This window comes from Eumetopias jubatus, unplaced genomic scaffold, assembly GCF_037043125.1.
Source record: "Eumetopias jubatus isolate StellerSeaLion01/CBP00866 unplaced genomic scaffold, mEumJub1_p1.0 scaffold_15, whole genome shotgun sequence".
Classification (NCBI taxonomy): domain Eukaryota; kingdom Metazoa; phylum Chordata; class Mammalia; order Carnivora; family Otariidae; genus Eumetopias; species Eumetopias jubatus.
This window is the reverse complement of record NW_028274821.1, coordinates 67152977-67297155: the sequence shown is the minus strand read 5'-3', so window position 1 is coordinate 67297155 and position 144179 is coordinate 67152977. Positions and strand designations below refer to the sequence as shown.

General features: G+C 37.2%; 1 protein-coding gene across 1 annotated transcript in view; it reads right to left on the bottom strand.

Moving 5' to 3' along the window:
• Nucleotides 1-726, bottom strand: part of LOC114213470 (olfactory receptor 13F1) — a 984-nt gene extending 258 nt beyond the window's left edge. The window contains exon 1 of the mRNA XM_028108681.1: nucleotides 1-726. This exon is cut by the window's left edge and continues 258 nt beyond it. Coding sequence (XP_027964482.1) covers nucleotides 1-726 — 726 coding nt within the window.
• Nucleotides 727-144179: the final 143453 nt, after the last annotated feature.

Genomic DNA, 144179 nt, shown 5'->3' with positions numbered 1-144179 from the left:
TGCGCATGTTGAAAAGGCTTTGCTTTGACCATCCACTGAGCTGATTCTCAGGATGTTGGAGAGAATGAACACATAAGATATGCAAATTAGAAGCATTGTCATGGGAAGGAGAAGTATGGTGATCACAAGCATGATTAATTCCACCATGGAGGTGTCCACACAAACCAGTTTCAAGACAGCCAGAATTTCACAAGCGAAATGATTGATTGTGTTATGGCCACACACAGAGAGCTGCAGCACAGATACTGTTTCCACCAGGGCGGTGAGGCAGCCTGCCACCCAGGAGCCAGCTGCAATCTGCACACAGACGCTCTTGTTCATGATGATGGGGTACCTCAGGGGGTTGCAGATGGCCACATACCGGTCATAAGCCATCATGGACAGGAGTACACACTCAGTGGAACCCATGGCAAGAGAAAAGTACATCTGAGCAGCACACCCTAAGAATGAAATGGTGTTTTTCCCTGAAACAAAGTTTGCCAGCATTGGAATAAAAGCAGAAGAGGTGTACCAGATGTCTAAAAAGGAGAGGTTGCTGAGGAAGAAGTACATGGGTTTGTGTAGGTGGGAATCCAGGACAGTGATGGAGATCAGAATTATACTACCCAGCAGGGTAATCAGGTACATCAGCAAGCACAACACAAACACAATGACCTCAACTTTGGGGTAGTGGGAAAATCCCAGGAAGAAAAAAATTATTACAGATGTCACATTTGCCTGGACCATTTTATTATGTCATATTCATTTGTGTATATGCATAGAAGGATTAACATCACATATTATATATAAAACATAAGATTGTCTCCCTTCATATTTTCTGGCATTTTTTTTCTTCATATGAACTTGTAGTCTATGCTATAGACTTGTAGTCTATGTAGTTAAGTGCTTCTCTAGCTCAGTGATAGTATTAGTAATATATGTTTGAAGGAATTTGTCATTAATTAGGAAAATTTCAAGCAGGAAGTCAACAGATAAATCTTCAAGCTGTTATTTTTGATACAATATTTTTTTTGGCAGTGTTGGGAAGGGGGAGGTTTATTTCATAAACGTCATGAGAGATTGAGGAAAGAAATAATCTTATGCATGCTTTCTTTTTCTGAAGCCACATTTGTAACTGATCTATGGATAAGTTATCCATTTACCTGAACCATTGGAATGATTTTCTTCCTCTAGTTTGGTAACAGTCTTCTTACCTAGGAAATGTTCTGCTTTCCAAGCTCATCATTTCTTCTGTCACCCCTAGAGTTTTGTCCAAAATTATTTGGGACATTCAATGAGAAAAAATTATAAATTTCTGCAGTCATACATTAATTAACTGAAAGCCTTGAACTTTCAACACAGGTCTGCAGTTTCCATCTCAAACCCAGGAAGATGATGACAGATATTCTCATGGTGGCAGACCTATATAGAAATTTCTTTCATATAGCCAGAGTTGCCCTGACATCTGTGCTCCAGAATCATCCTCCAAAGGACCAGCTATTGGCACTGTAAGGCAATTTAAGTTTTTTGTTGCTTGTGAGAAGTTCCCAATTCATACAGCAAATTAAAGTTAGAAATCTATTTGTACAATATTAAAATTCTGAAACTCCAGGGATAATGTCCCATAGATCCAATTATAGTCAGTAGCTTGTCTGTTCTAATTGCAGTGTTGTTCAAACAAGAAATAAACATGTTCCTGTCAACACTGTCTTTGGGAAGGTGAACTTTGCTCTGCTTCTGATTGTGTTATAAAATAAGTCAAGCTGGCTAATTTAAATAAAGTTAAAGAGAATAAATATTGTTGGCAGTTTCTCCTTTAGATTGAAGGACATTCATAATATGTACAATATGAAGTTATACTTCATGTGGAGGACATTCATAATATGTACAATATGAAGTTATACTTGATGTGGAGCCCACCAAAGATGGAAGAAGGAAAGCTTAAATAACTCTTCCATTGCTCATCATAGCTCAAAAATAAGATGAGAGTAAATGTTCTTCATAGAACATGAAGGGCCAATTTGTTTAAAGAACACTTCTTTCAAGGTAGAACCATTTTGAGAAGATAGCTTCACTATATAAAGGCATCTTGATCCTTCAGAAATCCAGTGAATGCTCTATTTATTTGAGTGATTTTTATGATCTCTGTTCACAGTTTTCTGTTTTCTGAGTGAAAGACTGATGGTGAATAGTGCATGGTAGTGTGGAGAAAACATGCTGCCAGTTTCATCACTGTGCAATTGTGATAGGATGCCTTATTTTTTTTTTAAATATTTTATTTATTTATTCATGAGAGACGGAGAGAGAGAGGGAGAGAGAAAGAGAGAGAAGCAGAGGGAGAAGCAGGCTCCCAAGGAGCAGGGAGCCTGATGCGGGACTCGATCCCAGGACCCTGGGATCATGACCTGAGCCGAAGGCAGACGCTTAACCATCTGAGCCACCCAGGCGCCCAGGATGCCTTATTTTTTAGTAACAGATTATAACCATGACTATTACTAAATTGCTTATATCACATCGAATATGTTCTCATTCTCAGAGAAGGTTATAAATTTGAACTATTGCCAAGATTAAACAACAACAACAACAACAACCAGAAATCCCCTCCTCATTGTTTGATTGATTACAAAGAGAATGTAGCCTTGAGGTCTTCTACTTACTCTGCTCCCATAGGGATATAACCTTCAAGGCTCTGGTATGATTCACTTCTTTAACTATAGGACAGTTTGGTGCACAGGAAAGGCTAAGTAATTAGTGCTACAAATACTTTCCACTTCACCATTTCCTTTTTGTCATCTAGGGAAAGTTGGTGATCCTTATTGAGATTCAGCTTATTTGTAAAAGAGCAATGATAATATTTCTTTATCAGAGTTGTTATGAGGAGTAGAGATATTTTATGTAAAGCAATTTACATAATACCTAATATATAGTAGGTACTTGAAGATTTTAGATTTTTCTCTCTTCTACAGTTTTCTGTTTGTTTCTTGAATCCTCTTCCTTTCTTGTATTTACTTCTCCCTTCTCACTGTTTCCTTCCTTGTTTGACTACAGCAATGTTCTTGCCTTTCTCCTCTCATTTAGACAAGATTCACTGCAGCCATAATACAAATGGTTGAAGCAAAAGGAAGAAGAGGCTGACATCTGGCCCCAGAGTCCCATTTCCCTCTGAATTCCTTTATCCAATACAATTCCCAGCTTACTTGTTCAATTTCTGTAGACCAAGGCTTATGAGACTGGAAGTAAATAATTTAGGCTGGCCTCATTATTCCTAGAAGAGAACCGTACTTTGGGGCTTCCCCACAAAGATCTAGAGGGAAGCAGTAACAAAGACTGAGGAAGGTTGCTGATCTGACTCCCCCACAATGTATAAAGTACAAACCACACTTCTGCTTTGGAGATACCTCAAAGCACATTGAAAAGGAGAGAAATTCTGAACCTCGATGGAAAAATTCAGACCCTATTTGTGATAAAATAAAATGCTCTCAGCAAGCTAGCAATAAAAGGATACTTCCACAGGGACATCAGCAAGATGGTGAAATGGTACTTTTCAGAGCTTGTACTCTCACAGAAACATAAGTTTGAACAACTATCCACAAATGAAAATACCTTTATAAGAGCTAAGGATTTCAGATGAGAGATTATGGCTTGGTAAATACTTCCAGATCTCCACTGAACCCGAGCCCAGAAATAAGAAAAGACACATTGAAGAGGATAAGAACAACATGTTCCCATTACCCACGTCATCCTTTCCTCAAGCCTGAGCAGTGCAATGCATATAGACACGCTAGGGGCAGGAAGAGTGAAGTAGTATCCAACTTTACTGTGAACCCCAAAACAGGGCACCCAAGCTCACTCCCCCCAGAACAACACTCCTGGCCACCACAGTGCTAGGTCAGGCCCTGAGGCCCCAGGCTGAATGCCTGCCCTTGTGGACGTAGCTTCCATGTCTACCCCAGTGTGAAGCAGGCAGCCGCAACCCCAACATATAGGTCAGCCCCTGATGATTATCACAATAGATGCAGAAAAAAAATATATGATAAAATGCAGCACCGTTTTATGATAAAAATTCTCAACAAACTATAAGGAATGTACTTCAGTATAATAAAGGCCACATGTGACAAGTCTACAGCTAACCTCATAAATGAAAACCTGAAAACTTTTCCTCTATGATCAGGAACAAGACAAGGGTGCCCACTCCTGCCATTTGTATTCAGTATAGTCCTGGAGGTCACAGCAAGAGCAATTAGACAAGAAAAAGAAATGAAAAGCTGGAAAGGAAGAATGAATATTGTCTGTGTTTGCAGATGGCATTTTCTTATATATAGAAAACCCGTAAGACTCCACCAAAAAACTGTTAGAACTAATAAACACATTCAGTAAAGTTGCAGGATACGAGATCAATGTACAAAAGTCTGTTGCATTTCTATTCATAATAATGAACTATCAGAAAGGGCTTTTAAGAAAACAATCCCACTTATAATAGCATTAAAATAATAAAATACTTAGGAATAAGTTTAACCAAGGAGGTGAAATATATGTACACTAAAAATTAAAGAGATTGATTAGAGAAATTGAAAAAGATGCAAATAAATGGAAAGATAGCCACACTCATGGATTGGAAGAATTAATTTTGTTAAAATGTCCATACCACCCAAAGAAATCTACAAATTCAATGAAATCTCTATTAAAATTCCAATGTCATTTTTCACAGAAATAGAAAAAAACAGTCCTAAAATTTCTGTGGAACCACCAAAGATCTCAAATAGCCAAACCAATCTTGAGAAAGAACAAAGCTGGAAACATCACATTTCCTGAATTCAAAATATACTACCAAGCTGTAGCAATTAAAACAGCATGGTGCTGGCATAAAAGCAGATCTATAGACCAATAGGAATAGAAGAGAAACCAGAAATAAATTCATGCACTTACAGTTAATTGATCTTTAACAAAGGTGCCAAGATTATAAAATGGGGAAAATGGTGTTCACTGGATAAAGTATTCTTGGTTGCATGTTCTTCTCATTTAGTACCCTGAACATGTCTTGCCAGCCCTTTCTGGCTTGCCAGGCTTCTGTGGATAGGTCTGATGTTATTCTGATGTTCCTCCCTCTATACTTAAAGAACCTCCTCTCCCTAGCTACTCTCAGGACAGTTTCTTTAGCTGTAAGATTTGCAAGCTTCACTATTAAATGTCATGGTGTTGATGTATTTTTATTGATTTGGGGAGAGCATGTGCCTCTTGGACACAAATGCTTGTTTGCTCTCCCAGGTTAGGGAAGTTCTCAGCTAATTGAACATAATTAAAAAATTTTTAAAAATTGGTGTTCATAAAAATTGGATATCCACATGCAGAAGAATGAAATTGGACCCTTTCCTCAGACCATATACTTAAATCACCTCAAAAGGGATTAATGACTTAAATATAAGACTTGAAATATAAAACTACTAGTGGAAAACATAGGGAGAGAGCTTTTTAACATTGGTCTTGACAATGATTTTTGATTATGACACCAAAAGCACAGGCAAAATGGAAAAATGGGATTGCATCAAACTAAAATATTTCCACACAGCAAAGAATAATCAATAGAGTGAAGAGTTAACTTGTGGAATGGGAGAAGATATTTGTGAACTGTACATATAATAAGGAGTTAATATCCAAAATATATTAGGAACTCAAACAATTCAGGAAACAAATACCCAATTTAAAAATGGGCAAGGGACCTGAATAGACATTTTTTTCCAATAAAGACATACAAATAGCCAACAGGTATATGAAAAAATGCTCAACACCATTAATCATCAGAGATATGTATATCATAACAATAGAGAACAAACTGGTGGTTACCAGAGGGGAGGCAGGTGGTAGCGGTGGATTAAATAGGTGATGGGGATTAAGGAGTGCACTTGTAGTGATGAGCACCGGGTATTGTATGGAAGTGTTGAATCACTAAATTGTATACCTGAGACTAATATTACACCATATGTCAAATAACTGGAATTTAAATTAAAACCTTTAAAAAGCTATATTGAGCTATCACCTTAATCTGTTAGAATGACTATTATAAAAAAAAAGACAAAAGATAAGTATTGGTGAGGACATGGAGGAAAAGGAATGCTTGTGCACTGTTAGTGGGAATGCAAATTAGTACAGCCATTATGGAAAATAGTATGGAGGTTCCTCAAAAAACTAAAAATAGTACTACCATATGATCTAGCAATCCCAGGAAATGAAATCCAGTATCTCAAAGAGATATCTTCTTCACTCCCTGGTTTATTGTAGCATTATTCATAATAGTAAAGGATGGAATCCACCTAAGTGTCTATCAGCAGAGGAATAGACAAAGAAATTATGGTATATTCATACAAGTGAATATTATTCAGCCTTAAAAGAGAGAAATCTTGTCACATGCTACAATTAGGATGAATCTCAAGGACTTTATACTAAGTGAAATAAGCCAGGCACAGAGAGTCAAATACTACATTATCTCACTTTTGTGTGGAATCTAAAAAAGTTGAATTCATGGAATCATAGAGTGGAATGGTACCAAGCAGGGGCTCTAGGTTAGAGGACATGAGGAAATGAGGAAATGGTACAAAGTCAGTTATACAGGATGAATAAGTTTTAGAGATCTAATATACAGTATGGTGAGTACAGTTAATAATACCATATTTTATACTTGAAATTGGCTGAGAGAGTCAATCTTAAATGTTTACTCTGCATACGCACCCACAAAAATAACTATCTGAGGTGATGGATATGTTAATTAGCATGATCGTGGTAATCATTTCACAATGTATATGCATTTCAAAACATTACATTGTACACCATAAATACATACCTTTTACTTGTCAATTGTACCTACATAAAGCTGGGAGAAAATTAAAAATAGCACCTAACAACAACAACAACAATAGGATACTTCTAAAACATAATACAGAACATCTGTAGAAGCTAACATCAAAACATAATGAAAGATGTTTCTTTTGAATGGTGATGTTTTTGGATTCTATATAATAAATCTTTGCCTTCTCAATGGTAAAAATGATATTCTGTGTCTCATGGGCAGTTTTATAGGTTGAATGTTTATGTTTAAGTCTATGGTCTATTTCAAATCTATTGTTGTGTATGGTATGAGATATGGAGCATTATTGAAGAAACCATCCTTTCCCTATTGAATTACCTTAGCATCTTTGTTGAAAATCCATTGATCATATATGTGTGGGTCTCTTTCTGTACACCTCTGTTCTGTTCCATTGATTTGTTTTACTTTATATCAATACAAAGTGACTTGATTATAATAGGTTTATAATAAGTTTAATAATAAAGTAGTATAGTCTTTCAACTTCATTCTTTTTAAAAATCGGGCTATTCTAGGTCCTTTCATTTCCATTTCAGTTTTAAAATCATCTTGGCAGTTTCTCTAAAATCTCTGCCTAGATTTTGAATGGAATGGCTTTAAACTCTAAATCAATTTGGGAAGAATTGATAACTTAATATTGACTCTTTTAATTCATGACAAAGTTATCTCTGTAATAGGTCTTCCTTAATTTGTTCCTACAGTGCTTTGTAGCTTTCAGTATAAAGGTCTTACACATCTTCTATTAATTTTCTGTTATTTTTATTTTTAATCTATTTCAAATGATGTTTAAAAATATATTTTCCAATTATTTATTATTGGTAAATAGAAATGCAACTGGTTTGTGTGATTTGACACATCCTGATAGCTTAGGTAAATTCTCATAGTAATTTTATTAGTTATTTTGTGGATTCCTTGGAATTTTTTGTAGTTGTGTCATACACAGTCTGTGAATAAAGACAGTTTCCTTCTTTCCAGCTGTAATGGCTTTTATTTATTTTTCTTGCCTTATTACACTGCCTAGGACACCAAGTACAATGTTATTTGGAAGTGGTGGTAGTAGACATTCTTGCCTTATTGATCTCAGGAGAGCATTCTGCCTTTTAACTGACTTTATCCTGCTGTTTTGCCTTGGATATATCCCTACATTCAGCCTCTTTTTTTCTTGTCTCTAAGTGGAGAGGATTGATTTAGATCATATTTTTATTTTTAACCATGACAAAATTGGTTAAATTTATCATCTTACCTACTCCAAGTGTACAGTTCAGTTGTGTTATGTATATTCACATTATGGTGCAATAGATTTCTAGAACTTTTTCATCTTGCAAAACTGGAACCTTGTACTCACTACTCACTAATCCCTCCTCACCACCACCACCCCTTGGTAACCAACTATGTTCTGTTTTTATGATTTTGATTTCTTCATACAAATGAAAATCATACAGTATTTGTCCTTTTGTGACTGGCTTATTTTACTAAGCATAATATCCTTGAGGTTCATTAATGTGGCATGTGACAGGATTTCCTTCTCTTTTAATGCTGCATAATATCCCCTTGTATGTATATACCGCATTTCTTTTATACTTTCAGTGTTGATGAGCATTTGTGTAGTTTCCTCCTCTTGGCTGTTGTGAATAATGCTGCATTAAACCAGAGTGTGCAGATATTGCTTTGAGATCTTGCTTTAAATTCTTTTAGATGTATACCCAGAAGTGGGATTGCTGGATCATATCATAGTTCTATTTTAATTCTTTGAGAAATCATCATAATATTTTCCTTAATCACTGCACCATTTTACATTCTCACCAATAGTGTACAAGGGTTCCAACTTCTTGGACTAAGGAGCTCCTTCTACCTAGATGATCCAGGTGTTGTAAAAACAACATTTTTAATACTCTCATCCCTAACTACCCTCCCCCCCCCCCGCCCCCAGAAAAAGCAAACAAGCAAACACCTATGGAGCATGCTTCTCCTACTCTGTTCTGATCTTGAATAAATCATGTAATTAACACTTACCAATTTTCAATTACTGTGCTAGGTGCTGGTGATCAGAAGATGGTAAACGTATAAGCCCTTCTCCTAGCATCTCCTCAGTCTAATTGCGGAATAGAGTATAAAGATAGAGTAATTTGTGAGGCATGGGAGTGAGTGAGTGACCTTTGCTATGGTCTGGGAGTGGGTTGCAAAGGACTTTCTGGAAGAGTTCATACTAGAGCTGAATTTGGGAGGTTATTAAGGGCGGCCAGATGCATAGATGAGAAAAAAAGCCTTCCAGGCAAGGAGAATGACATATATTAAACTTGGAATTGTAAAATGTCATTTTGCATTCAAGAAAAGGTAAGGAGATTGGTGTGATCTGATCATTAAATGAAAAAGAGGGAGTTGCAGGTGATAAAATTGGAATTGTCACATGAAGTAGTCTATGCTAATTTAGGAGCTTTATAGCCCACGTTTTTGGTACTGTAGAAGGATTTTTTTTACTGGGAGAAAAGCAATATGAATATGTTTCTAATTTTTAAGAGAAATCACTTAGTGATATTGGGGAGAAGGAATTTGAAACAAGGCTGAAAATTAAAACTCTGACAATGAGAATAAATGGGACAAGTTTGAGTCCTGGTATCATCTGGTATTCACTGTACAGTATAACTTGATTCAGGGAGTTAGATAGAATATCATAGTTGAACATAATTTGAGAAAATTGGGAGAAGGGTAAAATGAACTCTCAGCTGATATCATAATGTGGCCTTGCAGATGTTTAATTAATGTCTTATTTTGACACATTCTAAAAATTCCTGGGAACAACATGAGAGATGTAAGGATAAAGGGCACTGGGAGGTGGTGGGGCTGGATAGCCCCCTTCACCGATCTGAGGAGGGTCCATGTGTGTGGTTAAATTATGAGGGAAGTGAAGTGACAAATATTTGGGGCTGAGGGAATTTCTTTGATACTTTACTAATCTTGCCTAAAGAAGGCAATCATTTATTGCTGACTGGACCTAAGTCTGCTTGAAAAATCTTTATGCCTCCCCAAAGAAGAGTTAAGATCAAGGGAAATACAACCTCATCTTCTAAGGAGTAGAGCAGTTACTCAAGTTGAAGACTCTATGGAGCCAAATTTTCTGGAGAGGAGAGAGCACTGAACCAAGATTGGGGTTATTGCATAGGACAATCAATTAGTTTGGTAGGCTCCCATAACAAAATATCACAGACCAGGTGGCTTAACCAACAGAAATTTATTTTTTTCCAAGTGCCGGAGGCTGGAAGTCCAAGATCAAGGTGCTGGTAGAATTGGTTTCTCCCCTGAGGAGGCCTCCCCTGAGGCCTTTTTCCTTGGCTGTTTTCTTTGTGTGTGTTCATGTGGTTGTCTCTCTGAATGCACCTGTCTGGTGCCTCTCTGTGTATCCAAATTTCTTCTCCTTATAAGGACACTAGTTGTATTGGATTAGGGCCCACCTTAATGAACTCATTTTAATTTGATTATCTCTTTAAAAACCCTATCTCCAAATATGGTCACATTCTGAGGTACTGGAGGTGAGGACATCAGCTCAACAATTTGGGGAGGCATAATTCAGCCCATAACAGAAGGTATGGTCACTAGGCACCTGGCAATTTTACAGTTCTTCAGGAACATACTCAGGGCCTTATTAAGGCTTGTACATGGATGTGGGAAAAATCTGGGGGTCCTGTGAAGCAAATTGCCCACCAAAATCCATACTGATTTTCTCCCCAAGTAGTTGTGAGTTTTCTTTCTTGGTGGCAGGGAGCATGCCTACTTGATAGCTTTCCAGCACCTTTCTTGGGGTGGAACACCAGCAAAGCAGATGCTTTAGGCAGGTGTAGGGGTCACTGTTGACAGCGGTTTGCACTGCATTTCCTAAACCGAGAATAAAGAAGGCATGTTTCATCCCCAGTGGACAGGTACCTCAAGGCCCAGGGGTTTGATGGATGTCATTTTTGCTTCCCAGTATAGTTTTTGGTTTGTCAGGATTCTCTAAGGCTGGCATCGAAGCTAGGGTAAAAAAAAAAAATCATGTTTAAGAAAAATTTCTGAGGGGCGCCTGGGTGTCTCAGTCAGTTAAGTGTCCAACTCTTGATTTTGACTCAGGTCATAATCTCAGGATCAGAAGATTGAGCCCCACATTGGGCTCCATGCTCAGCACAGAGTCTGCTTAAGATTCTCTCTCCCCCTCTGCCCCTTCCCCCGCTTGCACACTCTCTTTCTCTCTCTCTGTCTAAATCAATAAATAAAATCTTAAAAAAAAAAAATTCTGAGGAGCAAAGTCAAAGAAGTGTGGCCAAAAAATCATCAAACAAAAGGTAGCTTTCAGCCTAACCAGGAACATGGGGGCAAGGCCAAGGGGTTAGAAAGTCCAGGGTGATGAAAGCAAGCAATAATGGATTCAAATGGACAGAGGGAGAACTATTAGTGAACAGTGTAACCACAAATGGGTGGGATTTTGATTATTTTTGATAGCATAGCAAGCGCAAAATAAATTAATTGAAACAGATATTTAATTCAGACTTCCTTATATCCATGATTGACTATTTTGTGGGTAAGGTGTTTTATACCACTTTTGATTACCATTACTGTGCCTGCAATATAGTAGTGGGTACATAGATTTGTTAAGTGAATAAATAATCACAGAGGTCATGCTCCTGCAAACTGGCACAAGGTAACAAACAGTGAAAGTATACACTGGCCTACCTGGCAGAGATACAGGAAGCAGCTGTAGGTGTGAACTCTATATTCCTGCATTTTTCTAAGTGTAGTTTTAACTATTCCTTCAGAAGGACAAGAGTTTGAATTTAAGCTCTTATACTGTTATAATCCTCTATTTTTCCCTAGATGGCGACAGAGACTAGCTTGTCTGTCTTTGAAGCTGCCCTACTGAAAAGCTCTCAGAAAGAAAACAGAAATTCACTGTTTTTTGTACCTATTGTTATTGATATCTATATGTAATGAAAACAAGTTGTTTTACTTATATTTCTTATTCATAAGATTTCAAAACAAAAATAAACTGTTGAAGAGAGTTGATAGTATCATTTATCAAAGATTAAGTACTAAATAGTAGTTCTGTGCTCAGCATTAAGCTAGAGGCTATGGGAAATAGAAATAAGGAAGACGATTCAGTCCTGCCCTTGAACTCATAAATATCTCGTACATTAATCTCTGTAATGTATCACGCAAAAGCTGTCTTGCCTCACCACTGCTTAGGGTAAATAATAGGAAAGCTCTATGAGGAGCACCTGTGCTCTAGAGCTACTCCTGCTTCTGGGTTGTGTAATTACAAGAGATATAAGATACAGCATTTGGTTTCAATGGTAAGTGAATTTCCAAGCTTCAGCCAAAGCAGAGCTCAAGGTTCTTCTGTCCCATAGTATGATTTCAGTGGGGGAGGGAGTGTGGTAATGGCCTATCTTAACAAAACAGACACTATTGTTTCTAATCAATAACTTCAAAGAAGGTGTGTTCTAGGGTTGCTGTAACAAAGTATCATAAACCGGGTGGGTTAAACAATAGAAATGTACTATCTCACAGTCCTGGAGGCTACAAGTCTAAGATTGAAGGGTTGGCAGGCTTGATTCCTTCTGAGGGCTGTGAGAGAGAATCTGTTCGAAGAATCTGTTCGATGTCTTTTACCTACCTTCTGATGGTTTGCTGGCAATCTTTGGCATTCCTTGCCTTGAGAAGCATCACCTCGATCTCTGCCTTGATCTTAGCATGGCGTTCTTCCTGTGTCCATTTCTGTATCCAAATTTTCCCTTTTTCCCCCCTCTGAGAGAAATTATAAAAGATGTAGAAGACAAGGTGCTTTAAGGATTATTGAAGCATTATGAATTCGTTTATAATTATAAAAAATAAATGCACACACTGGATATAATGAGACACATAAATGCTGACTGGAGGGGACAAGGCAGGGGCCTTGAAAGATGTTGAATCTCTTAATTAATGAATCCTTGCCTGGAAAAAAAAGATTTGGAAAAATCAAAATGATCAGTTAATTGTAATTAACAGGTTTTCAAAGTACGTATGGAAATGATTTTTGATAAGAGGCATGTGGCACATTAAGAAGGCTGAGGATTCTTAGACACTTCTCTTGTCAAAACATTGCCTGCCTTTGAGTTCTGAGCAGATTATATGCTTGCTTTGACTGACAAAATATTAAATATGTGGTGCTGTGCTAGTTTTTGAGCCCAGGCCTCTAAAAAGCATATCCGCTTCAACTTCCCTGCTCTTGGAACACTTGCTATTGGAGCCCTAAGCCACTATGGAAGAAGTCTGACTCTTCTGCCAGAGCCGCCGGATGGGAAGAACAAGGCATTTGAGCAAATCCATTCTGGACACTCCAATCCAGTTCTGCTGCAGCCGAATCCTACCAGATCTCCCCTTTTTATAAGGGCACCAGTCATATTGGATTAGGGGTGCATCCTACTCCGATATGACTTCATCTTAACTAATTACATCTTCAATGACCCTATTTCCAAGTAAGGTCACATTCTGAGGCACAGGAGGTTAGGACTTCAACATATGAATATTTAGGGGACACAATTCAATTCGTAACAGAAGAGTTTAAAACTATTTCCTGAGAGGAAATTATAAGTATTTTCTCATTGATTCCCTTTGAAGGAGGGGGCTGTTAAATTTCAAGAGATGGCCAACATGGCCCCTGTATAGAAATGTATAAAACATATCATAGAATCTAAAAAGCATGTTACAAAGCAATGATAATTTATCTTTCTTGTTCCCCGTCCTTCCTTCCTTCCTTCCTTCCTTCCTTCCTTCCTTCCTTCCTTCCATTCTCTCTTTCTTCTTCATTATTATTTTTTCACACAGTGATGTTGAGCTTTGATCTTGTACATGACTGGCAAATACTGAATCAGTGGAAAATAGGAGGGGCATGATAGAAATTTATAATTTATCACAATATTAGCATGCATGGTTCATGTTTTAGACAAAAAATGACAACATAGTGCCTCATTAAGCTGTGACTAGCTAAGTTCCTATAGCAGATATTCTAAAGCCTTTTGCTTACCTCATAGTCAAGGCAATGTGCTCCTTGTAATGTCATTCTGTATTTGTTTGCTATCCAAGATGAAGCCCATTAGGGAATAATGTGGCCTATAGCAGCCAAACTGACCATGAGGAAAAATGCTCAAAAGCAGGATGTTAGTGAGTAACTTGGCTTTAGTGAGTGCCTGAGTCAACCGTGGTTGTACTGTAACTGGACTTTTGGTGTTGAATTAGATTTGTCTTTGCAAGATGCTTTATTTACATTATGTATAGTTAGAAAAATGTTTTGTTCATTCATACATTCAACAGACTTTTGAAGAATACTTTCCATGTGAAGGTTCAGCTTTCAGCAAACAGAACTTTGAGCTGGATAAGGCATGATCTCTGTCTTCAAAGAATCACCTCATATAGTTGAGCTCACTCAACAACCTGAATACACATATGTACATTATAGCAGCATGAAAAACAACCTGAGTATCCACTGTTAGAGCAGCACCAAAATCCAGGACAAGTGTCAGAAACTCTGCAGGGGGTTGATGGGGATGTCATGCCAGCTTGTGGGAAATTGTATTCTTGCCATTGTCTCTTTTTTAATCTTCTTTGACCATTCTGCTGGCCACATTTTCAGGTCAGGCAAGTAAGAGTGGCCAGAACACCTGGAGAACACCTCATATCTGCTGAGTATGATTATCATCATAATTAGTGTCCTCTTCCCAAATAAAGGACAACTCTTAAATGTCCTCTATTAACCTTAATATGCTCATTACTTCTCTAATTCATAAGCATTCTCAAATAACATTATTTAAATACTTAACTCCTTTCACTGGCTTAAGTTTATTTTTAAAGCTCCCAATTTTGCTTTATCCAATAGCTTTTAAATATATGAAACAATGTATTCCTGATTATGATTATATAATTTATTCATGCAACAGAGTCATATTTCTGCAGAAAAAAATTTCCTAATTTGTATGCCAGATCAATTATGCTTCTGCAGAGAACACCATATTTTTTAGGCACTCTGTCAATGTAGTTCATGTGAACACAATGGAAGAGCTGGGTGGAGAGCTACTAGGCAAATTATATTCCTAAAAATAGCAATAGGAGCCCTTGTAGTAAGACCCAGCCAAAAATGGAGGTCCACATACTAGTATAAGATCTAGTCCAAGCCTTTGAGGAGTCACACAGAATCAAGATAGCAGCTCGTTTGTTGTGCTTATACTGTTCCCAGCATTAAGTGCAACATAAATACACCTTCATTGGCTATATGACCAAACTGACTAAAAATAGGTAATCCAATAGTTTTGGAATTGGAGGCCCTATTAAATACTGTTTAAAAGATCAACAATTTATTTGACAAATTATTTTTTGGCTAGTCAAAGGAGACTATAAGTCCAGATATTTTTTATTATTGATTTTATTATTTTTAAGAATAAATAATTTAGAAATTGACAAACATTATTGAAGTATGGTCTACCAAATTAAATTAAATTAAATTAAATTTTCAAATTTGTAAATCAATAAGCCTGGAGGATTGTATATCCTAGAATAAGTTTAAATGCTCTGCAACTCTCACTTCTTACTAATTTACCACAATGCCTAACATAGCACTCCTGACTAATTCATGGTGTTTCCTTGCTTAGCCAGTGCTTAAGTAGCCATTTAATTTGACATTGAAAGGTAAATGTCCAAAAAGTAACCCCAAATCAAAAGCTATGAAAATTATTTTATAATCAGAACTTTACACATGATGACAGAGTTAAAGCTCTCAGCATTACTTGAGTTCCTACTATGTACCAAATATCCAGACTTATGATGCAATTTTCTTTTCTGAACTTTATTCAGTTAAATAATTTTTCTTACCATTTTGATACAAAAATTAAATTCTCTAATTATCTGTTAAAAGAGACAGATTTTTTATTAAGCTCTTATTAGAAACAAAATTCTTCCCACTGTGAAAAAGATCAAATAATTTTTAGCCTTTTAATTCTTTATTTCCATAAAAATTCATTCCAGGAATATTTCAATTAGGAAATATGTGCAGTAGTTAACTTGTTTAAGACTTTGGTTAAAAAGTCATTTCAAAGAGACTCAATTCATGGAGGACGTTAATTATAGCAAGAGGTCTTTTGATATTGACATCATGTTTCTGGTAGGGTCATAGATTCTCATTATAATTTAAATGTTTTGACATGCGCTGACATGTTTAACTTGCTGAAACACATTTAAATATTTCTGTAAATCATCTACCAAAAGTGAAGAGACTACCAATAACATCACATATCCTTGAGAAATGACTGCAGCATTCACTATGAAGTCATATTACAGAGTCAAAGTTGCTAGTCCTTTTGCAGTATAAAATTAAAATGTTTTAGTGTCTTAGTGGGACCAGTAAGTATTGGTGTTGCCATTTCCGTAGGAACCATGGCAAGGTGACTTCAGTGCCTGTAGGTAGATAAAATCATCCTCTATGAGAGTATCTCATAGGACTCAGCACACAATATCAAAGAGTTTAATCATATGCAGACAAAACCACTGAGTTTACAAATGAGTGCAAAGATAAATGACTGAATTATGGACAATGTCCAAGCCTTATTAAAATGACAAAGCTATAACAAAAGAAAGTTGTCACTGAATCATCTGCAGTATGCACATCCCTATAGACAAAAGAGGGGTCTTATCTGCTTGAGTCTAGAAAAGGAGAAATTTTGTCAAAAATAGAAACACTTTACCCTAAAAGGCACAGAATCTGACCACTAGAAAAGCATAGAGGATTGGCGAACAAGGAGAGACTGTTAGCTTTTTTATATCTTTGTTGAAATATTCTTCAAAAGCATCTGATTCCTTTGCTCTGATTCTTTGTTCCTGAGCAACCTTCTGATGACACATCCATTTCCAAATTACTAAAGTATCTTGTTCCTAATACTGGGGAAAGTGCACTCTGAATTTGTTGGAAGCATTTAATCTTCTGTAGTAAATTAACAAATCTGCTAGTGTCTGCTTTATCATCTATCTCTTGAGAATTTGTTATGAACCAGTCCCTAAGAGACTGGTTAACTCTTGGCACACTTACAAATTTAAATTTCTGAGATTGAAAAGTATAAAACTTTTGGAGGTGAAAGATATAGTTATTGCTTGGATTGTGGTGATAGTTCCATAGGTATATATGTATGTCAAAACTCATCAAGTTGTATACTTTAAATATGTGCAGTTTCTTGTATATCAATTATATCTCAATAAAGCTGCTTTTTTATTTTTATTTTTTATTTAATTTTTTTTTAAGATTTTATTTATTTATTTGACAGAGAGAGACACAGCGAGAGAGGGAACACAAGCAGGGGGAGTGGGAGAGGGAGAAGCAGGCTTCCCGCTGAGCAGGGAGCCCAATGTGGGGCTCGATCCCAGGACTCTGGGATCATGACCTGAGCCGAAGACAGACGCTTAAACAACTGAGCCACCCACATGCCACTAAAGCTGCTTTTTTAAAAAAGGGAAAAAATATAAAGGGCCAGCCTCTGGGTTCTGAGAGAGGCTCTGAGGCCCTGCTCAGGCCCACTCCTCCTTTTCTCTGGTCTGTGCTCTTTCAAAGTCACCATGTTCTAATCATGAGCATCCATTGATTGGTATATGACTTGAAACATCCAAATCTTCTCAGAAACAGAACAGATTTTTTATCTTGAAAGCAGAATGCTGGAGTGATGTGGGGTGGGAGGGATGGGGCGGCTGGGTGATAGACATTGGGGAGGGTATGTGCTATGGTGAGCGCTGCGAATTGTGCAAGACTGTTGAATCACAGACCTGTACCTCTGAACCAAATAATACATTATATGTTAAAAAAAAAAAAAGAAGATAGCAGGAAGGAAGAATGAAGGGGGGAAATCAGATGGGGCGATGAACCATGAGAGACTCTGGACTCTGAGAAACAAACTGAGGGTTCTAGAGCGGATGAGGGTGGGGGATGGGTTAGCCTGGTGATGGGTATTAAAGAGGGTACATTCTGCGTGGAGCACTGGGTGTTATGCAGAAACAATGAATCATGGAACACTACATCAAAAACTAATGATGTAATGTGTGGTGATTAACATCACATAATAATAAAAAAAATTTAAAAATAGTATTGTACAGTGACAGATGGTAACTACACTTAATTGAGGTGAACACTACATAATATATGTAATTGCCAAATCACTGTTTTGCAGCTGAAACTAATATAGAAATGTATGTTGACTGTATTTAAATAAAAATTAAAAAAAAAGAAAGCAGACCCACCAACTTGAAAATGTGTAGATGAGGTAAGGTCTCCATATAAATGTTTCTAGTTTATGAGAAACGTTTTGATACTACACATCCTAGCATGCCACTTAATTCTTCCGCTAAGATTCTCTGAAAAGCTGGGCTCATTTAGCTAACCTTCTGTTTTCATGCCTTAGCTCTTCCAGGCTTCAAAATGGGAAGGACTTGTTCCTGGTGCAACCGTTAAAACAACAACAGCAGTCACAAATTTGTGAGTGATTATTATGAGTTAGCCAATAAGCTGGGTACTTTCTCATATATTTAATTATCTAATTAGCTCTTTGCCTTGTGAAACAATTTCCATTTGACAGGTGAAGTATTGGAGGCTCAGGATAATAAAGTAACTTACTCAAAGTCACACAATGGTATATTTATGGTTTGAATGTAGACTTAACTGACTCCAAGATTCATGCTGTTTATGGTATTGCCTACTGTCTTTCTCTGATTTATTAGATGAGTTTTCATAGAGATCCTGTCCTTTACTAGTACAGCAACTTTCTGGTAAAGGAAACTACATGGCAAATAACCTAGATGTTGCAGTGGAATAGATTTCGCCAATTAAGACAATGGGATACAAAATTTAATATCTAGTAATTGAATTGATTTAGAATTTCTTAATAGACCTCCATTTAACTAAAAGATTTCAAACTACTAATTAACTCAACCGTGGTTAGGCTAGGTTGATCATTTGTGACTTAATATGTCTAGTGCCCTCTACACTGACAGTCTTTTCACAAATACATTGAAAGTTGAGTCCATTTACCTGATGTCTATGAATAGTACATTTACTGTTTAGTGGAATATTGCTCAGCCATAAAAAAGAATGAAATCTTGCCATTTGCAACATGGATGGAGCTAGAGAGTATAATGCTAAGTGAAATAAGCTGTCAGAGAAAGACAAATACCTTATGATTTCACTCATATGTGGAATTTAAGAAACAAAACAAATGAGCAAAGGGAAAAGAAAGAGAGAGAGGCAAACCAAGAAATAGACTCTTAACTATAGAGAACAAACTGTTGGTTAGCAGAGGGGAGGTGGTTGGGGGATGGGTGAAATAGGTGATGGGGTTAAGGAGGGCACTTGTTCTGATGAGCACTCGGTGTGGTATACAAGTGTTGAATCACTATATTGTACACCTGAAACTAAGTCACACTGTATGTTACCTAACTGGAATTTAAATTAAAAAACCTTAAAAAGTTACTATTTAGGCTGAATGTTCTCAGTAGCCCAAGGTCTAATAAAAGAGATAGTAAAATAAATGTAATTATAATGAAATGTATTGTTACAACCATCTGAACAAATTCCTGTGGGAACCAGAGGTAGGAGCAATGAATCACCTGAGAACTTTACCAGCGAGGAGTATCATCTGAGTCAAGTCTTAAAGGATAAATGGGCGTTTGAAGAATTGCATAGGGGAAAGGGCTTTTTAGGCAGTGGACTCAGGTTTTATGAGGGCATTAACTTGGGGCGCCTGGGTCGCTCAGTTTATGAGGGCATTAACTTGGGGCGCCTGGGTGGCTCAGTTTGTGAGGGCATTAACCTGGGGCGCCTGGGTGGCTCAGTTTATGAGGACATTAACTTGGGGCACCTGGGTAGCTCAGTTTATGAGGGCATTAACTTGGGGTGCCTGGGTGGCTCAGTTGGTTGAGCGACTGACTCGGTTTCAACTCAGGTCATGATCTCAGGATCATGAGATCGAGACTCACATCAGGCTCTGTGCTCAGTGTGGAGTCTGCTTGAAATTCTTTCCCCCCTTTTCTCCTCCCTGCAGCTTGTGCACAGTCTCTCTCAATTAAATAAATAAATAAACAAAATGTTTTTTAAAATGCATAGAATGATAAGAAATGCAATGTGGTAGGTTTTTATTTGTTTTTGTAATTAGGAGCACATTGGCTAGAGGTTAAGATAGGTAGCTTGTAAGCCAGAGCTAGATCATGATGCTTGACATGCTGAAGTGCTTGACTCCCTGTTGCTTATCGATTTTCTCTAAGTGACTTCCAGTCTAAAGGAGGAGACTCAATGAGACAGAATTAGGTCCTCCATCATCAAGTAGCTTCTAATTTTAAAGTCTGATGATCTCAGCTTCGTAGACTTTGATTAACGTCTCCTTTAGGTCATTTTCAGTATATGCAGTGGAAAAAGAATGGATCTTTTCACTTGCACTGAGAGTTCTTTAGATAGGGATTATCCATGTGTGGTTATGAAGCCATTGTATCAGAAAAATCTGGAGAATTTGTTGAAAGGAAGATTCCTGGGTCCTGGGATTCTGATATTATTGGTTTGAGTTAGTGCCAGGAATCTAAATTTTTAACAGTATGGGAGATTCTGATTAGTTTGTAATCACATTACTTTGTGATCACATTGTACCATAGTCTGCAATATATATACATGTGGGTAGCCTTGTCCTATAGGATACAATTTTTTAAAGTACAGTTACATAGATTAATTGGAACTCTCATATAACCCAAAAATTTTCTTTAAGATTAAAGAAACTGTAAGACAATCTGTTGATAACATTTGTATAGAATTACAAGTCCAGCTTCTAGATTTAGAAGATTATATACAACATGGCTTAGGATTAATTCAACGTATGTATTATTCTTGTATACATTATAGCACAGGCCATAAAGTGGAAGCCCAATCAGCTGGAATTTCCCCCATGGAAGTGTTTGCTTTGGCCTATACTCTCATTTCTATAAGTTCAAATTAACTTCCTCATTTAAACACAGCAATATTTTATACAAAATATTACATTCACACAAAGCAGTATATATCTGGAACTAGTTAGGGGATGCCTCCTTTGGGAAAGAATCCACGCTATCTAGTTTACCACAGACCCCACCCAGCCTGCTCCATTCCAGGCTCTTGATTGGCCCGTAGAACTTGTCCTGTCTCCCCGAAGCAAGGCCACTCCACATCTGGCCACTACATACCTTCCAGTTTCAGTTTTGCTCTTTCCTCAATTCGCCTCATGCTCCAACATTGCCAAATGTTGGGAAGCAGTTGGGCGGAGATCTTCACATCTCTGTGTCTCTGGACATGCTCTCTCTTAGATCTTAAATGTCCTTGTCAACTTAATAGTCTTGGTCATCTTTTAAGACCCATTGCAAGTATCATAGAGGTTGTGCAATCCTTCCCCGAATCCTCTCAGCCTAGGTTAGGAATTCCTCCTCTGCTCTCCAACAACTTGCAAAACTCTCTTGTACCTCTTATCACATTGTACTATAATCAGCTATTTACTTGAACTCCACTAGATCATGAATTTATTTAGTACGTACATTTAAAAGAAATTTTGACCGAGGCTTGATGTATAGAGTCATGTCAGACCCGGTTAGCCAGAAGATCTAATAATCCTACAGACCCAATTCCTTAATTATCCTGGTAATAGAAATTGTGACATTGTTTTAGAAGAATGCATAACCATTTTGACTTTACCTAGAAATGTTTAGGTAGAATTCTTCATGTAGGTACAATGAATTATTTTTTAAAATTTTCTTATTTCATTATTGTGATTACACTTCTGAAATGAAATTGAATATATCATAGGTACCTAAAACCCTACTTTATTAAAACTCTTCCTATAAGATATACTCCAACTAATCTTAGTTGAATGCAATTTGTGGTAATTTCTTAGAAGAAAATCCTCTTCTATATCTAACTGTAGACTTATCCAATATTGAAGTTACATATAATTTGAAATTCTGTTTGTTCCTGTTTTGGTAAAATAGTCTATTACCCCCTTTATAATAATGCCAGTGTCAGCTTTTCTCTATCACTTTCAACATTCCATTTCCTCCAGATATCATCTAAAGTTATTTTTCCTGTACTTGAATATACTTATTAGTTTCTCCTTCTCTTTTTCTGGCCAAACACCACATGGGTTTTAATTAATTCCTTCTATAATATTTGCATGCTATGATTTTCTTTAATTTATTCTGTCTACACTCTTGCCTTATTTAATTCAAGGGAACATTTGGGGAATGGATATAGTTTGCATAAAGGATGCTTCACAAATAAATTACACTGCTTCCAACTGCCAGAATGGGTAAGCAAAACCTTGCAAAGCCATTTCTATAAAGTCCATCTGCAAACAATGAGAACACTTCTGATTAATGTAGGTTAAAGCTACACTGAAAGTCATTAGTGCACTTCAATTATACTTGCCCACTTCCTACTTCAAGTTTTAAAAAGTAATGCTGAGTTTAAATGTTTGAAATGACTTTTTCAGTACCAGTTCTAAAAAGAATGTGTAAATCTGGCCCTGTTTGGCTGATAGTTCTCTATCCAGATGGAATGGTGCATGTGAATTTTTAGAGCATTACAAGCTTGGAGGTCCGGTGATTGTACCATGATGTTTCACAAATCAAATTCCTGTCTTTTGTGAATTGTTGCCAATATGATAGTATTTAATTTCTTGAAAATAACTTCAGTTCTATTAAAATTAACTGGGTGAACTAATATAAAGCATATTTTTGGAAGCTTTTAGGAGACAGAGAGAGACAGCTTGAGAAGGAGCAGAGCTAGAAGTAAAGGTACTGGTATAAAGTGACAGATTGGCGAAAGGGCTATTAGAGGTCTCTAAAACTAAGAGAGAAAGGGGATACCAAAAGGCTGGAATTTTTTTCACTTTTTTTTTTTAAAGATTTTATTTATTTGACAGAGAGAGACACAGCGAGAGAGGGAACACAAGCAGGGGGTGTGGGAGAGGGAGAAGCAGACTCCCTGCCGAGCAGGGAGCTGGATGCGGGGCTCGATCCCAGGATTCTGGGATCATGACCTAAGCCAAAGGCAGATGCTTAATGACTAAGCCACCCAGGCGCCCCCCCTTTTTTTTTCATTTTATTATTCTCTATTTTTTTTTAAGATTTTATTTATTTGAGAGAGAGAGAATGAGAGATAGAGAGCACGAGAGGGTCAGAGGGAGAAGCAGACTCCCTGCTGAGCAGGGAGCCCGATGTGGGACTCGATCCCGGGACTCCAGGATCATGACCTGAGCCGAAGGCAGCCGCCCAACCAACTGAGCCACCCAGGCGCCCTATTCTCTATTTTTTAATAGAAAATTTTACATTTCAATATTTTATAAACACTTATTTAATTGCTTATTATCTTTCTCCTCCAGTAGAATGTAAGCTCCAAGACTGAAAGGACTGTGTTAGTCTTATTTTCAAATATATGCCCAGCATCTATCACAGGGCTAGTGTATATTGTACACTCTACTTTTTTTTTGTAATCTTTTTTCATTTTTTTCATTATTTTATTTTATTATTTTTTTCATTATGGTAAGTGCACTCTTTAATCCCCATCCCCTATTTCTGCCATTCCCCCACCCACCTCCCCTCTGCTAAGCATCAGTTTGTTTTGTTTTCTATAGTTAGAAAACAACTTAGTTTGTCACTCTCTCTCTTGTTTTTTGTTTTCGCTCATTTGTTTTGTTTTTTAAATTCCAGATATGAGTGAGATCATATGGTATTTGTCTTTCCCTGACTGACTTATTTCACTCAGCATTATCTATCCATGTTGTTGCAAATGACAAGATTTCATTCTTTTTATGGCTGAGTAATATTATACATATATGTGTGTGTGTATGGATACATATATATATACCACTTCTTCTTTATCCATTCATCTGTCGATGGACACTTGGGCTGCTTCCATAGTTTGTCTATGGTAAATAATGCTGCAATAAACATAGGTGCATGAATCCCTTTGAATTAATGTTTTTTGTATTTTGGTATAAATAACCAGTAGTGTGATTCCTGGGTCATAGAATGGTTCTATTTTTAATTTTTGAAGAACCTCCATACTGTTTTCCACAATGGCTACACTAGTTTGCATTCCCACCAACAGTGCAAGAGGGTTCCTTTTTTTCTACATTCCCCACAAACACTTGTTGTTTCTTGTGTTGTTGATTGTAGCCTTTCTGACCAATGGTTTTGATTTGTATTTCCTTCATGATGAGTGATGTTGAGCATCTTTTCATATGTCAGTTGGCCATCTGTATGTCTTCTCTGGAGAAATGTCTGTTCATATCTTCTGCCCATGTTTCAATTGGATTCTTTGTTTTTTAGGTATTGAGTTGTATCAGTTCTTTGTATATTTTGGTGATTAACCCTTTCTTGAATATATCGTTTGCAAATACCTTCTCCCATTCAGTAGGTTGCCTTTTAGTTTTGTTGATGGTTTCCTTTGCTGTGCAGATGCTTTTTATTTTGATGTAGTCCCAAATGTTTATTTTTGCTTTTATTTCCCTTGCCTCAGGAGACCTATCTAGAAAAATATTGCTATGGTGTATATTGCACATTCTCAATAAATATTTGTTCAATAAAATAAGAAAGGCTGAGAAATTAGTTCATTTCCAAGTTCTAGAAGTATATAAGCCATAAAGATCTGAGCAGCCCAGGCAGGCGAGGAATTGTAAAGGCAATTTTAAGTACAAGGAAGAATGAAACAACAGCAAGATGAGAGACTGAGCAAGAGAAAATTCTGTTGATTCCTTACAGAGTCAATGTGATCATCTTTAAAATTGCTTAAAGTATAGAATAATTTATTTGTAATGGATTAAGATAGACAAAGAAGTAATATTAGTATGTGTGTATATGAGTTTTATTTTGCAGGGGAGAATAGAGGAGGTTGAGGAAATAAGAGTGGAGTATTTTAATAGTGTTACACCAGGCATAGTAATTATTGCCATGCTTCTGAGCAAATGGGGCATTCTTTTTTGCTCTTAATCACTTTAGTAATTCTTTCTTCTACTGAAAAAAAGTTGAAAACAACTTCTCCTAACAACTTCACCATTTAAGATAGCAAGGCAGTATGTTGCTGAGTGAGCTTGTTTAGGGTGGTTCCTTGTCAGGCCAAGGATTGGGATGAATTCCACCTCAGTTTATGGTAGGAGATAAGGAATAGGCTTTATTGGAGAAAAGAAAATCTCACAAGTCAAAATCACATGGTCTGTCAGTCTATCACCATTACATAACATGGCTTCCATTGATGAGATTGTGGGTCTTTTTACTTAAAGGGTAAACATGGGAAAATGGTCTTATCAAGGGAAGAATAAACTGCCCATTTGGATTTTGATACTAGCTATTTGTAGTTGTCTGGGATGTTCACAGTCCAGTATTTGAAGACCTTGGGACCTGTGCAATATTGTAGTTCTTTGGGGGAGGAAGCCTGACGCCTGGGGTGCTGAGCCTGCATGAGCTCCTTTTATTGAGATCCCATTATCACTTTCTTAATGTGTTTGTTTTCTGAGAAACCCAGGCACAAGAAGCACATCACTGGTAGTACTTTGCTTTGTACCCTTTGAAAATAACTTCTCAAGGTTGCAGCTTCCATATCTTAAAATAGGAATTATGTGTATCTCATGGAATTCTTTGGAAATTTGGATCTTATTCCAATTGAACCAGATGTATTTGTTTCTCAAATAAAAACTACAGAATTATTTATTAGTGACTACTAAATTATTTATTAGTGACTACTACTAAATTTATTAGTGACTACTAATTATTTATTAGTGACTACAAAATTGTATTTTTGTGACCACTGAGCTTTAAGTAGAGACTTCCAGAGAACTAGATTTCCTTCTGAACTTAAACATTATTTAACATTTGTTTTAGCCCGGGGCACACATGTGGCTCAGTTAAGCGTCTGTCTTAGGCTCATTATCTTGGGGGCCTTGGGATCGAGCTCCACATCAGGCTCCCTGCTCAGCAGGGAGTCTACTTCTCCCTCTTCCTCTACCCCTCCCCACCCCCTGCTCGTGCTCTCTCTCTCTCTTTCAAATAAATAAATAAAATAAGAAAACATTTGTTTTAACCCTATTTCATGGACTTGAAAATTAGATAACAAAATGCCCAAATTATTAAGATTTTAAGACCTTTTAATTTATATTTTTATTGCAAAGTAACTGACTACAAAAAAAAAGTAGCATGATCATTTATGTAATGTCAAAGACAATTTCTGGGTTTTCTGACATATACTAATTGCGTATTTCTCTACTTCTCAATAAAATTGGCATGGAGAATCTCAATGTCTATTGTTCTTATTGTTCAGGACTAACGCAAGCAAGACATTCCTTATAGTTGGAGAGCTTAAGTCTTTTCCAGAGCAGTCAATGAGGAAGTGTTAGTGTGGTGTGCAGTGGAATTTACAGAATGCCTTCTGTGTACCAGGCACTATGATTTATCTTTTACACATATTATTATATCACCTTTTCACAACAATTCCTATTGTTCTCCTTTAGTGGTTCATCTAAATAAAATAATAGATTACTGAAGGATACTAGGTGCTATCTGAGGAGAAAAAGTATCCACTGTTCTTATGGAGGGAATGGTATTTATAAAACACAGATCTTTTCCCATTTATAACACAGAGAATCATCAGAAAGCCGACAGTCTTCTTAATCTTGGTCAGGCCAGATTACAGATTTCCCTTTTCTTATAAAGTATCATGTGGACTTCAATCTGAAGTTCATGTTAGTGCAAATATGATATGAACTATTATTGGCTTTAAGAAATCATCCGTACTATTTTAAATAGTTGGTACTGATACTTGGTATTTGTACATTAACAAACACAGTGCACAAATTCTTAGAAAAACATAGATGTCATTTGGATGTACTTTGACAATAAGAGTAGTTAACTTTACATTCCTTTTTTTCATCCATGTTTTTCCTCCTGTGGTAAAGAAAAGGCATCAATGCTTCTGAGTGAAACATGAGAACTATTTCTCTGCATAACAGATTTATAAGTACTCTGAAGTACTGTAATAAGAGCGATAGTAAAATTCCAAATCATTCACTGCCACAAAAGTTAAAATACAAAAACCTATTGAAGTTTCTTTTAATCATCTTTGATGTCTACAAAGACAGTCAAAGTATAATACCATTGATTTTTATTTCTGAAAGTACTTACCCTTAGGGCATTGTGTTGTTGTATCATACCAAGAACTGCTTTATATTACTATGTGTGAATTTTATAACTTGAAGATCTTGCTTGGGGGAGAAGATGCCATTTAACATATTGTATATTAGAGAGAAAAATCTCCAAAATCCATAGATTCTTTTCCATTTAGATGCTTTAAACCCTCAAGTTATTCTGAAAGCTTCTTGAGAAATGCCATATATACTGCCGCCTCTGCAAGTAAGTAGCAGGGTCCCAGAGGGTAACTGAGAGATGTTTTTGATCCGTAGTTGATGTCACTGCAGGGATGGCTCAGTCTAATATAAGACACGAGCAGTCTTCAAAAACCTAGGATCTGGGATTTAATTACAATGGATGAAGGGAGGTATTAAGGGGGAAGATTTTTAAGAGCATCAAACAAAAATGTATTGATTTCAAAGACAAAGAAAGTAGACAAGATGATAGTCCCAAAGGATAGAATAAATATGCTGGTAAAAATGGGGCATTTTATTTTTCTTTAAGACCTCTTAAACATTGTAAAACAAATAGAAAATATTCAAGGTACCCTTTACATCTCTGGTTTTCAGATTTCTGTGTGAATCAGGATCATCTGTTAAAATGCAGGTGCCCAAACCAAATGCTAACCCTAATGTTGAGATTTTCTGAGGGAGAAACTAGATGATTCTGATGCAGATCAAAGTCTAAGAATAGGTACTCCATAGCTTTTGTCACCTGATGTACCAGGCAATAGGGAAAAGACTCTGGATTTTAAAAGAGTAAAGCACCACTCTGGTTTTCCCTTCTTCTGGATGAACTATGGAAAATGGAAATTTTATTAGAACATATAATATAGCAATGACATATTTTTTAAAGATTTGATGTTGGTTATGTGTGTTCATTTGATAAATGCTTTTGGAAGACCCCACTAAGTATAATCTACTAAGTAATTCCTGTTAGCAATAAAAGGATGAATCAAACAATTGAAATTGTCTTTAATTTACTCACATTTGAATTGTAGAGATGCACAAGCAATGAGGAAAATACAGTAGAAAGCATTAAGATAGAGACATGCACAGGTAGAGCATGACAGCTGGGATTGGGAGCTCTAACCCAAATTGAAGTGAGGAACTTCTTCTCACAGCAAATTATGCTTAGGCTAACTTGTGAAAAATGACTGTATAGCTGCATTAACTTGGGAATGTCTGTAAGAGCATATTTTAATCAGAAGTGATCAGGTAAAAAAGGTCAAGGTCATAAAACAGCTGGCACGACCAAAAGTATTTAAATATTATCACTTTAAATATTTCTGGATATATTAAATTAATACCATATAGAGTAATTAAGTATACCCAGAATAATAGTCATGTGAAAGGAGTGCAAAAGATGGAAAGGGGCAGATTATAAAAGTCTTGTTTGTAGTTTTCAGAGTACAGATCTTTTATCTCTTTGGTTAGGTTTATTCCTAGGTACTTTGTGGTTTTGGTGCAATTGCAAATGGGTTTGATTCCTTGATTTCTTCTTCTTTTGCTTCATTATCAGTGTATAGAGATGCAACAGATTTCTGTACATTGATTTTATATCCTGCGACTTTGCTGAATTTTTGTATTAGTTCTAGCAATATTTTGGTGGAGTCTTTCGGGTTTTCTACATAGAGTATCATTTCATCTGCAAATAGTGAAAGTTTGACTTCTTTCTTGCCTATTTGGATGGCCTTTATTTCTTTCTGTTGTCTGATTGCTGAGTAAGACTTCTAGTACTATGTTAAATAGTAGTGGTGAGAGTGGACACTCCTGTCTTGTTCCTGACCATAGAACACTTATGAGAGAAATTGAAGAGGACACAAAGAAATGGAAAAACATTCCATGCTCATGGATTGGGAGAAAAAATATTGTTAAAATGTCTATACTACCCAAAGAAATCTACACATTTATTGCAATCCCTATCAAAATACCACCAGCGTTTTTCACAGAGCTAGAACAAACAATCCTAAAATTTGTATATAACCACAAAAGACCTCAAATAACCAAAGCAATCCTGAAAAATAAAAGCGAAGCTAGAGGTATCACAATTCCAGACTTTAAGCTATATTACAAAGCTGTAATCATCAAGCCAGTATGGTCTTGGCACAAAAATAGATACAGATCAAAGAAACAAAATAGAAAACCCAGAAATGGACTCACAGCTATATGGTCAACTAATCTTGGACAAAACAGGGAAGAATATCCAATGGAGAAAAGACAGTCTCTTTAACAAATGGTGTTGAGGAAACTGAACAGCAACATGCAGAAGAATGAAACTAGATCATTTTCTTACATCAAACACAAAAATAAACTCAAAATGGATGAAAGACCTAAATGTGAGACAGGAAACCATCAAAATCCTAGAGAAGAACACAGGCAGCAGCCTCTTTGACCTTGGCTGTAGCAACTTCCTTTTTTTTTTTTTTTTTGGTATGCCTCATAATTTATTATTTATTTATCTATTTATATATTTTAAAATAATTTCATCTTTATTTTCCCAACATTGAAACATAAGATGCTTTTTTTTTAGTTTTAAAAGATGGTTTTATTTATTTTTTTACAGTTTTCATTTTTATTTTTATGTTTTTTAATGTAATGTTTGACGATTCATTAGTTGTGTATAACACCCAGTGCTCCTCACCACACATGCCCTCCTTAATACCCATCCCCTGGTTACCCCATCCTTCCATCCCCCTTCCTTCTGTAACCCTCAGTTTGGTTCCCGGAGTCCAGAGTCTCTCATGGTTTGGCTCCCTCTCTGATTTCTTCCCATTCAGTTTTCCCTCCCTTCCCCCGTGGTCTTCTGCACTATTCCTTATGTTCCACATATGAGTAAAACCATGTGATAATTGTCTTTCTCTGCTTGACTTATTTCACTTAGCATTATCCCCTCCAGTTCAATCCATGTCGATGCAAGTGGTGGATATTTATCCTTTCTGATGGCTGAGTAATATTCCATATCCCTTCATCTATTGAAGGGCATCTTGGCTCCTTCCACAGTTTGGCTATTGTGGACATTGCTACTATGAACATTGGGGTGCATGTGCCCCTTCTTTTCACTACGTCTATATCTTTGGGGTAAATACCTAGTAGTGCAATTGCTGGGTCATAGGGTAGCTCTTTTTTCAGCTTGCAGATTTAATGAGTTGACTGTGAGTAAATAAATGCACACAAAATCAATATTTGATCTGCAGAAATACTTCACTGACAAATGTTTGAATAAAATACCCATTCTCTGTAAGCATGAAGGATTTGGAAAGAAAACTAAGGTAGATGTAACTGATGTTCTTGGAATCTGGAAATACTTCCCTGTCTTCTGAGGCACAAGAGTGGCAAGAACCATGGAGAAAGAGTCCTTGCAATTTGATAGGCACACATTTTGTTTATTGTCTTCTTAATGTTTTCTAATTGAAAAATGACCTGATAAGTGTTTTAAGAATACAAAACTTGAGTCAATGGCAAGAAAAATGTATGACTGTCTCTTAATTAATGTTTCAAATAATCTGGTATTAAGATGGTTAACCTGGGGTTAACAATTTCTATTAACCATCCAGCAATATTAATTGCCCAATAATAAGACAGCTATTATATTTACATAAACTGAGGACATTGAGTGAAGAACTCTGCCTTCTTAGGGCTTATACTGTAGTGTTAGTGTAGGAAACAACACACCATGTTCTACATATGAAATCCTGCCCAGCAGTGTTGTGCGAGGTGGAGGAAAGAGTAGTCACTTGGGACACTTTATGGGATGGATAAGACTCAAATTTGCTTTCAAAAATATGGTATTTTTTCTTTCCATAATGCCACAAAAAGATACCAGGCAGAAAAATATCCATGAAGTAAAAATGTAGATACATTTGAGGGGATTAATAACATGTATTTTCCTGATTATTGAAAAAAAAAAGAGAAAAAGGAAGAGAAAAGAAAGAAGAGGGGAGAGGAGGAGGAAAGGGAAGAGGAGGAGGAAGGGGAGGAGGAGGAGGAAGGGGAGGAGGAGGAGGAAGAGAAGTGAAGAAGGAGGAAGAGGAAGAGGGAAAAAAAGGAGGAAAGAAAATGAGAAAAAAAAATTTTAATTGCCTGCAGTACTTTCATCTGGAGATAAGCTTAATAAACAGCTTTCTGAACAACATTCAAGTCTCTTTTAAAGTACGTATTATACAGCTTTGCAGCTGTTTTTTGCTTTAACTTTGCATCATTTTACATAAAGTAATTATGAGACCAATAAGCAAAAAGGAATGTGTGCGAATATTGATCACAACACTGTTTACACCTGTCTGTCTAGCTTTTTACATGTAGCCTCTTTGTGTCACTATATTATTTTAAAATGATTAACACCATAGCAAACAACATAATTCTCCTATGATAAAATAGTAACCATTAATATTTTGGTATCTTTTTCTATATCTACCTATATATTCCTTTAATAAGTATTTGGGCCATATTCTATATACAATTTAATTTTCTTTTTTTCCTTCTTATGGTATAACTTTATCTCCAACTCTTAAAATATTTATTTTAAAATATTTATTTAAAAATATTTAAAATGGCTGCATGGTATTTTATCATATGAGCCATATTTTTAAAAATATTGTTACACATTCTGGTTATAAATAAATAAATACATGTACATGCATTTCCTTAGCACACCCTGGTAATATGGTAATAAGTAATAAGTTTTATTTCATTGGTTCATGCTCCACCTGCTAATGCAGAATTCCACCTTCCTTTTGTTTCATCATCATTTCGGTAGCCTCCTGGATATACATTAGGTGTGCTTACACCAAGTCTGGCCTGCTGTCACATGATGTCTTCCTTACTCCTTGCTCACCTGGACCCCAGTGGTCCTGCCTCTGCCCACTAAGCCACGCTAGTTTGCCTTGTCTCACCCTCCTGTAGAGGTGAGCTGCCTCCCCTCAGGTGGCATACTAATGCTGGGTACGACCTTATTTTTTCATCTATGTTTTTCTGGCTATGAAGTCACTTCCGCCATATGTCACCTCTTCTGGAGGGACACTGTAATCACTGCTTCATGCCTTCTGCACTGTGGATCTTTCCTGGATGCCTCTATTACAGTGGTGAGGTCAGGGTAATGAAGCAGCTTTGGGTACTCTGCAGCCAAAAAAAAAAAAAAAAAAAGTAAGTGAGGAATTTTTCCTTTCAGAAGCAAAGCTCTGTTTCCTTTCTTAAAATTAAAATTCTCAGGTCCATAAAGTAGTGCTCTATATGTATAGTCATTTACAGGGATTTTTATAAACTTGCTCTTTCATCATTTATTTATTGCTCTCTAATGGGATTTAGATGTATGTACAGTAGGACCTGGGCTAGAAAATACATTTAGAATGGGCAAGATGTTATATTTGAAATCTCTGCCTCTTCAATGACTATGACTTTGTTATTAAGACAACCTGCTTGTGCCTGGCTTTTTCTTTCTGATTACTTCTTTGAGCCTATGTATTTTTTTTAAAGATTTTATTTATTTATTTGACAGAGAGATAGAGAGCACAAGTAGGCAGAGTGGCAGGCAGAGGGAGAGGGAGAAGCAGGCTCACCACTGAGCAAGGAGCCAGACATGGGGCTCGATCCCAGGACCCCAGGATCATGACCTGAGCAGAAGGCAGCTGCTTAACCGACTAAACCACCCAGGCGCCCCCAGCCTATGTACTTTTAATAAAGTATAGTACTTAGGTTTAAACTGAGACTTCTGCTTACTTTTTCTTTAGTAAGTCCTTACAATTCTTTGAAAAGTCCTTACTAATATACAGTAATTGTTCTGGATGGTGGATGAAATGGAAATATATTTTTTAATTTTTTAAAATTTTAATTCAGTTAGCCAACATGTAGTATGTAAATAGTTTCAGATGTAGAGTTCAGTTATATATAACACCCAGTGCTCATCACATAGAGTCACTGTATCTCTTCTCAGGCGGACTGTTTAGAGATGAAGATAGCCATTTGCCAACCATTGATAAAAAAGAATGATTAAGATTCCCAGTCTAGACGTATGTAAGTGAATTTTGGCACTAGCCATATTTCTTTGACTTTGCCTTGGAAATCTCAACATCTAATTAGGCCTTTTCTACCCCCAAGCTTTTTTTAGGCATGCTTGACATTTTCTCAGGCAGAATGACCCCTATTTCTGTGGAGGGCTCCCTGGTATCTGGTGTGGTGTAGGAACTCAAAGACCAATGGCTCAAAGGGGGCCTTCCTTCCCTAGCAGACTCTCTCTAGTTTCTGCCTCAGACTCTGCTCATAATCAACCAATTATCAGAAAGCTGAAAGAATTACCTCTGTGAACCATAGAATCCTCTACGTTCTTCATGCAGGTTAGGACAATACCAGGTAATGGCTCGTTTCTCTGCTCTGGTTCTTTTCAGTGTCCCTTTCCAATACAGCAGCAAAGGAAAAGAAGCATTGCTCCTAAACATCTGATTTCTGAACTTAATTGCTCTGGGTTGAACATAAAAGTCAGAAAGAGATATAGTTGAAAAAAGAGAAGACACCAATAAACATCTGAAAAGATGTTTGACCTTTTCATATATAAAGAAATGCAACATTAAACAACTATAAAATCTCATTTTTTTATATATCATGTTGACAAAAATTATAAGGTTTGATAATATCTTGACCTGGTGAGGACAAAATTATGCAGAAGCATATACTGGTGCTGGGAGAGAGTAGACATATACCTCATTAGCGTCAATTTGGCAACACATATAAATTAAAACTGCCTGTACCTTTTGTTCCAGGAATTATACCACTAAAAGATATCTCATAGATACCCTTACCAAATCATGCCAAGATATATGTATAAGGATATTCATTTAATGTTGTGATACAGAGAAATAATCAAACCACAAAGAAACAAAAAGACATTAAAAAAAAACTGTATACAACCAGGACTTCAATCAAAACAGAGAACTGAAAAACATGCTATTGAAAAGAATAAGGTATACACCAAAAGGAAGGATTTCTCGGATATATGAAATGAAAAAGGCTATATAAAGAGCACAGTATATAGTGTGAATCTGTTCTGTGAGAATAAAAGTGAATCTATCTATCTATGTGGTATTAAGTTTTTTTTTCTAGATGATAAAAGTAAATACTAATAGTTATTACCTTTAGGAAGATAGATTGGTTGGAGAATAGCAGCTTTCACTTTTCATCTGGAATCCTCTGTGTCCTGTAAGACAACTTTATTTTTTATAAATGCCAACAGGAGATATGTGGACTGAGGTTAAGACAAGTTTTTGTTATATAAGCTCACAATACAAAATGTGTATGTCTATGTGTATTTTAAAGTTTTTAAATTAATTTTTTTAATTTTAAGATCATTGTATGTCCTCATGATATTGCAAGAAACAACACAGAGTATTTTTGAGTATGTCTCATTGTATAGCTTTTTTAGTGTTGCTGAATGGGTAGCTAAAGCTAATTAAATATATAAATACTTACTGATTAAGGAGCTGAAGTTTTATTTTTTTTTAAAGATTTTATTTATTTGATAGAGACAGAGAGAGAGGGAACACAAGCGAGGGGGGGGGTGGGAGAGGGAGAAGCAGGCTTCCTGCTGAGCAGGGAGACCAATGCGGGGCTCGATCCAAGGACCCTGGGATCATGACCTGCATTGAAGGCAGACACTTAATGACTGAGCCACCCAGGCGCCCCACAGAGCTGAAGTTTTAAAAGCATTATTGTACTAAAACCTGACTGACATAGGAAAAAGACTCTCAAACATGGTAGCACATTAGAATCATCTGGGAGAATTTAAAAAATAGTAATGCTTAGGCACTACCTCACACCAACTAGATCAGAATCGTTTATGAGGGTGGGGATTGGACACATACTTTTTTTAACATTCTGCAAGTAGTTCTAATATACAGCCAGCGTTGGGTTGCCAGTGCTATTGGCTATGCCAGTGCTTCTCAAACTTTTTAAAAAATTTTATTTATTTATTTGAGAGAGTAAGCGAGAGAGCACAAGCAGGGGGAGCAGCAGAGGGAGAGGGAGAAGCAGACTCCCCACAGAGCAGGGAGCCCAATGTGGTGCTCTATCTCAGGACCCTGAGATTATGACCTGAGCTGAAGGCGGCTGCACAAGCGACTGAGCCACGCAGGCACCCCTCAAAGTTTAACGTACATAAGAATCAATTGGGAATCCTATTAAAATGAAGATCTGTTTCCATACATCTGGGGTAAGGTCTGAGATGGCACATCTCACGAGCTTCAGGGTGATGATAATGCTGGTCATTGATGGACTGACCTTGGAGTAGCTGGCGGCTATCAGATTTGCTGTAGAGTTTGCTTAGACCTTGGATTTTAAAATTCATTGGGGTCTACGTGGGAATCTAGGGGCTGCAGATATAGAAAAATTGGTGTAAGAGGAGGAGAGAGAGTGATGGGGAAAGAAATGTGAGTGTTGGGGAACAGAGAGCAGATAGATGGATGGCTTTCAGGGGAGCCCCTTTCCTTTTGCCTTTACCTTATAAGAATACACTTGTCCTTTGGAGAAATTTTGTCTAACTTTCACCATTATCCTAAGCAATTATACCCATGGATAGTTACAATTTTGAAGAAGAGTTTTGGATATTTTCCTTGAGAAAATATGAACGCCTCAGTGAATTTATAGCTTAGTTCAGCCTTGTCTGAGTAAGTACTTTACCATCATAATGGCTCTAAACATTTTGGAAGCAACATCAAGGGCAATGAGAGCTCACGACTGAATGGTAACAGACATTTATTGAGCATCCAATGCCCGGAACTTTCACTTATAATATCCAATTTAATTTCACAACAATTCTGTGAGCTAAGTGCGTGTTCATATTTTTATTTTGGAGATGAGGAAACTGAAATGAAGGCATTGAAGCATTTATTTCCCAAGGTCACATAAATATATAATAGCAAAGGTAATTTCTATACTGAGATGTTTTTACTCCAGGTTCAGTGTTCTTTCCATTTCAACTAGAAGAGTCTGAAACTACAGAAATGAGATAGATGAAAAATAAAGTAAAAAACATTTTATTACATAATATATAGGTCATCAAAAGATGGAGACTAGTAGATAGATTATAGAAACAGTTAGGAAAAGAGCATTGAATTTAAAGAACATAATTAGGAGTTCAAAATACAGTCTTGGAAGCTGTGAATGGTTTGCTATTGGACTACTCCAGTGAAAGATTGAACTAGAGTAGTTTAGGTACATAATACTGTATTTGGAAAATTCCTTGCTCTCAAATATTAAAAATAACCCTTAGTTTTTGCCAGCTCATTTGCTCAGAACTACGTAATAGACTAAAACTTTTGTGCAAAGCTCTACGTACTTCAAGGAGAGAACACACAGATTACTATCCCAGGAATGAGAAGATGTAAGAGTAAATTTGAGTGTATGTGTGTATGTTAGAAGAAACTCAGGTTAAAAGAAAGTGGATGAAGACATTTCAGCATCAAGGTTGAAATAGGCTCAAGGCCACAGCCATATATAGAGAATATGTAAAATGAGTTTTGAAGCGTATTGATACACACACACACACACACACACACACACACACACACACACTTTCATGCTAAAGGCCAGTCCATGCTAAAAGCCAGCTCTCATTCTGAAAGACGGTCTGAACCCACAAGCACTTGCCTATGGTAGTGTTAGCTGTGGCTGCCATCAGATTCTTTTCAGGTGTTGCCCTGGACCCTCTTTCCTCCTCTTTATCTCTGATGCTCAACCTCACTCTCAAGTGGCTGCTCTGTGTCTGCTTCTCCTCCTGGCATTTGAACTTGGTGTGGTTTAATAAAGACTTGATATCCCTTGTGATTAATTTTTAGCTCTGGGAAGATGCCTCTCTTTGATAGGATCTCTCAAAACTCAACCTCTGACACCAGGTTTTAGCTAACTCTGTGCAATGTTCTCCCCTCCTTCATGAGTAAGAGAGGCTCAGATAAATGTATTGCAATTATAATTATGTTGAAGATATTCCCAATACACCTGATGTTGATGTGCAAAGAGATAGTAAGTGGTAAAATATCAAGGCCAATACTTTTTTTTTAAATTTTAAATTCAATTAGCCAACATATAGTACATTAGTTTTTGATGTAGTGTTCAATGATTCATTAGTTGCATATAACACCCAGTGCTCATCACATCATGTGCCCTCCTTAACACCCATCACCCAATTACCCCATCCCCCACCCACCTCCCTTTCCACAACCCTCAGTTTGTTTCCCGGGAGTCAAGAGTCTCTCATGGTTTGTCTCCCTTTCAACGCCGATATTCTTATCACTACTATCTGGAAATACATACTGACACTGCGATCTAAGGAAACTAGAGCAGCAAAATGAAGCCTAGTCTAGCCCATTTGTAAATTTTGATTTACAACTGAACCTCATTGATCTTTGTTATTGTCCAGTAATCGGTTATTGCTGAGGATGTGAAACACCAAATGAGAAAGAATCCACCAAGAAAGATTCAAACCAAACATGTTTTCCCCCTTATTTAATTCTCTTGTTTCTTTACTAGTTTCAGATTTCGGCATTTCATGAAATGCTGGGTAAATGCCAAGGATAAAACTCAATATATTGTGCCTGACTAGAAAAACTAAATGCTGGAAATTACAGAAAAATTACTTTTCAGGTCTATTCCTTCAATCTCAGAGATGTAAAAGCATATTAAAAGTAAGTCTGCATGTATAATTGTCACAATTACTTTTCATCGTTCAAACGTGAATTTTCATTCTTTATTAATTAAAGAGAAAAAATTAAAGAGAAAAATTCTGGCTTTTTATGTGTGTTTATATATAAATAAATGTCTGTTAAATGACTAAAGCAGGAATGATGGTCTCTTCCACATCTTCATAGCAAGTGAATTTTAAGACACTTATAAAGCCATTAAAATTTACATTCTATGGGGAGCCTGGGTGGCTCAGTCGTTAAGCGTCTGCTTTTGGCTTGGGTCATGATCCTGGGGTCCTGGGATCTAGCCCCGCATTGAGCCCCCTGTTCGGCAGGGAGCCTGCTTCTCCCTCTCCCACTCCCCCTGCTTGTGTTCCTTCTCTCGCTGTGTTTTTCTCTGTCAAATAAATAAGTAAAATCTTTAAAAAAAACTTACATCCTATTTCATAAAAGCCTAAGGTGGATCCCTGTCACTTTCAGTTATGTTGTAACTTTTGATAGTGTCCCACAATTCTTAAATGTTTTATTCTGTTTTTCTTTTCTTTTTCACTTTTTTCCTCTTTGTGTTTCAGGTTAGTAAATTTCTGTTGGCCTATTTTCAGATTCAATGATTCTCTCCTCATCTCTGTAGCCCGTAGGAGGCATTCGTCATTTTGTTACTACTTTTAATTTTTTTCTTAAAATCTCCATCTCTCTGTTGACATTACTCATTTTCATCTTCAGATATGATATCAAAACACTTTTGCATAGTAGACAAACTCACAAAATTTTTGACATTTTTTGCTTCACATTGTATACTATAGTTGTACCAAATTATTTTATGTTAATTGAAAAAAAGCCTTTCTTTGGGGTGCTTAGGTGGCTCAGTCAGTTAAGCATACAACTCGATTTTGACTCAGGTCGACTCAGAGTCATGAGATCAAGCCTGGTGTCAGGCTCCATCCTCAGCGAGGAGTCTACTTGAGATTGTCTCTCTCTCTCTCCCTCTGTGCCTCCCCACCTCTGTCTCTTTCTCTCTCCCTCAAATAAATAAATCTTAAAAAAAAAAAACACTTTCTAATTTTATATTTAGTGAAATCTTTGTCTTCAATACCAATCTCAAATAGAACTCTGGAAAGGCTTCCTGGTTTGATTTCACCATTCCTTGGCATAGTTAATAGCCCCTTCCGAAGTTTTACAGGAATATTTTTGTATATGTTTATATACGTATTATATGCTACTATACGTATTGCTATTACATTATATCATTATACCTATTATATTGTTATTATTTGTATTATTGGATATCTGTCTCTTTTATAAGGCAATAACATCCTCAAGAACAGGAAGGCATTTTATCCATATTTATAATTCCTGGCACATAGTTAAGTGTTCAATATTTTACTCCTTGTACTCTATCTTATTCTTAAAAGCATGTGACAAGGCTTATAATAAACATCAGCAATAAAAGAATGGTAAATTAGAAACATAAAATCCAAACAAGTGGAAATGCAAATAAAATTAAAAACTTGAAACATTTTCAAATAAATGCCCAAATATGTAAACTATTTAATGACACAACTGAGTTTTAAATTTGCTTCTGAGCTTCCTAGAAGGCAAATAAATTAAATGGGATACATGGTATATTGGATAGCAAATTGCCACAACAATGAGAGATAACAAAGAACTACATCTCAGTGACCCATACTATTTACTTATCATGCATCTCCCCGTCAACTTGAGCAAATTTATTGATAACAGTTGAGTGGAAAGATCTGTGCGTTGGCTGGGTATTGGCTGATCTAGGCTAGTGACTGATATATTCTGCTTCAAGCTGCAGGTCTGAGGGTCTACTCCAGTGTGTCTCAGCTTCCTTGAACAAGTGGGCTGGCTAGTCAGATCATGTTCCTAGGGAGATGTGGGGGTCAAAAAGGCAGGACTGATACTATAGGCATTTCTCAAGCCTTTGGCTCTATCATATCTGCTAACATTCCATTGCCCAAAGTAAGTCAGACCCAGTGTCAAGAGGCAGGGAAGTACCCTATTCCCATGTAAGTGACACCAATGAGGCACTGAATATGAATCATAATCTTACCATACATGATAAATTCTGAATATTTTTTAAAAAGTAAGAATATTATTTTGTGAGGGGAAACAAAACCTTACCTAGTCTCATATATCAGGAAATATTTCTCAAGTGTTATTTTATATGGGAGGTTTTTAGTGGTACATTGGACCGATTACTGACAATATCTCCTAAGCCTATCTGGTTTTAAATTTGAATTGCTGTTTCTTTAGCTTCACCTAATACAAATAGATGTTGATGTTATGATTATTATTTTATTATTGCAATAGTGTTAAATTATTGCATTATTTAATAATACCTCCATAACCATGTTAGGAAAGGAAGGCAATATCTTTATTTCCATTTTATAGATAATGAAGCATTACTCAGGGATATTCAATAAATTTTCCAGTACCAAAGATTTAATAAATGACAACTAATATATCATAAATCCCTAGTTCATTCCAATACATCATACCATTTTTCTAAGGACTTGAACTACTTTAATTCTGAAATTGATAATAATAATATTAATAGGAACTATGTTCATACACAAGGCTAGTATTTGTGTGCAGTATTAAAAAGACTTGTCATTATCTCTTTTTTTCTAATTTCATCAAAATTCACTATGGTCTTTAGATTCATTTATTTTTGCATGTGGATATCCATTTGTTCTAGCATAATTTGTTAAAAAGACTATCCTTTCTCCATTGAATTGCCTTTTTCCCCTTGAATCAGAGATCAGTTGGCTATGTTTGTGTAGGTCTATTTCTGGCTCTTTAGTCTGTACTATTGATCTATTTGTCTATTCTTTCACCAAAACAACAGCGTTTTGATTATTGTGGCTTTATAGTAAGTCTTGTTGATCTGTAGTGCTAATCCAACTTTGTTCTTCTACTTCAGTATTGTGTTGGCTATTCTGAGTCTTTCACATATAGATCCTGTACATATTAGATTTATTCCCAAGTACTTCATTTTGATGCTAATATAAATGGGCTTTATTTTTTAAAGCAGTTTGATGTTCACAGCAAAATTGAACAAAAAGTACTTAGATTTCCCATATATCCCCTACCCTCACACATGCATAACCTCCCTCATTATCAACATTGTCCACCAGAATGGTACATTTATTGCAGTTGTTGAACCTACATTGTCATGTCATTCTCACCCAGAGTCCATAGTTTACATTAAGGTTCACTCTGATGTTTTGCTTTCTATAGGTTTAGACAAAGGTATAATGACATGTATCCACCATCATACAATCATGTAGAGTAGTTTCACTTCCCTAAAAATCCTCTGTGCTCTGCCTATTCATCTCTCCCCACCAACACCTGACAACCACTGATCTTTTTACTGTCTCCATAGTTTTGCATTTTCCACAATGTCATATAGTTAGAATCATATGGTATGCAACATTTTCATATTGGTTTCTTTTACTTTGTAACATACATTTAAGTTTACTCCATGTTTTTTTCATTGCTTATTTCTAGCACTGAATTGTATTTCATCAGATGTACCAAAGTTCATTTATTTACTCACCTACTGAAGGACATCTTCATTGCTTTCAATTTTGGCAGTTATGAATAAGCTGAAATAAACATCTTTGTACAGGCTTTTATGTTGACATAAGTTTTCAACTCCTTTAGGTAAAATATCAAGGAGCATGATTGCTGGATCATATGGTAAAAGTTGTGTAAGAAACCACCAGTCTGCCTCCAAAGTGGTTTTATCATTTTCATTCCCACTAGCAATGAATAAGAGTTCCTGTTGCTCCATATCCTCACCAGCATTTGGTGTTGTCAGTGTTCTGGATTTGGGCCAGTGTATGATGCTTTAAATTTCAAGTACCATTTTTCCATTGTTGGTATAACCTTAAATCTTACATCCTTGCTATAATTGCTTATTAGTTATAGGATTTTTGTTTTTGTTGTTGATCCTTTGGGATTTTCTACATAGACATCATGTCATTTGCCAAAAACAAACAACAGCCCCCCAAAAACAACTAGTTTCATTCTTACATTCTAATCTGTATACTTTTCATTTCCTTTTCTTATCTTACTGCATTAGCTTGGAACTTCTAGTATGATGTTGAAAGGAGTGGTGAAAGGGACATCACTTTGTCCTCACATGGTCTTTCCTCTGTGCATGGATTGGATTAGGGTCCACCAATATGATTTCATTTAACCTTAATAACCTCTTTAATGGTTGTATTTCCATTATAGTCTCAATATGAAGTACTGGGGGTTAGGGCTTTAACACATCAATTTTGGGGGATACAGTTTGGCCCATAACAAATGCTAAGCATAAGACTGCTGAGAGCAGTATCCAGTAAACTAAGTTCTAAGTAGGACACAGCTGCTCTTACCTCTCCTCTTCTCCCTTTTTTTTTTCTAATTGAATAAATATGTGACAGATGGAGCTACAGTAGCCTTCTTATGATCTGAAATGAAGGCTAAGTGAATCAAGGATATGTCAGAACCTGTATTGTGGAGTCCAAAATTAATACCACCAGCCATCTACATCCTGACTTGTTACATGAAAATAATAAACCCGAATTCATTTAAGCCTTTTAAATCAAGTATTTTATTTTTTGCTACCAGACAGAATCCCACTTAATATGCTTTCTATGTTAGAGATTTCAGAAATTTCAATTTTTAAATTTTGATTATTAGCATGAATGAAGATACTATGTCTGTTTTTGTTGGGGTCCCAGCGGGAAAGCAGCGGTCACACCAGATGTTCCAAATAGACTTTAATAAGAGAGCTAACATATACTGGATAGGGCTAATAAAAGAAAAAGAGTTACAAGGGATGGTGAGGCATCCTGAGACCAGAAGCAGTTTGTATTCCCGATAACTCTTAATTATCACTATTCAACAATTACCACTCTGAAAAATCAAATAGACAATTATAACTCTAAACATAGAATATTATCCTTAAAATCAAATAGGCAAGGGAAATGAATTTAGTTATTTCATCCCACTGAAAGCTATGGAGGAAGGGCTCCTGGTAGAACCTATTGGCACAGAGGGTCACAGCTACACCCAGATGCACGGCAAGGAAGGAGAAAAGAAGTGAAGAAATACTGCAGTCTTCCTCTTTCTGCCTTCAGATTGCTGCCTCTGTTCCAGTGTCCAAACCCAACTGGAAGACTTTGCGTAGGAGCCTAGTAGATGGAGTCCATTTATGTCTGCCTCCTAGGGAAAGTGCAGGGCAGAGAAAGGCAGAGCATTAATCTTGGAGAGGTATAGGGGAAATGAAAAATAATCAGCAGAGTGGCCTAGAAAACTTTAGCCTCATTTTGACCATTTTTCATTTCAGTTACTCTTTGACATAATACAAATCAGAGGCTCTTCTCTAATATCAGATATTCACCTTTTAACTTGAAATGCACAAACCTATGTATTAAATTCATCTATCCTTGGGCAATGAGATTTGACTAAAAAGTATATGAGTGAAATGTCTGTGATAATGCAAATTGAGAAACCACAGCTTGTAATCAGTTGTCATCCACCAGAATATTAAAAAATGAATCCATAGCTACACACTACAGGTACACCTCGGTTTTAATCCAATAATGATAAAAAAAAAAAATGCTGCTTAAAAGCAATTAGAAGGTCTGGGGAGTCTGTTTCTTTATCTGTAAAATTAATGGAAGTAATCCCATCTATATCACAGGACTCCAAGAATAAGACAAAATAAGACAAAAATATATTTTTTAGACTAAACATTGATAAACATTTTTATAACAGATATGATAATTAGGTTAGAGGAAAATTTTTATGCTGATGGTAGCCAAAGTTTATTAAACACCTCTGACATGTGAGACAAGGTATTTTTCCTTCGTACGCTCCTTCTGTCCTCCCCGCTGTTTCCTTCCTTCCCTCTCTCCTTTTCTTCTTTCTTTCCTGCCTGCCTATTTGCTCTCTTGCTTTCCTCTTTTGCTGCTTTCAACAAGCATTTCCTGGCTTTGTGGTAGTTATTGGGAATACAAAGAGCTATGGTGTTTACAGGTAGAAGCACATAACCTAAACCAGGGAAAAGAAAGGATTCTTGAAGGATATGGAAAATGTTCTGGAATTTGAAGATCATAGAGAAGCTAGCCGTGGGAAGAAGTGGGTGATGTACATGGACCACATGCAAAGACACTGAAGGCAGAGCACATTGTGCTTAAAAATACTGCAAATTTCTAGGCATACCAGGAAAATATAGGGTAGACTATAGAGGGATGTAGGTCATATGAATGGAGGGATTCATATGACCTGTCCAAGAGTGTGGGTTTAAAACTAAAAGTATTAGAGTCACTATATGTTATTATTCAAACTAGGAGACTTTTGAGAGTGACAGCTGGTGTTATTAATAATACCCTGAGACAAAAGTTATAAACCGAGAATGGGCAAACCAGGATTTGTGGTGACTTTAAGTATTAGAGATACAGTGAAGGGCTTTAAGGAGAGATGTGGCATAAGGAAAATTCTGTAGGTAAACCAGTTTGGACCCTATTAGAATAATCAGTGAGACAGATACTGAGACACTGGACCAAGCCAGCAGGACTTGAACACAAGGCAACAGGGTTGAATACAAGGAGGTAGATTTGAAAAACAGAAAGCAAGTAGTACTAACAGGACTAGACATGGAAGCTGAGGATGAAGCGAAAATATCTCCTAGGTTTTTTGTGCAAGACAGCCATCTCGCATTCCTTGTCAGTAATAATAATTGTTTGATAGCCATATCCACTACAAAAAGAAAGATTTTTTAATTATTTATTTTTTAAAAGTAATCTCTATGCCCAATGTGGGGCTTGAACTCATGACCCCAAGATCAAGAATCACATTCACTACCAACTGAGCCAGCCAGGTGCCCCAGATATTTAAATTATTAATTAGATCTTTGCCTTGGTTAAAATTCCAAAGGCTTTGCCCTTGCTTTTAGAATAAATCCAAACTCTATACAGCCCAAAGATTCTGCAGGGTCTGATGACTGCCTCTCAACTAAAGTTGGTAGCATCCTTCCCTTGTTCACTCAGCTCTAGGCACTCCAGCCTCAGTTTTGTGTCTTAAACACTCCAAGTTCTTCTCGGTTTTGGAAGTTTTTCACTTCCTCTCCTCTTTGCCTGGATTCCCTTCCATGGTCTCTTCATGGGGCTGATTCATTCATTGCTTCAGGTCTCCATAGTGTGCCCCTCTGGAGATGGCATTAAACATCCATCAACAGTAAATGTGCTCTGACCTTCCCGCCGACAATAGGATTATTTCTTTGAGGAACCTAAGTCAGTGGAAGTTGAGCTCAGCAAATTTGGAGCAGTTGCTAAGTAGATGGTGCATCATCTGTTCCCTTCACAGCATCGGAGTGATTCTTAAAATTTAAGGAACAAAAACCTCCAGGGTCCTTCTCTTGCAATTAAAATAAAATGAAAAATTTTCACCTTCGCCTGCATCACCCTACATGGTCTGTCCCTGGCTTCCTCTCTGGCCAGACATCCTGCTTGCTATTCTTGCCCTCACTCTGTCCTCTCCAAACCTTCTAGTTTCCTTGTGTTCATCCAGTACTCCAAAAGCACTCCTAATTCAGCGACTTTGAACTTGTTATTCCTCCTGTTTGGGAAGTTCTTCACCCACTCCGTCCCACTGCAGGTATTTACTCAAATGCCACCTCCTCCAGGAAGCCTCCTAGACCGTTCTATTCACAGAGCAACTCTCTGCAGTCACTTTTATTCCTAACCATACTTTATTATTTTATAGCACTTATCACTACCTGCCATTATACAGATATGTGTTTCTAGTTATCCTCTACTAGGTTGTAAGCTCTGTTAAGGCAGGAATGTTGTCTGTTTTGTTTATTGTTTATTACCCAGTGCTTAACCACAGTGAATGGCATATGGTAGGTGATTCATTTGTTGAACAAATGATGAAAATATTGACTGACCCATGGATTCTCCACACAGATCTTAGGCTAGTCTTTGATTAGAAGATGAAAGTTTATGTAATAGGTTTTCTGGCTAGATGAGGCCAAGAGATGTCATTGATGCAGTACCCTTCCATCAAACAGTAATTTAGTAGTACTAGTCTTGGTTAAAGGAAAGAAAGTGAGGCTTACTTATCTGAAGTCACACATGTTGTTATTGTTAGAGCTGGTAAGATCCTCAGCTTCCCATATTTTAGCAGAAAAAACACTGACATTATAGTGCATTTTCTACATGCCAAATCTGTGTTAAGTGCTTTACTCAGTAAAACCATCCCACAGACAGACACATGCAACTAAGAGAGGTTAGGTAACTAGTCCAAAGTCACACAGCTAGTAAGTAGCAGAGTTGGAATTTAGAAGCAGGTCTATCTGGCTTCTCAGCCTCACAATGTCCAAGTGAGCATCCATTACAATGAGGGCAGTCTTAGCTCCTAAAGTACTCGGTACCATCACCAATCTCAGTGGCAACCTCCAAGTCAGATTTCTTAAATCTAGTAGAAAACTAACAACTAATCATAACAAAAGTGACAAAATAATGATTACATAAGAGGTGGAATGTTCAGATCTCCAAGAATAACTTCCTAATACAAATATGTTTTCTTATTCAAATACTATAAATACCTTAACAGAATCATGCTACTGTATTAATAAACTGCAGGTAATTGAATAATTGGCTCATTTATTCAACACATGTTTACTGAGCATTTCATGTGTACAGCATATATTACTGTTATGGAAGAGGTACAGAGTAATATAGACATGATCTCTCCTCTCAGGATTTTCTGATCTAATTTGAAAGACAAAACATGCACCGGCCAAATTTAAATACACTTGATAACAAAATAGGAGACTTCCAAGAATACATGCAGATACTTCATTTAAATCAGTTGTTTTCATTTTTCCTGACACTCAATCCAACAGAACGTGAAACAGACTGAATTGAGGCTCATATTTACTCCATTCTTCAGCTTGTCTTTCAGGTGGCCACACTCATGTGGCAATTGATGAACAAAAAGTGAGGAAAAGGAAAAGTCGAATAATTCATGAGCTATTTTTTTCCTCCTTTATTCAAGCATCTACTGTGTCAGGGAAGGAACTGGGTGCTGAGGACTCAGGGAGGAAAACCCAGACATTTAGCCTGCCCTGAAGGATTCCGAGTCTGGTAGGGATAGAGTCATATACTGTAGTGCTCTGAGTCTGTTACGTGTGTTGTGATAAAAATCAGAAAGTGGCATATACTGTGGCAATAAAGCATGTGGATGTTTTGGATTCAGACTGCCACATTCATATCTTATTAGCACTGCCACTTACTACCTGTGTGATGTAGAGTGAAATTCTAATCCCTATGAATTTTTATTTCCTCACATGAAAAATGAAAATAACAATAGGCCTTCCTAGGGTTATTATAACTACTAAATGAATTATACATGCTGGAATATTCTCATTAGCTGTTCTATGTGCAGTCATCTGGACAGTTTCCCTACAAGAAGTTACCTCTGAGATGACTCAAGGAAAAGTAATGAGTAATATTTCCAGATTTGGGAGAACATGCTGGACAGATAGAGTATCATGAAGGAAGAATCACCATGAAACAGACGCTCAGGGCAATGTAAGCCTTTTGATTGGCATAGGTCTCTGGCCCTCTGGTTAAAGGTGTGTGTGTCATTTGGGAGGAAGATAAGATTGGTAGACAGAGGCCAGATAATGTTCAGCCCTGTGTGGCATGTGAGGAGGTTTAAACATGATCCAGATTACAGTAGAATCAGGGAATTTCAATTACAGAAGTCACATAGTCAAAGTAGACTTCGACAAACTGTAAAAATACACTGGGACAAGGAGAAATGGGCAGCCAGAAAAGCAGTTGAAAGATGGTTGTAATAGTTCAGGTAATAGACGGTAATGGCCTAAAGATTGTAGCTGTGGGGATGGAGAGAAAGCCATGATTCTGAGAGATTCTAGAAGGTAAAATATATAAGACTTGGTGATTTATTGAATTTGTGGAGTGATTAAGGAGAAAAAGTCTAGGCTGTCTCACACAAATGCCTACAAAATGGAAAAACCATGTTCTTCCAGGTAAGTTAAGTCATGACTATTCCAATTAGTGCTGCAATTTGTTTTCACCATACTTACCCTTGCGTGAATAACAGTTTCCCTTGCTGATCAGGTACTTACCTGATTGAGGAGAGGCAAATACATTATTGACCATTAAACAGCCATACTTAATTCTGTGCCTAACCATTCATGAAAACTTGTCCTTTTGCTACAAAAATAAAATAAATTTCAATTGTCAATTACAATATAGAAAGAGCTAGTTGAAGAAATCTGTGACTCAACAATGAACTTTGAGTTTATTTCTAATTCCAGCATTTCAAAGCTTTAAAGGCTTATTCACTAATGGATTGCATTCCCAATGCAACCAGTATTCTGAAATCTAATCAGGTAATTTCATTAATTCTATAGTGGAAAGATTCCTAGTCTGTGGCTTACTGTTGCTATATTCATTTTGATACAGACTACAAAAAATGGTATTTTTAGCGTTTTATGGCTTTGAAAACCTTAACTTAATCTTGGGAGCCCTAAAATAGTCAGAGGGAAGAAGTAGTTTGTGATTATGGATTGGAGAATTTTAAATTTACCTGGGCTAGTCTTCTTCCACTCGTATTTGTTCTGCTGGTTGGAAGGTTTCTTACTAATGCATTCACTCATGCAAAGAGAATCATTTAGAGTCAGTGGGCGTTCAGTTTTAGTTTAGGAATGGAGGATGAGTTGTAGCCTCCCTTTATAGGAGGTATCATGAGATAGGATAAGATGTTATTCTCTCTAAAACTGCACTTTATTTTAATTTTTGTTCTATTTGCTAAATATCATTTACACAGCTTCAGCTTTTTTATTTGTGCTTGTGACTATTGGGTATTAAGGGAAAGCATGTGTTACTTCAGCAGTATATTGTACACCAAGATGCCAGAACTAACCAAATGCACCTAGAATTTGCCTGATACTAGTTAACAATTTTCAAAAGTTAAAAATTACCACCAGAAAAATGTTGAATATCTGATAGTATAGAAAGAGAACCCAAACCTTTTGTTTCAGTCTTTCTTTAGAGCAGCATAATTACTTATTATGAGATGTGATATATTATGTTGTAGGAAGGCTGAATCAGGAGGTAATTAAAGAAGGAATTACAGAATATTCAGGAGTTTATTATACCCAAGTTTTTGGGAAAACGTTTACTTCTCTGAACTGAGCTTAAGCCTTCACAATTTGCTCCGGTTCCATTTTCTACTCCAAAGAAATGATTGAAGGGAAATAGCTAAAATGTTAATCCTGAGTATTAAGTATTTAAGAAGTTTTAAAATGACTGAGTTTAGGGGTCCCTGGGTGGCTCAGTTGAGCGGCCGACCCTTGATTTTGGCTCAACTTGTGGTCTTGGGGTCATGGGATCGCACCCCAAGCTGGGCTCCATGCTCAGTGTGCAGTCTCCTTGAGGTTCTCTCTCTTCCTCTCCCTTTGCCCCTCCCCCTGCTCTCAGTTGCTTGCATGCTCTCTCTCTCTAAAATAAATAAATAAATAAAATCTTCTAAAAAATATTATAGAGCTTGGAATTGAATCCGTTTTTTCAGCTTCAATTTCAATCTTTTTCTATAAGAATAACCACAAATAATCATTAGGATATGTGATAAGCTCTATCTCCCATGGCTACTTAGACTGTCCCATTTTACAAAAGTGACAAAAATACCATCAAGTGCAATCAATTATTTTTTTCTGTTTTATATACTTTCTCTAGTGGATCATTAAATTCTTTGAATCATAAGCAAAGGCTTCTAAATCTGTTTTATGTATTCCTACTTTGGGATTCTATTCCTCTATAAAATGCCAATACAGCTCACTCACAAGGGTACCCAAAATACAAAAGTCTCTTAAATGATAAGAGACAAGAAAACCATTATAAATAATAGCTCAGAAGAAAAACAACACACTAAAATGAACAAAGAAGGGTGCCTGGGTGGCTCAGTCATTAAGCGTCTGCCTACGACTCAGGTCATGATCCCAGAGTCCTGGGATCGAGCCCCGCATCAGGCTCCCTGCTCGGCGGGAAGACTGCTTCTCCCTCTCCCACTCCCCCTGCTTGTGTTCCCTCTCTTGCTGTGTCTCTTTCTGTCAAATAAATAAATAAAAACTAAAATAAAATAAAATAAAATGAACAAAGAATAAGAGTTTATAGATATATGTGAGATAAAGCCTTGCTAAACAGAGAAATTACATTATACATTGTATAATAATTTCCAGTGTTATGGTATAGGTAAAAATTAGTTGTTATTGATAGTTTTTTGTAAGCGACTCCATTATATAGCAAATAATGAACAACCATTTTGATTCATATTTATGGTCATAAGAGGTAGAGAAGGGATGAAACAGAATTGCTTCAGCTCATAATAGTTTATAGCTGTTGAATATTTAATTTATTTTTTTAGGTTAAATTTTGTTAGTTAACATACAGTGCAATATCGGTTTCTGGAGTAGAATTCAGTGATTCATTTAAAAAAAATTTTCTAATGAACATATAGTGTATTATGTGTTTCTGGGGTACAGGTCTGTGATTCATCAGTCTTACACAATTCACAGTGCTCACCATAGCACATACCCTCCCCAGTGTTCATCACCCAGCCACCCCATCCCTCCCACCCTACTCCACTCCAGCAACTCTCAGTTTCCTGAGATTAAGAGTCTCTTATGGTTTGTCTCTCTCTCTGGTTTCGTCTTGTTTCATTTTTCCCTCCCCTCCCCTATGATCCTCTGTCTTATTTCTCAAATTCTGCGTATCAGTGAGATCATATGATACCTGCCTTTCTCTGATTAACTTATTTCGCTTAGCATAATACCCTCTAGTTCCAACCATGTTGTTGCAAATGGCCAGATTTCATTTTCATGTTGGCTGATTAGTATTTCATTGTGTATATACACCACATCTTCTTTATCCATTCATCTGTCAATGGACATCTGGGCTTTTTCCATAGTTTGGCTATTGTGGACATTGCTGCTATAAATATTGGGGTGCAGGTGCCCCTTCATATCACTACATTTGTATCTTTGATGTAAATACCCAGTAGTGCAATTGTTGGGTTGTAGAGTAGCTATATTTTCAACTTTTTGAAGAACCTCCATACTGTTTTCCAGAGTGGCTGCACCAGCTTGCATTCCCACCAACAGTGTAGGAGGGTTCCCCTTTCTCCACATCCCCGCCAACATCTGTCCTTTCCTGACTTGTTAATTTTAGCCATTCTGACGGGTGTGAGGTGGTATCTCATTGAGGTTTTGATTTGGATTTCCCTGATGCCGAGCAATGTTGAGCACTTTTTCATGTGTCTGATGGCCATTTGGATGTCTTCTTTGGAAAAATGACTGTTCATGTCTTCTGCCCATTTCTTGATTGGATTATTTGTTCTTTGGGTGTTGAGTTTGATAAATTCTTTATAGATTTTGGATAGTAGCCCATTATCTGATATGTCATTTGCAAATATCTTCTCCCATTCTGTCGGCTGTCTTTTGGTTTTGTGGACTGTTTCCTTTGCTGTGCAAAAGCTTTTTATCTTGATGAAGTCCCAATAGTTCATTTTTGCCCCTGCTTCCTTTGCCTTTGACAATGTGTCTAGGAAGAAGTTGCTGTGGCTGAGGTCGAAGAGGTTGCTGCCTGTGTTCTCCTTTAGGATTTTGATGGATTCCTGTCTCACATTTAGGTCTTTCATCCATTTTGAATCTATTTTTGTGTGTGATCTAAGGAAATGGTCCAGTTTCATTCTTCTGCATGTGGCTGTTCCATTTTCCCAACACCATTTGTTGAAGAGACTGTCTTTTTTTCCATTGCACATTCTTTCCTGCTTTGTCGAGAATTAGTTGACCATAAAGTTGAGGGTCCATTTCCTGGCTCTCTATTTTGTTCCATTGATCTATGTGTCTGTTTTTGTGCCAGTACCATACTGTCTTGATGAATACAGCTTTGTAATAGAGCTGGAAGTGTGGAATTGTGATTCCACCAGCTTTGCTTTTCTTTTTCTACATTCCTTTGGCTGTTTGGGGTCTTTTCTGGTTCCATACAGATTTTAGGATTATTTGTTCCAGCTCTGTGAAAAATGTCGATGGTATTTTGATAGGGATTGCAATGAATGTCCATGTTGCTCTAGGTACCATAGACATTTTCATAATCTTTGTTCTTCCAATCCATGAGCATGGAACATTTTTCCATTTATTTGTGTCTTCCTCATTTCTTTCATGAGTGCTCTATAGTTTTCTTAGTAAAGATCCTTTGCCTCTTTGGTTAGGTTTATTCCTAGGTATCTTATGGTTTTTGGCACAGTTGTAAATGAGATCAATTCTTTAATTTCTCTTTCTCCAGTCACATTGTTAGTGTATAGAAATGCCACTGATTTCTGTGGATTGATTTTATATCCTGCCACTTTACTGAATTCCTGTATGAATTCTAGCAGTTTTGGGGTGGAGTCTTTTGGGTTTTCCACATAAAGTATCATATCATATGCAAAGAGTGAGAGTTTCACTTTTTCTTTGTTGATTCAGTTGCCTTTTATTTCTTTTTGTTGTCTGATTGCTGTGGCTAGGACTTCTAGTACTATGTTGAACAGCAGTGGTGATAGTGGACATCTCTGCCGCATTCCTGACCTTAGGGGAAAAGCTCTCAGTTTTTCCCCATTGAGAATGATATTCACTGTGGGTTTTTCATAGATGGCTTTTATGATATTGAGGTATGTACCCTCTATCCCTACACTGTGGAGAGTTTTAATCAAGAAAGGATGCGGTACTTTGTCAAATGCTTTTTCTGCATCAGTTGAGAGGATCAAATGGTTCTTGTTCTTTCTTTTATTAATGTATTGTATCACATTGATTGATTTGAGGATGTTGAGCCAACCTTGCAACCCAGGAATAAATCCCACTTGGTCGTGGTGATCTTTTAATGTACTGTTGGATCCTACTGGCTAGTATTTTGGTGAGAATTTTTGCATCCATGTTCATCAGGGTTAGTGAGCTGTAATTCTCCTTTCTGGTGGGGACTTTGTCTGATTTTGGAATCAAGGTAATGCTGGCCTCATAAAATGAGTTTGGAAGTTTTCCTTCCATTTCTATTTTTTGGAACAGTTTCAGAAGAATAGGTCTTAATTCTTCTTTAAATGTGTGGTAGAATTCCCCTGGGAAGCCATCTGGCCCTGGACTCTTGTTTGTTGGGAGATTTTTGATTACTGCTTCAATTTACTTGCTGGTTATGGGTCTGTTAAGGTTTTCTGTTTCTTCCTGTTTCAGTTTTGGTAGTTTATATGTCTCTAGGAATGCATCCATTTCTTCCAGATTGCCTAATTTGTTGGCATATAATTGCTCATAATATGTTCTTATAATTGTTTGTATTTCTTTGGTGTTGGTTGTGATCTCTCCTCTTTCATTCATGATTTTGTTGATTTGGGTCATTTCTCTTTTCTTTTTGATAAGTCTGGCCAGGGATTTATCAATCTTATTAATTCTTTCAAAAAACGAGCTCCTAGTTTTGTTGATCTGTTCTTCTGTTCTTTTGGTTTCTATTTCATTGATTTCTGCTCTGTTCTTTATTATTTCTCTTCTCCTGCTGGGTTTGGGATTTATTTGCTGTTCTTTCTCCAGCTCCTTTAGGTGTAGGGTTAGGTTGTGTATTTCAGACCTTTCTTGTTTCTTGAGAAAGGCTTGTATTGCTATATACTTTCCTCTTAGCACCGCCTTTGCTGCATCCCAAAGATTTTGCACAGTTGTGTTTTCATTTTCATTTGTTTCCATGAATTTATTAAATTCTTCTTTAATTTCTTGGTTGACCCATTCCTTCCTTTGTAGGATGCTCTTTAGCCTCCATGTATTTGAGTTCCTTCCAACTTTCCTCTTGTGATTGAATTCAACTTTCCAAGCATTGTGGTCCAAAAATATGCAGGGAATGATCCCAATCTTTTGGTAGTGGTGGGACTGGTGGAGACCTGATTTGTGACCCAGTGTGTGACCTGTTCTGGAGAATGTTCCATGTGCACTGGAGAAGAATGTGTATTCTGTTGCTTTGGGATGGAATGTTCTGAATATATCTGTGAAGTCCATCTGGTCCAGTGTGTCATTTAAAGCCTTTATTTCCTTGTTCATCTTCTGCTGAGATGATCTGTCCATTTCCATGAGGGGGGGTCGTTAAAGTCCCCTACTATTATTGTGTTGTTTTTGACGTGTTTCTTTGATTTGTTATTAATTGGCTTATATAATTGGCTGCTCCCATGTTAGGGACATAGATATTTACAATTGTTAGATCTTCTTGTTGGATAGACCCTTTAAGTATGATGTAATGTCCTTCCTCATCTCTTACTATAGTCTTTGGTTTAAAATACAATTTATCTGATATAAGGATTGACACCCCAGCTTTCTTTTGATGTCCATTAGCATGGTAAATGGTTTTCCACCCCCTCACTTTCAATCTGGAGGTGTCTTTGGGTCTAAAATGAGTCTCACGAAGACAGCATTTCGATGGGTCTTGTTTTTTTATCCAATCTGATACCCTGTGTCTTTTGATTGGGGAATTTAGCCCATTTACATTCAGGGTAACTATTGAAAGATATGAATTTAGTGCCATTGTATTGCCTGTAAGGTGAATGTTACTGTATATTGTCTCCGTTCCTTTCTGGCCTATGTTACTTTCAGGCTCTTTCTTTACTTAGAGGACCCCTTTCAATATTTCTTGTAGGGCTGGTTTGGTGTTCGCAAATTCTTTTAGTTTTTGTTTGTCCTCAAAGCTTTTTATCTTTCCTTTTATTTTCAATGACAACCTAGCTGGATATAGCATTCTTGGCTGCATATTTTTCTCATTTAGCACCCTGAATGTATCATGCCAGTCCTTTCTGGCCTGCCAGGTCTCTGTGGATAGGTCTGTTGCCAATCTAATGTTTCTACCATTGTAGGTTACAGGCCTCTTTTCCCGAGCTGCTTTCAGGATTTTCTTTTTGTCTCTGAGACTTGTGAGTTTTATTGTTAGATGTCAGGGTGTTGACCTATTTTTATTGATTTTGAGGGGGGTTCTCTGTGCCTCCTGGATTTTGATGCCAGTTTCCTTCCCCAAATTAGGGAAGTTCTCTGCTATAATTTGCTCTAGTATACCTTCTGCCTCTCTCTCTATTTCTTCTTCTTCTGGGATCCCAATTATTTTAATGTTGTTTCAGTTTATGGTATCACTTATCTCTCGAATTCTCCCCTCATGATTCAGTAGTTGTTTATCTCTGCTTTTCTCAGCTTCTTTATTCTCCATCATTTGGTCTTCTATGTCACTAATTCTCTCTTCTGCTTCATTTATCCTAGCAGTTAGAGCCTCCATTTTTTATTGCACCTCATTAATAGCCTTTTTGATTTCGACTTGGTTAGATTTTAGTTCTTTTATTTCTCCAGAAAGGGATTCTCTAGTATCTTCTATGCTTTTTTCAAGCCCAGCTAGTATCTTTATAATCATCATTCTGAACTCTAGTTCCGACATCTTACTAATGTCTGTATTGATTATGTCCCTGTCAGTCAGTACTGCCTCTTGTGTTTTTTTTTTTTTTTTTGAGGTGAGTTTTTCCATCCTGTCATTTTGTCCAGAGGAGAATAGATGAATGAGAGAATAAACTGCTTTAAAAAATGCTAAAAAGGTAACAACGACCCCAGAAAAATATACACTAAACAAATCAGAAGAGACCCAAAACTGGGGGGAAATGAAAGGGGGAAAAAAAAAAGTATATGATCAGACTGGTGAATATAACAGAGCCACACACTACTTTTTGGGTGTATTTTGGTCTGATAGGAGAAATTGCCTCCCAAAATTTTAAAGAAAGAAAAACTTATGTATGTACAAATATAAGGGTAAATATGATGAAGGAATAGAATATGACTGTAAAGATGAAAATGAAAAAAGATTTTGAAAAAGGAATTGATAAGATACGAAGTTGGTTGAAAAAAGAATGAAAAAATCAAAGAAAAAAGAGAATGTGATCAGGTGGGAGACTAGGACAATGTCATACACTAGATAGGGTATATTTTGGTCTGTTAGAAGAAACTGTATCCCAAAATTTTAAAGAAAGAAAAATTTATATATATACAAAAAATAAGGTTAAATACAGTGAAGAGATAGAATATGACTGTAAAAATGAAAAATTAAAAAAGATTTTAAAAAAGGAATTGATAAGGTGTTGGTTGAAAAAGGAAAGAAGAAAAATTCAACTAAAAAATAGAAAAAGAAAAAATAAATTAAATTTAAAATTAACTTGAAAGACGAAGGCATCATGGGAAAAAAGCCATGAATTCTGCCATTCTCATTGATCCGTAAATTTGGTCTTGACTGGATGTTCTTGCTGATATTCTGGGGGAGGGGCCTGTTTCAGTGATTCTCAAATATCTTTGCCTGAGGCAGAATTGCCCCGCCCTTGCCAGGGGCCAGGCTAAGTAATCTGCTCAGGTTTGCTCTCAGGAGCTTTTGTTCCCTGCAAGCTTTCCGTACACCTTTGGAGGACAAGGGTGAAAATGGCAGCCTCCCAGTCTCTGGCCCTGGAGGAGCCGAGAAGTCGGGGTCCCCCTCCTAAGTGCACCCCCAGAGAAAAGCAGTCAATCACTCCTTTCTCCCCAGTCTCCGGCCGCACTCTGTGCTCACCTGGCCTGTGACCGAGCATTTCTATCTCTGGCACCCGACCCCGTTTGGAGTCTCCAAACCCAGCAGATTCCTGTGGTGCACTCCCATGCTGCTTCTCCCAGGGGAGGAAGGGGAGTCTCCCTGGATCTGCCACTGTGTCCCTCCTCGAAGAGCAGTGGCCCGACTATGCCGTAGATCACAGTTTATGGCAACCGCAAGCAAAGAGCCCACTCCTTGGCTCTGTCTTTGCAGCCATCTTCCCCTCTCCGATACCCTGGGAGCTCTGCCGCACTCAGGCACCCCCAGTCTTTTTGTGACCCCGAGGGTCCTGAGTCCACACCTTCCCAGACAGGGTTCCACCCCCCGCTTAGCCACTGGAGCGACATCCCTCAGTGGACCAGACTTCTATAAGTTCCGATTTTGTGCTCCACTGCTCTATCACTTGCCAGTAGCCGGCTGAGGGAGGCTCCCTTCCCCCATGATCTGTCTTCCCAAATATTGCCTCGTATTCACTTCTCTACATGTCCTACCTTCCAGAAAGTGGTCGCTTTTCTGTTCAGAGAGTTTCTTCTATTCTTTTCTTCAATCTCCTGTTGATTCCTCACTTACATACAACACCCAGTGCTCATCACAACAAGTGCCCTCTTTAATTGTAACTTTCCACAACTCACCACCCAGCCTTTGCCAAAACTATACCCAGGTCTATGGTGCTGGCTGTGTGAATATTTGATGTGGACTTGTATCTACTAGCAGTTAGAATCTAGACTAAAGACCTCCCAGCAATGATTTATGCTTGACGATGTCCTGAGGCTTTATCTGGTCCCCTTCTAACTTAAGCTATGTGGACACCCTGCAACCATATATACAATGTCTGGTGATACCCGCAAGCTCAGGAGGTGATGAAGGCCCTCTCCTCTGGATAAAGTTGAGGGAGGTACCTGCTCTGGGAAAAGGCTGACTGAGCATCCCAGTTACCTTTTCATTGAATCAAACACATGGTGGGTGTTCCATAAATGGTGCTGATTATTATCACTATTAGTGTTTCATTCAATATATGTTATTATAATTTGGGGGAAAATAATTTAAAAAATAACTCCTTAAGATATTGTAATAGAGAAATACATAAACAAGTTGAACTCTTATTCAGGATTCTAATGCTCAAAAACCAGTCTTCTTTAAAGTGTCATGCTGGAACAGGACATGTTTTTGCTGGCTGTTTAACATATAATGAATCTAATATGTAAAAATTTATTTTCCCGGGCTTGGTTAGTATTTGCATTGTAATTCTGGCAAATATTTGCACATTAGTGGACCAAGACTTATTTTTTTATATGTGCTTTATTCTCTTTTCATCTTTTTAAAAAATATTTTATTTATTTATTTTGAAAGAGAGAGAGAGAATGAACAAGCGGGGGAGAAGCAGAGGGAGATAGAGAAGCAGACTTCCTGCTGAGCAGGGGGCCCAGATGCAGGCTTGATCACAGGACCCTGGGATCATAACCTGAACCAAAGGCAGATGCTTAACTGACCACCCAGGTGCCCCTATTCTCTTTTTCATCTTTATGAATATAATAGTGATCTGTCTGTCTAACATATCTGTCACCCCACTTTTACCCCAGGATTGGTTCAGATGATCTGTCTAGGTAGCAGTTTTCCACTTTATCCTAAACTGGTCCAAATATTCCTTCCTAAAGCTGCCTTCTTTACTGAAGAGAAATCTTCATTCATTCAATTATAATATTTATATATTATATACATAACATATGTATGTATCCATGGCCCATAGAACTTAGAGTCTACTGAAGGGTAGAGAGAGATTATTTAATCCATATATTTTAATGCAATTAAATAACTACATAAACTAATGTAAAAATTTAAAAGATGTGATTAGCCATGTGAAGGAAGACTCTTTGGACCCTAAGAGGATATAATATAGAGCCTTCCTTCTGGTGGTGGCAGTCTTCATTGAAGGCTCTTCTGAGGAGCAGATAACTGCTGAGATCAAAAGATAAATAAGGTTACCCCAGGGGAGGTGAGGGGAGGGATGGGATAGAAGAGGCAAAATATTTTGCTGGACTCTAGTGTGATGTACTATCAATAAAAGGGGATTTCTATACAGCTAATTTTCATTATTTTATTCAGCATAGACTTATTGAGCACTTATTATATGCCAGACACTTTACAATATGATGGGAATACAGTGGTGAGTGAATAGTTATTTATTTGACTGTTTGTTCATGCAACCATTTATTCATATAGCTTGTAGTCTAGTGGGACTGAGAATAATTAACAAAATTATCACAAAATAAGTATAAAATTTGAAATGCAACAGTGCTTTAACAGCAAGATGCTTTTATAACGTGTAGTGGGGGAAATCTCCCTTGGAAATGGTATTCTTAAGCCGAGAGCTGAAGGAGTAGTCGATATTAAGTAGGAAAAGATAGGAAAGAATTAATTTCAAGAGAAGGCCAGTGTTGTTGGAGAAGACAGTATCTGAGAAAGTGTTGTACAAGGTGGAGAGGAAGACGCTAAGCTGTACAGGCCTCCTAAGTAAAATATGTTAGTCTGGGTCCTCCAAAAAGCAGATGCCAAGACAGTATTTTATTAGGGGAATTGTGGGAAAGGAAATAGGTAGGAATTAGGGAAAGCTGGAAGAACTTTCAGACCATGATTTAAATTGGGTGGAAGCATCTTAGACTGATACCTGCAAACTTTTGGGGATACCTAGCATCAAAATCTGTAGACAAAAGAATTCCTCTAGGAAGAAGTCTGTCGTAGTGACTGATGGAGAGCAGCCCATGGCTGTCATGGCCTTACAGTAAGGGCAGAGATGGATTTCATAAACCTGCAGCTTTGGATTTTGCTGATTGCATCTCTGGTGTCACTAAACATACTCTGAGTTTATAATACCTGTAAACTAGTAGTTCTTTTTTTTTTTAAGATTTTTATTTATTTATTTATTTGACAGAGAGAGAGAGTGAGAGCGAGAGCAGGAACACAATTAGGGGGAGTGGGAGAGGGAGAAGCAGGCTTCCCGCTGAGCAGGGAGCCCGATGCGGGGCTTGATCCCAGGACCCTGGGATCATGACCTGAGCCGAAGGCAGGCACTTAACGACTGAGCCACCCAGGCGCCCCATAAACTAGTAGTTTTATCTAGAGACTAGATCAGATTCAAGTATAATTTCTTTGCAAGTGTAGCTTTTCATTTATTTTTCTTTATGATACCTTTTGATAGAAATTTTGCATTTTGCTGCATTCAAGTCAGTCAGTATTTTCTTTTCTGTTCCCTTTCTTGTTAACAATGTTTATTCTGTGCCTGTGCAGAGCATATGGACTTTAGGTTGCCTGGGTTACAATCCTGTCCCTGTCATTAAAGAACGTTGGACAGGTTTCTCGATAAAATTAATATTTATGGAGCTCATACAACATACCAGGCACCAATATAAGCTTTATTTCTTTGGTTTTTTTCTTTTCTTGTTTAGTTTTGGTATTTCTTTCACTTTCTTGTACTTTCAATCATTTTGTATTTTTGCATTTTAGATGTGCCTTTTGTGTCTAGGTTTTGCATTTTCATTCAGCTTGACAGTCTTTGTTATTTTAAGTGGAGCATTTAGTCCATTTCTGGTCAATAACATCATTGATGTATTTGGAATATTGCAGAAAGAAATTTTTGAGATTAGAAAATGCCATGCAAACAAAGGGCAGTGGATTTTTCTCTAAATTAAATAGGGCGGGGAGTTTTTTAAGGATGATAGTTACTGACTTAATTTTTAAGATTTTATCTTATTTATATGAGAGAGAGAGAGAGAACACGATCAGGGAGGGGAGGAGCAGAGGGAGAGGGAGAAACAGAGGGAGAGGGAGAAGCAAAGGGAGAGGGAGAAGCAGACTCCTGCTGAGCAGGGAGCCCAAAGAGCCCCAGAACCCTGAGATCAGGGCCTGAGCGGAAGGCAGATGCCTAACAACTGAGCCACCCAGGCGCCCCATTACTGCCTTATTTTTAAAGACACGTAACTCTAATATCAGTATAGAGAGGAGACTTTATACACAGGGAAGTAAATAAGGGCACTATTACAGTAATGCAGATAACAATGAGGACTTCATCCCGGACAATGAGAGTGGGAACAGAGAGGGCAGGGTTGATAATACACTGGAAAACAGACTCAAAAGAACTTAACAAATAATTAGATGTATTGACTGAAGAAAGGGAGAGCTTTATCATAGGCTTTCTCATACGTTTTTAGACTTTGTAACTTACAAAGACTTATAACCATTCTTTTACATAAGAAATAAGGTGGCTAAGGGGACTTTTGGCAGAGGAAATCATAATTATGGTTTTAGATAGGTTAAAGCTGAGGGCTCTGGAGAAAATCTAGGAAAAGGTGTCCAGGGGAGAGTTCAACTTTAAATCTGAGGTTCAAGAATTAGAGTATAAAATGTCACTTAAAGCAATATTCAACATAGAGGTAATAGTTGAGTTTATGTAAGTAGATGATTTCAAAATAAGAATGTATATGGAAAAGAGAAGAGGGCCAATAATAGACCTCCCAGGGAATAGCAACAGGTTGAAAGATAAAGAGAATAGACTGTAAAGAAACACAAGGAGAGAGAGAGAAAAAAATTATGATAGCATGGTGTGATGGAAATCCAGGAAAGAATTCCCAATAGCAGGGAGTGATGATTACTGTCAGATATCTCAGATTATAAAAAGAATGAAAAGAGATCACCTATTGGAATTAGAAAATTGAAAATAATTTTGAAATCTTAGCAAGAACATTTCAAGAATTTCACTGATAAGTACTAAAGAAAATTTCCTTAAAATTCTTACTGCAGGTCACAGGTGCCAGAAATGATTTTTGCAAAGGGGTTAAGGCAATATCTAACCATTGTGCTTCTGTGTACTTCTGCATGTGGAGCTTGAAAAATTCCCATCAGCTATGATAACCACTGAGAGTACTGCTGTGTTTTGGCAATGAAAGCATCTGCCATCACCCAGGGTCTTCTCATTCATCTTGAATCCTACCACTGTGCCTGAGACATAAGAGATACTCATTTGTTCAACAAACCTTTACTGAACGTTGACTCTAGACCAAGTATTAGACACACAAAGATGAATACAATTTGATTCTTCTGTATGAACTCCTCTTTGACTGGTTGGGAGACAGATGGCAGCACACTAGGAACTGTTTTTTCTTCCTATAATAACATAGTGTACTAGGTAGGAAACAAAGACTTATTATTAAAAAGCCATGTATGTATTATTTTGAGCTTAAATCTTTTAGAACTAGAATATCTTTTTTTACTTCTCTGTAGTTGAATACAAATAGCTGAAATCATGCTTTTCCTTAAAAGAAAACCTATGTAATCAAAGTGATCTATTGAAAGATGGGGTCCTTCACTGCGAATTCAATTTCTGCCTTACTCTCTCTAATAATTGACAGATGCTAAATTATTATTAGTTTGTGTATATACAGAGCCAATAAAATGATTTTAATTATATGTCTACACAGAACCAATAAAATGATTTAGACATAAATATTTGATTATATTTGGTCTATAGCAAATATATCAAATACCTGACATGCACACTTCCCGATGTCTTTTCTGTACCTTGGCAGACATTGCTAATCAAGAACTACCATCTTTCTCTCTAGTCATAGGCACGGATACAAAATTCTTTCCAGCACAATGTTCCAGGAAGCTATTACCAATCAATTGACATTGGTACATGAAGTGAAACCTATTTGCTGTCCCTGATCTTCATAGCATAAAACATCTGTTAAAAATAAAACATAAATGGGGGCACCTGGGTGGCTCAGTCAGTTAAGCGTCTGTCTTCAGCTTGGGTCATGATCCCCGGAGTGCTGGGATCGAGTCCCACATTGAGCTCTCTGCTCAGTGGGAGTCTGCTTCTCCCTCTCCTTCCCGCTCATTCTCTCTTTCTTGCTATCTCTGTCTGTCTCTCTCTCTCAAATAAATAAATAAAATCTTTAAAAAAATGGCATTATCAATCATTTTAGACAAACTCTCATAAGGATGTACCTGCCTAATAGGTCTTAAACTTTAAAAATATAGCTAGCATGTGCCTGAAAGTTACTTTATGCAGAAAATTAAGAGAAAACCAATACTCAAATTCTAGTTTGTGCTAGGGCATTGTGTGTGTGTGTGTGTGTGTGTAGAATTATTGGAAGTTAGATCACATGGTAAAAAATGCAGGTGTACCTGCTGTATTAATACATACTTTCTGCTTATATGCTACACTGTGCTGAAAATATTACATGACAAAACCAAGAGCCATGGGTTCCAGTGGTTATGTTGCTGCTTACCCCTCCATACCTCAGAGTACTGGCAGCACTTCTAAATACATGTATTCATTGCTGTTAGCATTGTCAATTAAAATAATATGTTTGGAAACTAATTTGGCAATAAATGCCTAGTCCTGAAAATGTTATTATTTTCTGACCCAGCAATCCCAATGTGGGAAAAACTTCCAAAGAAATAATTTAAAAAATAAAGAACAACAAATATTTACACATCAAGATTACTTTAGTTACTTAAAGTTATTAACAACTAATATGTCCCAAACTAAGGTACTATGGAATGAACTATGATAAATTTGTTATCACCATCCTCATTATCATAGCTGTGAGTATTAGTAATAGTATAGAATAATAGGTGCCAAGAATGAAAAATAATTGCCTTAGTAAGTTTAATGGCTTTAAATTAAAGGATCAATTTTAGTTGAAATGAAAATTATAATAATGAACCAAAATGGCTTTATGTCAATAAATCAGTGAGAAAGGAGAGTCTGCCAAGCAGTGTGAGTGGGTACTTAGATGGCAAATTTCCAGGAAGAGAGCTGGTTCAAGTAGGATTTAAATAGAATTGCTTATTGAAGGAAATTCTTCAGAGAGAATTACAAATGGTGCCAGATATACTAATAATGTCAAGATATTGGCTTGTGGCCAAAGGATACACTTAGAATTAAGATGCCAGGACTTTCCATCACAATCTACTATGCTGCTTATTTAACACATCACAATGGACAGTGGACCTTGCAGAGTGACAAAGAGGGCAATCGAGTCATTTCAAGTAGAAGGGGTAATGTGTGTGTCACAGTCCCATTTTTGTGTATAAAATATCCAGGAAAAAATGAATTCTTTAAGATATTCTATCAAAACTAAGGACTAGAGTCTCTTAACTCTTGCAAATCAAAAACTAGGGCAATTTGTTACTTTCATGTATCTACTGAACATTCTTTATTACCAAACACTCTATTAAGCTCTTCCCAGATGTTATCTCATTTAATCTATACAACAGCATTTCTCATTTATTTAACAGATAACTATAAGAAAATTATTATTTTCACTTTATGGATAAGGAAAATCATACTCAGAATCATTAGGCATCATACCTGATGTAATACAGCAGCTGTATGCTAGCAGTATTTGAATTCACATTTGCCAGAGCTCTCTCTGCTAGTTGACTTTGCCCCACAGATGGGTAGAGAGCTTCCTTCCTTTCTGCGTAGTGATTTGGCAGCTATGGAACGCATTGCTCAGATCACCCCTGAAGAATTTGTTGTCAGTTATGAGTGTGAACCTCCAAATGTAGAACTTACAGCCACAGCTATGTTCAGTATTCAAGCCAAGGACACATTCTTCTGGGACGGTCCCAGTCAATGCATGAGTGCAGTGAGAGGACTAGGGCTTGAAATTTCTGTCCAATAGTTGACTCTTCTAATGGGCAATTTTTGCTCCAGAGCTGCTTATTGGGTTAGGCTGCTTATTGCCTATTCAGAAATAAATCATTTCCTTCCCCCCCCCCCCCCATTACTTCAGCAATTAGAAAACACATTGGCTGGGATACCTGAGTGGTGCAGTCAGTTAGGCATCTGACTCTTGGTTTTGACTCAGGTCATGATCTCAGTGTTGTGAGATCAAGCTCCCCACCCTCCCATCAGGCTCTGTGCTGAGCACAGAGTTGGCTTGAGTTTCTCTCTTCCTCTCTCTGTTGCTATTTCCTCTCCCTCTGCCCCCCCACCCCCTCCTCACTCGCTCACTCTAAAATAAATAAATCTTAAAAAAAAAAAAAAGAAGATATTGACCTAAAGGATTTCTTAGAGCTAGTCAGTGGCTCATCATTTGTTAGGAATCTGCCCCTCAGTGACTGAGGGGTAAAGTTACATAGTATAAACAGAGCCAAAGATCAGCCCTGAAAAAATACTAATACAAGTATTAACAAAAATGCCTATGCTTTGTGTGGTGCCCATGGCTCTCACTTCACTCAAACAAGATTTTAGGGTTCTGTGTCACAGTGAAGTCCATTAGCCACTGGACCCAAAGGTCAAAATATCCTTAAACTTTCCTGGCTGCTATTGCTAAACAGGAACTTCAATAGCTCACGTTGGCAACAAAAATCTTCTCTTCTACTTATGTATTTTCATAGTTTGAGATGTAAAGCATACTAGGGCCTCAGAAAACAGAAGGGAGTTTTACATTGTACTATTTATGTACATGTATATTCCTTCCAAACAAATAAAGAAAAAAACAAAACCCAACAGAATAGAGTGGGGAAAAAATTAGTCAATCAATGAAAGGAAACAGAATAAATTATTATCCCTAAGGAGGCATTTCATGAATAAGTCCGTTGGCTCCAAGAATCATCTTATAGCACCTCTCCACTTGAAAGTTAATATACAATTTCTAAAGTAGAGATTGTGACACCCATGTCTGAAATAATAGAAATGTATAACTCAAAATGATGACATAAGTAAATTGCCTCATTTTATAGATAAGAAAACAGTCTCAGAAAAGAGAAGTGGTTTTCTAATACTAAAGAGTTTGCTATTGCAAGAGGAAAGCTCCAGTCCAGATCTCCTGGCTCTAAATTCAGGGCTCCTTGTTCTAGTTCCTAAAATGGTATTGCAGTTTTCCAAGAGGCTTCTATGCTGTCAGCTCTTGAAATCTTTTGATAATAATTGGGGTTATTCTGCTGGGAAAACATTCTGCTGCATTCTGTAAAATAATGATTTTTCACCAAACTGATTCTCTATTTTATTTTTAGGATAAGTACTTGCCTGGAAAGTTTAAAATTGTCAGTGATAACATTTTAGTTATTTTCAGGTTTGTTTTTAAGGACATTGTATAAAGCTAAGCATTATGATTTTTTCTCTTTAAATTTTTTTATTGTTATGTTAATCACCATACATTACATCATTAGTTTTTGTAGTGTTCCATGATTCATTGTTTGTGCATAACACCCAGTGCTCCATGCAGAACGTGCCCTCTTTAATACCCATCATCAGGCTAACCCATCCTCCCACTCCCCTCCCCTCTAGAACCCTCAGTTTGTTTTTCAGAGTCCATCATCTCTCATGGTTCATCTCCCCCTCCGATTTACTCCCCTTCATTCTTCCCCTCCTGCTATCTTCTTTTTTTAAATTTTTCTTAACATATATTGCATTATTTGTTTCAGAAGTACAGATCTGTGATTCAACAGTCTTACACAATTCACAGCAATCACCATGGCACATACCCTCCCCAATGTCTATCACCCAGCCACCCCATCCCTCCCACCCCACCCCGACTCCAGCAACCCTCAGTTTGTTTCCTGAGATTAAGAATTCCTCATATCAGTGAGGTCATATGATACATGTCTTTCTCTGATTGACTTAATTCACTCAGCATAACACCCTCCAGTTCCATCCATGTCGTTGCAAATGGCAAGCTCTCATTCCTTTTGATGGCTGTATAATATTCCATTGTATACATATACCACATGCTAAGCATTATGATTAAACTTATTGCTCGACATTTTAATTAATTTTAATACTTTTATGATGACTTGTGAATATCTAGTTGCATTTGACCAAAGTCCCTTTAATAATTTATTTTTTCTTCATTAACTTTCTCTTTTTTTAATTATGTTACGTTAGTCACCATATAATACATTATTAGTTTTTGATGTGTTGATCCACGACCCATTGTTTTTGTTTAACACCCAGTGCTCCATGCAGTACGTGCCCTCCTTAATACCCATCACTGGGCTAACCCATCTCCCTACCCCCCCCTAAAATCTTCAGTTTGTTTCTCAGAGTCCATAGTATCTCATGGTTCATATCTCCCTCTGATTTCCCCCCCTTCATTTTTCCCTTCCTTCTCCTAATGACCTCCATGCTATTTCTTATGTTCCACAAATAAGTGAAACCATATGATAATTGACTTTCTCTGCTTGACTTATTTCACTTAGCATCATCTCCTCCAGTCCCATCCATGTTGATGTAAAAGTTGGGTATTCATCCTTTCTGATGGCTGAGTCATATTCCATTATATGTATGGACCACATCTTCTTTATCCATTCATCTGTTGAAGGGCATCTAGGTTCTTTCCACAGTTTGGCTATTGCGGACACTGCTGCTGTGAACATTGGCGTGCATAGGGCCCTTCTTTTCACTACATCTGTGTCTTTGGGGTAAATACCTAGGAGTGCAATTGCTGGGTCATAGGGTAGCTCTATTTTTAATTTTTTGAGGAACCTCCACACTGTTTTCCAAAGTGGGCTGTACCAACTTGCATTCCCACCAACAGTGTAAGAGGGTTCCCCTTTCTCCACAACCTCTCTAACATTTGTTGTTTCTTGCCCTGTCCATTTTTGCCATTCTAACTGGTGTAAGCTGGTATCTCAATGTGGTTTTGATTTGAATTTCCCTGATGGCTAATGATGCTGAACATTTTTTCATGTGTCTGTTAGCCATTTGTATGTCTTCTTTGGAGAAGTGTCTGTTCATGTCCTCTGCCCATTTTTTGACTTGATTATTTGTATTTTGGGTGTTGAGTTTGAGAAGTTCTTTATAGATCTTGGATACCAGTCCTTTATCTGTAGTGTCATTTGCAAATATCTTCACCTATTCTGTGGGTTGCCTCCTTATTTTGTTGACTGTTTACTTTGCTGTGCAGAAGCTTTTTATCTTGATGAAGTCCCAAAAATTCATTTTTGCTTTTGTTTCACTAGCTTTTGGAGACTTTATTAACTTTATAATCCAAATGCTTATTTAAGCAGAAAATAGGAGCTGACTTTTTTAAATATGGAGATATAAAACTAAATAATGTACAGCTTCTACTTTTGAGGAATTCATAGGATAAATAACTAAAGAGAGAAATACATTAAAATAATTAATGCAGTTGGGGAGCGGAGCAAGATGGCAGAGGAGTGGGAGACCTGGATTTTGTCTGATCTCAGGAATTCAGCTGAATAGGGATCAAACCATTCTGAACACCTACGAACTCAACAGGGGGTCGAAGAAGAGAGAAGCAACAACTCTCTGAACAGAGAAGCGACCACTTACTGGAAGGTAGGACGTGCGGAGAAGTGAATCCGAGGCGATATCCGGGAGGATAGATGGCGGGGGAGGGGCCTCCGCCGGCCGCTTCTGGCAAGTGATAGAGCCGCAGAGCATAAAATCGGAACTTTTAGAAGCCTGCTCCGCTGAGGGACGTCGCTCCAGTGGCTAAGCGGGGGGTGGAACCCTCGCGGGACAGTGTGGTCCCAGGACCCTTGGGGTCACAGAAAGACCGGGGGTGCCTGACTGCGGCAGAGCTCCCAGGTATCGGAGCGGGGAAGCCGGCAGCAGAGACGGAGCCGAGGCACGGGCTCTCATCTCGGGGTTGCCATAAACTGTGATCCGCGGCCCAGTCGGGCCACTGCTCCTCCAGCACGGACCCAACAAGCGACAGATCCGGGGAGACTCCCCTTCCTCCCCGGGGGGAGCGGCGCGGGAGCGCACCGCAGGGAACTGCTGGGTTTGGAGACTCCACACGGGGTCGGGTGCCAGAGATAGAAACTCTCGGTCACAGGCCGGGTGAGCACGGAGTGCGGCCGGAGACCGGGGAGACGGGAGTGACTGCTTTTCTCTGGGGGCACACTGAGGAGCGGGGCCCCGAGTTCTCAGCTCCTCCTGGTGGAGATTGGGAAGCCACCATTTTCACCCTGGTCCTCCAAAGCTGTACTGAGAGCATGCAGGGAACAAAATCTCCTGAGAGCAAACCCGAGCAGCTTGCTTAGCCCGGACCGACAAGGGCGGGGCAATTCCGCCTCCGGCAAAGACATTTGGGAACCACGGCAACAGGCCCCTCCCCCAGAAGATCAGCACGAACAGCCAGCCAAGACCAAGTTTACCCATCAAGGAGAACAGGAGAACTCCAGCGCTAGGGGAATACTGCACATAGAATTCATGGCTTTTTTACCATGATTCATTGGTTTTTCAACGTTAATATTTTTAACTTTTTTTTTGAATTTTTCTTTTTCCCTTTTTCAACCAACATCTTATCAATCCCTTTTTAAAAAAACATTTTTTATTTTTCATTTTTAGAGTCATATTTTATCCCTTCATAGTAGTTACCCTTATTTTTGGCATATATATATATATATAAGTTGTTCTCTCTGTAAAATTTGGAGATGCAGTTTCTTCTAACAGATCAAAATATACCCTAAATCACTAGTGTATGGCTTTGTTCTAGTCTCCTGACTGACCACATTCTCTCCTTTTTTCTTTTTTCTTTTTTTTTAAATCTTCTTTCTTTTATCAAACAACTTCTTACCAATTCCTTTTATAAAATCTTTTATAATTTTCATCTTTACAGTCATCTTCCATCCCTTCATTGTATCAACCCTTATTTTGTAATTATATGTCTTTCTTCCTATAAAATTTTAGCAAGCACTTTCTTCTAACAGACCAATATACACCCAAAATCTAGTGTGTGGCACTGATCTATGCACTAGCCTGATCATATCTGATCATATTCTGTTTTTTTTTGTTTTGTTCTGTTTTTATCTTTTTCTTTTTCCTTTTTTTTCTTTTTTTTTTTTCTTTCTTTTTTCTTTCCTTCCCTTTCTTGTCCCCTGGTTTCCGGTCTTTTCTGATTTGTATAGAGTATATTTGCTGGGGACGTTGTTAACCTGTTAGCATTCTGTTCTCTCATTCATCTATTCTCCTGTGGACAAAATGACAAGACGAAAAAAATCACCTCAGCAAAAAGAACAAGAGGTCTGCCAGGGACATTAGTATGATGTCGGACCTAGAGTTCAGAATCATGACTTTAAAGACAATAGCTGGGCTTCAAAAAAGCATTTCTCCTTTCTGGAGAAATAAAAGAACTAAAATCTAACCAAGTCGAAATTAAAAAGGCTATTAATGAGGTGCAATAAAAAATGGGGGCGCTAACTGCTAGGATAAATGAGGCAGAAGAGAGAATCAGCGATATAGAACACCAAATGATGGAAAATAAAGAGGCTGAGAAAAAGAGAGAGAAACAACTACAGAATCACGAGGGCAGAATTCGAGAGATAAGCGATACGATAAGACGAAACAACATTAGAATAATTGGGATCCCAGAAGAAGAAAGAGAGAGAGGGGCAGAAGGTATATTGGAGCAAATAATAGCAGAGAACTTCCCTAATGTGGGGAAGGAAACTGACATCAAAATCCAGGAGGCACAGAGAACCCCTCTCAAAATCAATAAAAATAGGTCAACACCCCGACATCTAATAGTAAAACTTACGAGTCTCAGAGACAAAGAGAAAATCTGAAAGCAGCTGGGGAGAAGAGATCTGTAACCTACAATTAGAAACATGAGATTGGCAGCAGACCTATCCACAGAGACCTGGCAGGCCAGAAAGGACTCGCATGAGATCTTCAGAGCACTAAACGAGAAAAATATGCAGCCAAGAATAGTATATCCAGCTAGACTGTCATTGAAAATTGAAGGAGAGTTAAAAAACTTCCAGGACAAACAAAAACTAAAGGAATTTGCAAACACGAAAACAGCCCTACAAGAAATATTGAAAGGGGTCGTCTAAGCAAAGAGAGAGCCTAAAAGCAGCATAGATCAGAAAGGAAGAGAGACAATATACAGTAACAGTCACCTTACAGGCAATACAATGGCACTAAATTCATACCTTTCAATAGTTACCCTGAATGTAAATGGGCTAAATGCCCCAATCAAAAGACACAGGCTATCAGACTGGATTAAAAACAAGACCCATCAATATGCTGTCTGCAAGAGACTCATTTTAGGCCCAAAGACACCCCCAGATTGAAAGTGAGGGGATGGAAAACCATTTACCATGCTAATGGACACCAAAAGAAAGCTGGGGTGGCAATCCTTATATCAGACAAATTAGATTTTAAAACAAAGACTGTAATAAGAGATGAAGAAGGACACTATATCCTACTTAAAGGGTCTATCCACCAAGAAGATCTAACAATTGTAAATATCTATGCCCCGAACATGGGAGCAGCCAATTATATAAGGCAATTAATAACAAAAGCAAAGAAACACATTGACAACAATACAATAATAGTGGGGGACTTTAACACCCCCCTGACTGAAATGGACAGATCATCTAAGCAAAAGATCAACAAGGAAATAAAGACTTTAAATGACACACTGGACCAAATGGACTTCACAGACATATTCAGAACATTCCATCCCAAAGCAATGGAATACACATTCTTCTCTAGTGCCCATGGAACATTCTCCAGAATTGATCACATCCTAGGTCACAAATCAGGTCTCAACTGGTACCAAAAGACTGGGATCATTCCCTGCATATTTTCAGACCACAATGCTTTGAAACTAGAACTCAATCACAAGAGGAAAGTCGGAAAGAAATCAAATACATGGAGGCTAAAGAGCATCCTGCTAAAGAATGAATGGGTCAACCAGGACACTAAGAAGAATTTAAAAAATTCATGGAAACCAATGAAAATGAAAACATAACTGTTCAAAATCTTTGGGATACAGCAAAGGCAGTCCTGAGAGGAAAGTATATAGCAATACAAGCCTTTCTCAAGAAACAAGAAAGGTCTCAAATACACAACCTAACCCTACACCTAAAGGAGCTGGAGAAAGAACAGCAAATAAAGCGTAAACCCAGCAGGAGAAGAGAAATAATAAAATCAGAGCAGAAATCAATGAACTAGAAACCAAAAGAACAGTAGAACAGATCCAGGAAACTAGGAGCTGGTTCTTTGAAAGAATTAACAAGATTGATAAACCCCTGGCCAGACTTATCAAAAAGAAAAGAGAAATGACCCAAATCAACAAAATCATGAATGAAAGAGGAGAGATCACAACCAACACCAAAGAAATACAAACAATTATAAGAACATATCATGAGCAACTCTATGCCAGCAAATTAGATAACCTGGAAGAAATGGATGCATTCCTAGATATGTATCAACTACCAAAATTGAACCAGGAAGAAATAGAAAACCTGAACAGACCATAACCACTAAGGAAATTGAAGCAGTCATCAAAAATCTCCCAACAAACAAAAGCCCAGGGCCAGATGGCTTCCTAGGGGAATTCTATCAGACATTTCAAGAAGAATTAATACCTATTCTCCTGAAACTGTTCCCAAAAATAGAAATGGAATGAAAACTTCCAAATTCATTTTATGAGGCCTCCATTACCCTGATCCCAAAACCAGACAAAGACCCCATCAAAAAGGAGAATTACAGAATAATATCCTTCATGAACATGGATGCAAAAATTCTCACCAAAATACTAGCCAATAGGATCCAACATTACATTAAAAGGATTATTCACCACGACCAAGTGGGATTTATCCCTGGGCTGCAAGGTTGGTTCAACACCCGCAAATCAATCAACGTGATACAATACATTAACAAAAGAAAGAACAAGAATCATATGATCCTCTCAATAGATGCAGAAAAGGCATTTGACAAAGAACAGCATCCTTTCTTGATCAAAACTCTTCAGAGTATAGGGATAGAGGGTGCATACCTCAATAGCATAAAAGCCATCTATGAGAAAGCTACAGCGAATATCATTCTCAATGGGGAAAAGCTGAGAGCTTTTCCCCTAAGGTCAGGAATGCGGCAGGGATGTCCACTCTCACCACTGCTATTCAACATAGTATTAGAAGTCCTAGCCACAGCAATCAGACAACAAAAAGAAATCAAAGGCATCCAAATTGGCAAGGAGGAAGTCAAACTCTCACTCTTTGCAGATGATATGACTCTGTATGTGGAAAACCCAAAAGACTCCACTCCAAAACTGCTAGAACTCATACAGGAATTCAGTCAAGTAGCAGGATATAAAATCAATGCACAGAAATCAGTGGCTTTCCTATGCACCAACAACAAGACAGAAGAGAGACAAATCAAGGAGTCGATCCCATTTACAAATGCACCCAAAACCATAAGATACCTAGAAATAAATGTAACCAAAGAGGCAAAGGATCTGTACTCAGAAAACTATAAAATACTCATGAACGAAATTGAAGAAGACACAAAGAAATGGAAAAACGTTCCATGCTCATGGATTGGAAGAACAAACATTGTGAAGATGTCAATGCTACCTAGAGCAATCTACACATTCAATGCAATCCCCATCAAAATACCATCCACTTTTTTCAAAGAAATGGAACAAATAATCCTAAAATTTGTATGGAACCAGAAGAGACCCGAATAGCCAGAGGAATATTAAAAAAGAAAAGCAAAGCTGATGGCATCACAATTCCGGACTTCCAGCTCTATTACAAAGCTGTCATCATCAAGACAGTATAGTACTGGCACAAAAACAGACACATAGATCAATGGAACAGAATCGGGAGCCCAGAAATGGACCCTCAACTCTATGGTCAACTCATCTTTGACAAAGCAGGAAAGAATGTCCAGTGGAAAAAAGACAGTCTCTTCAACAAATGGTGTTGGGAAAATGGGACAGTCACATGCAGAAGAATGAATCTGGACCATTTCCTTACACCACACACAAAAATAGACTCCAAATGGTTGAAAGACCTAAACGTGAGACAAGAGTCCATCAAAATCCTAAAGGAGAACACAGGCAGCAACTTCTTCGACCTCAGCTGCAGCAACTTCTTCCTAGAAACATCGCCAAAGGCAAGGGAAGCCAGGGCAAAAATGAACTATTGGGATTTCATCAAGATAAAAAGCTTTTGCACAGCAAAAGAAACAGTCCACAAAACCAAAAGACAACTGACAGAATGGGAGAAAATATTTGCAAATGACATATCAGATAAAGGGCTAGTATCCAAAATCTATAAAGAACTTATCCAACTCAACACCCAAAGAACAAATAATCCAATGAAGAAATGGGCAGAAGACATGAACAGACATTTTTCCAAAGAAGACATCCAAATGGCCAACAGACACATGAAAAAGTGCTCAACATCGCTCGGCATCAGGGAAATCCAAATCAAAACCTCAATGAGATACTACCTCACACCAGTCAGAATGGCTAAAATTAACAAGTCAGGAAACGACAGACGTTGGCAGGGATGCGGAGAAAGGGGAACCCTCCTACACTGTTGGTGGGAATGCAAGCTGGTGCAACCACTCTGGAAAAGAGTATGGAGGTTCCTCAAACAGTTGAAAATAGAGCTACCATACGATCCAGCAATTGCACTACTGGATATTTACCAGAAAGATACAAATGTAGTGATCCGAAGGGGCACGTTCACCCCAATGTTTATAGCAGCAATGTCCACAATAGCCAAACTGTGGAAAGAGCCAAGATGCCCATCAACAGATGAATGGATAAAGAAGAAGTGGTATATATACACAATGGAATATTATGCAGCCATGAAAAGCAATGAGATCTTGCCATTTGCAACGATGTGGCTGGAACTGGAGGGTGTTATGCTGAGTGAAATAAGTCAATCCGAGAAAGACATGTATCATATGACCTCACTGATATGAAGAATTCTTAATCTCAGGAAACAAACTGAGGGTTGCTGGAGTGGTGGGGGGTGGGAGGGATGGGGTGGCTGGGTGACAGACATTGGGGAGGGTATGTGCTATGGTGAGCGCTGTGAATTGTGCAGGACTGTTGAATCACAGATCTGTACTTCTGAAACAAATAATGCAACATATGTTAAGAAAAAAAAAGAAGAAGAAGATAGCAGGAGGAGAAGAATGAAGGGGAGGAATTCAGAGGGGGAGAGGAACCATTAGAGACGATGGACTCTGAAAAACAAACTGAGGGTTCTAGAGGGTAGGGGGGGTGGGGGGATGGGTTAGCCTGGTGATGTGTATTAAAGAGGGCACGTTCTACGTGGAACACTTGGTGTTATGCACAAACAATGAATCATGGAACACTACCTCAGAAACTAATGATGTAATGTATGGTGATTAACATAACAAGAAAAATTATTTAAAAAACTAATGATGTAATGTATGGTGATTAACATAACAATAAAAAGACATTAAAATAATTAATGCAAAATAATAAAGGATATAGTATAAAGAAGTATCAGAGTGTTATGGAAACATCTAGAACTTGTCACAAAAATGTGTATATGTAAAAGATTATATAGTTCTTTCCTCAAAGATTTCACAATTCGGGAATTTCAGCATTGTTTTGTATTTAATGGAGAAAGTGCTGTATTGTGCATGACCATTTTTAGGAAAATAGATATTAAAGAACATGGAACTTTGCTAGAATCCTTGGAGTAAAGAAAATTCAGAAATGCAGTTTTCCCTCTATTTTTTCCTTTTTTTAAATTTAAATTCAGTTAATTAACATATAATGTATTATTGATTTCAGAGGTGGAGGTTAGTGATTTTTCAGTCTTATATAATACCCAAGTTCATTATATCACATACCTTCCTTCATGTCCATCATCCAGTTACCCCATTCCCCACCCCCCTCTCCCCTCTCCTCCAACAACCCTCAATTTGTTTCCTATGATTAAGAATCTCTTATGGTTTGTCTTCCTCTCTGATTTCATCCTGTTTTAGTTTTTCCTCTCGTCCCCTATGAACCTCTTTTGTTTCTTAAATTCCACATATAAGTGAGATCATATGATAATTGTCTTTCTCTGATTGACTTATTTTGCTTAGCATAATACCTTCTAGTTCCATCCATGTTGTTGAAAATGGCAAGATTTCATTTCTTGATGGCTGAATAGTATTCCATTGTGTATATATACCACATCGTCTTTATCCATTCATCTGTTGATGGACATCTGGGCTTTTTCCATAGTTTGGCTATTGTGGACATTGCTGTTATAAACACTGGGGAGCAGGTGCCCCTTCGTATCACTACATTTGTATCTTTGGGGTAAATACCCAGTAGTGCAATTGCTGGGTCGTGGTGTAGCTCTATTTTTACCTTTTTGAGGAACATACTGTTTTCCAGAGTGGCTGCACTAGTTTGCATTCCCACCAGCAGTGAAAGAGGATTCCCCTTTATCCACATCCTCGTCAACATCTTTTGTTTCCTGACTTGTTGATTTTAGCCGTTCTGATGGGTGTGTGGTGGTATCTCATGGTGGTTTGGATTTGTATTTCCCTGATGCTGAGTGATGTTGAGCACTTTTTCAAGTGTCTGCTGGCCATTTATATGTCTTCTTTGGAGAAATGCCTGTTCATGTGTTCTGCCATTTCTTAATTGGATTATTTGTTCTTTGGGTGTTGAGATTGATAAGTGCTTTATAGATTTTAGGTTGTAGCCCTTTATCTGATGTATCATTTGCAAATATCTTCTCCCATTCTGTCAGTCATCTTGGTTTTGTCAGCTGTTTCCTTTGCTGTGCAAAAGCTTTTTATCTTGATGAAGTCCCAATAGTTCATTTTGCCTTTGTTTCCCTTGCTTTTGGAGACATGTCGAACAAGAAGTTGCTGGGGCCAAGGTCACAGGTTTGTTGACTATGTTCTCTTCTAGGATTTTGATGGATTTCTGTCTCACATTTAGGTCTTTCATCCATTTTGAGTCTATTTTTGTGAATGGTGTAAGAAAATGGTCCAGTTTCATTCTTCTGCTTGTGACAATCCAATTTTCCTGACACCATTTGTTGAGAGACTGTTTTTTTTCCATTGCGCATTGTTTCCTGCTTTGTCGAAGATTAGTTGACCATAGAGTTGAGGGTCCATTTTTGGATTCTCTATTCTGTTCCATTGATTTATGTATCTGTTTTTGTGCCAGTACCATCCTGTCTTGATGATTAGAGCTTTGTAATACAGCTTGAAGTCCGGAATGGTGATGCCACCAGCTTTGGTTTTTTTTTTTTTTCAACATTCCTGTGGGTATTCAGGGTCTTTTCTGCTTCCATACAAATTTTAGGGTTATTTGTTCCAGCTCTGTGAAAAATATCGATGGTATTTTGATAGGGATTGCAATGAATGTCCATGTTGCTCTAGGTACCATAGACATTTTCACAATCTTTGTTCTTCCAATCCATGAGCATGGGACGTTTTTCCATTCTTTGTGTCTTCCTCATTTCTTTCATGAGTGCTCTATAGTTTTCTTAGTAAAGATCCTTTGCCTCTTTGGTTAGGTTTATTCCTAGGTATCTTATGGTTTTTGGCACAGTTGTAAATGAGATCGATTCCTTAATTTCTCTTTCTCCAGTCACATTGTTAGTGTATAGAAATGCCACTGATTTCTGTGGATTGATTTTATATCCTGCCACTTTACTGAATTCCTGTAGGAGTTTTAGCAGTTTTGGGGTGGAGTCTTTTGGGTTTTCCACATAAAGTATCATATCATATGCGAAGAGTGAGAGTTTCACTTCTTCTTTTTTGATTCAGTTGCCTTTTATTTCTTTTTGTTGTCTGATTGCTGTGGCTAGGATTTCTAGTACTATGTTGAACAGCAGTAGTGAGAGTGGACATCCCTGCCGTGTTCCTGACCTGAGGGGGAAAGCTCTGAGTTTTTCCCCATTGAGAATGATATTCGCTGTGGGTTTTTTATAGATGGCTTTTATGATATTGAGGTATGTTCCCTCTATCCCTACACTGTGGAGAGTTTTAATCAAGAAAGGATGCTGTATTTTGTCAAATGCTTTTTCTTCATCAGTTGAGAGGATCATGTGGTTCTTGTCCTTTCTTTTATTAATGTGATATATCACGTTGATTGATTTGTGAATGTTGAACCATCCTTTTAGCCCAGGAATAAATCCCACTTCGTCGCGGTGAATAATCCTTTTAATGTACTGTTGGATCCTATTGGCTAGTATTTTGGTGAGAATTTTTGCTTCCATGTTCATGAAGGATATTATTCTGTAATTCTTTTTGGTGGGGTCTTTGTCTGATTTGGGGATCAAGGTAATCCTGGCCTATAGAAAGAGTTTGGAAGTTTTCTTTCCATTTCTATTTTTTTGAAACATCTTCAGAATAGGTATTAGTTCTTCTTTAAATGTTTGATAGAATTCCCCTGGGAAGCCATTTGGCCCTGGACTCTTGTTTGTTAGGAGATTTTTGATGACTGCTTCAATTTCTTTACTGGTTATGGGTCTGTTCAGGTTTTCTATTTCTTCCTGTCTCAGTTTTGGTAGTTTATATGTCTCTAGGAATGCATCCATTTCTTCCAGATTGCCTAATTTGTTGGCATATAGTTGCTTATAATATGTTCTTATAATTTTTTGTATTTCTTGGGTGTTGGTTGTGATCTCTCCTCTTTCATTCATGATTTTATTTATTTGGGTCCCCTACTATTATTGTAATATTATCAATGTGTTTCTTTAATTTTGTTATTAATTTATTTATATAATTGGGTGCTTCCATGCTAGGGGCATAAATATTTACAATTGTTAGATCTTCTTGTTGGATAGACCCTTTAATTATGATATAGTGTCCTTTCTCATCTTTTCTTACAATCTTTGGTTTAAAATCTAATTTATCTGGTATAAGGATTGCTACTCCAACTTTCTTTTGATATCCATTAGCATGGTAAATGGTTTTCTACCTCCTCATTTCCAATCTGGAGGTGTCTTTGGATCTAAGATGAATCTCTTGCAAACAGCATATGGATGAGTCTTGCTTTTTTATCCAATCTGATACCCTGTGTCTTTTGATTAGGGCATTTAGCCCATTTGCATTCAGAGTAAGTATGAAAAATATGAATTTAGATCCATTGTATTATGTATAAAGTCACTGTTTGTGTAAATTATCTCTGTTCCTTTCTGATCATTGTTACTTTTGGGCTCTCTCTTCGCTTAAAGGATCCCCTGTAATATTTCTTTCAGTTTGGTTTGGTGACCACGTATTCTTTTAGTTCCTGTTTTTCCTGGAAACTTTTTATCTCTCCTTCTATTTTGAATGACAGCCTTGCTGGATAAATTATTCTTGGCTGCATATTTTTCTCATTAGCATCCCCATATCAATGCCAGTCCTTTCTGGCCTGCCAGGTCTCTGTGGATAGGTCTGCTGCCAGTCTAATGTTTCTACCCTTGTATGTTACAGACCTCTTCTCCTGAACTGCTTTCAGGATTTTCTCTTTTTCTCTGAGATTTGCACGTTTCACTATTCTATGTTGAGATGTAGACCTATTTTTATTGATTTGGAGGGGGGTTCTCTGTGCCCCCTGGGCTTGAATGCCTCTTTCCTTCCCCAGATTAGCGAAGTTGGCCATAATTTGCTCTAATATACATTTTGCCTCCCCCACCACTCTCTCTTTCCTCTTGTTCTGGAATTCCAATTATTTTAATATTGTTTTATGGTATCACTTATCTCTTGAATTCTCCCCTCATGATCCAGTAGTTGTTTATCTCTTTTTCTCAGCTTCTTTATTCTCCATCATCTGGTCTTCTATATCACTAATTCTCCCTTCTGCCTCATTTATCCTAGCAGTTAGAGCCTCCATTTTTTATTGCATCTCTTTAATAGCTTTTTTGATTTTGACTTGATTAGATTTTAGTTCTTTTATTTCTCCAGAAAGAGATTCTCTAGTGTCTTCTACACCTTTTATAAGCCCAGGTAGTAGTATCTTTATAAGCATTATTCTGAACCCTAGTTGACATCTTACTTATATACATACTGATTAGGTCCCTGGCAGTCAGTATTACCTCTTGTTCTTTTTTGAGGTGTGTTTTTCCATATTGTCATTCTGTACAGAGAAGGATAGATGAATGAGAGAAGAAATTACTAAAATGGCAACAATGACCCCAGAGAAATATATACTAAACAAATCAGAAGAGACCTGAAACCGAAAAAAGGGAGAAAGAGAATATAATCAGACAGGTGAACAGAACAGAGCCACACATTGTATCCTGGGTGTATTTTGGTCTGTTTGTTAGAGGAAACTATATCCCAAAATTGTAAAGAAAGGAAAACTGATATATATACAAAAATAAAATTAAGTACGTTGAAAGGATAGAATGTTACTGTAAAGATGAAAATTAAAAGACTTTAACCAAAGAAGAAGAAGAAGGAGAAGGAGGAGGAGGAGGAGGAGGAGGGGGAGGAGGAGGAGGAAATAAAAAGAGAGAATATGATCAGATAGGTGAAGAGAACAGAGCAATACACTAGATTCCAGGTATATTTTGGTCTGTTTGTCAGAAGAAACTGAATTGTTAAAATAAGAAATTGGTTGAAAAGGGAAAGACAAAAACAAGTTAAAATTGAAAGTCTAAAGAATTGTGGGGGAAAAAAACATGAATTCTATATACTCTTTTCTCCTAGTGCTGGTGTTTTGCAGTTCTGTGTGATGGGTAAACTTGGTCTAGCTGGAAATTTTTGCTGATCTTCTCGGGGAGGGGTCTTTTATGCTGATTCTCAGGTGTCTTTGCCCCAGACAGAATTGCACCGCTCTTGACAGGGGGCCAGGCTAAGTAAGTGGCTTGGGATTGCCTTCTGTAGTTTTTGTTCAGTGAAGGCTTTCTGCACTGCTTTAGAGGATGAGAATGAAAATGGCGGCCTCCCAATCTCCAGCCCAGGAGCCGAAAGCTTGGGGTCCCATTGCTCAGTAAACCCTCAGGGAAAAGTAGTCAATCACTTCTGTTTCCATGGTCTCTGTCTGCCCTCCATGCTCACCCAGCCTGTGACCAATTGTTTCTGTCTCAGTCCACATGACGCCCTTTCGAGTCTCCAAACCCTATAGACTCCTGTGGTGTGCACCAATGCAGCTCCTCCGGGGGGAGGGTAGGGGAGTCTCCCCGTGGTTCCGTGACTTGCTGGGCTTCTGCTCAGAGAACAGTCACCTGATGGTGCCACGGTTCATGATTTAAGCAACACCAGGCTGAGAGCCTACTCCTGGGGTTGCTGATTGTAGCTGGCTTCGCTTCTCCGATGCCTAGGAGCTCTGCTGCACTCAGGCTCCCCCAGTCTTCCTGTGATGAGGATCCTGAGACCACACTGTCTCACCTAGGATTCCACCCCACTTCTCCACCTGAGCACTTTTCAGGCAGGGACATCCCTCATTGGAGCAGAATTCTAAAAGTTCTGATTTTGTGCTTCACTGCTGTATCACTTTCCAGTAGCTGGCTGATGGAGGCTCCCTCTGTCCATGGTTTATCTTCCCATATATCACCTCAGATTCACTTCTCCACACCTCTTACCTTGCAGAAAGTGGTCACTTTTCTATTTGTAGAGTTTCAGCTATTCTTTTCTTAGATCCCTAGTTGAGTTCACACGTGTTCACCATGATTTAATAGCTATCTAGCTGAATTCCTGGGACCAGACAAAACTAAGGTCTCCTACTCCTCCTCCTTCTTGGACTCCTCCCCTCTATTTCTAAAATGGAAATAAGATATCAGCAACACAGAGAGAAAGCTGTGAATTTTATGTAAGTGGTGTAGACAATGCTATGGAAATTGAGAAGTGGTAAAGGTCTTTTCTAGATAAGAAGAGTAGGCTCCATCCACAATTTAGTCATTTAACTGGAGGAGTATGATCAAGATGTGAGAAATATTATCAAGGGCCAAGTGTTAAGGATATTTCTAAAATGTGAATGGCATCAACATACTTAGTATTTATTTTGCACTTATGGAAAAATCAACTAGACGAGTGTGGTTGAAGAATAAAGTATATTAAGAAAAGTGGTACAAAATGAGGTTTAAAAAGAAAGTTAGAGCCTAAATGAATAGGTTATTAAAATACAAGATATTGATTTGGCAATTTATCCAATACCAGTTTGGAGCCTTCAAAGGTATCTGAACTAGAGAGGTATGGTACTAGGGTTGTATTTTGGGAAAATTAATCTACTAGTCTCAAGTAGGCTGCCTTGGAGGTGGGAAACACTGGAGGTGATAGAGATCAATCAGAACACAATTTTAGTATTATGAAGACCTAGATGAAGGCAACAGCGGAAGAAATTGCTAGGAAATGCAAAATGTAAACTTGTTTTCACATTAAATATACCTACCCCATATATTATTCCCATATAACTTGGGATAATATAATATAATGATTATATATATATATATATATATCCCATGACAAATATTGTGGAAGAATAAAACATTTTCTTAATGAGAGCTACCCAAAATGTTGTGCACTTCAGAAAAAACAGAAAATAGAGTGGATCTGAGTGATCAATATGATAGATTTAATTTTGCTTATGGGTAGCAATGTAAAGGGAATGAAATAGGAGAAGGCAAATTTAAAAAATAATAATAAACAGATCTAAGGTGTAAGGAGAATGTGCCCAAGGAAGAATTCTTTGTCAGAAAGAGATATGGTTCAAATTAAGGAGGAATGTTAAGGAGCTGAGTATATGACACAACTGGAAGATTTCTGGGGAAGAAAAAGAATACCTCCCTCCTCTTCCTACTCAGGACCCTATATTCTTAAGCTTTTGAGTCTCCATTTTCTCATTTTTAAAATGGGGATGGGGTGCCTTGGTGGCACAGTCAGTTAAGAATCCGACTTTTGGTTTTGGCCTCGGTTTGGCTCAAGGTTGTGAGATTGAGCCCTCTGTGGGGCTCCATGCGTAGCACAGAGTCTGCTTAGTGTTTCTTTCTCCCTCTGCCTCTCCCCTCCATGTTCTTTCTCTAAAATAATTAAACAAATCTTTAAAAAAATAAAATGGGGATAATATTACTTGCTGCTTGTTGGTAATTATTAAGTGAGTGAACAAATGTCTCAGAATGTCAGTATTTATTATATACTCAATAAATACTGCTTGAATATTAATGGTTGAGAAGTGGAAGATGGAAGCAGATAACAAGGTGTTGTGATAGATGATATAAATTAAAATAAGTGAAAGGGAAAATAATGTGTACCACTGATAGAACACAGCCAGATCCTGGCACATAGGAAAGGTTTATAAAATATTTTTCTAAATGGAATTAAAAATATGGGTTTCATAGCTGACTATTCTTGTATTATTTGGAATACAACTTTTGGGACTTAATTGATCCCAGTTAAATTCAACAGCAGAAATAATAACACCATGAATCTTCAAACTGGCAATTGAATCAATCTGTATTTATATCTATAATAGGAAGCCATAATTCAGTCTCATTGGATGCCCTGTTAATGAGATGTTTTGTCTTAGTGAGTTTCCCATAAACCATGTTTTTAAATCTAAATTAAATGAGAAAGCCAATATCCCATGGCTCCCTGGGATTTTGCCCAGAGACAAATTCCTCTAAAATCCCAAGGTCCTTTGCTGCATTACTTTTTTGTTTCTATTAAAATGCCCATGAAAATTAAAAAGAAGACAATGCATACTTATATGTATAAAAACAAGTAAAAAAGCATTTTTAACTCCAGTGCACAGAATAGTTGTCTGTCTCTCTTTCCCTTACTGCAATTTGCTGAGCAATTTGAAGAAAATTTGTGATCTGCAGTGCACCCTGCAGAGAATTAGCATCATCCTGCTGTTTCTGCAAGAGGAAACATTAAACTCTGCTTGGGTTTTCCTACACAATTATAAGATAATTAAGCTTAGCTCTTTAAGGATGAGTTCAGGACTAGAACTGGCCTCTTCTTGGCTAAATAGTGCTCTGAGGGCAAAACACTTAATTATACAAGATCATCACACAGACACACACACACACACACACACACACACACACACACACACACACAGTAATCTAGGTCCTTTGTAATAGCATCTGTAGAAAATGCTGCCATTGTTTTTTCATGGATTTAAATATTTTGCAAACCAAATATTTTCTAACTGTAAGTGAACAGAAATAGAAATACACTTTCTTGAGAGGTGACACACATGAAACCCTTACTGAGTAAAATCAGAACATTAGAAGCCAACAGAATTTTCAGCATCTACACACCTGAAAAAACATACAGGAAAACAATAGTTTAAGAAAAAGAGGAGGCTTCAAGGAACGCTCAAATCATTCCATTGCTGTAGTCAATTCTGCATTTTGGCTCCGTGTTTCAGTGAACAGGAAGCAGATGGAAGAACTTGCCCTCATATATCTCTTCTAAAAGAAGTAAAATAAGGAACCTGGAAAAGATGGCAGAAGAGTAGGGGACCCTATTCCAACCGGTCCCAGGAATTGAGCTGGATATCTACCAGACCACCCAGGACACCCAAGAAATCAGCCTGAGGTGTAAGAAGATAGATCTGGATCTCTACAAACAGAATATTGCAGGCGGTTGGTTTCAAGGTACAAAGCAAGGAGCCATGATTCCATGGACATATATTGGAGGATAAACGGAAGGGGGAGGGAGCCATAGGGATCCTACAATGCTGGTGAACGATAGCCTCCCACGCTGGGGACAAGGCACAGACTCGCAGACCGGTTGCGGCGGGGAAACGACTTTAGGGCAGCCCCCTGGAATGAAACCAGAGTGGTGGGGCCGCGCGTGCAAACTAGGGGCGGCTGGCAGTTTTAGAAGCACAAAGGGCAGAGATTTGCCCCGACCTGGAGGGGAGGACTGGGAGCGCTGCTGAGGGGCACACAACCCAGGATGCTGCAGTTTATAGCAGCACAGACAGAAATGGAGATAGTGTGGCCTGGAGAGCTCACTGAAGAACAGACTGCGATCTCTCTGCTCTGAGGCACAGGGTTGGAAACTCTCTCCTGCTCTCTCTCAGAAGAAACGCGGAAAGCCGCCAGGGAAAGCCGCCAGAGAACCAAAGCCCCCAAAATCTTGTTTTCACTGAGCCCACCCCCGCCACAGGGGGCAGAGCAACTCTGCCCAAACAGGGTTGCCTAAGTAACAGTGTGGCAGGTCCCTCCCCCAGAAGACAGGCTGGGAGAAAAAGAGGCCAAACAACCCTAAGTCCCTAGAAAACAGGTGCATCTTGCTTGGGTTGTGGTCAATAATTTGGGCCCTATACATTCCCTCAACCACCCATCAATAGAATGACTAGGAGGAGGCACCCCAAAAATAGGAGTCTCAGAGACTATGACTTATGCCACAGATTTACAAATGAATACAGACATAACCAAGATGCCAGAGATGGAATTCAGGGTAGCAACTGTGAAGACAATAGATAGAATGGAGAAATCGATTAATGGCAACATAGAGTCTCTAAGGGCAGAAATGAAAGCTGAATTGGCAGAACTTAAAAATGCTATCAATGAGATCCAATCTAATCTAGATAATCTAATAGCTAGGGTAAGTGATACCTAGTGATCTAGAAGACCAATTAATAGACAAGAAGGAAAAGGAGGAAGCCAGGGAAAAACCTAGTGATCTAGAAGACCAATTAATAGACAAGAAGGAAAAGGAGGAAGCCAGGGAAAAACCTAGTGATCTAGAAGACCAATTAATAGACAAGAAGGAAAAAGAGGAAGCCAGGGAAAAACAACTCAAAATCCATGAAAATAGAATCAAAGAAATAAGTGACACCATGAAACGTTCCAAAGTCAGAATTATCAGGATCCCTGAGGGGGTGGAAAGAGAGGAATAGAAGATATATTTGAGCAAATCATAGCTGAGAACTTCCCTAATCTGGGGAATGAAACAAACATTTGTGTCCTAGAGGCAGAGAGGACCCCTCCCAAGATCAAGGAAAACAGGCCAACATCCTGGCATGTAATAGTAAAACTCGCAAGTCTTAGAACCAAGGAAACCATCTTAAGGGCAGTTAGGGGGGAAGAGATTCCTTATGTACAGAGGGAGAAGCATCAGAATAACGTCAGACCTATCCTCAGAGACCTGGCAAGCCAGAAAGGGCTGGCAAGACATATTCAGGGTACTAAACGAGAAAAACATGCAGCCAAGAATACTTTATCCAGTAAGGCTGTCATTTAGAATGGATGGAGCGATGCAGAGCTTCCAAGACCGGCAGAAACTGAAAGAATATGTGACCACTAAGCTGGCCCTGCAGGAAATATTAAGGGGGGTTCTATAAAAGGAGAAAGACCCCAAGAGTGATATAGAAAAGACATTTACAGGGACAATCTATAAAAACAAGGTCTTCACAGGCAGCATGATGACAATTAATTCATATCTTTCAATAATCACTCTCAACATGAGTGGCCTAAATGCTCCCATAAAATGGCACAGGATTGCAGATTGGATAAAAAGACAGGACCCAACCATATGCTGTCTACAAGAGACTCATTTTGAACCTAAAGATACATCCAGACTGAACATTAAGGGATGGAGATCCATCTTCCACGCCAGCAGAGCTCAAAAGAAAGCTGGGGTAGCAATTCTTATATCAGACAAATTAGATTTTAAACTAAAGACTGTAGACATAGAAGGACACTATATCATTCTTAAAGGGTCTATCCAGCAAGAAGATCTAACAATTGTAAATATCTACACCCCCAACATGGGAGCAGCCATCTACGTAAGCCAACTGTTAACCAAAATAAAGAGTCATATTGATAATAATATGTTAATTGTAGGAGACCTCAATACTCCACTCTCAGCAATAGACAGATCATCTGAGCAGAAAATCAACAAAGAAACAAGAGCTTTGAATGACACACTGGACCAGATGGACCTCATAGATATATACAGAACATTCCACCCTAAAACAACAGAATACTCATTCTTCTTGAGCACACATGGAAGTTTCTCCAGAATAGACCACATACTGGGTCACAAATCAGGTCTCAACTGATACCAAAAAATTGAGATTATTCCCTGCATATTCTCAGACCATAATGCTTTAAAACTGGAACTCAATCACAAGAAAAAATTCAAACACTAGGAAGCTAAAGACCACTCTGCTCAAGAATGTTTGGGTCAACCTTGGAAATAAAAGAAGAACTTAAACAATTCATGGAAACCAATGAGAAAGAAAGCACATTGGTCCAAAACCTATGGGATACTGCAAAGGCAGTCCTAAGGGGGAAATACATAGCCATCCGAGCCTCACTCAAAAAAATAGAAAAGTCCTGAATTCACCATCTAACTCTACACCTTAAAGAACTAGAGAAAAGCAAGAAACAATGCCTAAGCCAAGCATTAGAAGAGAAATAATTAAGATTAGAGCAGAGATCAATGAATTAGCAACCAGAAACACAGTAGATCAGATCAACGAAACTAGAAGCTGGTTCTTTGAAAGAATTAATAAGATCAATAAACCACTGGCCAGCCTTATCCAAAAGAAAAGAGAAAGGACCCAAATTAGTAAAATTATGAATGAAAGGGGAGAGATCACGACTAACACCAAGGAAATAGAAACAATTATTAGAAATTATTATCAACAACTATATGCCAATAAACTGAGCAATCTGAATGAAATGGATGCCTTCCTGGAAACATACAAACTGCCAAGACTGAGACAGGAAGAAATTGACAACCTGAATAGGCCAATAACCTGTAACAAGATTGAAAGAGTGATCAAAAACCTCCCAAAAAACAAGAGTCCAGGGCCTGATGGATTCCCTGGGGAATTCTACCAAACATTCAAGAAGAAATAATACCTATTCTCCTGAAGCTGTTTCAAAAAAATAGAAACAGAAGGAAATCTTCCAGACTCTATGAGGCCAGCATTACCTTAATGCCCAGACCAGGCAAAGATCCCATCAAAAAGGAGAATTTCAGACTGATATCCCTGATGAATATGGATTACAAAATTCTCAACAAAATCCTAGCTAATAGGATCCAACAATACATTAAAAGGATCATCCATCTCGACCAAGTGGGATTTATCCCCAAGATGCAAGGGTGGTTCAACATTCGCAAATCAATCAACATGACTTGATTATTTGTTTTTTGGGTGTTGAGTTTGAGAAGTTCTTTATAGATCTTGGATACCTGCCCTTTATCTGTAGTGTCATTTGCAAATATCTTCTCCCAATATGTGCGTTGCCTCCTTGTTTTGTTGACTGTTTCCTTTGCTGTGCAGAAGCTTTTTATCTTGATGAAGTCCCAAAAGTTCATTTTTGCTTTTGTTTCACTAGCTTTTGGAGATGTATTTTGAAAGAAGTTGCTGTGGCCAATGTCAAAGAGGTTATTGCCTATGTTCTCCTCTAGGATTTTGATGGATTCCTGTCTCACATTGAGGTCTTTCATCCATTTTGAGTTGATCTTTGTGTATGGTGTTAGAGAATGGTCGAGTTTCATTCTTCTGCATGTGGCTGTCCAATTTTCCCAGCACCATTTTTTGAAGGGACTGTCTTTTTTCCATTGCATGTTTTTTGTTATAGATCCAAGATCTATAAAGAACTTCTCAAACTCAACACCCAAAAAATAAATAATCAAGTCAAAAAATGGGCAGAGGATATGAACAGACACTTCTCCAAAGAAGACATACAAATGGCTAACAGACTCATGAAAAAATGTTCAGCATCATTAGCCATCAGGGAAATTCAAATCAAAACCACATTGAGATACCAGCTTACACCAGTTAGAATGGCAAAAATGGACAGGGCAAGAAACAACAAATGTTAGAGAGGTTGTGGAGAAAGGGGAACCCTCTTACATTGTTGGTGGGAATGCAAGTTGGTACAGCCACTTTGGAAAACAGTGTGGAGGTTCCTCAAAAAATTAAAAATAGAGCTACCCTATGACCGAGCAATTGCACTCCTAGTTATTTACCCCAAAGACACAGATGTAGTGAAAAGAAGGGCCATATGCATCCCAATGTTCATAGCAGCAATGTCTGCAATAGCCAAAGTGTAGAAAGAGCTGAGATGCCCTTCAACAGATGAATGGATAAAGAAGATGTGGTCCATATATATAATGGAATATTACTCAGCCATCAGAAAGAATGAATACCGAACTTTTGCATCAACATGGATGGGACTGGAGATTATGCTAAGTGAAATAAGTCAAGCAGACAAAGTCAATTACCATATGGTTTCACTTATTTGTGGAACATAATGAATAGCATGGAGGACATTAGGAGAAGGAAGGGAAAAATGGAGGGGGGGCATCGGAGGGAGAGATGAACCATGAGAGACTGTACTCTGAGAAACAAACTGAGGGTTTTAGAAGGGAGGGGGTTTGGGAGATGGGTTAGCCTGATGATTGGTATGAAGGAAGGCACGTACTGCATGGAGCACTTGGTGTTATACAAAAGCAATAAATCATGGATCACCACATCAAAAACTAATGATGTATTGTATGGTGACTAACATAACATAATAAAATAAAATTAAAAAAAAAGAGTAAATATACAGGAAGAAGGATCTAACACAAAGCCTCTATGTAATAAGCTCCAAATGAATATTGGAGGTTTGAAACTGGCCTGGCCTGACCAAGTAGAGACACCTTAAAATGTTGAGTATTATCTAAAGGGTAGTGGAATGATGGTTCAAGACCATTATATCACTAAGAAAGATGATCCAAGTTACAATGTGGGTAGTGATCTAGAAGGAGGAATACTGGTTAGAATCATGCAGGAACCAGATTATTTTAAAGGGTCATAAAAATATGAGACTAGTAAGGATTGTCATCACAAATGACTTCTAGGAAGTTGTGCCATCCCTGAGGTTTCATTTATACTTCATTTACATCTAGAAAGCAGTCCTGTTCTCTCCATACATAGATATCTACAAAAGAACTTCTCTTTTATTATATAGTTTTCAAGTTATAGATATATATCACATATTTTCTCCCTGTTCCATTCCTCTCTACTTCCAGCCAAATGTCAATAAAGTGTTTTAGATTTTATGCTTCATTTTATAATTATGAAATTAAAACTGCTGGCTTTTATGGAGATCATGTCTGTATTTGATTTTGGTTGTTAAAAAATTGGCACCAAATCTTTGACCTAGTAAGCCTCTTTCCTGGGACTTTATCATACTTAAATAATCCAAAAGCAGATAAAGAAGTGTATCTGGAACAAAAGTATTATAAATGATTAATTGCGTAATATAATATGCTTGCTCTGTATCACAATAAAATAATATATAGCCATTAAAAATGACTATTATAGACTGTAGCAACCAGAATATCCTTATGAATCATTTAATCAGATTATAAACATGTATCTACACTATAGTTAAAACATTTTAAAAATGATATATATTTGGGACCAGGTCTGGAAAAGATCAGTGAAAATGAAAATAGTTTGATTCACAGAGGTGATCAAACATGGTTTTCAAACTATAGTGTGCAAGTGAATCATCTGAAATGCTTCTTTAAAACTCACATTCCCAGACCCACCCTGAGATTTATATTCAATTACTCTGAAGAGGGACTTCAGAACTTACACATCTAAGAAAGCATTCGAAAGTGACTCTGAGGAATGACATAAGTAGTTTTCTGTTGGTGACACTGTGATAGAATCAGAGGTGATTTAAAGGATTATAACCAGTCTTATCATCCACTAATGTGGTTATGTTGTTTGCTCCACAAATATGAAAAATATGGGGGAAATCAGGAATATACTGCATTTGATTGTCTAGCCTCTAGTCAAAATGTGATAGACTAAATTTTACACAGTTGATGTATAATATCATGACATCTGCATATTTCTGACCCACATTAACAATTTTGTTGTTGTTGTCTACGTCTGTGGAACTCTATTTTCCTTATCTACTCCTTGGGAAGTGACTGACTCCATTTGGTAACTTAGTGCTATTCAGTTCTCAGTATTGAGCAGGAAAAACAACCAATTTACAATAGTTCATTAATTGAAGAAGACTTTAAATGATAGTTCTCTAATGGAGAGGACTGGAGTTAAGCTTGCTTGTCATGGATTCAGCATCCACCTTTCTGGGTGAACCTACATTTGCTGTATCTCAGCAATCCTCCTGCCTCCTCAAACCTGGTTTTCCTTTTTCCTGTTGAAACAGATCCCATCTGTAACCCAACACACACCATATCCTACTGTAGTCTTGCTAGCACTTTCCCTAGGGTATGGAATTGCTTCTCTTGGGTCAACTCACTACTTAGTTTCCTGCTTTGAATGGACGTATCAGTAGGAAGCATAGAATAGCTAGCTGTAACCTTCTGTTATTTAATGAATGATTGTTACCTAAATGGCTGCTATACTGAGAACTGTGACTGGCACATAGTTAGCAAGTGTACAGCAAAGGCCAGTGGTTATTCATTATATCTGCTAGTCTGAATACTTTTAGATATCAGCATTAGCCCTAACCCTAACCACTCTGCATCTATTGGATACTTGGAATGGACTTTAAAATAAGTTAAACATCATGGCTTCATGAATGTTCCACACCTCCAGCTCTTTTCTGGTTCCCATTTCATCTTTATTTTCATCCATTCATGGGGACAAAGTTCCAAGCAAGTGTGTACCCAATCTCATATTTATAACATTAGATTAGAACTTATATGTAGTTTCTAATGTAGACAGGGTAAGCACATTAATAGTTACCTTCCCAAAGTGTACTGTACAAACTAAGCATTGAGAAAGAAAAGGAAGCAGTACTATCTTACATATTTGGCACACATAAGTAAATTTATTCTCACAGTGATAACATATTACGTGAGAAAACTGACGTTTGGAAATAACAGAGGTTTAAGTAAAGTGACAGAGGCAAAATTTCAGCTCATATCTAACTGGCTCTAATGAATTTTTTTTTTTTTTTGCCACTACATTATCATGGCAGTCAACTTACCTTTTTTTTTTTTTAATTTAGAGGGTAGAAACAAACCACTTAGAAGGAAAAACTTATTTTTAGCAGCATTAAGTCATTGACTGAAGGTTTTCAGTTTGTGTAGTTTTATTTTTCTAGAACTGGTTATCTCGAGTATTTGACTATTGTATAAGTTTAGGTTTTCATTAAGGCAAAAATAGTGAAAGAGAGAAGAAAGATGAGGTTTTAAGTGATACTATGGATAAATCCTCAACATAAAATTAATATGCAGGGCAAATGGAGAACTGAGCAAAAATGATTAATTGCGCATTAAAATTTACCTTCATATTAAAGTGTGTCAAGGGCATATAGTTCTGAAAGGCTATCGGACGAGACTAAGAGTGTGAGAAAAATAAGAAATGGCTATGAGGTCATTCTTTTGTTCTATTTTGTGAACTTAATAGCATAGAAACCATTGCATAATGACTGACATGATGATACAAATCAAAAATGAATAATACAGCAATGCAAATTAAGAGGCTGGTTATTGGCCTGACTTAAGATAGGAATAATGAAGAAGCAAGGTCAGGTCATGTGAGAATTTTTGTTTTATTTGCGAGCTCTAATAAGGGTTTTAAACAGAAATTAAATTGCAGATTGTATTTTAAAGATACCAGTATCTTTTCCATTTAAATACTCATAGAGACGATTAAAGATGATACCTAAAAATCATTCTGAGAACTAAGTGTATGTATCAACCATCAGAAAAGACCCAGAAGAGTTTCCATGAACCACAAGAAATAGATAAAACTGGATTGAGAAACACAATTATAATCTATGTATTGAATCCTGGTGAGAGGAAGTGGGGATTGAGAATAGGAAATCAGTATAAAATATAGTTTTATTTTTTCCAAGTTAACTCAAACACTTTCTATTAAAACAAGCTGAACAACTACAAATTTATCCTGTGGGTATGCTTTCGTTACAGAGAAAGTCAGGGCAACATGCCACCCTCCTCTAACCCTCATCAGTACCTCTCCTTTTCATCCATTCAAAGAAACAAACTCTCAAAGTACTATATAGCAAGCAGGCAGAAGGAGACAACTAATAGTGTTGTGTATTTCTTGGTGTATTTTTTCAGTTATATGAAGTGATGTATATACAGAGAGAGACAAGAATAATATTGAGGTGAATAATGCTGAAGATTGTAGGATTTTATGCACTCTGTGTAATGGAAAAAGAGTTAGAGATACTTTTACCTCATATTTGCTTGTTGATGTACTGAAATTAAGACAATCTTAATTTATATCAAGATCAATTCAATTTTTGTCAATTTAATATGCTTTTAACTCTTACATTTAATTCTTCACACTCCCTGATATCTATAATCTTGATTATTATTTGCATTATTTTATTTGTAATTTATTTTATTTATCCCTTTTCAGTTAACTTCTCTTTCATTTTTCTGACTGGTGATTTTTGTTCCAGCAGCACATTTTTGGGGTTATATATTTACAATATATTGAAATATTTGGTAATGCAAATATCACATTAGTCTTTCAAAAATGTTGACTTGCCTATCTAAGCCTGCTTTTCCTCTCAGAATTGTTTTAGCTATTCTCAAATGTGTGTCTATGCAATTTTGGGTATTGATATTGTGATGAAACCAAAAATTACTTATGGAAGAATTGTGACCTTTATGAAATTCATTCTTCACATATAGGGATTCCCTGAAATACCCCTTATAACTTTGATGGAAATTGTGACATTTATTATGTAGAGTTCCTATGCATTTCTTAGTTATTTTTAATTGTATATAAAATATTTTATTCCTTTGTATTATTAAGCTGGTATTACTGTTATGAAGGAAATATATTAACATTTAAATTAGAAGACTATGATGAGAATTTGGAATAGAATAATGCATTGATTACTAGACTAGATGATTCAATCAAATAATACTTTTACCTGAGTAGGAGCTAAAATTCTAATGACTTGAAAATTAGGTAATGATATGACTCAAATCTAGAAACAAAAACTCCATGACTACCTCCTCTATAAGTCACAAGTTTCCTATTACAGATTTTAATTTGAGTTAGGTATAACCCATCATTGTCACAGACAAGAATCTGGTCATGTCACCCCCAATATTCCCTTTTATTAGGAATCCTCCACAAAACCTGGAAAGGCAAACTTAAAATTACTTGCAAAGTTTATCCCCAAATTTGAATGACACAAGTATTTCCTAAGTGAGTATACATGTGATCATCCAGGGAATCTAGAAGTGAGAATATAATAGTTTGAGGAAATCAAGATTACAATTTTTTTCATTAAGAAATAAACTGGCTTTCCATGTATCAGTGTATTAAATAACCTTCCAAGATCTCTTCCATAAAATATGTAAAGTAGCCTCACATCATGCAAAGTCACATGCTAAGCATTACTTAAAGACAAAAAAAAGTTGAATTTTATAATAACTGATGAAATGAGAAAAATCAACAGATATTAGCACCATGGACCCACTGGTCAAGGGCAGGAAAAGTACTCAAAGGAATAATGGCTTTAAACTTCCCAAATTTGGCAAAAAGGTATAACCTACAGGTTCAAGAGCTGAATGAATTCCAAACAGAATAAACCCAAAGTAATTCACACTAAATGCGTCATAGTCAATCATCTGGAAACTAAAGAAAAGAAAAAGCTTGACAGCAGTGAGAAGGAAAAGACACCAAGTGCTGAAAGAAAAGAACTGTCAACCCACTATATTATATCCAAAGAAAACAAACATCTTTCAGAAATGAACAAGAAATCAAGATGTTTTCAGATGAAGGAAAACTAAGAGAATTTGTCACCAACAGATTTACCTTAAAGAATGGCTAAAAGAAGTTTTCTGAACAGAAGAAAATGATAAGAGAAGAAACCTTGGAACATCAGAAGAGAAAAAGAACAAAATGAGCAAAAATATCAGTCAATACAATAGACTTTCCTTCTCCTCTTAGGTTTTATAAATTATGTTTGACAGTGAAAGCAAACATTAGAGTCTTATATGTGATTCTAAATGTATGTAAAGGAAATATTTAAGACAATTATACTGTAAGTAGAGGAGGGTAAAGGGAAATAAAGGGAGGTAAGGTTTTTATATATCACTTGCATGGTAACATAATGATACAAGTAGACTGTGGTAAGTTATGCAAATGTAATATCTAGAACAATAACCAAAATAGCTATACAAAGAGATACACTAAAAAACACTACAGATAAATCAAAATAGAATTGTTCAAGTCAAATATTGTTTGATTACCCCCACAGAAAGACGGGACAAAAGGAACAGGGAAACTTAAATCAACAAAAATAAAATGGGAGACTTAATCCTCAGCATATCAATAGTTACACTAAATGCAAATGCTCTAAATACAGTAATGAAAAAACAGAGATTGTCAGAGTGAATTAAGTAACATGCTCAACTATATGCACTCTACAAGACACTGACTTCAAATATAACAATATAGGTGGGTTGAAAATAAAAAGATGGAAAAAAGATGTATTATGCAAACAGTAATCAGAATAAAGCAGGAATGGCTATACTAATCAACTTCAGAACAAACACTAACAGAGGTAGAGAGGGATATTATATAATAAAATGGTTAATCGACTAAGAAGATTTAGTGATACTAAATGCAGCAAACAACAGAGCTAAAAATATGTCAAGAAATATGTCAAGAAAAAATTGATAGAACTGAAAGGAAAAATAGACAAATCCACAATTAAAGTTGGAGATTTCAACATCCCTCTATCAACAATTGATAGAATATATAGATAGAAAATCAAGGATATAGAATAACCAAATAATGACATTAACCAACAGTATGTAATTGACATTTAATAGACACTCCACTCAACAAAGCTGAATACACATTCAAGTGTCCATGGAACTTATGCAAAGTACATCATAACCGGGCCATAAAACAAATTTCACTGAATTTAAAAGAATTAAAAAATATAGTGGGTTCACTGACTACATAGAAGCAAACTAGAAATCTATTATAGAAAGATAACAGGAGGGTGGTTCAGTTGGTTGAGAGTTGTACTCTTGGTTTCAGCTCGTGTTGAGGTCTCAGGTCATGGGATCAAGCCCCATGTTGCGTTCTGCACTCAGCAGGGAGTCTGCTTGTCTCCCCCTCCCTCTGCCCCTTCCCCCCACTCACACTTTCTCCTTCTCTCTAAAATAAATAAACAAATATTAAAAAAAAGATAGCAGGATAATCTCTAAACAGTTGGAAACTGAACATAGATTTCTGAATAACACCCCTTAAAGAGGAAATCTCAAGGTAAATAAAAAAATTACATTACACAGAATTAAAATAGAAAATATGATAGATTAAAATTTATGGAACAAACTCAACAACAACAACAACAACAACAACACACACACACACACACACACACACACACACACACCAAACAACCCAATTTAAAAACGGGCAAATGACTCAAATAAGACACTTTTCAAAGAAGATACACAAATCGCTAATAAGCACATGAAAAGATGATCAACATTATTAATCATTAGGAAAATCAAAACTACAATGAGAGACTGCTTTGCACCCAGTAAACAAACAAAAAATAACAAACAAGTGCTGGCGAGGATGTGAAGAAATTGGAACCTTGTGCATTGCAGGGGGGGCGGGGAAGTGTAAAATGTATAGCTTCTATGAAAAATGGTATGGTTGTTCCTCAAGAAATGAAACAGAATTACCATATGAAACAGCAATCCTGCTTTGGGTATATACCCAAAAGAAGTAAAAGCAGGGACTGCAGCAGATTTTTGTACACCCATGCTCATAGCAGCATTATTCACAATAGCTGAAAGGTGGACCCAGTTCAAGTGTCCATGGACAGACGAATGCATATATAAAATGTCATATTTACATATAATGGAGTATTATTCAGCCTTAAAAAGGAAGGAAATTCTGACATTTGCTACAACATAAATGAACCTTGGAGACATTTTGCTAAGCTAAATAAGCCAGTCACGATAGGGCAAATATTGTCTGATTCTACTTATATTAGGTACCTAGAATAATTAAATTCATGGAGACAGAAAGTAGAGTGGTGCTTTTCAGGGGATGGGGAGAGAAAGGAATGGGAAATTATTGGTTAATGGGTACAGAATTTCAGTTTGGGAAAATGAAAAGTTCTGAAGATGGTAAGAAATGCTAGTTGCAGAACGATATGAATAATGCCATGGAACTGTACTAAAAATAGTAAATTTTATGATAGGTAAATTTTATTACAATAAAAAACACTGTGGGATATAGTTAAAGCAGTGCTGAGGGGGGATTTTATAGCACTAAATGAATACATTAGGAAAGAGGAAATGTCTGAAATCAATAATGTAAGATCTCACCTCAAGAATCTAGAAAAAGAAAGGCAAAATAAACCTAGAGTAAGCAAAAGGGAGGAAGTAATAAAGAGAACAGCAGAAATCAATGAAATTGAAAAAGGAAAAACAAGAGATATTAAACAAAGCAAAGAGCTGGTTCTTTGAAGAGTTCAATATTATCAAACCTCTTCTAAGACTGACAAAGGAAAGAAAAGAGAGAAGATTTAAACACCAATATGAGGAATGAAACATGGCATATCACTACCAACTCTCTAGAATGTATATCAAGTGTTCTGTTTGAGTCATACTAAGTTTGACATATGTCACGAAACTTTCAAACCATAAAGTAGGCACTGGGATTTAGGTGCCTTGATGCACAAGGACTGTTGTTGAAAACTGTTGTAGCAGGTCAAAAATTTTTTTGGTCATTTGCCATGTGACAATGCATCCTTCATCTGAAAACAAACAAATCTGATTAAACTATAATGTGAGTGCCTTGCACAGCAAGCCTTAGTTTGTTTTATCCCATGCAGATAATTTATATAAATCATAAGAAATGAGAGCAGGTAAGTTTCCTTATATATTTTTCATTATGTCATGAACATTTTTGCATGATTGCTACTTTATAATAGCTCCGTTAGAGAAAAAATCAGCCACCTCTACATCCCAAATGATGTCATTGTTACCATTGGGTACAAAGGAAGGAAGGTCACATCATAGAAGAAAGGAATGACAGGGTTGTCTATGTGGCTTGACTGCCAATGAACCTTGTTTATCTGCCTCCTCACAAGATAGCTAGAGGCTGAGTGATTAATCAGGAAGCATGTTCTTCAGTTCTGCCCAGGTTATTGAAACTTGAAGTAGAAAATCTTCATCAGAATGCAGAGAAATCAGAATGGGTGATAGCTGATTGCTACTTAATGTTGAATGGAAAATGGGGACTTTGTTGAGAAACCACTCAGACTGATGTCTGTATCCAAATTCTGAACCTTTTATCCACTGATTATAAAAAGAATCTATTACATAATTAGGCCCCTGAAAGGGAGAAAGTGGTCTCCACTGATTTTTGACCACAACTTCCACTAAAATGCCAGGGAGACACCATCATGCATGCCATTTAATGTCACAGGAATTTCTGCAATTACATGGAACAGTGTTTCTCAAACTTTGACAACTTTAGGTTACCAATTTAAAGTACAGTTTTAAAAGATTCATCAACTCTGTGAAAAATGCTGATGATATTTTGACAGGGATTGCATTGAATGTATAGATTGCTTTGGGTAGCATAGACATTTTAATAATATTTGTTCTTCCAATCCATGAGCATGGAATGTTTTTCCATTTCTTGGTGTCTTCCTCAATTTCTTTCATAAGTGTTCTATAGTTTTCAGAATATGGATCCTTTACCTCTTTGGTTGGGTTTATTCCTAGGTATCTTATGGGTTTTGGTGCAATTGATTTCTCTTTCTTCTGCTTCATTGTTAGTGTATAGAAATGCAACTGACTTCTGTGTACTGATTTTATATCCTGCCACTTTGCTAAATTCCTGTATTAGTTCTAGCAATTTTGGGGTGGAATCTTTTGGGTTTTCAAGTGTAAAACAATAATACAAATAAAATAAGATACTTAAAAATTAATAATTATGATAATTACTTCAGATCAGTGAGAAAGAGGAAATTATTTGAAATCTTTCACCAATGTTTCCATATCCAGTTTAGTAATGAGTGGCTAAAGTTGACAATTGGGGGTATATCCAATTGATACAGTCTTTTAAATCCCTTTTTCTATTAAGTTAGAACATTCTAATAAATTTTAGTCACCAGGAATGGACAATAGTGTTCAGTGTTATCTGATTATGGTTCTGGACATTCAGATTCAAAGTGGACTTCAAATTTATAAACAGATTTTTCAGTTATTACTTTAGGTATACAGAAGTATACTTATTCAGTTACTATGTTAAGTATACGTGACACTCTGTAATATCATCTCAAAAACTGAAAAGTCAAATGTCTCGGTGTGAAAGATAATAGTGAATGAGTCTTTATCCATGCTTTGTTTCATTCATCTCTGTAAAGCATTCCTTCAGGTTTTGATTAAACATGCCCAATAATGTATACCAACAATTTCATTCTCTACAGGTGAAAAAGCCATCAGGTATTATGAAAGAGTGAAACTCAGAAATCGGTCTTCAACATGACTTAGTTTTCTTTTTGAAACTTTAAAATTTTATTTTTAACTTGAAGAACCGTGATGTCTTAGTATGGTATCATAGATTCAGACTGTTCAAAATTCTGCCCATTTCAATGAGAAACACAATTTAAGTAAATTACTTAAAATCTTGGAAATGATCTCCAGTATTAGAAATGTTTCATCTAATGGTTCATTTCAGTCATTTGCATACCTTTATAACAATCTGCATTCTTATGTGCAAAAAAGCATTTCTTTGCACAGCATATTGAGAAAAATGCATGATTTGATGATATTCCCAATTATGCTCTTTTCTTTTGACTCTGAATTGAGATCAGGAATGGGCTCTGGAGCTGGACTGCCTGGATTTGAATCCCAGCTCCACTACTTACTAAGTTCTGTGACTGTGGACAATTTACTTAACCTCTCAGTTTCTGCATTGATAAACTGAGGTTCATACTAGATAATAACAATTTCATAGGTCATTGTGGTAATTAAATGAGTTGATTCTTGTCAAGGCTTTAGAGCAGTGATTGATACATAGTGAGTGCTCAGTACATGTTATCTAATATTATATATGGGTAGCACTAACTTAAAAACTTACTCAGATATCAGTCATTTTATCTAATTATAGTATATGTAGCACATGTTTTAATTGCTTTTCTAAATAATTACATTTTAGTAATCAGAACTCTTTCTGACATGGATTGAAAGAAAAAAAACTTGAACCTAGCTTAAATGGAGAAGGGAGTGCATTAGCTCATATAAACTGGGAAATCCTAGAGGAGATTTCACATTAAGCCTGGTTGAATTAAGAATTCAGATGATGCTCTCAATAATAAATCAATCTCTTTTTCTCTCTCTCTTCAATCTCTTGCTTCTACTTTCCCAAATTCGGCTTTATTCTCAGGGAAAAAATGGCTATCAACCACTCTGTGCTTAAAGGACTTCAAAAAAGAGAGACTTTCCCTCTCGTGGCATTGTTATGAATCCCCATGTAAAACAAACACATGATAATGGTTTAAGGGAAAAGCTGTCTTGGTAATTAATTGCCCCTTTCAACCTTCTTTCCAGAAACAATTCTCCTCATCCCTGGATGAAATATCAGGCATGTACCATATCTTTTAGCTAATAACAAATAGTTTAATTTCTCAGTATTAAAAAATCCAGGCTAATATTAATGCTTCAATATTTCATCCACTTTAAAGCTTCTTCCTTGACCCAGCTTGGCCCTTCTTCAGGCTCTGAATTCTGTGATGGGAACATACAGGTGAAGTCAGTTTCCTCACCATTTTCTGTCCCTGTTTTTCTGCTGCTTCTCTCCCATTCACTATGCTTCTTTTGAATCCTATAGTGTTGGAATAGGGGAACAAAGAGAAGTAAGGACAGGAAAGGTTTGCCCATGTGATACAGTTGTCATGTGGCTTTGGTACCCTCTGAAGAGTGGCCAATGGATAGTGCTCATTCTTCTTCTAGTTAAGCCCCTTTTGTGGGTTTCTGGGAGACTTGTGGGGAACCTCTTACCTGCAATTCCCTGAAGCTCATAGAGGTCTCTCCTGCCTAAACACTCATTTATTTCCTGTTCAGTTCCTGGGTTCTGACAGGCAGCCCAAGACTTGCTCCGAAGAGTCTACTCTCCACTTCTTGATTGGGAATCCTTTAATACATGCAAGTCCAGCTTGTCTTCTGCAGAGTTGACATCTTGCCTCCAAATCCTGGAAGTCCAGGCCGCTTCCAGCGCAGCTCTGTTTGTCCGGCTTAGGAATGAGCCTTCCTGCTGGCAGCACAAGCTGTCCTTTTACTCTTACCTCATCTGGTCAGGCTTCCCTGCTGCCCTAGACCAGTGTTGCCTGGAGTTAGATAGATCAATTTTTCTAGTTCTGGGCTTGTCTTGGTAGATGTGTTTGGTTCTTCCACCAAGTTCATTTTTCAACTAAGCTGCATCGATAAAATAGCTAATATTTTGGCCTCCAGTTTTATTATTTGTTTTATTTCTCACATTGTTCAGAATCTAGATAGGGAAAAAGGTTCTCTTTCTGTAGATGGATGAAGAATCTCAGTGGTACAGACCACCATGCTGAGAAACACTAATCAATTGGAGGAAATATAGAATGAAGTCAGAGAGAGCCTAGGACATAGGCTTTGCCTTCAAGTTTTTAGTCTAATTAGAGAGCTAAGCAAGTCAGTCAACATGTATAGGTCAATGTACTAAAAACAATAATGGCTGCATTTATTGAGCATTAGCTATGTGTCAGGCTTTACATGTATTTTCTTATTTAATTCTTACAGCAACCTTGATTTAGGAACTATTATAATCTTCATTCTACAGATTGAGGCTCAGAAAAATCAAATAACTTACCCCAAGTTAGAAAGAGTCAGAGCTCAAATTTGAGCCCAGGTCTGTCTGGTTTCAACTTCTTTTATTTTTTTTAAGGTTTATTTATTTATTTTTGAGAGAGAGAGATAAGGGCACAAGTGGGAGGAGCAGAAGGGGAGAGAGAGAGAGAGAATCCCAAGCAGACCACGCTGGGCGCAGAGCCTGAGGTGGGGCTCGACGGAGGGGGCCTTGGGGTTTAATCCCACAACTCTGAGATCATGACCTGAGCAGAAACCAAGAGTCAAAGGCTTAACTGCACCACCCAGGCTTTTAATCAGCACCCTTGAAGGCCTTATTTGACTTTTAGAAGCTTAGAGTCTAACAGAGAGCCAGACATACAAATCGTCAATTTCAGGAAAACATAAGAAAAGCTTACTTGTATCAAGTGCTTTGATGTAGTAAATTATATGATATAAGGTCTTTCTTAATATGCTAATGTCATTATTTGGCAAAGACCAAATGTCTGTCCTAGTTCAGGCTTTTGTCAAAAAGTACTATACGTTGGGTGCTTATAAGCAACAGAAATTTACTTCTCACAGTTTTGGAGGCTGGAAGTCTGAGATCAGGGTATCAGAATGATCAGGTTCTGGTGAGGAATATCTTCCAGGTTGCAGATGGCTGATTTCGTGTTGTATTCTCATATGGTAGACAGTGAACTAGCTCTCTGGCCTCTTATAAAAGGCTTGATCTCATTCATGAGTGCTCTACCCTCATGACTAGTCACCTCCCAAACTCCTCACCTCTGAATACATCACATTGGGGATTAAATTTCCACATACGAATTTTGAGGGACACAAACTTTCAGTCCATAATAGTCCCAGGTATAAATGCATGAATCTGCATGAATCGTAAAGCTCATCTCTAGTGCCCAAATAGAGTGTGTATACTCTCCACTTGTGTGTACTGACCATTTGTGTATGCCTACCAAAATGCAATGCCTTTTAATATATTCTGAAGTATAAACAAACTCTATTCAGGATCAGAAAATCACACAATTTCTGGGAGTTCAGAAGATTTATTTTTATTGTACTTTATTACATAAAGAAATATAACATTAAATTTCACAAAAATAATAACAGTATTCTGATTTTATTTTAAAAGTGATTTTTATGTATCTACTCATTTAATACTAAAGTATATAGTAATGATGGTATAGAATAGATCATCATTATTATCAATATAATTATTATTATAATATAAGGAGTCTGAGGTTCAGAGTTATAAAGTGGCTTGCCAAGTCACACAGTTAGCAGCTGCCTGGCCTCTTTTCTGACTGTAAATCTTTCAACTCTACCTCAGTGCTACAGATACGGCCAGCAATCACTCTAGCTTTGCCTTGGCTAGTTCCTCGAGAATGATGGATATCTTCAAAAAGTTGCCAAAGTGACTGCAAGAGCTGATTATTGGCTGGCTAGAAATAAAACATTTATCAGACACTGTGGTAAAGCATAAGTGCATTTACAGAGGCATTGTTTTTAATCATGAAAAGCTGGTATGACAGGTAATTTTTTGAAATACTAAATTGTGTTTTGCTTTCCAGCTCTAAAAAAAAAAAAATAAAAAAGAATGAGCAGTATTTATGTTTTATACTTTGTATTTTCCTCCCCTCACCCCAGAAAGGCAACCAGGACTTTGCATTCTTTTCCCTTGGGTGTAATTTCTTTTCTTTCTTTCTTTTTTTTTAAAGATTTATTTATTTATTTATTTTTTGGACACAGAGAGAGAGACAGTGAGAGAGGGAACACAAGCAGGGGGAGTGGGAGAGGGAGAAGCAGGCTTCCCGTGGAGCGGGGAGCCCGATGCGGAGCTTGATCCCAGGACTCTGGGATCATGACCTGAGCCGAAGGCAGACGCTTAACCGACTGAGCCACCCAGGTGCCCCTCTTGGGTGTAATTTTTAAGCAAAACAAAATTCCTGATAAAAAATCGCTTTTTATGGTCTTTTTGGAAGCTTAAATGCATAAAGGATAGCATGAGGAGGAGGGAAGAGAAGCCAGTCTCTTCTAGGGTAAGAAGTAAACAAAAGCAGTGAAAAAGTTGGGGTACACCACAAAATTTGAAAGAGGATGGTGATCTGCTAATTTGTGGTGTATTTGAGATGCAAAGTATGATCCATTGAAATATTCTTGGAAGCAGGAAGGAACCTCAAGATGCAATGACTGCTTGATAAAGCTCAGGAGACTGGACCTTAGACACTAGAGATGGAACAAAGGCAAACATTCAGGCACCTGACAAAGGCTCCAGAGCCACAGGATTTCAAAGTTCAGTGTAGATAGATGATAGGTTTATCAGCTCTTCCAGAATGTCTCAAAGGCAGGAGAGGTCTCTGTGAATATATGTATTTACCAGAGCTCCCATTATCATCTTTGTATTGAAGGCAGAGTCAGAAAGGAGATTCTCAAAAACATTGCTTTTCTATCACAGAAATAAAGGACACAGCAAGTGAATATAGTCAATGATACTGTGGTAGTGTTGCATGATGACAGATGTTAGATGTACTGGTGACCACAGCATAAGGTATAGAGAAGTTGAATCACTGTGTTGTACACCTGAAACTAATGTAACATTGTGTGTCAACTATACTCAAGTAAAAAAAAAAAAAAATTTAAAGGATAGCTTTTCTAGATAGCTACTAGCTGGAAACTTGAAGATTTAATTTTACTTGAAGATTTAATTTAATTTTATTTAGAAACAATAAAGTATATATGTGTATGTGAGTGAGGCAGAGTTGGATAGTTGAAATAAGTTTGGCAGATGTGAATAATTTTGACATTGAGTGATAGGTACATGGAAGCTCATAATACTATTCTCCTTTTGTGTATGTTAAAAATTTTTCACAGTAAGACATTTTTAAAAACATTTTAGATAAAATAAAACATAATGAAAACATGTTTACCCTCAATAAGATAACAGTTCTTGCACTCCTATTGTGTAGAATAAGGTTCATCCTGGCCATGTTGGAAAGAGCCTAAGAAGTACAGCACAAAGGGAGTAGTTCAGCAGCAGGACCTGCCATGGGCTTAGAATGGAGAAGTGGTGATACACGTGACATGCATTTTCCATCCTTGGTCAAGCTTCTCTCACTTTTATTTTCTATATAAACAAAGTCATCAGAAATCAATACATTCCGTTTTAGTCATTTGCATGCAGAAATAGAACAAATATGTCATGCATTTTGGGGACTAGATGAATACTTTGAATCAATATCCATATCTTTTATTATAAATATGGTTATTGTTCAGTATTTGATTCTATAGCCCTTTTTTAACCAAAACCCGAACAAAATGTTTCTGCTTGCTTTAGTTCCAGGACAAGCTCTACTAGGAACAGAGGTGGGATTTAACTAGAGTTCCCTATCCACTAAACCTGCTAGATCCAGATAATCTTCCTGGCTTTGGTCCACCAGACTAGAAATAAAACCTGACCTGGATCCTTACCAGAGTTTGGGGGCTGGATTTCATTTCCAAACTCAGACAAAAGCCCTGGTATCCAGTTCTTGCTCTACTACCAGCTGAGATGCCCCAAACTTTCCCCCGCCCCAGCCCTGCTGGTGCTCTGAGATGGCCTAATCAGCCAGCCAGGGCTCCGGGGCTCTCAGATTCTTGCCCTGATCTCCTAAGTTGCTAGCCTCTTTCAAATTCTGCCATAGGACCTGCAGCTCAGCAGGCCCAGAAGCCTGCACCTTCTTCTGGACTAGGTGTCTAACACCAGGATACTCCAGATGAGGAGATTCCAGCTGAGGGAAGTCTAAGCATTCCCCTAGAAAGGCCTGGAGCAGACTTCTGAGGACTGCCTGTTCTCTGAGTGGAGCTGCTCTCAGGAGGGACTGGATTCCCCTGAACCAATTGTGAATTAAATATCCAGTAGCTCAAGAAGATTTGAAACTAGCTTCCAAGGAGTACAAACTACCAAACAGCGATTCAGAGACACATCTAGGTCTTTGGGGGATGTCCAGCCATACTTAGGACTGGCCCAAGTGCAACTATTTCCCCAGAGGAAAAAAAAACATCTACTTTGGAACTGCCCCCAACATTCAGGCCCCTGAATGCCTTGTCCTTCAGGGCTGAGGATAGAGTATCAAAACCTGAAAAGGTTCAAAGACCCCTAAAGGTCTCTGACGTGATGTGCAGGAAGAAAATGTTACAACTTCTATTTACATTCATCTTTGTATCTAATAGGCTAAAAGGAATATACTTTAATAAAATACGATATATGATTGGCAGTGGTACCCCCACTTGGTCCATGTGTCACTTAAGGTGTAATTTGTACCCTGAGGGGAGAATATACATTCCACAATCAACAGCTCACGCCTCTACATCCCTTCAAGCCCATAGTGTGGTTCACATAGGCTTGGTTATGTGTGTTTATGAATTTGGTATCATAAAGAGTAGACTCTATAATGCCTAAATTTGTAATGACATTAGGTGTGACCGTATAAATCTATTTTATGTATTGTTTTTTGTTTTGTTTTATGCAACATAGTTGTCTTGTTATCTTTTGGCAAAGAAACTAAAAGAGTAACAGTTTTCTTTCACTAAATGACAAGTACTCCAAATTTGGTGACCTTTTCTTTGATGACAAGTAGCTGTCAATAGATGCCACCTAACAGAGATCCTCAAAAAAGATAAAGACACTTATTGTCTCCTTTCAAGTTAAAGGTGACATTCTAACAATGAGTGAGAAAGTAACTGTTTTTTCTTTTGTTTTCTTTTATTTTTAATCCTGCTTTGGGAAAAGAATGTTGAAAAATGCATGTTTTTATGTGTTTACATCATTGTCAAAAATGATATGTCTCAGACATAAACTTTTTATATCTTACACTAAAAAAAATTGAAACAGAATTCCCTAACCTATTTTAAGATCTTCCAAATGAAGAGTTTCAGTGGTTTTTTGAAACCATTTGATAAAAATTTTAAGAAGGAAAATCCCTTCTGACTCATTACACACACACAAAAATCAATTTTGACTTCAGGGAAAGGAAGAATTTATGAATTTTAACAATACAATCGAACAGGAAATGTTGTGAATAGGACTGAGAAATTAATATGACTTAGAAAGTGCAGCCAGTAATGCACTTCCTCTGTTGGATCCACAGATCTTTTGAGAAATATTTTGCAGCTGTGATAGTCATCAAACCCAAGTATCAAAATAAAAAACACACTAGAGCTTTAATTTCTGCAACATAAAGCATTAAGTCAAAATTTTATTTAAATAATGAAGCATATTCTATCTCATCACAATACTAAAACTGTTATTAATAATAATTTAGTGAGCCCTTTAATACAGATTTTTAATTAACATATATAATTTAAATGTTTAAATATTCCTAATTCATTTTTATTATATTTATACAGTGTCTAGTTTGGTAAATAGTTTGTAGTGTACATGGTACCTAGTACTATATTATATTTATATATGTTGCTTGTATGTACATATATATGTAAAGAGAGAGAGAACAAAAAAAATTATGTAGGAATGTCCCTGGGTCACACACATGAGATCCAGAATAACTGGACATAGCTTTTGAACCACAACTTGAAACAGGGGCTCTGAGGCTGGCTCATCTCTATACCCGTAGTTTTAAGCACAAGTCCTGGCTATATTGAATAAATAATAAATGAATGAAAATTTCAGTATGGCTAGAGGTTTGAATTGTTCTCATTTAAAAATAAACATTAGTTAATTCTTTCAAAAACTGTTTTAATCCAACCACATATACTTAGAGCAGTGAAATAAAATTGCAAAATATTTATGCATTTGTTAAAAAAATTCTGTTCCTATTAGACCTGAAAAAAAGGAGCCTGATGTTTCTGTTACTAACCACTAGATGGCAATAGCTCTACATTACTCTCCATCTCACTTCCTAAGGATCCTTCCTTAATGGTCTTGGAGTTAGCGCAGAATGTTATCTCTGCAGATATTTGCCAAGAAAAGGCGTATCTGTTTTAGGAACGCTGATACTGATGTAACTGATGCAAATTTATTTCTGTGCTTGTTTCTTGTTGCATATGTCTATGACTATTACAACAGTTATCCACCGATTTGATTATCTTGGAGCAGTAAATTATCATAGCAAAATCAATAAAGAATTTATTTTTAAGCCATAGGAGTCCATAAAGGTCTACATGTGGAAAATTTAAGATAATTGCTGTGCTTTTGTATAGCATTCTGATATACTCTTTCTCCTTCGCCCTAACCTTATGGCCTTGGAATTACAGAATGAAGATATGAATGCAGTTATAAATACAGATAAAAAAATGGCAGAGGAGGTCTGCCCTTGCTTCTCTCCCTGGCTATTGCTCTGTATTCACGAACAAGTCACCTAACTGTGACTGAGACCTGTCCGGTCTCTCTTTCATGGAGCAGATCTGCAAAGAACACGTGCAAAATGCATGAGATTTTGGACAGAAAATGACAAGAATTGGAGGCAAGATAATGGCTGGGCAGTATGCAATGCTCTTCAGCTCAATACCTTAGGAAAATGATACAGTGAAATTTTCTTTTGAAATAGGAACAAAATTTAAATCAACGCTTTCATGAAGCTGTTCTGTTTGACTTTATTCATATAGCCATATCAGGGTAGTAAAAAGGAACCATACACAAAGTTCAGGAGTTGAACTAACTGGTTTGGTCTAAAGCCCTCATAGGTAATACCTAGATCTTTTAAGGTGTCTTTTTCTATGAATTTATCAACTATTGGCTCTAACTGACTAAAAATGAGGAAATGAAACTAGTTACATTAATTTTTTGTAAAAGAACCTCTTGACCTTTGAATTTGTATCTGTTTTTTTTTTTTTTTTTAAGATTTATTCATTTGAGAAAGAGAGCATGAGTGGGAGGAGCAGGGGGAGAGAGACTTTCCAGCAGACTCTGTGCTAAGCGCAGAGCCCAGTGTGGGGCTCAGTCTCACAACCCCGAGATCATGGCCTGAGCTGAAACCAAGAGTCAGATGCTTAACCAGCTGTGCCGCCCAGGTGCCCCTGAATTTGTATCTTTTTATTTCTCAAATACTTTAAGCTCTGATGGGTTCAGAAATGCCGTTTTATTTTAGCATCTTCTCCCTATGCCCTGACAACTGTCTCCTGTCCTCCTCTCCCACTTTTCAGATCTTTTTGAGGGATATGTATATATATATATATATACACTCAAATAAATATATACGCAAATAAATAAGTAATATATATATCACTTATTTATTTGAGAGAGAGAGCACGAGCAGGGGAGAGGGGAAGAAGGAGAGGGAGAAGCAGGCTCCCCGCTAAGCAGGGATCCAAGGCTGGGCTAGATCCCGGGACCCCGGGGTCATGACCTGAGCTAAAGGTAGATGCTTAACCAAGTAAGCCACCCAGACAACCCCTGAGGGCAATATTTGAAAGGAAAGGGCAAGAAAGAGCTAAAATGCAGACGCCCTGAGTATTTCTAAAATTAAATAAATATTAATGATGAAGAAGCAAAAAGTCACAGATTAGTGTGATTTATCTAAGGCCACATTTGGCTATTTTATGATGGAAAATAACTGAGTTGTTCTAACCACCCTCATGATTTCTGCATTAATTTAACTTAAATTCCATCTAAATTTAGTTATAATTGGTTTCTTCTAGAGAGAATGCTAAGGGATTATTTTGGGATTGAATCTTCTCTTAACTATCTACAACCAATTGTTGAAAATTATTTTAAAAACTGACCAAATGAATTGGAATCAATGTGGTATCCCAAAAGAACATTCATTCAATCATTCAACAAGCTCACATAGAATGTCCAGCACTGTGTTCTCATATGATGGGGTCCAGAGCTGGGAGGGAAGAAAAGGCAAAGCGGTCTTGTTCTTATGCACCTTTTTTTTTTCCAGGTACTAACTTTTTGGGTATCTCCTGGCTCACTTTTCTCACATCTCCTTGGCCAGAACTAGGTTTCATAACTCCTCTAGGCCAACCCCCTACGAAGTATATGGGGTTCTGTGACTCTCTTAGGTCAATCATGAACCATCCCTAGACAAGTCTGGGTACATTGTCACCTGAACAGGGATGGTGGATAAATGTTAGTGGTAGGAGACAGTACATGGGCAGCACGATGTAACTTTTTAGGAGAGAGGCTGGTGAGTTTGAAGAACTAACAGGTCAAGGACCAAAGTTTCTGCAGCCGTGAATGAGGTAGTATTGGAATGAATGGGAAGGTTCGAATGTATCAGAAATGGGCTAGTGAAGAGTGCGTTTCAAGAACTAGATTGTGGAGGAGACTGGGAGACTGCAGCATGGGATGACCAAGACCACAGTGTGTCCAGCCTTGTAAAGGGGGAATCTATCTGCCTGTGTCATTGTTAGGAATGAGACCGGCATTTTCTCGGCACTGGATAGAAGAGAAACTCCTCTCTGATTCAGTAGGGCATTTGGTCTCAAGCACTGGATGCGGAGTTTGTATTTGTAGACTTTTACTGAGATGATTCAGCCCGTCCCTTGGGCACTGTCTTCATCACTGTGAGAGGTTGTGTTGGTGTCCAGTGTGCTCGCGGAATTAATCTGGAGAGTGTCATTTGTGGCTCCACCACTAGGTGAAGATCAGTGAACCCACACCAGTGGACCAAGAAGGGCCAGAACACCTGAAGTACTTACTGTTGGCAGGGAGGTTCCAGTATGTCTGGCTCACTTAGAGACTTGGGAGACTATGGGGCATGTACCACTGATTAGAGGGGAGTCAGAAGCCCTAGGTCCTGAAAGAGTCTTGGTATCTTCCAATATTGCAGACAAGAGTGGGAAATTTGAAATTTGAAGAACTGTTGAGACAAGGATTCCATGTGGCAACACCAATGACTATGCAAACAGCTGATATTTCTGAAACCCTGGATGATAAGGTACCTGTGTGTCTGAAAAAAAAATCAGTAAATAAAAAAACTATGGGTTAAGTATGATTGTGTAAGGGACAGATGTTATAAAGCAAAGGATAAATTATATTCTATTTATTGTGTTTGGTCTGTGTGACTGACTCGAATTACCTTTATCAAGTGTGCCTCACCAGTACCGCCCCCTTTAAATGTGTCCTCCTCTAATGACAGCAGAAGACAAGAAGAAAATTCATTTTATAGAATGCTTTTCCCCATATGGTTCAAATTTAAAGTGTGCCAGTGTGTTAGTGGTAGGAGACAGTACATGGGCACACTTGTGTGTGATTTGGTAAGTGGACGAGAAAAGTATATATTATTCCCTAAAGACTGTTGCAGGCACACACCCAGAGAGACATAAGTTCTCGACAGCTTCTCAGAGAGTAATGGGAAAACATACAACTCAGCACTTCAAACTGAACTCTCTCTAAATGTGTGTGTGTGTGTGTGTGTGTGTGTGTGTATAAAACACAACAGGGGACAGGAAACACAAATTAGTGTGGCTGAAGCCATTTTCCATAAATACCTAGCCAGATTGCATTAATCAAAATGTTTTTTAAAAAGGGAGGAAAAAAACCCATCCGAGGTTAATGTAATGTTATATGTCAATTATGCCTGAATAATAAAAAAATGTGAAGTGGAATGACTGAATTCAACTGTGGCACTAGGAATTTGTAAATCTTTTTGGTTATGTTAGCTTTATCTCTGTCAGTCAGTTGTCCTTTGAGACTCCCATGTCAACTTCTGATTATGGTGGCTATGAGACAGGAATAATACTTTTACAGATGTCTTCAAGGGCTGCCATCCTTTGTGAAACGAGTTGCGATCATGACAATCTATAATGGAGTGATCATCTGGAGTGTAAGTACCAGGCATTCAGAAACAAGAGAGAAAGCCTTCAGGACTGGAGTCATTAGAAAAGATTCTGGGATGGGGAAAGTTGGTTTTTAAAAAAATTGTGGCAAAATATACATAAAATTTACCATCCCAACTATTTTTAAGCATACAGTTCAATAGCATTAAGAATATTCGCAATAGTGTGCAACCAATCTCCAGAACTCCTTTCATTCTGCAAAGTGAAACTCTATACCCATTAGGCAACAACTCCCCATCCTTCTCTCACCCCGCCCCCCTGCACCTGCCAACCACCATTCTACTTTCTGTCTCAATGAATTCCACCACTTTAGGTAACTTACATAAGTGGAATCATTGTCTTTTTTGTTTGGCTTATTTCACTGAACATAATGTCCTCAAGGTTCATGGGATGGGGGAGTTTTGAACAAAGCCTGTAAGAACTTATAGAACTAGGGGATACAAAAAAGGGGATTTCAAGTAGGGAAATATAGATATTTATTCAAAATACTTTAAAATATTTAGGCTTTATATGGGAAATCTATCTATGAGAAAGAATAAGTGTGTTTTTTAAAATGCTTACCACCTGTGGTAGTAAAGGAATCATTTTATTACAATAACGAAGAAAAAAAGAAAAACAGTACATAAAACACAAATTTAAAAATTGGAAGAAAATTGACAAAGTTACTGTTAGAGGTGAAGAGTTTAAGGACTCTGTTTCAGTCAGTCATTGTATATCAAAGAGGCAGAAGTGAAATCATGCTGTAAATAATTGGAATACTATTAATGATGCTTACATGTAATCTCCAATTGTGAGCCCTATATTGAACTAACTTATAGGTTATTTTCATTACCTTCATAGATATTGGTAACCAAGGAAAAGTGTAATAAATTTTAAGAAAGTAAATTACTTGATTTCCACATTAGGATAAGATCAATTAGCCATTTCCAGCTTCAGGTTCTCAAAAGAGAGAGAGCTATGAAAAGAAACCAAGAATAAGTCAGAAGTCCTGCTTCTGATTAGCTGTAGGTCTTTGTGCAAGGCACTTTACTCCTTTGCTTCATTTGCTTATCCATTAAATGGGAAGAAATATATGTAAGGTCTTTTTCAAATCCAACATTCTGTGACATTATTCATATGATTTTCACTCAGATAAAAGGAAACCAAATGTTAATATTTATTTGGCAAGTGTTTCTCGATGGTATGTCTGAGGAAGGTCCTGTACTAGTTGGTGAGAATGGACATGTGAAGAAGTTATAAATTGGGGACCATTCAGCTATGTTTGGAATGTTTAAGGGAAACTTTATAGGAAAAAACGCTTGACCTAGGTCTTGAAACATCATATAATATATGCAAAGAATAAATAAACATATCCATGATTTTTCCCCCAATGAGTAATTTATGATTCTCAGAATACATTGCACAACTTCCTTTCATGCTACTAGGTTCCTCTGATGATTTTAGAACTAGAGAAAGAAAGCAAGTTATTTCATCTGAGAAACCACCCCACTGGGCCAAAGCATATAGAATAGAGTTTGATGTTATAAAGGAAGATAGGAGTGCAAGAAAACAGGAATCAAGCAGAAACTGAAAATTTTGAAAAATCAACTGGAGTTAAAAGAAGATCAAAAGAGGAAACATAGTAGTGATAGCTTTGAAGGTTAGCCATTAATAACTCAATCCTTTGCTGTTCCTAATGGAACAGACACACCAAGGGAGGTGGTAGAGATGGGTGGTAAAGGATGCTTAAACTCTAATAAGTTTCATCTGATCACAAAGGAACATAATTTCCATTTCAACGAGAACTAGAAAAGGCATTTATTCCATAAATAAGCATCTAGGATATTATCTAGTACTAACTAGGGAAATGAATCTAAAGAACATTTCAAGAAATTTTGGAAAGTTCTTGACTATGTGAGTATGGGCTTTCACCCAGACAAATATGAAATCAATTCCAAACTCTTTGACTTAATAGCTGAGACACCTTGACAAGTCAGTTATTTTTCTGAGCCTCAGTGTCCTTAGTTGTAAAATGACACCAATAGTAGTATTCTGCAACAAAAAGTAGCTATGAAAATTATATGGGATGAGAATGAAACGCCCATCCCAGGGTCTAGTGTACAAGAGATGGCCGGTAAATGCTATTTCCCTCTTCTCTCTCTGGAGTAGTGCCTAGCTTATACCAACCTGGCCGTACCAGTTAGGGTCCAATCCAGGATATAGAAACCACACAGTGATTTTAGTAAGTTTAATAGAAAGAATATTAACAATAACAGGGGATTGGAGTAACGGGGAAATAGATGGTAAGAAGTAAAGAGAATTCTAAAGAATATAGGAATGGCAGATAGAAGGAGTAGTTACTACCACTGGGGGTATGATAGAACATTCAAGAAAGAGCACCCACCATCCCTCACCCCTGTGGCTAAGATTCAGATATTGCTGAAGAGACTGAGGCTGTCGGTCACCAGTGTTGGTCGCCAACTGTGCACGGCAGGAGGAGCAAGTTGTTGAAGACATCTGGGCTACAGAATCCTGTGGCTGGAGAAAGCACAGTGCTGCAAGAGCTGGGTGCTGGGGAAGCTATACATGCTGCAGGAGCCTACAGAGGGGAGCACACTGGAACCAGAAAAAAAAGATCCTCTTCCTCCTTTATTGATTGTCTCTCCAGAACTCTCTATTCACAAAAACTTAACATTGTCCCCTATGGCAAAGAAAAAATAATCAAAGAGCCCATCTCCGTTTCACAGATCATGCAATGGAAAGTAGATCTGTAGCTGAGAGGCAATAAAATGCTAAGTGGCACACTGGTAAATCTAGTTTCCTCTTTGGGGTGCATCAGTGTGGAATCATTTCCTGTGAATTTATCCAGGGGACCCAGGAGGTGTGAATGCCAGAGACAGGCTGGCTAGCTGCTGGGAATGGCCATCTAAGGATGCTGGGGAGGAGATTTTTGTTTCTTTTATTCCACATGTATCTTACCTCACTCACCTTCCCATGAAAAAATTGCTAATCTCATCAAATTCTGGGCCATAGATTCATCCACAGTGCTATTGGGCAGGAACACTGTGTCATAAATATCACAAACCAACACTACACTTTTTCCCTTTCACTCTTTCTCTTTATGGTGCACTTGGGAGAAACTGTCACTTCTCTCTCTCTCTCTTTTTTTTTTCCAAAAAACCACTTGAACATCCTTGTTAGTGTGTCAGATCCCTCATACCTTGGGGCTGGTCAGTAGGTGGCGATATTCCAAGATTTGAAATCAAGTGAAGTGCAAACAAAGAGTTACTGTCCAACTCAGCTTTCCAACATTTTGCATTAGGAATAATTAGGTACTTACCCAAGTAATAATAAAGTAATATTAGTTTACCACTGGCTTTTCTTCTTGCGTCTATCTCCCTATAGAATTTTCAGAGATGAGTTAAGATTTGCAGAACATGATTCAGACATTCCTACATTTTTACAAACACCTTCAAAAGTCCACCTTAATTTCTAACAACTGTCATCTTGTTTTTGCAGCCAAATGCCTAAAGTGGTTGGCATTTTAAAAAGTACTTCTTTTATAACAATCATAAAACAGAAGTATTTAAATGGCAATTTATATTTTTCAAGAGAAATATATATAGCAACTTTACAACTTTCACATGTAAAATCATCCCTGCAATTTCTATGTGAGAATATTATTCTCACTCCTATTATACACCTAAGAAAACTGAAGTTGAGAAGTTAAATACATTTTACAGAATCACATAATTTTTAAAAGGCAGAGTTGGGATCTCGGTACTGGTGTTCGGATTCTTAATCCCATGTTCTTTCAAATAAATAAATATAGTTTTAGAATTCCTGACACATAGTGGGTATTCCATAAATGTTGATTTTCCAGGTCCCTGCTCTCTACTTGCACTAGCTGCTTTCTTTGTGCAGGAAGTGGATCTCTTAATGCAGCTTATTTTCACTTCCCATTGCTGTGATAGTGCTAATTATTTAACATCTTGTTCTAAGGGCCAAGATCCCAACAGAGACCATATGTGGGGTTCCTGCTGTAATGAGCACAGCTTCTGGTCCTGGAAAGGAATACAGTTTGATCCTTTTCTACAGTATTACAAAGTAGATTTGCCATTTGTAATTTTTATTTATTGGGAAACAGGATAAAGTCACAGTGGAGCTCAAACCTCCACATTTGTCTTTAAAGTTCTTTGGAAATGTTTTAACTCTAAAAATGGCCTTTAGGACAGCGGGGTCAGTTGTAATAGATAGATTAAGATAGCCAAAAACAGAGAGCCTCCGATGGTTTTAAAGGGAGATTTCCTTAATATACTTACTGTTGGGGATTAAGAGCTTTTGAACTATTAAGTTCACCCCCTGATGTTGCCAGACCACATTTAAGTTCCCCATTCATTCACAAGATATAGCCCACAGAGATGCACTTCACTGGCAATGTGGGAAACTTGCAGTAGTGTTCTGTAGAGAAACAGAAAATGAGGGAGCAAGATGCTTTTTTGTATCTTGTATGTTTCTAGGTTATCTCTATCAGAGGTTTCAGCGCTTGCTGTACAGCATCCCCAGAAGTGAATGTGCTCTTGGATTCTGGTGACAACACTTCTTCTCTTTAGTTTCCCAACCATGAGGGAGGTATCTGGTTTCTGTATATATTAATCTCTGGGCAACATTACCTCCTCCAGGACCCTTCCAGCTTTCTAATATTAGTGTCACCAATTCTTTCTGTTAAAAGCCCGAAAATGATTTCTATTTTCCTGATTTAAAGTCATTGATAGAGGAAACAAATCACTATGTTGATTTTAAAATGTGTCAAGTGCTTTGAAGGAGATAAAAGGGTAAAATGGGGTTCTTTAGCTATTGTTATCAAAGCCTTCTTAAAAGGGAAGTTATTTGAGCTACCGTCTAAAGCATGAGAAGGAGATAATGACAAGGAGATCTGAAGGAAGTGTGTTTCAGCCAGAGGGGAACTTCTTTGGATGATAATTAGAGGTAATCTGGATTAAAGTGTTGGCAGTGGAGATGAAGTGCATGGATTCAAGATGTGTTTTCTTAGACAAAATGCCAAGACAGAGGAATTCATCCCAAATTAAAGAACAAGATAAAGTCACGGCCAGAGAGCTTAGTGAAACAGGTATAAGTAACATGCCTGATGGAGAACCTAAAGCAACGATCATAAGGATACTCAAATTAAATAAAAAAGAATTAATTATGAAAAATACATATTGGTGTAAGAGAGGAGCAATGAAAGATGATGGAGTATACTGAGTAATGGCCCCCCAAGTACATGCAGGTTCTAATCCTTGGAACCTGTGCATGTTACCTTATTTGGCAAAAAAGAATTTGCAGATGTGATTAAGTTAAGGATCTTGAAATGGGGAGGATTATCCTGGGTTATCTGGGTGGGCCCTAACTGGAATCAGGTGTGTCCCTGTCAGACGGCTATCTGACACAGAAGAGAAGGAAACCATGTGACCAAAGCAGGGAGAAGCAGAATCAGTGGGAGAAGATGCTATATACACTGGCTTTGAAGATGGAGGATGGGGTCACAAGACAAAGCATAACAACAACTCCGAGAAGCTAGAAAAGGCAAGGAAACAGATTCTCTGGAGGCAGTATAGCTCTGCTGACACCTTGATCGTGGCCCAGTGAAATCCATCTTAGACTTCTGGCTCTAGAACTATAAGAAAATTAATTTGTGTCCTTTCAAGCCAGCAAGTTTGTGGTAATTTGTTATAGCAGCTACAGAATACCAATACAGATGACTCCAGAATTTCATTCTGAGCAAGGTAGGTGTGATATCATTTACTAAAGTGAGAAATAGTGGGAAATGAGCAAGCAGGTCTGAAGGGTAGGAAATATCAAGAGATCGTTTTGAACTTGGTAATCTTAAGACCTAGGAGTAACCCAAATTGAAATGATTGGTTGGCTGTGGATATATCCGACTTGGAACTGCCTGAACTTCCTGGATCTACTGATTGTTGGTTTTCATCACATTTAGGTAATATTCACCCATTATCTCTTCAAATATTTATTCTGCTCCATTATCTGTTCTCTTTTTCTGGGACTCCCATTACCAATATGCTAGATTTCTTGATATTCCACAAGTTATTGAGGTTCTGTGTTGTTTTTTTTTCATTTTTTTATCTGTGTATGAGTTTGGAAATTTCTATTTATCTGTCTTTAATTTCACTGATAGTTCTGAAAGCCCTTCCGATTTTAATTTCAGATATTTTTCAGTTCTGGGATATCCATTTGGTTAATTTTAATTTCCGCATATTTTCTGAAATTCCCTATGATCATATCCATTTTCCTATCAACTCTAAACTTCTTGTTTGCTAATTCCAATATTGGGTATGTCTGTGCCTGCTTTTATTGACTGATTTTCTTTGAATATAGGTCATAATGTCCTGCCTCTTCACATGTCTAGTAATTTTACTCTACATTGAATAATTCATAGAGACTTTGGATTCTATAACCTTTCCCTGAAAAACATTAATTTTGTTCACAAGCTAATAAATTCCTGGTTGACCCACTTGATCCTGCAGAGGCTTTGCTTTTAGTTTTCTTAGAGTTGCTGTAACTTAATCTTTCTCTCACTTATGGGGCATAGACTTTAGTCCTGAGAAGTGTCCCTACCTCTATAAGATGTGGCCCTTCTGGAGTATCAGTGACAAACCCTAGATTTAAGTCCTTTAATGAGGCAGGACTTGAAAGTCCAAACTGTGTCTCCCCAACACCAGGCAGCTACAAAATGCCTGTTCAGTATTTTAGCCTTCTGTTTTTCTGCTAAATTCATTAGAGTCTGTATCAACATATGTGCAGGCGAATTTTGGGAGAGTTCACATGCAGATTTGGGGGCCACTTCACTGGTTTCATCCTTTTATGTACTTACACATCCTCATCAGTTTTTAGCAGCTCTGACCTCAGACTTCTGTTTTCTACTTGAACTCTATCTCCTATGCATGGAACAAACTGGGAAGTACCAGTTAAATGTGTAGCTCATCCAGTGTGCTTCCATTAAAAGTATAAAAGCAGGTCCACTCTCTGCTTGCTTTTGGTTGATATATAGAAACAGATATATTTGTTTGTCCAGACTTTATTATTGTTTTTGGCAATAGCCTTAGTTCAATATAAACTATTCTGCCATTACCACAATTCTGGCAATTGAATGAGTGAATTTTGATTTTAGGAAATAATTCTGGAAAAAAATAAAAAAATTGGTATCAATAAGAAACTACGCAAAACAATCTACAAGTGTTTCTCGTTATTGGTTTCACATCAGAATTTTCTGACAATTCTTAATGTATTTGCCCAGACTACCCCAAATCAACTAAATCAGAATCTCTGGGGGTTGGATCCAGCTATCAGTCATTGTTAAAACTCCCCAGGTGACTAAAATGTGCACTCAAAATTGAGAACCAGAAGTAGATTCACATTTGAGTTCCAGGATTATTCAGCAAAGGAAATTGAGAAGGAACAACCACAGGAAGGTAGTACTATGACAGCCAAGAGCAGAGAGTGTTTCTCTAAACAGGAAGAAGTTATCAAACATTTATATGCTGCTCAGAGTTTAAGTAATTTGAGAACTGGAAAGCAATAGTATTTTTGCAGCATGGTATTTGCTAGTGATTAACACACCAAAGTAAATGCAAGAATTTTCAGTATTGTGGTCAATAGATGAATAGAGATGATATATACATACTATGTTTCAGATGTGGATAAAAGATTATTTCTGTAACTGCTCTCATCCAGCTTTTGTCATCTATTCTTCCATAGTCATAAAAGAAAAAATTAAATTGCCCATTATAACTCTGTCTGGTCCAGTTTGAAAAGTGAAGTTAGCCTCTTTGAGATGCTTAGTCATGACTATAAGTTAAATCAATTGTCTTTTTCTATGTGTATGTGGTAGGGGCTGGGGAGATATAAGTTCTTGGGTAGCATGCATACTCTTTGGGGTGTTAGGGTTAAAGAATGATGGATGTCCTATGAGTCTTCACTAGTTTCCTTATATGTGTCTATCACCCACCAAGTCACTGGCTAAGATACTATGCTTGTCAGGTTCCTTGTTTTTGCACCTACTGTTGAAATCTGGGGTCATAGCTAGAGTCCCTGTGCTTGAGGTCCTCCAGTCTATACTCCCTCAACCCCAAGGTCCAAGCCTCTATTGCTTTACCATTTCCTCATTTTTAATTCCTCTTTTTACATCTAAAACCAAACTCATATTTTAAAATAAGGACTTATTAAAGTAAAATTTTAGTAATAATAAAGGGATTATAGCAAGTAACATGTAAGTAGTTAGCTCATAGAAAAAAATATTAAGGCATATTTTCATTAGAAGTCCAAATTCAAGAGATGAAGTCTTAGATAGCCAAGAAGTTATTCCTCTTACCTAAGTTCTGTCTTGATAATTCAGCATTTCCCATTATCTTCCTTGTCCCTTATCTTAGAAGCTGACTGCTCCAAAGATAACTGACTCTGATATTACCTTAGTCTTTTAGGGCGATCATTCCTTCATACAATCTATCAGAATATAGTAATTCCAATACCCACAAAAAAGATGAACACAAATTATCAAGTGTCTCATTTTTAAGTTTCAAATAGTAAAATATAAAATTTTATAAAATGTTAAATTAAAAAATGAGTGAAAACAAAGTGATAGACATGAAAAATTTAAATGTGTAAATATGCTTAAAATTACATTTTGGTTGGAAACGCAATTGAAATGAGAGACACATAAATAAGTTGAACAGTATAATTAGTAAGTTTGAAAACAATGAACATTTATTCAAGAATTTAGAGAATATTTGTAAAAATTAGATGTCTTGCTTCAAAAGGAAGCACATAGAGAAACTGCGACTCAAACTAATCGATTTGTCTGAGTATTCACTGTGACTGTCTACTTTGTTTGTGAGGACTCTTATTTGCTGGTGACTCTTCATAAGGCTCATAGCTGTGAGAGCTCCAAGTACTAACTAGGGAGCTGAGACAAATAGAATACAAGCTGTAGTTCAGTAGGTGGCCCAAAGTCTACACCTAAGATATATTCTTCTCCCCTAGGAGAAGGGGAGAAGTGAATGGCTATAATAAGAGGATTAAAAAAAATCAAGGATTGCAGAAGAGCAAGTTCGAACAATTATAATGAATTGAAATGGTCTAGAAACTTACTACTAAAAATGTGGTCTCTAGACCAGCATCATCAACATTATCTAGCAGCATGTTAGAAATGCTGTCTCAGACCCCATCACAGACCTACTAAATAAGAATCTGCATTTTAATAAGACCTCCTGATGATTTGAAAGCATTTTAAAGTTCAACAACTGATATAGGATATTGCTGAAAACAAAGGAAAGCTTTCCAAGTGGCATAGAGTCTAGGGTTATAATTCAATTCTTCATTATTACAAAGCTAATTTGGATAGTATATGATGTCAAGGAGTGGAAAATAAAGCAGCAGAGGAATATTCCACTTATCCATGTTTTGAATATGAAAAGACTAATGCAATAATTTGGCCTCAGTATGGTGGTGGAAGGTCAGAGGCAGTGGATAGTAAATGTTTATTGGGGGATGAAAGTCATATAGTTATATACTAATTTACATTAGCACTAATTCCACTTATGAAATATTTGATCTGAAATACCTCTCCTCTGATGAGAGTCAATGCTTCTCCTTTGGATAAGCTGGAGGGAAACTGAAACTCTTCTCTAATTGAGTTGCAAAGGCCCAGGAATAGCAGTGATAGCTCAAAATAAACATTAAATGCTAATTCAAATATTTGTAGGTAACAGATTGAAATTGAAAGCCCGCTTGGTTAATTAGCAGGATTTTAAATCCTGACTTTTATCACACCTATAAATGAGATGTGATGAGCTGAAAGTCTGCTATGACAGCTCCTAAAATCATACTTTGAAACAGTAGTCCATGTTAACATCAGGGAGGTTAAATTGAGGCTTGGAGTTGCTCCTTCCCACATAGCTTTTCAGAGTCTGACAACTTTCTTCCACTAAATTGGCCTTGGTAAAAAATTTATTTGCTCATAATTATGGCTTCTTGATTTCCATTTATTCTTTTATTAAATATTTATTAAATACCTTTTATCTACCAGAAAATCTAGGTTCTGGGCATACAGAACCTAGTAAGTACTATTCCTGACCTTTGGGGAATCAGGAGGTGGGGGAGAATCTATACCAATATGGAAAAAATCCTTAATAATAGCATAAACAAGAAGTTGTAGAGAAGAGGAGGGACTGGTGGAGGCTAGAGGAGCAGAACATGTAAAATATACTGAAAAAAAAGGTTTAATATGTCTAACCTTTATCAATGAGAAAAATAACCTGAAAGTTTCATCTGATCATTTCGGGAACCATGTGAAATAGATATTAATCAGCTTTTGCAGATGAAGAATCTGAGCCTAAAGGAAAATTAAAGACAGAATTTTACTGGCAAGTGGTGGCACCCGAATGAGGAACCAGGTTTTCTAACACTAGAATTCCAGGTTTCCCACATAACTAGCCCACAACCCCTACCTAACCCTAGGTAATAACATATCTAGGAATAATATTTAGAATGCTTTAGGATCCTTATCTCTGTAACTATGAATGTTGGTCCTGCTAGGGATGTATCACCTGATTGATTGACTGCTTGGATGTGTTTGGGTTATGTAATAATTTAGACAAGTCCCTCTCACCCCCTTGCTGTTTTTAGTCTAACCCTCTGAAAGCTGGCCACTTGTTAAAAAATGACTGCCTTCCAATCTTTAGTTAAAGATGGCTGTGTGTTTGGGCTCCACTGCTAGAATTCTAAAATATGTTCGTTACTGGGCGCCTGGGTGGCTCAGTTGGTTAAGTGACTGTCTTGGGCTCAGGTCATGATCCTGGAGTCCCAGGATCGAGTCCCGCATGGGACTCCCTGCTCAGCGGGGAGTCTGCTTCTCCCTCTGACCTTACCCCCTCTCATGTACTCTCTCTCTCATTCTCTCTCTCAAATAAATAAAAACAAAAATCTTTAAAAAATGAAATAAAATATGTTCATTACTTCACTTAATGACTATTTATAGGGCATGAACCTACTATGTACAAAACGTTATACTGGGGCTGTGTGGAAGAACAACATTTTTAATAACTTAGTTGCTCAGAACTACCCCAAATCAAGTGAATCAGAATCCCTGGTAGTTGGCCCAGGCATCAATAGTTGCTAAATCTACACAGGTGATTTCTATGTGCACCTAGAAGTGGCGATTGCCCCCTACATAGCGCAAAATGGTTACAGCCATAACATCTCATTATTAGTGATTACTTATCCTAGGCCAGGCAACATGCTAAACTATTTAATTGGATCATCTCATGTTATCTTCCCAACAACCCAAGGAGAAGAGTGCTATTGTTACCCATTAACTCCATTTTTTTCACATGAGAGAAATGAGGATTCCTCAGAGGCTCAGTAGTATTTCCAAGGTCAGTGGTGAACCCCAAATTTCTGACTCCAGATTCCACGTTCTGACCACTAGATTATACTGCCTCCCTACAATAAAGCTAAATAGCTTCTGAGGGCTATTTTCTAAAAGTTAAATTTGCAAGATAAATGGGGTAGATCTATACAATATTTGAGTAGATGATTCTTTGTCCAATGAAGAAAAGAGTGAATAAAGATGAAAAATTAGCTCCAAATGAATTAAGGTCCCCCGTATTATTTCCTTTAAAATTGAAAAAAGTTTTTTGATGTAGACCTATTGATTAAAAAATGTGCCTAAGCAGCCCTGAGGACAGCTTGGCCCATAGCTACTGGGAAGGAGGGCCCCTGTAGCAGATCCCAAAGCAAATACATTGGAGAGCATCTGGTGCCAGTAGAGGGGACAGCATCACGTAGAGGCAGGAGTGGGTATATTTAGTAGGGTTGTGGAACATCAGAAAAAATATGAGACTTTCATTAAAGAGCCATGCAGATCTCCAAGTTTCATTGCTGAAGAATTATCAGTGCATAAATGTAGTCTGCTTCCTTAATGTTTGCCTCACGTGAAACACTACTAGTTACCGTATAGACATATCCTAGAGCCTGAGCTAGGTTCAAATCTTGGCTCTAAAATGGACTAATAATACTAATCTTATAGGATTATTGTGACAATTATAAGATATACTGTATGATATTGTGATTTATAAAGAAAAATATATGTAGTTGGTCTTCATCCCCATTTCTGTCATAGAGCTTCTAAAACCCTTGAAATTTTCTGACTGATGAGAACAATAAAAGTAAGTTCTGTTATGTTAGTGAGGTGACTGTTTAGAACTCACCTAAGGATGGGGGCTGGTTGCCAGGGGAACCAGCCTCATGATTAGAAGATTGAAACTTCTTATCTTACACCCCTGACCTCCTGGGAGGGGAGAAAGACTGGAGATTGAGTTCAGTTGTCAATGGCCAATGATTTAATCAATTAGACCTAAGTAATGAAGCCTCCATGAAAACCAAAAAGGAGGGGGATTGCCGAGCTTCCAAGTTGATGAACATGTGGAGATTTGGGGAGAATTGTGCACTTAGAGAGGGCATGAATCTCTGTACCCTTTACTCATACTTTGTCCAATGCATCTCTTCCATCTGCTGTTCCTGAATTATATCCTTTTGTAATAAACAAGTAATCTAGTAAGTAAAATGTTTCTCTCAGTTCTGTGAACCACCCTAGCAAATCCTTCAAAGGCAAAGAGGAGGTCATGAGAACCTCTGATATATAGTCAGTCTGTGAGAAGTACAGGTAACAAGCTGGACTTCGAACTGGCTTCTGAAATCAGGGGAGAGCCCTTATAGGGCTGAGCCCTTCATCTGTGGGATCTGATGCTATTTCCAGGTAGGTAGTATCAGAATTGAGTTGAATTGTAGGACACTCAGCTGGTGTCCAAGAATTGCTTTTTGATGTGGAGGAAACCACCCCCAAGGTGGAATTGGGTTCAGAACACTTTTTATATCTGTATACTTTGTAATATCTAAGAATATAACATATTCTTAGATATTAGAATATTAGGCCTAAGATATCATAAATCTCAACATGCCTTGGTTATTATTTCTATTATTCCATTAAATGAGAAATCAACATAACAAATAATAGAATAATTTCCTATATTTTAGTTAAACCCAGAATTTCTGAGGAAGGGGGGAGGAAATGTATCACTTGACCATTTTCTTTGAAAAATATCAGAAAATTCAGGGAAGTATAGATACTACAACTGGATATAATAAGTGTGAGGGAGCAGAGCTTAGTGGTCAAAGCACAGGTGCTGGAATCACATGGCCTGCCAATGATCAGCTTTGTGACCTTGAACAATTACTTGATGTCTCTGAACTTCAATTCTACTATCTTCAGATTGGGGATGATAATAGCATTAAATAATTTAGGATTGAATGTGTTAATATTTGTAAAACTCTTAGAACAGTGTCTTGCATATAGTAAGTGGGATATAAGAGTGTACTGAATAAAATAAATGATCTAGAGATAGAAGGTTGGCAGTATGCTTCAAGGGAAGCATTAATTCTGATTAATTCTGCATGAGTGATTCAGGGAACTTTTCTTGTTTGAAGTGGTATTTTGGGTGGCCTTGTACACTATTACTATAAGGCTTTTTTCCTCATACTCTAATATTTGGTGAGATGGGATGGATGTCTTTGGATGATTCCTGTTGTCTATACCGGATGTGAGTCTAAAGGACCTCCAACATAAATGGTAAGGATCTTGTCTCTATGATAAAGAGAGATAAGTCCAGGGTTAAATACATGATGGAGATCAACATAAGCCAACTAGAAGTCATCTGCCATAATTACTGGAGAGGAGAGTGTGGACCTTCCCCTGTCGACCATACCTATGTCACTAACTCAGCCTCTCTCAGGATAGGAAAACTTGGCATTCTTAATCCTTCAACTTCCTAGAAGGAAAGGAGTTAACCACAGAGATTCAGAATCTCATGGCTCTAGCACAATGGCCCAATGTATATCCTTGAACCTAACTCATTCTTGGGGATCCAATGACAATGGGGTATGCAGGGGAACTTGAGCGGTCTTCAGAGGTCAACTTCCCTTTACTTTTGATTCTTTTATTAATTTTGTGACTTCTTTTTTTAAGCTTAATTTCAGCGGTCAGCTGGAGACATTGTTGAACCACTTAGGATACAGATCAGTGGATTATTAGAAAACATCTCCTTATAGCTTCATACAGCCCCATTACTGATTTTTAACAAATAATATGTAGTCACCTCATTTGAATATCTGGGTACCTCGTTTAGGCAATGAGAATGCAGTGATGAGGGTAAAACCAATGCGGGTTCTGCTGTCAGGGAGTAACTGAGTAAACTAGACTTTATACTGTGGTGGGTCAAATCAGTCAGGGAAGACTTGGGGAAAAAATAATGCTGTAGAAAACCAAAACTATCTCAGTCTAAAAAGAGATTTCACCACAGAATAAATAATAATTAATGAAAACAAGATGAGCAAAATCATTTACTGAGAGAGAGGAAATTCAAATTTTAATACAAATATATAATTTAAGTGAACAATATAACTTTGTATCAGACATGCTTGATAAAATTGTTTAAACTCTTACATTTGGAAGATGTGTAGTCAGACATTCATCCTCAGAAAGCCTTATATTGTTGTACTAATTACTGGCAAATATAGAAAAAGTTCTCTTAATCAACATTGACAAGAAACAATGCATGCACAATTTCAACTTTCAAAAAGCCATTTTCCATCTGGCTAGCATCTTCATTTATATTCCTGTGGTTACAAGATGTATATATTCTTGTTCCTTCATTTTTTTTGTCTTGATGAGAAGGAAAATTTCAACAGAGCATTTGCATTTTTCAAATACATATGTCCATAAATATAATTTAACCCACATTTTTATAACTAAAGTATGTCAACATAATTAAAACTTCCTAATTTTGATTTCCATAGAGCTTGGAGTCTAGCAGGGACCAATTAAACTGGCAGACCATCCCCTTAGGCCATCTCTGAAATCTTTTTTGATATTGTCCCCCAAAACCTTAAAATGGGTCAGTACAGGAATTAATTGAGTGACCCCAAGGGCATACTATACATCAGGATGAATTATCCAAGTGCCTATTTTTCTTTCTCCTACCTATTCCCCGGACAAGCTTATACAAGAATGTGTCAGCTAACAGCAGAGCCCAAATAACACAAGGCCAGCAATTTAAATGCCCCAAATTTTCAATGAAGCCTGTACATTTTAACAGTATTAACGATTCATGTTATTATATAAACCTCTTTTTACCGCAGGGAAATTTAATAGCTGAAATGAAATTTTGTCTCCCTTTGTACAGGTAAGTTAAAGTCCTAGATTATGTCTAAAATCGCTTTACTGCATTTTCTTATTTCACTGAGTCTCGATCAAAAGAGAGCTCACTTAAGTGTCTTGGTAGAGAAATGGGGCATACCTCTTCATCAGTAGTGCCCTGATAAAGGCCTACATCCTTCCATTGGACATAACAGAGCTTTTTAGCACAGCCATATGGACTTCTTCTAACTAGAAGACTCTCCCATGTTCTTGTAAAGTTCCAGAGGGACCATAAGACACACAGATCACAGCGCCAGCCCTGCACTTTATCTACAAATACTCAGGAACCATGTGACACTGTCAGCTCTAAAATCTAAGCATATTCCCATAAACAAAAGCATTTTCCAAGTAAAAATGATGTCCCTAAAATATAAAAGATGTTACAAGATACATTCTACAAAAAAAAAAATATATATATATAGGGGGTGGGGAGATGGGTTAGCCTGGTGATGGGTATTAAAGAGGGCACGTACTGAATGGAGCACTGGGTGTTATATGCAAACAATGAATCATGGAACACTACATAAAAATCTAATGATGTAATGTATGGGGGATTTACACTACATAATACAATTTTTAAAAAGGTGGACTATATATATATATATATAACTTCATAAACCTTGTAATAACTGGTAGAAGAACGAAGGAGAAAAAATGAGTTTAAGAGAAAATGTTTTCTTGGTTTTAGTCTTTTCGGAATGTCCATCAATTTCCTGAATCTAGAGCCTCTGAATTTAACCCTCGTATGTGAGAAATCTCTCACTCAGAGGTAATTATGACACACTCTGTTTCTTGTATTCTGAGGGAACAATAAAACAAAAGAGAAAAAAATTATAACAAAAAGCATTGCCCTACATACATAAATTAGGAGAGGTTTACTAAAATATCCTTATCTTCTTAAAATAATATATGTAAGACAGTAGTCAAACATTGCCCTTTATTAATGCCACCTTTTCTCCTTTATGTCCTAGTCATTCCCTTGATGTTAATTAGAACAGAGTTCTAGGAATCCCAATTTTGGAGTGTGGTCTTTGGGACTAGAATTTCCACTCTGGGGTAAGCTGAGAATCTCAGACTTATACCAAGGACTAGTATAGTTTATGGCCTTGTAGTTCCTACTCTCCCAAATTCTTCTGTCTCTGAAGTTTTCCATCTCCGAAAGAACCACCATATTCCTTAGCTATTTGTTGACATTTCTGTTCCTCTCTAACAATAGCAGTAGCACCAGCCCCCCAGCTCCTGAATTCCTTATGCCTTGGGTTCTCCCTACCAGGAAAAATTTCTTCCTGAGTTCACATTTGTCTCTGCTGGAGAATAGACTTATGAACTGGAGATGGAATTTGTTTTACTTTCCAAACCTGTACCTTTGGGCCAGTGCAAGCATTTGCATATACTCCTCTCTCAAACGTTTTTTTCCCCTCGAATTCCCTTACCTCAGGAAAACTTCTCTCCTCCAGTTGCAGCAAAAAATATTCTTTGCATCTTTAACTTATTATCTGTAGAATGAAATCTGACTATACTGACTCTAGAAATCTTTTTTTTTTTTTACACTTTGGTGTCTCTCAATAGCCTTTTGAAAAGGCCAGTTGAGATTTTAATACTTCAATGTCATTCCTAATTTGATCCATTTATCCCTGACTGTGTATAAAACTAACGGATGCTGAGTTTGAATGTCTCCCTTCCTTTCTTTTACTGTCTCCCACAGCTCATGTTATAACTTCTAGATCAAAACCTTTTATAAGTAGATTTCCTTACTCCTGAGTTGCTGATGGTTTTCTTATAAAATGCAAACAACATGTTTCTGTTGCCAGACTTCTTACCTGCTCTTTGTTGTTACCCCTTTGCTTATTAGCAATTCTGATATTAGAGTCGCTGTGTTGTTTCCTTCTTAGCCATTGGATTTTTGATGAATACATTTGATTTTTTTTCACCTCAGTGCAAGGAGTTGGAACTCTGGAATCTAGATCCCCCCAAATCCACACTATTATCAGATATAGTAATAAACAGGTCCCTCTGAACTTGGCTGGGGATAGAGGCAAAAAAGCACAAAGGGATCCTGGTATAAATATGTCATTTTGAAAGTTAAAGCTTTGGGGTGATGGACTTTGCGGAGGGTATGTGCTATGGTGAGCGCTGTGAATTGTGTAAGACTGATGAATCACAGACCTGTACCTCTGAAACAAATAATACATTATATGTTAAAAACAAACAAAAAAAAGAAGGTAGTAGGAAGGGAAAAACGAAGAGGGGGAAATAGGAGAGGGAGATGAACCATGAGAGATGATGGACTCTGAGAAACAAACTGAGGGTTCTAGAGGGGAGGGGGAGGGGATGGGTTAGCCTGGTGATGGGTATTAAAGAGGGCACGTTCTGCATGGAACACTGTGTGTTATACACAAACAATGAATCATGGAACGCTACATCAAAAACTAATGATGTAATGTATGGTGATTAACATAACATAATAAAAAAAAACTAAAAAAAAGAAAAAAAAGGAAAGAAAGTCAAAGCTTTGATACAGAGGTCCTGGCAATTTTGAAGTGATTTTTCCATTATCTTGGAAGTGAACGTGAACACCTGAGCCACAATAAGCAGAATTGTAGTGGGGAGTGTGTGTTCATGAAAACCCATTTTTCCCCCTCTTGGGCTCAGACTCATTTTCTAGCTTCCTCTTCTGAAGTCTGATCCTTGGAATAGGAGAGAAAGTGATGTGTGCCATATCCAGACCTGGCTAGTAAGAGCCTCAGTGTGATCCTCCACATGTGCCTGTCTCTCTTTACTATCTGCCAAAAACAAAGGATTCAGCGGAGAACTCTAAGGTCCTAAGGAACCGTGGGACCACAGGGCAGGAGGAGCTGGGTCCCTAAGAGACTCTGTGGAGGAGAGCACTCTTCCTCCTTCTCCATCCATGGATTTTGCATGAGTGAAAAAGTTCTAATTTATTACCACTGAGATTTTGAAATTGTCTCAGCAGATAGCCTGCCCTAAGTGATACAATAGTATACAGATTGATATATGAACTTTTTTTACCCTCTGTCAGCGAAGATTTATCCAGGATTGGGGGAAATTTTCTGACTCACAAGTCAAATACCAGTGTCCTGAAATCAAAGCCACTCTAAGATAAAGCAAGGTTCCACAATTTTTTTTCTTTTTTTTTTTTTAGAGAACAAGAGAACATGAGTTGGGGGGAGTGGAAGGGGCAGAGGGAGAGGAGAAAGAGAATCTTTAAGCAGGTTACATGCTCAGTGGGGAGCCTGACACAGGACTCAATCTCAGAACCCTGAGATTAGGAACTGAGCTGAAATCAAGAGTCAAACATTTAACTGACTGAGCCACCCAGGTGCCCCTCCACAGTTCTTTTTAGTATCTCTTTAAAAAACTACCTAGTGATGGCTCACAATTCCTTTTTGTTGGACTATTTGCCTTTACCCTTTTCCTAGTTTACTGCATATGATTTCTCTCATTTAATTTTTTATATTGATGCTACATATGTAGGAGTGACTCAAGCAAGATTCAAGATACAAAATTGTTTCATAAAATGTAGAGAGCTCAAAAGCTGAAAATACAAATAAAACTCTCCAAACATCTCAAGAAGCTAAATAGTTAAATTCAAAGTTCAAATCGAATTTTGTCTCTTGATAATGTTCAAAGCAGCCACTGTCACATTGGTAGGGGGGGTTGTGGTGATGCCAAAAAGGTGCTGAATTGGAAAAAGATGACCTAAATATTGCAATAGGAAAAAAATCTTTTTCCTATACTGGTCTTGTTCAAAATATCCACTTTGGATCCAGGCCAAAGATGACCTAGCTCCCAAGATTTAGAGTCAAATAAAAACACAATAAAACTTTGTTTTTATTTTGGTACTTTGCATCTCAACATTTTATCCTTTGTTTAATGGATACTTACCTGTTCCACCAAAATACATCAAATGTAAATTGTGTCTTTCAGGATGCCACAGAGAAATAATAGGCATATAAGTTTTTACTGCCTGCCTATTAGCAACAGTTTAAAGAAAGCAATATATGAATGGATAATAAGACTATGTGAAGGAGGACTTTATTTCCTGGGGCTTTGTCCTCAAGCTCCAATATGGAGCCTAAGTTATAGTGAGGGGTAGAGGGTACAGCACTCTGAAGACCCCTTGGGCTGAAGTTTTCTCTTTTCCAGTAAGATTTACTCTCTTTACAACATGTATCTCAATGAGGCTGAGCAGGTGGATACAGGAGGAACCTATTCCCTTATGGGCCATGACTTAATGCAATGTCCACATGCATAAAGAACTTAAGTGGAACCTGCCATAACTCAGCTCAGAAGCTAAATTCTTTCCCTCCTTAACTCCAAAATGCCAACCTCTAATACTGTAATCTAGTTAAAGAGAACTTAATACCCCCTTAGAACTACCTCTTCTTAGGAGTACAATGAAGGGAAAACTAATAGCTTCCAAATTAATTTGTTTTGAATCAAATAGACATAATGCATAGTGATAGAAATCTTTAATCAAGTATATTATCCAAGCTTTTGAGAAGATAGGCAATTGTTAAGAAAGACAAAATGAGGGGCGCCTGGGTGGCTCAGTCATTAAGTGACTGAGCCTTCAGCTCAGGTCATGATCCCAGGGTCCTGGGATCGAGCCCCAAGTTGGGCTCCCTGCTCAGCGGGAAGCCTGCTTCTCCCTCTCCCATTCCCCTTGCTTGTATTCCCTCTCTGTTGTGTCTCTCTCTGTCAAATAAATAAATAAAATCTTTAAAAAAAGACAAAATGACTTAAATATTTTGATTTAATTTCCCCAAATAAAAAAAACATTCTAAGCAATATTTTAATACCTTTTTTTAGTTTCAAATTTTTATGTAAATTCCAGTTAGTTAATATACAGTATATTAGTTTCAGGTGTAGAATTTAGTGATTTATCACTTACATACAACACCCAGTGCTCATCATAACCAGTGCCCTCCTTACTACCCATCACCCATTTAGCCCATCCCACCACCCACTGCCCCTCCAGCAACCTGTTTCTTCTCTATAGTTAAGAGTCCTTTTATAGTTTGCCTCTCTTTTCCCCACCATGTTCATCTGTTTTGTTTCTTAAGTTCCACATATGAGTGAAATCATATGGTATTTGTCTTTCTCTGACTTACTTTGCTTAGCATAATAGTCTCTAGCTCCATCCACATTGTTGCAAATGGCAAGATTTCATTCTTTTGATGGTTAAGTAATATTCCAGTGTGTGTGTGTGTGTGTTTGTGTGTGTGTGTGTGTGTGTGTACCACATCTTCTTTATCTGTTCATCAGTTGATGGACATTTGAGCTCATTCCATAATTTGGCTATTGTAAATAATGTTATAAACGTTGGGGTGCATGTATCCCTTTGATTTAGTATTTTTGTATTCTTTCTGTAAATACCTAGTAGTGCAATTGCTGGACCATAGGGTAGTTCAATTTTTAAGTTTTTGAGGAACCTCCATACTGTTTTCCACAGTGGCTGCACCAGTTTGCATTCCCACCAACAGTGTAAGAGGGCTCCCCTTTCTCAGCATCCTTGCCAACATCTGTTATTTCCTATGTTAATTTTAGCTATTCTGACAGGTGGAGGGTGATATCTCATTTTGATTTGTATTTCCCTGATGATGAGTGATGTTAAGCATCTTTTTATGTGTCTGTTAGCCATCCGGATGTCTTCTTTGGAAAAAATGTCTGTTCATGTCTTCTGTCCATTTCTTAACTGGGTTATTTTTGGGGGGTGTGTGGAGTTTGGATAAATTCTTTATATAATTTGGATACTAACCCTTTATCAGATATGTCTTTGCAAATATCTTCTCCCATTCTGTAGGTTGCCTTTTAGTTTTGTTGATTGTTTCCTTCACTGTGCAGGATCTTTTTATCTTGGTGAAGTCCCAATAGTTCATTTTTGCCTTTGTTTCCCTTGCTTCTGGAGATGAATCTAGTAAGAAGTTGCCACAATGGATGTTAAAGAGGTTCCTGCCCATGTTCTCCTCTAGGAATTTGCTGGTTTCCTGTCTCACAGTAGGACTTTCATCCATTTTGAATTTATTTTCATGTATGATGTAAGAAAGTAGTCTGGTTTCATTCTTTTGCATGTTGCTGTCCAATTTTCCCAACACCATTTGTTAAAGAAACTGTCTTTTTTCCATTGGATATTCTTTCCTGTTTTGTCAAAGATTAGTTGACATAGAGTTTTGGGTCCATTTCTGGGTTTTCTATTCTATTTATCTATTTTTAATCCCATACCATATTGTTTTGATTACTACAGCTTTGTACTGTATCTTGAAATCTGGTTTTATAATACCTCCAGCTTTGTTGTTTTTTTCTCAAGATTGCTTTGGCTGTTCAGGGTCTTTAAAGGTTCCATAAAAATTTTAGGATTATTTTTTCTAGTTCTGTGAGAAATGTTGCTGATATTCTGATAGGGAGATTACATTAAATGTGTGGATTCCTTTTGATTGTATCGACATTTTAACAATATGTGTTCTTCTAATCCATGAGCATGGAGTGTCTTTCCATTTGTGTTATCTTCAATTTCTTTCATTAATGTTTTATAGTTTTCAGAATATAGGTCTTTCACTTCCTTGGTTAAGTTTATTCCTAGGTGTTTTATTCTTTTTGGTGCAATTGTAAATGAGATTATTTTCTTAATTTCACTTTCTGCTGCTTCATCATTAGCGTATACAATGCAATGAATTTCTGTATATAGGTTTTGTATCCTGAAGCTTTACTGAATTCATTTATCATATCTAACATTTTTTTGGTGGAGTCTTCCAGGTTTTCTATATATAGTATCATGCCATCTACAAATAGTGAAAGTTTTACTTTTTACGAATTTGGATGTCTTTTATTTCTTTTTGTTGTCTGGTTGCTGTGACTAGGACTTCCAGTACTATGTTGAAAGAAGTGGTGAATGGACATCCTTTTCTTGTTTTTGATGTTAGAGGAAAGCTCTCAGTTTTTCATCTTTAAGTGTGTTAGCTGTGGGGTTTTCATATATGGTCTTTATTATGTTGAGGTGTATTCACTCCAAATCTACTTTGTTGAGGGTTTTATCATGAATAGGTGTCGTACTTTGTCAAATGCTTTTTCTGCATCTATTGAGATGATCATATGGTTTTTATTCTTTCTCTTGGTACTGTGATGTATCACGTTGACTGATTTGTGAATATTGAGCCACCCTTGCATCCCTTGAATAAATCCCATTTGATCATAGTGAATAGTTTTTTTAATGTATTGTTGGATTCAGTTTGCCAATACTTTCTTGAGGATTTTTACATTTATTTTCATCTGAGATAATGGCATATAGTTTTTTTTTTTCTGGTTTTGGTATCAAAGTAATGATGTCTTCATAGAATGTATTTGGAAACTTTCGTTCCTTTTCTGTTTTTTGGAATAGTTGAGAAGAATAGGTATTAAACCATCTTTAAGTGTTTAATAGAATTCACCTGTGAAGCCTTCTGGTCCTGGACTTTTGTTGGGAGTTTCTTGATAACTGGTTCAACATCATTGCTTGTAATCAGTCCAAATTTTCTATTTCTTCCTGATTCAGTTTTGGAAGGGTAGATGTTTCTAGGAGTTTATCAGTTTCTTCTAGTTTTTCCAATTTGTTGGCATATAATTTTTCATCATATTGTCTTATAATTCTTTGTATGTCTTTAGTATCAGTTGTTACTTCTCCTTCGTTTCTCATTTTATTTATATGAGTCATGTCTCTTTTTTCCATGATCAGTCTGGCTGAAGGTTTATCAATCTTTTTAAAAATTTTTTTTATTTTTATGTTAATCACCATACATTACATCATTAGTTTTTGATGCAGTGTTCCATGAGTCATTGTTTGTGCATAACACCCAGTGCTCCATGCAGAACGTGCCCTCTTTAATACCCATCACCAGGCTAACCCATTCCCCCACCCCCCTCCCCTCCAGAACCCTCAGTTTGTTTCTCAGAGTCCATCGTCTCTCATGGTTCGTCTCCCCCTCCAATTTACTCCCCTTCATTCTTTCCCTCCTGCTATGTCCACAATAGCCAAACTGTGGAAAGAGCCAAGATGTCCATCGACAGATGAATGGATAAAGAAGATGTGGTATATATACACAATGGAATATTATGCAGCCATCAAAAGGAATGAGATCTTGCCATTTGCAACTACGTGGATGGAACTGGAGGGTGTTATGCTTAGTGAAATAAGTCAATCAGAGAAAGACATGTATCACATGACCTCACTGTTATGAGGAATTCTTAATCTCAGGAAACAAACTGAGGGTTGCTGGAGGGGTGGGGGGTGGGAGGGATGGGGTGGCTGGGTGATAGACATTGGGGAGGGTATGTGCTATGGTGAGCGCTGTGAATTGTGCAACACTGTTGAATCACAGATCTGTACCTCTGAAACAAATAATGCAATATATATTATGAAGGTTTATTAATCTTGTTGATATTTTAAAAGAACCAGCTTCGTGTTTCATTGATCTTTTTGATTGTCCTTTTTTTTTTCACTCCGTATTTATTTCTGCTCTAATCTTTATTGTTTCCTTCATTCTACTGGCCTTAGATTTCATTTGTTCTTTGTTTCCCAGCTCTGTTAGGTGTTAAGACTAAGTTGAGATTTTTCTTGTTTCTTGAGATAGGTCTGTATTATTATAAACTTCCCTCTTAAGAAGAGCTTTTGTTGCATCCCAAAGATTTTGGACCATGTGTTTTCATTTTCATTTATCTCCATATATTTTTTTTATTTCCCCTTTGATTTCTTGGTTTGTCCATTTATTGTTGCATATTACTTAGCCTCTATGTATTCATGTTCTATCAGATTTTTTCTTGTGATTTATTTCTACTTTTATACTGTTGTGGTCAGAAAAGATGCATGATAGGATTTCAATCTTTTTTAATTGATTAAGACTCATTTTGTGGTCTAATATGTGAGCTATTCTGGAGAATGTTCCATGTGCACTTGAAAATAATGTATATTCCACTGTGTTGGGATGGAACATTCTGTATATATCGATTAGGTCCATCTGATCTAATGTGTCATTCAAAGCTGCTGTTTCCTTGTTGATTTTCTGTCTGGCTGATCTATCCATTGACTTAAGTGGGGTGTTAAAGTCTCCAACTACTATTACTATCAATTTCTTCCTTTATATCTGTTGATAATTCTTCTATGTATTTAGGTGCTCCATGTTGGGTTTATTTTATTTACAATTGTTATATCCTCTTGTTGGATTGTTCCCTTCATCATCATGTAGTGTCCTTTTTTTGTCTCTTGTTACAGTCTTTGTTTTAAAGTCTGTTTTGTCTGATAAAAGTATTGCTACTGCAGCTTTCTTTTCACTTCCATTTGCATGGTTAATATTTTCCATCCTTTCTTTCACTTTCAGTCTGCATGCATGTTTAGGTCTGAAGCAAGTCTCTTGTAGGAGCACATAGGTGAGTCTTGATTTTTTTATCCTTCAGTCACCCTATGTCTTTTGATTGGAGCATTTAGTTCATTTACATTCAAAGTAATTCTTGATAGCTATGTACTTATTGTCATTTTGTTACCCTTTTATGGTTGTTTTTATAGTTCTCTGTTCCTTTCTTCTCTTACTCTCTTCCCTTTTGGTTTGATGGCTTTCTTTCATGACATGCTTAGATTAATTCTCCTAGTTTCTTGTGTATATATTATAGGTTTTTAATTTGTGGTTACCATTAGTTTTATATATAACATCTTATGCATATAGCAGTCTATATTAAGTTGATGGTTTCTTAAGTTGGAACTCATCCTAAAAACACTATATTTTTACTCCCCCCATTTATGTATATGATGTCATATGTTACATCCTTTTTTTGTGAATCCTTTGAAGATTTTTTAGATGTAATTGATTTTACTTCTTTAGTGCTTTAGCCTCCAAACTAGTTTTATAAGTGATTAATGTATTACATGTATTATATGTTTGCAATTACCTGTGAAAATTTTCCTTTCATAATTTTCATATTCCTGTTTATGGCTTTTATTTCCACTCAAAGAATTTCCTTTAATATTTCTTGTAATCTAATTTAGTGGTGATAAACTCCATTAACTTTTGTTTGTCTGGGAAACTATTTATTTCTCCTTTAATTCTGAATGGTAATCTTGCCAGGTAGAGTATTCTTGGTTGCAAGTGTTTTCCTTTTAGCACTTTGAATAGATCATGCAACTCTCTTCTGCCCTGCAAAGTTTCTGCTGAAAATCAGCTGATAGCTTTATGGGGTTTCCCTTGTATGTAACCATTTTCTTTTCTCTTGCTGCTTTTAAAATTCTCTCTTTATCATTACTTTTTCCATTTAATTATTATGTATTGTGTCAACCTCCTTGAGCTAATTTGGTGGGGAGGGTTCTCTGTAATTCTGGAATCCAGATGTCTTTTTTTCCCCCCTAGATTAGGGAAGTTTTCAGCTATACTGAAAATAACTTTTCTACCCCCTTGTCTCTTTTATCCTTCTGGGATCCCTATAACATGAGTGTTGTGTTTGATGATGTTTCTGAATTCCCTTAACCTATTCTCATTTTTTAATTATTCTTTTTTTCTTTCTCCTATTCATCTTGGTTGCTTTCCATTACCCTGTGTTCCAGATTGCTGATTCATTCTTCTGCATCTTCTAGTCTGCTCTTGATTCCCCTTAATGTATTTTTAATTCTAGTTATTGAGTTCTTTATCTCTGACTAGTTCTTTTTTATATTTTCTATGTCTTTTCTGAAGGTCTCACTGAGATCTTCCACTCTTTTCTCAAGTCCAGTGAGTATCTTTATGACCATTACTTTGAATTCTTTATCAGCCATATTGCTTATCTCTGTTTCACTTAGCTCTTTTACAATGGCTTTGTCCAGTTTTTAATTTGGGGCAGATTGCTCTGTCTCCTTATTTTGTCTGTCTACATTTGCTTCCATGAGTTGGGAAAGTCAGCTATATCTCTTGATCTTAAAGTAGTGGCCTTGAAGAAGAGGTCCTGTGGTGCCCTGTAGCACAATGTCCCCTGTTCACCAGGATCAGGTGCTCCAGGGGTGTCTCCTATGTGGGCTGTGTGTACTGTACTGTTGTGGCTAGGCTGTGTTTGCCTTTAGTCCTCTCTGCCTGTTGGGGGCAGGATTTGGTCCCTGTGGTATTAAGGGATCTATCTGGGGCCACCACAGGCTTGTGGTTGGGTGGTGTCAGCAGTCAGACCAGATGCTTACCCTTAGTTTGTCTGTGGGGACTGCAGTTGCACCAAACTGCTGGGCACTCTCTCTGTACTGTGAGCAGTGCAGTGTTACATTTGGCTGCTGGAACTGCAGGCACACTGATGTATGTGGTTATCTTCCCCTTCCCCAGTGGAAGAGTCACTTTGGAATGGTGCTGGTCCCTGCCAGGCTTGCTTGTAGAGTGTGTCTGGGCAAGAGTGACTTTGGAGGGACACTTGCCAAATGCGACGAGTTGGAGGAGAGGATCTGGAAGGGAACACAGGGGCAAGGGTGGGGTATGCAGTGCTAGCAAGATAGTGAATGGTTATTCTTAATAGGATTATTTCCCTCATGTTATTTTTTGAGGATCAAAACCTTCACACTAGTTAATCCTGACAGAAAGAAAAGTAGTAGCAAAAGTTACAATTCTTATTTCACTGAGGTCAGATAAAGATACAGAGAATGTATCAGTGAAGTCCATCTTCACAATTTTCTTTGGTAAATATGCTAAAAATTTCTTTGGTAAATCTCTTTTTTTGTTGTTTGTTTTCTTTAAAGATTTATTTATTTTTAGAGAGAGAGAGAGTCTGGGGGGGGGGGCAGAGGGAGAGAGAGTCTTAAGCAGACTCCAGGCTGAGCATGGAGCGTGACATGGGGCTCAAGCTCATGACACTGAGATGATAACCTGAGCCGAAACCAAGAGTCGGACATTTAACTGACTGCGCCACCCAGGCACCCCAGTAAATCTCTTTATAATATACATAAAGAAGTTTATTATAAGGCATTGGCTCATGTGATTATGGAGATAGGCAAATCCCAAGATCTGCAAAGTAAGTCAGTAAGCTGAAGACCCAGAAAAGCCAATGGTTTAGTTCTAGTCCAAATCAGAAGATGTGAGAACCAGAGAGCAAATGGTATAATTTCTGTCCAAAGGCTAACAGGCTCAAGACCCCAAAATAGTTGAAGGCCAGAAAAAAGTTGATGTCCCAGCTTGAAGGCAGCAGGCAGGAATGCTCTCTTCTCAGTCAGAGGAAGGCCAGAATTTTTCTTTTGTTCAGGCCTTCAAGTGATTGGATGAGATTGATCCACATAAGTGAGAGCAATCTGCTTTATCCAGCCTTCCAGTTTAAGTGTTAATCTCTTCCAAAATACCCTCACTGAAACACTTAGAATAATGTTTAACTAAATATATAGGTACTCTTTGGTTCAGTTAAGTTGACACATAAATTAACCATCACAACCATGGTACCTAATTTAATTCTTTTCTATGAATTTTAGGTATACACCTGCCCATCTTTAGCAGAGTCAGCATTTTATAAATGTTATAATAAAAAATGAATGTAGGTTTTTAAAATGGCATAGAGAACATTCTTTTACCATATTAGCTGGATCATAAAGCCCAACAAATGTTTTGAAGTTAATACTGGCAATAAATACTTTTTTTACCATAGAATGTTATCCAGTTTTTTGGCTAGTTTTATAATGCAAATAGATTTTAAGGCGCAAACTGTTTTGAGAGTTGATATATCTTAAATATGATAGAGACACTATACTGGACTGAATAATCACCTATGATTGGTGTGCTGTATCCCAGTATCACTTAGCTCAAGGAACACAGAAACAAAATGTTGAGCATCTAACTACACGACACCAAAATTAAAAACAAGACACTTCATCCTACACCTGTGACTTTTACCCGATTAGATCTTGCCTTCTACATTTGCATTTCATGACTACACATCAAAAAGTCCTTCAATTAATGGAGATGGTATGTGTTGATTTGTTCCTTTTAATTATTCTGAATGTAGAATCACTAGGGGGTAATTAGGCCCATACTAAGTTTAAATTCAAGGATTATATATGTTTTTAAAATGTCAAGACACAGACAAGTAGGACTTATCAGATATATAGGAAAAACAATCTTCCTCTTTCCCATATTACCTGTCCAAACTCTCCTCTGTGAAATTAATTCTGCCTCTGTCCCTTGATTAAATCCCAGGTTGGCTCCATAGATTTTCTTATCTTCATATAGGAAAAAGAACATCCTCTAGTCTTAGTTCAATAATGACATAGCCAATCTGGGGAAATAATCAAGACTTTGAATTTCTAGATTATTAACTCACGTCACACCCACCCACACACACATAAATTTTAAATGCATGAGTTCTAATTGTTAAGAAAACAAAACAAATGTGGTGAGACAGCCTCCTGAACACCACACAGTTATGATCCTATTTCAGTCTAGAATTGTTGCTAAATTGAGGTGGCCAGCCAGGGATCACATTTCCCAGCCTTCCTTGCTTCAAGGTAGTGCCAAGGGAATGAATTCTGATCAGAATGTGTGCAAAACTTATGTCTCTACTTCCAGTATTAGCCTGTAAAACCTACCAAGCTATTCTTCCCTCTCTTTTTCTCCATCTGCTGACTGAATGTCAAGCCTCAGGGCAACGTTGGAAGCCGCATGTTGAATCTAATTGATGGATATTTGGATGTTCACTGTAATATTTTAAAAAAACTTCTTAATTTTGTTTTATTTGCTTTCGCCTCCCCAGCCAGGCCTAATTTGGGAAGACTGTCTTCAGTGGGAGAGCAGTCACGCCCAACTTCCGCTCAATTTCCCTAACTTATCCTTGTATCCCTTCTTCCCCATATCGCTGACCATGGTTTCTGACATGTCCAAGGTTCATGTGGAGAGGAAGAAGATGAACAAGGGAGATATGAAAGAACAGAATATTTCTCTCTTGACTAGTGTTATTCCAAGCTGTTATTCAATTCTCTAGATTTTAGGAGAGTAAGGACTTCTTTTTCTTTTTTGAAGTGCTGTGTGTGGTCTTTGGTGAACACATCGATATCTGACACCTCCTGTGTATAGTTTCCTTTCAGATGAAGTCTCACCTCCCCTCCAGTTAGTTGTCTGGGGGTCTTTCTAAGACAGATAAATGGCAGTCCTCTAATAATCTATGTCTGGTCTGGTGAAACCAGGCCCTTGGATCTAATGTCAGCAGGAGTACACCTACTTCTTAACTGAATCCTCCCTTTCTGATGGTATGGGTTGCTTCAGGCAGCCTCTGTATTTCTCAATTGGGAGTCATACATCAGTCCTCCAAATTGCTGGGGTCATATCCGAATCTCCATTAGTGCTCACTTAAAGCTGCTATCACTAGGCTTCAGTTGAAGTGGGCACATCCACCCCTTCTTTGTAAAGGTAAGGACTCACAGCACTTAACTAGAAGTTAACTCCAATCAAATTAACTCCAATCAAAATTTTTGTCCACATACAACTTCTCTTTGCTTCTTCAACTCATTTTCCTTTTTAATGCCTTGGCACATGTGAGGGAAAAAAATAAACTATATATTCAACTTGTGTTAGATGTGCAGTGAAATACTGCCTGCTGAGAGTGGGAACCAAAGCCATGAATTTAATTAAAAAAATCATGCAGTAATTTAGTAATTAATGCTGGGAAAAGTGGTTATCCATACATTTTTAAAAATCTCTTCATAAAGTAAAAATAATTTCGAGATGATAAAATATGCAAAATTATATTTTAAAACTTTTAGAAGGAAACATAGAAAATGTCTTCATGACACTAGAGTAGGGAGGGATTTCTTAAATGATTCAAAAGGATAAATAAATACATTTAAACATACCACTATTAAAAACGCCTATGTATAGCAACCCACAGTACCGGGAGAAGGCATCTACAATGCACATAACCAGTAAAGGATGGAATGGACACATACATGAATATGTATCTTAGAAATTCAATAAGAAATATAGAATAAAACACTATTTAAAAAGAAAACAATGCTGAATCTGAGTAGAATGTAGAGAAAAGGGAGTTCTCACACATTATTGGTGAGAATATTAATTGAAAGCATCTTTTTGGGAAATAAAGTTTGAGATATGCATATTCTATGACTCACCAATTCCCCATTTAGGCATATATAGCTAAAATAGGCCTCATCTTAATTATTCACTGATGGAGGTAGAATAATAAATTATTATGAACTCACATGATGGAGACCCATACAACAAAGTGAATAAACTGAATATAAATTAATCAAGAAAGGATCATTTCCAAAAACTAAAAAAATGAAGAAAAAGCCAAACATTTCCTTCTGTACAATCAATGCATGGTGGCATTTGTCCTGAAGCTTCTCTGCCACATTATCCATATTCTCTCTCTTATTATAGGATTTAGATTTAGTGTTTCAAAGAGTCTGTTTTCTGGATTCAACCCTACCTACATGGACAGTTCCTGTGAATACAGAGATCCTAAAAGTATTTGAATCTCTGAGATTCTCTGTCTTTTAAAACAATGACTTTAATTTGTTCACCGAAGGTATCTGTCCATTGAGCTTTCTGGGTACATCACAGCTTTTTGTCTTACTAACTTCACTCTGCCAAATTATCTCTACTCCTTTCTTTAGGAATGGTGTCATTTCTCCCTCCTTAATTTGAGATATAGCCTCTGCTTCTCCACCTTTTTGTCCTACTGAACATATCGGTTCTTATCAGTAAGCCTCTTGCGATTTCTTTATTCCTTAATGAATTTGAACAGTAACTATTTCAGGAAATTATCTTAAGCCTCTTCTTTGGGAATTATTTTGAATCCTGTGCCCTGAAGGCTGAAAACAGAATAAATAAGAAACATCAGTTCTGTTGACTAATTTTAGTTGCTTCTAATAGTTCCCACACTGGATTTTCCCTACCCTTAAGAGAAACAAGATTTGGCATCTTTCACAAACATAAATCAGACATGTTGTCTCTCAGCTGGTAAACTAATCTGCATTCAGATGAGAAAAAATGGGAGTTATTTTATATCTTACAATTATTCAGAAGACATGCTTGGAAAAATGTATCATCTATTTCTGGAGATCTTAAACATGCTTTATAGTCACTGGAGAAATTTGTTCAGATTTTGCATTTCTGAATGTATTCACCAAAGAGTAGAAGTTTCTTGATTTCTAAGAACCCATTTTGCAATTTGAGAAATTTTCTTCTAGATTGCTCTGATTTGAGCTAAAAACTTCTCCGAGCCTCTAAGACCAGTTAAACCAGCTGAGAGGAGGCATTACAAACTTGTCTGGTGAACTTAATGAAGACAATCAATCTGACTTTAAAAGACAAGAAAGACTTAAAAAGGCTCTTCTCTTAGAGTATGATTTCCTCTTGATTTTTGAATGATGTATTTTCCCAAATAAAATGTCTCAATGTTCAAAAAAATTGAATGTCCAGAGATCCAAATATTTGGCCTGCATAACTGCCAAACATCCAGAATTTGGGGAACATCTGGACAGCTGTTTCAGGGTATCTTCTATTACTATACTCCTAAATCAACATCTGTCCATTTATAAACATTTTTGTAAAAAATTTTTTGTTTCACTGTTGTTTTTTTCAGTGAATCCCTTTGATGGATGACTGACAGTGTCCATATTCAGATAGCCTTTTTGAGAACATAGGATACCACAGTGGTTGTGCCAGTTTCTGCCAGGAATCTGGACATATAAACATAATGGTAGGGGGCATAAGACAATCCCTTTTTCTTAGACATCACAACTGTAGGCTGTGCAATATTAATCATAAAAGCAGATAGTCTAAACTGAATCTTTAAGAACACAGAGATTGCTGTAGCATTTGAATTTTTAAAAAAGCTTTGAGAAAAGATAATTATTTTAAATCTATCATGATTATTTAATATTAGCAAATACAATAATTAACAAAGCATAAATTGCCTTTTACTAGTAATTGCAATGGAGTGGCTGGGAACATGGTAAAGCATGAGAATGTATTATTTACTTGCATATATTCTGTCTTGTTCTTTAATTTATTGTGTTTTGAGATGAGAATGTTTAAAAACATGCCAATATGAGAAATGATACCATATATAGAACAAGCATGCTTGTTCAGGGCTTGCTAATAGAAGTGTCTTCTCACAATCTACAGCTTCATTATTTTTTCATTTCATCTCTCCTAGTTAGCAGAGTCATCTATCTATTTTGCTCCTTAGTTTAGAAACCTTCAGTGAATCCTCACAAACTTCAGTACTAAATCTATCTCCCAGACTGACACGCGTAAATGGTATTATACAACAGAAACAAGTGGCCCCCAAATGTCAATGACTTACAGTAACAAAGATTTATTTCTTTCTCATGATAATGCTGTTGCATGTTGACTGCAGTTCTCCAAATTATTTTTATTCTGGAAGCCATCTGAAGGAGCAAACTCAATCTGGGCAGGCAACGAAGAAAAAAATGTATATAGTAGACTGTACACTGATTTTTTTTAAACTTTGGTTTTTGCTCTTTTGCTCTTATTTTATTGGTCAAAAGAAACGACATAGACAAGGATATCAATGGAGTATGAAATCCTCCTGCAGGAAGGGATGCTAGAGGGAGAAGCAAAAATCTAATCCATCACCCTCTTCGCAAGCTTATTTTTATGTCTGTCAACTGAAAGTACTATTATCTTTCACAACTTGCTGTTTCCTTGTTGTGTTTGCACATAGATCTGAAAATTTAAATCTGTCAGAATCCCTTAGTTTGAGTATCTTCCTGGCAATTTCCTACTCATTTTTAGGAACTGTAAGATCTATAAAGGTCTTATTAGCTTCAAGAATCTATGTGGCATATTTAGAATGACTTTTACTGGGAAATTTCTGTTATGTGCATAACCCTTTTTCATTATAGCCTTCACTATAGCCATAGCTGTGAATATCAGTCTGGTGCTCATGCAGTCTATTTCAAAGCTTCCAAAGTTTAAGTCTCCTAATTTTGAAACAATACCATGTTTGTTTTATTATAAGGTGGTGTAGGCCAATTAAATAGATGACTGATAGATACCAGACTTTGCTTCCATTTGAAGGCAAATATATTTATTTGTTGAGTTCCCTAATGCGAGGAACAAACCCGCCACCGGACCTCTTCAAGTAGATTCTCGCATGTCATGTGGGCTCAGTATCAAAAGATCACTATATAATTAGTATAATTTTTGTAT